The sequence below is a fragment of the Physella acuta genome, unplaced genomic scaffold (assembly GCF_028476545.2).
Source record: "Physella acuta isolate Inbredline_101_S28 unplaced genomic scaffold, ASM2847654v3 ptg000023l, whole genome shotgun sequence".
Lineage (NCBI taxonomy): Eukaryota > Metazoa > Mollusca > Gastropoda > Physidae > Physella > Physella acuta.
In genome coordinates, this window is record NW_026731543.1 from 280,094 (window position 1) to 395,000 (window position 114,907).

The 114,907-nt window shown below is 35.1% G+C and overlaps 4 protein-coding genes and 2 long non-coding RNA genes across 6 annotated transcripts; all 6 read right to left on the reverse strand.

Annotated features, from left to right (window-relative positions):
* Positions 1 to 472: 472 nt before the first annotated feature.
* On the reverse strand, positions 473 to 22,986 carry LOC131940651 (protocadherin Fat 4). Its single transcript, XM_059299371.1, has 17 exons — positions 22,972 to 22,986; positions 20,348 to 20,416; positions 19,692 to 19,892; positions 18,352 to 18,483; positions 10,046 to 10,244; positions 9,699 to 9,829; positions 9,140 to 9,346; positions 7,756 to 7,887; positions 7,376 to 7,579; positions 7,146 to 7,271; positions 5,388 to 5,573; positions 2,326 to 2,448; positions 1,785 to 1,970; positions 1,473 to 1,619; positions 1,251 to 1,342; positions 992 to 1,050; positions 473 to 587 (listed from the first exon to the last, which is right to left on the reverse strand). Exons 1-17 carry the CDS (start codon positions 22,984 to 22,986, stop codon positions 577 to 579), a joined length of 2,220 nt encoding a protein of 739 aa, XP_059155354.1. The 3' UTR covers positions 473 to 576.
* Positions 22,987 to 24,519: 1,533 nt separating this feature from the next.
* LOC131940661 (protocadherin Fat 4-like) lies at positions 24,520 to 45,013 on the reverse strand. The gene is made up of 23 exons (XM_059299384.1): positions 45,000 to 45,013; positions 44,603 to 44,717; positions 44,335 to 44,417; positions 44,154 to 44,241; positions 43,805 to 43,933; positions 43,440 to 43,516; positions 42,956 to 43,196; positions 42,408 to 42,635; positions 41,459 to 41,575; positions 39,384 to 39,524; positions 37,980 to 38,171; positions 29,352 to 29,483; positions 29,031 to 29,210; positions 28,479 to 28,607; positions 28,075 to 28,266; positions 27,688 to 27,813; positions 26,979 to 27,167; positions 26,533 to 26,655; positions 26,007 to 26,192; positions 25,688 to 25,834; positions 25,429 to 25,520; positions 25,004 to 25,153; positions 24,520 to 24,828 (listed from the first exon to the last, which is right to left on the reverse strand). The coding sequence occupies exons 1-23, from the start codon at positions 45,011 to 45,013 to the stop codon at positions 24,543 to 24,545; spliced, it is 3,357 nt and encodes a 1,118-aa protein (XP_059155367.1). The 3' UTR covers positions 24,520 to 24,542.
* Positions 45,014 to 54,236: 9,223 nt separating this feature from the next.
* On the reverse strand, positions 54,237 to 55,505 carry LOC131940826 (uncharacterized). Its single transcript, XR_009386585.1, has 3 exons — positions 55,408 to 55,505; positions 54,826 to 54,966; positions 54,237 to 54,411 (listed from the first exon to the last, which is right to left on the reverse strand). It is a non-coding gene; the product is annotated as an uncharacterized LOC131940826 (long non-coding RNA).
* Positions 55,506 to 59,388: 3,883 nt separating this feature from the next.
* LOC131940667 (uncharacterized) lies at positions 59,389 to 63,982 on the reverse strand. The gene is made up of 3 exons (XM_059299397.1): positions 63,935 to 63,982; positions 63,694 to 63,882; positions 59,389 to 59,655 (listed from the first exon to the last, which is right to left on the reverse strand). The coding sequence occupies exons 1-3, from the start codon at positions 63,980 to 63,982 to the stop codon at positions 59,389 to 59,391; spliced, it is 504 nt and encodes a 167-aa protein (XP_059155380.1).
* A 12,422-nt stretch (positions 63,983 to 76,404) lies between these two features.
* On the reverse strand, positions 76,405 to 89,248 carry LOC131940815 (cadherin-99C-like). The gene is made up of 10 exons (XM_059299661.1): positions 89,214 to 89,248; positions 81,344 to 81,426; positions 81,164 to 81,251; positions 80,804 to 80,932; positions 80,363 to 80,439; positions 79,536 to 79,776; positions 78,970 to 79,188; positions 78,466 to 78,582; positions 78,001 to 78,141; positions 76,405 to 76,808 (listed from the first exon to the last, which is right to left on the reverse strand). The coding sequence occupies exons 5-10, from the start codon at positions 80,386 to 80,388 to the stop codon at positions 76,644 to 76,646; spliced, it is 909 nt and encodes a 302-aa protein (XP_059155644.1). The 5' UTR covers positions 80,389 to 80,439; positions 80,804 to 80,932; positions 81,164 to 81,251; positions 81,344 to 81,426; positions 89,214 to 89,248; the 3' UTR covers positions 76,405 to 76,643.
* A 15-nt stretch (positions 89,249 to 89,263) lies between these two features.
* LOC131940819 (uncharacterized) lies at positions 89,264 to 91,492 on the reverse strand. The gene is made up of 4 exons (XR_009386583.1): positions 91,363 to 91,492; positions 90,883 to 91,047; positions 90,436 to 90,620; positions 89,264 to 89,340 (listed from the first exon to the last, which is right to left on the reverse strand). It is a non-coding gene; the product is annotated as an uncharacterized LOC131940819 (long non-coding RNA).
* Between the last annotated feature and the right edge of the window lie 23,415 nt (positions 91,493 to 114,907).

The following is a 114,907-nucleotide window of genomic DNA, read 5'->3' on the forward strand; positions in this document are numbered from 1 at the left end:
GGATGAAACTGAGGCAATCACACGTTTTCATACACCTTATATTATTATATACCCTTTCATAAACTAGTACAAACTGGACTATTACAACTCACAGCACAAGAACTGAACATTCGTTCACTACACGGTCCAACTCTTTAGCAATCTGCTAATAACAAGAGATATTGACCTGAACATAACTAAAAACCATGGTTTAACTGTGAACCTTCTAGCTGTAGGCCTACTATATCATCTGATTACCTTCTTTGCTGCTCACTATGGATTTTCACTCTCCTTTTATAATATCATTTTTTTAATGTCTCTCTAAGATTCAGCAATACTATGTTCTTATGTTTATCTATGTATTTCCAAAATAGACAAACTTTAAACAATAAAAATCCAGAAAGAAGTTCTTGTATCCATATTATACTTCACAACTCATACAGAAGTAACTGCAGCCTCTTGAGTTTGCAGCTCCTCTTGACAATAAGATGAAGCCAGTTCTGCTTATGTATAAGCTTTCTTATATATTTAAAATTAAATTTTACAATGATTCTCACATATTCTGTAAATGTGCAGTTTTTGCTGTCTTCAGCTGCTCTAATCTTTAGCTTGGAGCAAGTTTGTATGGATAAAAAAAAGTTAATATAGTAAAGCCTCTTGTATACTTTTTAAAGAAATTAGCCTACTAATAATCACTAAATCTATAATTATAAAAAAAGATTATAACCATAAAATCAATAGGCATGTTTTCAATTCTTGTTTTCTGTTTGATCTTTTTATATAAAACATGATTTTAATTTTTAGGACTAAAAGATTATTTAAAATAATGTTAACTTACCAAAGAATGTTCTGTAATTAAATTGTTGGAACAAAAATTTGCACAAGTGTTGATCGAGATGAGGTTCCAGGGCAAATGTCAGCATTTACTGACAGTCAAATTTGTTACAAAACAAAACAAACATCTTAACAAAAAAGCAGATTTCAACAAAAATTCATATAATATCAATCTTACCACCCATGGACAATGTTGAATCTTCATCTGCAGTGTCAGTCTTTGTTGTAGTGGGGAAACTAAAAAAAATTAAAGTTACACAACCAGAGGTATTTTCATTTTCTTTCCTGGTACAAATTATCAACAACCAATGTAAAAAAGAAATATAATTTACAATTTTTTTATTTTTTTTATTTCACTCAGCACATTTTTGGTTTTAATTTTTCCTCAAAGAGTAAAAAAGGATTTCCTGACAAAAAATGTTACACCGTTTTCATACCTCGAGTCATTTGAGTTTTGATGCACATTTAATATTACAACAGCAATGTCTGAGAGACGTGGAGTCCCATTGTCATGAACTCTGGCATAAAACTGAAAATAATTAAAATAACCTGATGTAGCTTGAAATAATTTTTTATCATACATTTGTTTTCTAAGATCTTTGTATTAATAAAATATTTAACATAAATAATTTCCAAATTGTAATTCATCAATCCCTTACAAAATATTGTGGAAGTGTGTCAAAGTTGATAAGTTTTGCATTGGGAACTCTAATATTAACAGAGTTTTGATTGTTGATCTCAGCAGTGAATAATGGTTGAGTGTTGGAGTAGGGAAGAAGATCAAACTCCAACTTATTAAAAGGTGGCTGAAACAAAAATACTTAACTATAGTTTTATAAATATAAGCCAAACATGCAGTTTAAAAACAGAAAGCTAATTTGAAGTCTGCAAAAACTATGTTTTACTGACCTCATCTTGGTAATACAATTCTTTAAATTTAAAATGAATTATTTTAAAATACATATCCTTACCAAGTCATCATCTGTTGCAGTCAAAGTTCTCAGCAACTGATTGTTGGTTAGTGGTAGGGTCAGATAAAAGTTGCAGGGAGTGGCCTGCCATTTTGGTGCAAATCTATTTCTTTGTGGAGTTATTGTAACATTGAATGGAGCTGACTGCCTTGTAGGAGTTCCTCTGTCTCTTGCAATCAGTGTTACCTTACAACAAAAAATTTATACACTTAGATTGTAAATACAGATGGTTAGCTTAATATTGGTTAATCACATTGGCCGCCTGAAGCTGAAACAAAATTTACCATACATTTCTATTTTCTAGCTTATTACTAATATAGAGAGTTTAATTGATTGATCTACAATTATTTGAATTTTGGACCAAGACTATAGTAAAATAAAAAGATAGCATTTTTAAAAAAATTTTATTTAAAAATAATTATAGGCATTAAAAAACATTATTTTGGTTATTTCATTTCCCCAACATTAATTTAATTAAAAAAAATAATTAAAATAAAAAATTATTAGTTGCACTGGTACTTTGCTTTAACAAAATACTAACTTGATAACTTGTTGCAGTGTCTAGGTAGACAGGGACCTTGACACTGATGAGCCCTGTTGATTGATCAACCTGGAAGTATTCTCCTCCTGATGTAATGATGTAGTCAATCACATTGTTTGGGGCCTGTAAAATATTTTACTCTATCTCTTTGTAAGACAACAAAATAATCTTTAACAAATCATTTTCCTGCAGAAGCTATCAAAGCAGACTGTGATATATCAATAAAACATACTCTATAAAAATAATATGTATTAGACGGGGAAAGGTGAAATATCTAGGACTGTAGAGAAGGACATCTAGTAAAACTTCACAGTAAGCTGTTAAACGGGGCTTAAATTATGGAGGTCTTCTTTTGTTATCATTGCTTTGAAAAGGTTTGAGTAGGTATTTTGGAAAAAATAAAACAATGCAGACCAACATCTACATATTTATACTAAATAACCTGTGTCAAAATTAGAATAAAACAATCTATTGAAAAGGATGTTGGCTTGAAAATTAACTTTGTAGAAAGTTTAGAGAAACTTAGAACAAACTTTTGATCATGTAGACAAAGAAACTTTGTGGAAATTATTGTGACACTGTGGTTTTCTGCAGGAATAGCTAACATTATAAGAAGTACATTCCAAAATATAGATGCAGCATCATATATAAAGATAGGCTAACATAGCATTTGAGATATATGTACGGGGGAGGTTGAGACCAATAGAGAGAAGAGATAGAGAGAGTGATGATGGTTTTTATTCTCTCACATCCTTGCATCCTCGTTGATACAAGGAGGGTTTACCAGACTTTAACAAACTAAGTTCTAAACACATAAACAATATTAATATGAAACTAAGAATAAAATGTATTAACACACAGTTCAATACATTTATTTACATTCATTGGACTTCACATTGGTTTATAAATGTTCAATAACAATGAAACAATACATATAAGACAAGGCCCATCTTTCGTATTTAACAAAACATCGATGTAATTTCTGAATCACACATGTAAATTTTATCCATTCCTAGTTTTAGCTTCACTACTTGTACTGCTTCAAATACGGCTAAAATCCTTCTATGAATACTCAGTATTGCTCACAACGATCTAGTTTGACACACAAGCGGGAGGAAGATTTCCAGCCATGGTAAAACATCGGCCTCTGGTTCAAACGTCGGGCCACATGTATAAACATCAGGGTAAGGCCACAGAAACAAAAATGATGGCCACAGGATCGAAGCACCTATCCACATTAACAAGACGTTTGGCCACTGGTATAAACATCAGGCCACAGATACAATAAACCAGCCTTCGCTGCCAGCCTTAAGGCTGCCACCATCCAAGGTCTAGAACGTAGTATCTAGCCCCAGTTATGTGTGCGTATTTACCATAGCCACCCTTCCTCTTATATAGGCTAGTTTTGCCCACCCCTTCTCATCTCCCAGACAATTGCGACCACCACCTGCTTGACCCGGACCGACCCGTAGCCTGCCGCCATTGTGCTGGACACTCCATTAAAAGGAAATGTGGAAGCATGCTCATTAACTGACCATCGTGGTCAAGCTAAAGCTGTGATGTATGGCCGTGAGAAACCTGGGACTGGCCAAGGCGATCGCTGGTGCGACGCTGGGTACAGTGAGGCCGGCAGTTTACGACCGGAACGCTCACCGACTGGCCAGCACTGGCCTTGGGAAAGCTAGGATCTGACCGTCCACACCGCTGATTGGATTCACACCGTGGGCGTTGCACAATTGGAGTCCTGGAGACTAGGTTAATAAACGTTGCCTAAAGCCCATAAATTACCTGGTGACATCAAAGACAGACCATCTGTGTAAGACCAAAGCGCCATTTTGTGATGTAGGGTTGGGGGAACATTAACCACCGATTTAGTTATCATAAAACACAACAAAAATATAACACAAAAAAACACACAAAAAACAAGCAAAACATGACAACGAAAAACTCATCCAAAATAGGCCGACATAATATTCAATACATTAAAATATAGCCTGCACCATACAACTATTCTAGTGTATCCTATCCTGAGTGAGCGCCATTAATGAGCAACCTTAGTAACCATTTTACTTAAAGATAAACAATAAAATAACCAGCGCACATATACACCTAGGTTTGACAGGGATGCTTTCTGTCGCCATTTCCTTTTTCATATAGTAATAGACTATCTCATGAAAATACCACAAAAATGGAAAAAAATTGAATTCAATGGACATCTGGAAGATTTGGACTTTGAAAACGACAGTATTTTAATCTCAAAGCAAATGGATTTCATGAAATATATTAATCAAAACAAATAAAAACAGATCTGAAATATTAAGAATAAATTTCAAATAATGCAAAGGTAGCTGAGGTGGAAGAGCCTTAGAAAAAGTAGAGAAGTTTTCATATCTAGGACGTAAAGTAGGTAGGGATGGAGACTCTGCAGCATAAATACAGAAGACAAAAATAAAGAAAGTATAAGGAATTTTGGCATTGCTTAAAAGGCAAATAACTAGTATATAAAGTACATATTTTAACTCTAAAACCTATTATATGGCATTAACAATTAAAGATCAACAAAGGTGTTAGAACTAGCTACCATCTTAAATTTATAAATAACTTGCATGGCAAAAGTTATTTTTATATTAAATATAAAGTTATTTGATCAAGTACCTAATAAATCAGAATGGAAAAAGACTGGACCAAATCCAAGTGGAGCAAGAAATTTGGAAAATAAGATAGAGACATTAAGGAAACCAGAAAAAAGTTTTACCAAAACAAGGCATATCATGGAAGCCACAAGGATTTAGAAAAAGAGGGAGATTTAAAAAGACCTGGTGTAGAAAAAATCGAAAAAGATGAATATTAGAAAGATTTAGAAACAAATGGAAGCATAGCAAATGTCAGAAAATGTAATGTTGTAAATGGTCTATGCTCTGCAGGGAGTTGCAGAAGAATCTTTATAAACACAACCGGAAGAATGTTAGAGAGCACATTTGAAATAGCAGGCGGGCAAAAAGATAAGAATCGAAGCAAAATCTATACACGTATAGTATGGACATGTATGGAAAATCACTTACATATATATCAGCATCTGTGGCAATGACCCTGATCACTGAAGAGGCTGGTGGCAGGTTTTCAAGGATCCTCACACTGTAACTAGTGTTGCCGAAGACAGGTGCTTGCAAGTTGTGGTTGATGCTGACAGGAATGACACACTGGGCCTGTTTAGGTGGACTTCCCTGGTCAGAAACTTGGACCAAAATCTGGACAAAGACCAAAAATGTGACAGTTTGTATTTTAGTTTGGGCCATGGTTTTCAGATGCTGTAAAAAGTATTCTGCACCACACTAGTTGACAAAATTAGCAAAATTAGCAAGCCAACAGCAATGTCAACCAGTGTTTCTTCCTGACTTTTTTCTCGGGGGGGGGGGGGGGGCACTTTAAATTTTCGGGGGGGGGGGGCGGACACTGTTAAAAGTATAAATTTTCTATATAAATTTCATTTCGTTCGGGGGGGGGGGGGGGTAGACTTTCTTTAGGAGGGCAGAGTCCCCCCCCTCCCCCCCCCCCGAAGAGATGCATGAAATAAACTCTGATGTCAACTAGTCTACAATCAATAGGTAAATAAGAAGAATTTGTATTATTTTGATGTATTATTCTCAACTGTCTAAAACAATGTCATATACTCACCTGTTATATCATCTTGTATTTCAAAACATCATACACTAAAACTCTCTCCCCCAAATAAACACATTACTTCCACTTCATAATACATAGGCTAAAGTAGTTTCTAGACCCTTAACCACCCTTCCTGTTATATACCAGTGGGCTATCTCGGTGAACGGAAAAAAATCACAGAAATTAATGGCCGATCGAGGAACAGGTGTCTCTCATTCCGAATCAGGATCTGTATCGTCACTTGATGTTCGAGATAATGCCCAGTCAATATTTACTCACGCTTTTCACAACTGACAACTAAGGTCCCCACGCTGCTTCTTGTCTAACGGTCGGACTGGAGCTCTAGAGTCTCCCAATGGTCATCGGAATCGTGTTTGGCGTCCACTTGCCTGTCATGAATAATGATTCTACCGTAACGTCCAACGGCATGCCCTAACTCAACTTAGACATAAATCACCGTGGGTGTATTCCCATTGTTACGTATCACTCAGGCACCTGCATAGAGCTCGTACCCCTTAACCACTAGCGTGTGCTGATAACATTTCATTAGATTTTAGATTTCCCCTGGCTTGATCATCCCCAATATCTTAGATAAACCCCTTCGGTGTTTGCAACTAGCACCTAATCACATAAACCATTTAATTAGCAAACAAGCTACTATTTTACTTTAGAATAATCAATAGAATACCAGCCAACATTTAAGTTAAATATAATAATTGATACAGTTAGTTAGCATCATTGACCAGCAGGTAGGAGTGAAAGAAAATGTATGGTAAAATGCTTTTTAATGGTCCTAAGAATTGGAGGATTGCCAGAACAGCCACGTAGAAAATACAAATTTCTTAAATATCAGCTTGAGAAGAAACTTGAGATTTTTTGACTACTACCACAGTAACACAAGCCTAATTAAAGAAAGTAATTAAATTTTAAGGAACCCGTATTAAAAAAATTACATTTACATAATGTATATTACATTATTCATTTTTCTTATTAAGAAGTGAATAAACAGTAATATAATTTTTACTAAATTATTTCATTTATCAAAAAACAAGAGAGATTGTTAGAAGTTAGTTTGTACAAAAATGTAGGCCCTATATTGGCCTATACTTATTTTTAAAAGTATCCAAAATACTAGCAATCCAGTTAGCAATCTTTACCTGGTAACTACTGGTGCTGGTTGATGCTAAGTTTCCATCTACAACTATTTCATTATTAGAGTTGAGGCGGAAAAAAACATTGCTGGTTCCATCCCCAATCAATGACACAGTGATATTTCCAAATCTCTGGAGACAGAAGAGTTTCAGGTATAAAGTTACATTTGAATTAAGAGTAAACAAAAAATAAAGTTATAAGTAACTCAAAAACAAAATTTTTAATAAAATCTTACAGAACTAGGGGGATCATTGTCAGAGGCTGTGACACGGAGGACTGTGGTGCCAAGAGCAGCGTCTTCTCTAACAACTGTGGCAGTTGCAGGCGGGCAGTTTGTAAAGTAGGGGGCGTTGTTGTTCCTGGTGATTAAAACTGTCACAGTGGCCAGGCGAGAGTTGTTGCGTATAGGAGTGCCCCTGTCACTCAGTCCCATGGTCCACTGTAGGGAAGACACATTTTTTTTTATTTCAATCTTTTGTAAATTTAAAAAAAAAAAGACCAAAAAATGTTAAAATTGATACTTTTTAAAACTTAATATTTTGTTATTGATTTATATTTTGATTTCTGATTTGAAAAAACAAAACAGTAGTGAGTTGATCAAGTAACAAAACTTACAGTGTAAGAGTTGCTTGTTGCTCCGACCAATGACTTAATTGCTGACATCTCGCCATCTCTGGTCACACGGAAAAACTCAAGAGCAGACTGAGAGGCTGGGCTGTAGTAGAAGTCTACAAGGTTGTGTGGAGGCTGAGTTATAGGAATAAAAGAAAGAACATGGTCATCTACTAGTAAAAATAATACAGGGAGGAATGAACATCATGCAAGCATTATCACATTGATAATTTTATAAGTTATAAAATATTGATGAGTATAAACATAGATTTTAAAAATTATATGATATATGTGATTTAAAGTGTGTATTAAATTGTATTGATTATGCTAAAATACTTTTAAGTATGACTTTTTAATGGGTGAAAATAGAGTCTATAGATAAAACTGATAGTTTAATAATTACCGTTTCACACCATCTTAAAATAAACCGGGAGTGATCTCCCCTAAACTTTCTCGAATATTCTTATATAAAATAACAGGGGATGGGAACTCGGGCTATAGACATGATTTTTAATCCATTTTAAATTCTTAAAGTTTTAAAAATAGAATAAAATCTCGTAGACAAATTAATTGCACACCAAGTGAACGCCAAATAAAAAAGCGCATAATAGTGCGCAATATTATTAGTACTTTAAAAATTTACATTAGTTTTTTGAGAAATCGGAAGTAGCGTAAATTACTACTTCCGGTCAACGGAAATTACTCAAAATTTAACAGAAAGTAGAGAATTAGATCTTTTACTTACATGTGAAATTTCATTTATCTATCTGAAATAGTACTCAAGTTATAGGCTTTTGAAAAATTCAAAGTAGGAAAAGTACCACTTCCGGTTATCGGAAATCGCTCAAAAGTTGATACGGATCTACGATTTTGATAAAATACTTATATATGAAACTTCATCAAACTAGCTGTAACGGTTCTCAAGTAATCGTGTTTACACACGGACAGACAGACAGACAGACACACACACACACAGACATACGGACAAGATTGCAAAATTATGTTTTTCCGTATCAGTGAGGTGTAAAACGTCGAGATTTGTAAAAATCTCGATTTTTTTTTTGCACGATTACAATACTTTCTCTATACTTCGTATATACGAGAAAGTAAAAAAACACAGAAAAACAATGATAATCTAAAACATTGCAATATAAACACAAAATGCCTCATACCATGACAGCATACCCTATAAAACACTATCATAAAAACAAATTATACAAGATGCCAAAATAATACAACCGATCTTACAAAATACACTCATAAAAAAATCCTTTTTCTAAAGCACAAACTGACAAAGCATTTCTCACTATAGCACAAGCATAAACTGCTTGTCATAAATCACAAACCAACACAAAAAAATTTACAGTTCATAAAATTACTAACACACCTGAGAATCACCATCAGTAGCAGACAGGAACCCAAATGGAAAATACAGGTACTGATCTTCTGATATTGTAAAGGTGAAAGCTGGGTTGTTTTGGTCAACAACATTCCAAACAGGCGTGCGCAGGTTTTGGTTGACCGTGATGGTCAAGACTGTTGTGTTACTGAACTTGTGAGGGACCACACCATTGTCATTAGCTTGGACTCTCACCTGATATCGAATACACAATTTATATTTTCACACATTTTTTTAAAGTTATTACAAACCTTGAAAAACAAAACATTTCCAACAGTAGCAAGACTACTTGTGTTAAATTTAGAATCATTGTCCATGGACAGAACGATAAAACACACACCCATTCACCTCTTTCTGCAAATTTTTTTTAACTAAATATATCCTTTCAAAAATTAATTTCAGCAAAGAAATGAGTTCATATGAAATAAAATACATTAACTAAAAAAATGTATCTTTTTAAATCGAGTAGGCCCCTATATAGTTCCAAAACACTGATATTTAATGTTAAGACTTGAAATTAATTATCTAACACTTTATTAGAACCTACATAGTAAACACTTGCTCCATAATTGGCTAAAGAGCTCTTTAGTGTGATTTCACCAGTATTAGAATTTATCTGAAAGAGTCCAAAAGAATCTCCATCCCCAATTATCTGGTAATCCACCCTTTCATAAGTGTTCTGTAAAATAAGAGCATTTTTTCAATCAGTTAAAATAGATTTGTAGAAGACTAATTTCAACAATACATTTTGGCAAAAAGATATTTACACACATTTTAATACTCAATTCAGTTTGGCAGAAGTAAAACTAATTTCAACGTTTAATAAAATTTGACAAAAAGATGGAGAAGTAAAACTAATTTTAATATTCAATTTGACACACAGAAATAGTCTCATCACTCGATCAGCATCTGTTGCTGTTACAGCTGTTACACGTTGCCCAACTTGCAGGTTGGCATCAATCACTTGATTGTAAGCAGCCATATTGATAAACTGTGGCGAGAATTTATTTCTGTACACACTGACTGAGACGGTAGCTGTAGTTGTAGACACTTTAGGGTTACTGATGTCACCGTCCCGAGCAATAATATTCAACTGGTAAGTAATACAACACATTTAATTAACATACATGAGAATGCTTACAAACTTGTTTAACAGAATAATTAACACACGATTTTAAAAATATTAGTGTAATAAGCCTATATGACAGCTGATATTCTTATAATTCTTTATCTTATAAATATTAAAAATATATATATTTTTTAGTTATGGCTTGAAATGCAATAGAAATATAACTTTACTAGTCGACCCGCGGCGTAACATACGCCTCTGTTTAGTGACCGAAGACTTCCTGATAGACACAGCTGTCCAAATAGGGTGAGTTTGGGCAAACGATTGTAAGTGAATGAAAAGAAAGAACTCTGGAGAGAGCAACATACAATAGTCCATGAGTGAAAAAAAACAGGTTTTGGAAGTTACAGGCATATCTTTTTGAATGTTTGGCCCTGTGCTTTATACATTGTCATTGCTGAGGCTAATCTAACAGGGAATTGTCTGCGCGTAATGGTAAAAGGCAAATTTGTGAGGTTTGTGAGGAAGCATGACGACCAGAGTTTCTTCCAGGCATCTCTTCGGGGGGGGGGGGGGGGGGGGGAGAAATCTACTCCCCCCCCCCCCCCCCGAGCCTGGATCTCCATAAAGGGAATAGCAGTGGATAAACCAATAATCACGTTGTGCAGGAGGTTTCCCGTCTTCCCATACAAAGATAGCAGCAACATCAGTTTGACAGGAGGGTGCGTTGTACCTTCTCATATCCAGAGTTGGAGTTTCCATGAATACAATTCGTACAGTAGTAATAGGGTTACTATGAGAGATAATGTCGAGCATTTGCATGTACGATTTAGCAAAGGGGTTAACCTGTCGTATCATTTCGCCTAGTTGCAACAACAACATATCACTGCTAGTGCTGTTACAATCGTTTTGCAAACGTTTAGTGGTAGCCTCAGCAGAATCGAAGATATATAGTTGACCGTATCGAGGGGTCGTGTTAGGATTGGTGTACAAAGGAGAGAGTTGATGATAAATTTAACCGCGGATTCGGAAAGCCTTAAGGTCCATGGCCTGGTGGTTGAGCAATGTGGGCGCCCATTGATGCGAAAGTTAAAGCAGAGTTGTATTCCTTGACATGATCACAGAAATGGGACAGCGGATCCTTGCCACTCAAAGGATTTGTAATAAAGGAGGAGTTTGGGATAGCGGTGGCAAAGACACTTTGCCGTTATAACAACACTTAGTGTAATGTCCGGATTTGTTTACGTCTGATGACCAATGAAGAGCATTGCAAGAAGTACATAGTGCTGTAGGTAGTCCAATGTTATGGTCCTCGATGGAAATGACAGTGTGTTCTTGAAACGCAGAGGAAAGTTGAATGTGATGAATGTGTAAGTGGTTTGCGAGCAGTGTTCCCTCTAAGCTGCGCGGCTGCGCGGCCGCGCAGCACTTTCAAATGTGCCGCGCAGTCATTTTCTGATGCCGCGCACAGATTATCAGAACGTCGGGCAAGTCTGATTCACTAAAAAAAATTATGGTCAGTGGCTTGAATTAAGCGACATTTTTAGTACCTGTTTTGTTAAACGAACAGTCTTTGTGTTTTGGGGCCTCGACCAAACTGATACTTAAAGCTTGTGACCCCTGGGGGAGGGGGTGACCTCGGTTGTCATACCACAGGTCTAGTTAATGACTTAACTCTCAACTGAGCGGGGCGGGTACCGATGTGATGTCTGGGTGACCCTCCCTCTGCTTGATTTAATGGTTTACCCCAAAACTGACCGTAAAAGGGATTGTGGCTAGTAGCTGACCATGCAAGGTTTTATTTTCTATTGTCACTGCCCTCCCCCATCTCCCAACCCCACCCACCTCCTTGATACTATGACGGTTTATCCAAGTCAGATGCAAATTCTAGGTTACTTAAGGTGGATGTGTTTTACTCTGTTTGGTTTAAGGATTTATATACTGTATATCCAATTCTTGGGATTATTACGTGCACCTGGATCGAACTGTTTCAGTATTCACAGACTGGTTTAGTAAATAAGGAATAAAAGTTAACTACTCAGTGCTTTTTTGATAATGTTGAAAAGAAAAATGTGTGTAACAAGCGGTAAAACAATGCAGCAAAAAAAAAAACTGAAATCATTTAAACTGGAATGGCTCAAAGTTAAAGTAACAAGCGATACGCCAGATTCTAAGAATGTTTCAGTTGAATTAAGAAGCATCTATGAATATTCCGATGAGATTGGACTGAAGTGTAAGTTCTGTGCTGCTAATACTTGTAACAAAACCAACAAAGACAACGAATTTGTCACAGGAAAGCGTTGGGAATCATGGAAGCTTGACTACTGTAAACGTCATTTACTGTATCGTGTTCACGAAGAAAATGTTGCGATTTTGTACAACCGCTCAAATGGGACTGGTCTTAAACGTCTGCTGATTGAAACTAACACTGAGCGAGAAGAACGATTTGAACAAAATGAGCGCCAGCGGTCAAACGAGGATCAAGTTCGAATTCTAATGGAAAATGTTCTTCTCGCCATTAGGATGAACTCCTCGATGCTGTCGGTACAACTGATTCATAACCACATGGTGAAGTATGTTTCTATACCAGACAGTTGGCAGAACTTCGAGTAGCATCGTTATACACGCTTATAGTTGATGAAAGTACTGACATAACAGTACATAAAATGCTAATCTTTTATTTTAAATTTCGTCCAGTCAATTCTTTATTCTACAAAACCGTTTTTGGCGGAATAATTCAGCTTACCGCATGTGATGCCTCAGCTCTGGAGGCAGCCATAACACAGTACTACACTGAACATCAACTTGACATGAACCGCATGGTAATGAAAACATCAGACGGGGCATCGGTTATGTTAGGCCGTAGGAAGGGATTAGCTGCTTTACTGAAGGCTAAGGTCCCCCATCTTGTTGAACAGCACTGTGTTGCTCATTGAGAAGACTTGGCACTTTCTGACGCTTGGAAAGATGTTAACTTGTTTAAAAATATTGAGGTTCTCTTACTCACGGTTTACACCTTATTTAGTCGATCTTCGGTTAAAAAGGGCGCACTTGAAAAATTGGCCAAGATGCATGATTTGGATGTAATTTCTTTTCGACCAATTCATGAAGTTCGTTGGTTGTCACGTCGCTTTCCTGTCAGTGCTTTTGTTAGAAATCTTGATGTTTTAGCTGCTTACTGTGAAGAACAAGTCCAAGACTACAATGATCCTGTTTGTTGTTATGTTTTGAGATCATTAAGAGATCCCCTGTATCAAGTTGCGCTTTATACCGTTAATGATGTATTAACTGAATTAGCTAATCTATCAATGTTGTTGCAGCGAAGTAATTTATCATCTATTGAAGCACATCAATTTTGCAAAATAGAAGCACAATACCTGAGTGAAGATATATATTGGAATGATAAAGCCAAGAGAATTTTGAATGAAAACGTAGGAATCGGCACAAGACAAATCACACAGTTTATACGATCAGTCTGCGATCATTTAAATGTAAGGTTTCCAGGAGATGAACTGCAGTTTTGGTCAGCTTTTGATCATACTGGTTTAAAAAATTGTGCATTTGAGTTTGGCGTCAAAGAGATCAAACAACTGTGCGTTAAGTGCAAAGACTTGTTAAATGAAGAGTCATTTATCACGCAATACAATGACTTCAAATTTCAGATCAGTGAAAAACTCAAATCAGGTTCAGTAAATTCACTAACTGAAATCGCAGGAGTTACTTTAAACGATGAACAATTTAGCTCATTGGCAAAGTTAATTGACATATGCTGTACTTTTCAAGCATCCAGCGCTGATTGCGAGCGAGGTTTTAGTCTTATTAAAGTGCAAGCACGAAATAGACTTGAAGTCGCACATTTGGAGAATCTAATGCGAATTAAATTATATCTAAATGCTGGAGAGGATGTGGATTTAAACAAAGCATATAAGGTGTGGAAGCAATGCACGGTTAGACGCGAGAAATTGCAATAAATGCCCCTGAAAGGTTAGCTAATTTTGTTTTCAAGTCAGCTTTTTAAAATGGTTAACATGTTAAACTGTTGTATTTGTATTACCGTTACGGTATTAACATTATTAACATATGATTGCATTACACTAACATAGTAAGTCGACCATATAACATGTTGTCTAAGTATAACTCTGAAAGTTTCTGTTGTGTATTTTATTTTATTTTGATGGGATTCGTATCTTCTTTTAATTGCATACGTTTCACTAGTCCTACACATTATACTATTAATTTATATCAAAATGCATGCCTTCATTACTCTGCTTAATTGCAAGCCTAAACATACATATAAAGTTGCCCAAGTCATTTTTAGCACCGCGCACACAACATATTTTTTGCACACACACTCTGGGTCCTTAGAGGGAACATTGTTTGCGAGAAGATGTGACTGTTTGAAAGAACGTTTGCAATGTACACACTCAAAGAAGGATTTCGTCAAGGCATGTGTTTTCAAATGGTTAATAAGATATCTGCATGCGTAAAACTGTCGCAAATTCTGCAAAGAAATGTAAAATGTGTTTCTACATGTAAATGTTTAGTTTGTAAGTGCTTCATAAGAGTGCGAGTTGTTTTGAAGCATTGCTGGCAATGTTCACATTGCATCATTCGTTCAGTGGAGTGTGTTTGAAATGTGCTTTGAGATATCTCTGTAGTCGGAAGGTTTTGGTACAAATGGTGCATTTAAAGTCCTCTGTCGAACGAGTTTGTTGAATGGAATTTAAAAAAAAAATGTAAGTTGAGATAATGTTTTCGTGAGAACTGTTTTGAGCAAATGTTGCAATGAAAACCCGGCGTTTGTAAATGTTCATCAGCAACATGAGAGTGGGAAGGTGACGTCACATCAGTGTGGAGATCACATGGGTGAGTAATGTTGGTGCACATGCCGGCGTTGTCAGCGGATGGCACCAGAACGTCATCAGTGTGTTTGTGACAGGCAAGAGAACTTCGTAATGGCCATGTTTTGTTTGCCACCCCCCCCCCCTTTCGTGAAAGTAGCGGTCCGTGACGACAGTTTACAGACGACAATGAAAATATCAAGTAGAACTTGTTACCTCCCCTTAGTTTCAAATCGTTCAAAACTAAATTATCTGACCCTAATAGCCATTACTAATAGCCGGCTCTACGATTGTAAACATTCGGGGTGAACTACAACTTACCAGACTGGTAGGGTGGAGGTGGAGAATTATATATATAGATTTCTATTTTTCAGCAATTCGTATTTTGTGAATTCGACACTACCAATGCTGCGACTGAAAATATTTTGATTTAGAACACTGTCAGTAGCTAGTGAAGGACGATTATCCTCAGCCTCACTTTCCACTCCTCTTTTATTTTCTACTTTTCAGTAATGTATAATTTGTGAATTCGACACTACCGTCCTTCCCCCCCCCCCCTCCCACACCCCGCCCCCGTGAAAGCAGCCGTCTGTGACGACAGTTTGAAAACTGTCGTCACAGACGACAATGAAAATATCAGAACTTCTTACCTCTCCTTAGTTTCAAATTTTTTGAAAGCTAAATTAGCTGCCCCCAGAGCCGGCGTTAGGAGTACGCGGGGCCTAGGGCCAACAATCCGCGCGGGGCCTTTTATTTTTCCATTGGTGTCTAAAACATCAACAGTGAGGCGGGTTTTTTTTCTTCTCAACGCGAATTAATATTTTTAACGATATATATGCTATTTTTAAGCTGCTTATCAATATCGTATATTAGTTTTAACATAAAGGCACTGATAAAAAAATAATTTATTTACTTAGAAGTGCTTTTGAAACGTTGCTTGTTTCTCTTAAAGCTTTTTGTTTGAAAAATAAAAATAAAACAGATGTAAGTTCGAGACGCGCATTAAAGAGACGATGAACGTCAGCTTCAAACCTAATTTTTTTACATTAATGTTTATTTATGAAAATCTTACCAGTACGTTCACAAACGAAGATCTACTTTTCTTGCCTTTCGTGAGGAAAATTCCTTGATTATATCATCATAGTCCAAATTGGAGGCAATGTCTTTTTCTATTGACAGAATCGACACGGCGCAGAGCCTGCCCTGGGACATCGTTGATACATGTTCCCAATTACCCGAATCTTTTACGATCATTGGGAATGAATTATTTTCGACAGAATCATTTTTAGAATGGCCGCTTTATTTGTGCCTATTGTCTAAGTTCGTTGGGATTGCAGCTGACAATAAACGACTCGAGGATTCATTATTCCGTCATCACCACAAATGGTAGTACTCTTATTGTAGTCCTTTTTGTTACGTTCTACATTTGCGACATTGGAATCCACAACCAAATCAAAAAGTTTTTGTTGTTTAACTACTTTCTTTGGATTGTGTATGTACTTGTCAAACGCACCTGCTTGTGTTTTTTCCAAATTCTTCTTTTAAATTGCGTTTCCTCGCTTTTGATGCACCTGATTCATACTTGCGAAATCTATTTCTGTCTCTTGTAGCCATGGTGTTGAGGAAAAATAGTGAAATCACTTTGAAGCAACGAGTGATAGTATCGATATTTTCTCAATTTATCGAGTGTTAACAACTGCGTGCAGAGTGTGTGGATGCTGGGAAAATAGAAAAAACATTGATAGATTTCGGACCAAGCTTGAATCGTGAAAAACACTGTTTACGGCTATAGATATCTAAATGAAATGACTCTCAAATTTAATCACGCACGCTCAGTAGGGTGGAACACTGGGGTGGGTGACAGTTGGTGGGCTGAGGTAAAGGATAACTGTACATTTCAATCTATGGGACGCCAAACCCTAAGAAAAAAATCTCCCAGTTCGAGTACTACGTTACTGGATCTCTGACTGCAGCCATTCAAGAGAAGGTGCGTGTTTATAGAGCGCCCACGGATTTCATTACCGTTAAGAACGCGTTCTCACAAGAGAAGGTCCGTGTCTATAATTAGAAAGTGAACTATGTGACAGCCAGCTTCATGTTATTTATGAGTTTCACGACGGCATGCTCAGACTTCCGGTAATTTAGACGTTTGAGAAATCAGGAGAACTTTACCAGAAAACGATTTCGGCCCGATGTATCAAAATGTATAGACATTATAATTTGCTTGGTATCTCTACAGTATTTTAAAACCAAAATCACTATGGTCTTAACTATTATACTGGATATCCTTACAAATAATTAAAATAAACATGTGCTTAATCACTCTACGAATACCGTTAAAGTTTACCAAAATGAATATGGACATAATTTGTGTATAAAGCCCTTCAAAAATATAAAATGAATTAAATAAAAGTATAATGTATTTAAAGATGACAGGACAATATATAAAATGAATATGATCAGAATTACTGTAGGGATGCCTTTCAAACGTATCGTAGTGAATAAGCATAATTACATAAAAGATGTCCTTACTACTACTGTATAAATTATGGATTTTAGGGATAAACACTCTGGATGCGAGGGACATGTCCACATCCGCTCCCCCCCCCCTCCTCTGCAAGCCATCATCAGGTCACTGACTGTTTACTTCAGGCACCCCGCCTGCTCACTAAAAAAAACGTCTTCATCGGTCCGAATACAATAGGGTATCTCATTACGTGTTTTCCCTATTTTACCTCCCATGTCATGTCGGGGGCTAATTCGCAACCGCCATCACCAATTACCTCAGGTCAAAAGCGAGTCGACACTAAGCGAGGTGTGACACTAATGTGTTCGTATCGACTGACGGTCTGTCCCAATTCATGTTTGGGATAACTAACTAACATCAGCCGTGGCCTCAGTTATAACAATCAACAATTTCGGCCATTTTTCTTTTCAAATTCGATTCAGCAAATATTATTTAAGTTTACAAACTAATTCAGACAACAATGGCGGTGCTGAAACGCGGAGCCTTTTCAAGCGCGGGGCCTGGGGCGGCCGCCCCGTTTGCCACCCCTAACGCCGGCACTGTCTGCCCCTAACAGCCGTTACACTGTAAACATTCGGGGTGAACCACAGCTCACCAGACTGGTGGTGTGTGGGTGGTAGCTATAAGCCTAGAGAACAGGGTAGGAACGGCTAAGCCATTACGTGGTGGTGTCTTGTATGGTCCCCATGTAGAGAATTATATATACATAGATAGATAATGATTATTTAATTAACTGAGATAACTTTAAGCAGCCAAATCTTACTGTGTACTGCTGAACATTGTCTTGAAGTAGTGATGAGCGGATCCTTATAATCCCAGAGTCAGTGATCACTTGGTAATACATCAGGGCTTGATTGTCACCAACTAGGTAGTAGCTCACTTTGCCAGCATCACCCTGATTGATGGATACAGAGGTAGGTTGTAATAAGGTAGACTATAAAAAAGCATACGACAATAATACAGCAGGCAATAATTATGTTAAATAATAGGTAACCGAAATAGTAGATTTTAAGAATGCCCTATATGTGAGGGGCTGGAGAGTGTCCTATTATTATTATCTGTTGATTGAGATGCGAATGTACCGTTTCATTTTCTGTCACAAACTGTTCATGTTTTTTTGTTAAGTAGGCCAGAATTATTGCGCCACTGTTTGGCTGTTTATGTCTATGTCTACTGCTAGTTGGTGTATATTTTGTTTAAATTGTTATTGATATTTTTATTAAGCGTCTTTTTATAAAATTCTGGCTAATGTTTCATGATGTGTTTTGATAAGTTGTATCCCTTGGGCTTATGTAGAGACAGGGATGGTTTTTTTTTATACTTGACCCACAGTTATTTGTTCACTCCTGGCTGTTGGGTTAGGTGGTGCATGTCATTTTATTTTAGAACTGTTTCAGTACTATTTTAATGGCATTAAATTTGTGTATTTATCTTTTCAGTTTTGAAGTCCGATTGGGTGTTTGGTCATATTTTGTTTCGTTTAGTATTTAATTGTCCCTTTTAGTCTTTTTAAAAATCTTTTTTGATATTTGGTTTCATTCTTTCTGCTTAATAAATTTTATAAACTATTAGCTTTTTTGTGTTATTTTAGTTTAGATTAAGGTTAGGGTTTAATCTGTCTGGGTTTAGCTGAACCTGCACTTATCGGATAGTTTATTTAGATAAGCCTAGGAAGGTAGAAATTAGTTATCCCCCTTAAGGGCTTACATATACAGTATTTCAACAGTATGTATACAAAATGAAATAGCAAAGAACTACTTGAAAAAAAATATAATATAGAAATTATAAACTACAGGAGTAACAGATATTTTGATGTTCTCCTTAATTGGATCAAGGAACATAATTGGTTACTTTTCTTATTGCATTTTTTTAAACATATGTTTAAAGTTGAAATTTCTATTTAAATTTTATCAGATTTTTTTTTGTTTAGAGCCCGATTAATTTTTTTTTATAAATCTATATTGTCTGCTACATAAGTTACAGAAATTTACTGTTTATAGTGTACATTTTAAAATTAATGCAGTTTTAGGCACTCCATAATTAGATGTTTTTAGCCGATATGCACACAAAGTGAATAAGTTAAATTAGAATGAAAAGTCTTACAAGGTCCCCATCTGTAACAGTGACAGTGTGAATGTCGTAGTTGAAACCAATGTGTTCAAGTATCTCAACACTAGCGATGTAGTTGGCAGCAGAACCAGGCACCACAAACACTGGGCTTTGAAGATTTCCATTGACAGTCACCCTGAAGACATTGTAGGATGAGAGGGCTGGATTTCCTCCATCATAAGCTCGAACTGCAATCTGAAATATTTTTATTTTAAAAATAATTATAATAAAAATTTTTATTAACAAGGGATTGTAGGTCTACAACTGAAACAGAAAGTTATTAAATTTTAAGCCAACTCATAATCTATCTCGATAAGAAATCTAGTAATCTTATATTTAGTGTGGTAAAGTAGCCTAGTAACTGAATGTGACGATGTTAAGATTTTACACTTTCTAGGCTGATAACCTTGCAGCAATAAAAATAGAAAAATTATAAAACAGATTGATAATATTTTACCAAAAATTATTTAAACAGACTCCTTTAATAAAAAATCAATAAATTACATTGTGTAAGTAGAGATATTCTAAAACTAATTTACTTTCATATAATCTATGTGAAGTTTTAGATAGTTATGTTCTTAGCCCTTACTGTGTATGAGGCATCAGCCTGACTTGCCATGCCAGTGGCCAAAGTAATGTCTCCTTGTCACTGAGTTGATGGCAAAGATATTTGGCACAGATTGTCGAACAATCTCATATCTCACAACATTGAAGGGGGCCTGAAAATATAGTTTTAGACATTTTAAACTGGTTACAAATTTTGATATATGTTCCAAATCAACAAAGTAAACAAATTTTATTTGTTACCTGTGTAATAGATTGTTGTTTCTATTATGATACACTGGACAATAGAAGCCATGTTGACGTATCTAGCTTTATTCGAAACCGGAAGACACATGACATGCAAGGGACATCACTCAAAACAACATTATTAATATAAGACTAATACAAGAAGAGTGAGTTCCCTTGACTTCACAATTCTCAATATATTACATCCCTTTACCCTTAGTAAACAACAACACAGCTCTCAATAGAACAAATGATAGTATCCTAAAATCACCAAATATATTGCAACATGAACATTATATGATTTGAATCATTTGGTAGATTACATCCTTACAAACAAATGCAAAATATGCCACAACATAATTAAAATACAAAACAATGATGTCAAAGTCCTCTTAACTTTTACTATCAAAGGTCTAACTTATCTGGGACTTTGATTGTCCGGTTTGACCTTCTCAGTGGCTGTTGAGTTGGTGACTCAAGATTCTTCCCATCTGGACTCTCTAGCTCAGGAGGTCCAGGATCTAAATCATTAATTCCAGAATTTACATTTTCTGACTCTAGAATACTTGGTTCACTCATATCAATAGAACTTGGTTGTGGAACAAACTGAGTTGGTGTGAACTGGTCAGATCTGTTGGGATTGACAGATTCACACTTATTATCTGCACAAGTTATTTTTAACTGGTCTGCATGTCTACGGACAATAAGTCCATTATTTGTTTTTACTTTATAAGACACAGGTCCTGTACGTTGAACAACTTGACCTGGTATCCATTTTCCCCCTCTCCCATAATTTCTCAGATACACATTATCATTAACTCCAATTTCTCTTTCAATGGATGTTTTGTCATGATTTAATTTTTGTGTATGTTGATGTTGTGAAACAGACCTTTGAACAGTTGGATGTAGTAGGTCAAGGAGAGTTTTAATTTTCCTACCACACAGCAATTCGCATGGTAAAACACCTGTTGTTATATGAGGAGTTGTGCGGTATTTGGCTAAGAACCTGTTTACTCTTTCATTCTTACAGTACTCATATACTTTTATCAAGCACTCATCTTTTTGTGTTTCTCCCTTAACATCATTCACATTTATATTGGAGTTATCCATGATAGTGAAAAGAACAAATACATCTTCTGGTACATAACTAAGGCTTTGGTTTTTTAAAGGTAAACGACTAAGACTATCTGCACTATTCTCAGATCCAGGTTTGTATTTCAATTCATAATTGTATGCGGCTAGTGTGATAGCCCATCTTTGAACCCTTGTGAGGCATGCTCAGGCAGGGGTTTGTTTTCCCCAAATAAACCCAGCAATGGCTTGTGATCTGTAAAGATGGTGAACTCCCTACCAAACAGAAACTTTTGAAATTTCTTAACACCAAAAATGATGCCTAAGCCTTCCCTATCTAACTGAGAATAATTTTTCTCAGCCTGGTTCAAAGATCTACTGGCAAAAGCAATGGGTCTGTCACCATTTTCATCTATGTGGGATAAAACTGCTCCTACACCATCTGGTGAAGCATAACATGTTAAGATAAGTCTTTTCCCTGGGTCATAGTAAGTTAGCAAAGTGTCAGAAGACAAAGCTTCTTTTGCTGCATTAAAAGCAGCATCTTGTTGTTTACCCCAGTGCCAAGTTGCATTTTTCTGCAGCAGCTTGTACAGTGGCGATAGTTTACCAGACAGATTCCCTATGAACTTCGCATAGTAATTTATCAAGCCCAAAAAAGCTCTTAGCTGTTGGGTATTTTCAGGTTTGGGTGCTTCTTTAATGGCTTTTGTTTTCTCAGGTTGAGGTCTGAGACCCTGTTTGCTCAAATTATAACCAAGAAAACTAATATCTGTCAGTATGAATTGACATTTATCTTTGTTTATCTTTAAACCCTTTTCACCAACTATTTTCAAGACTTTATCAAGTGTTTTAAGATGTTCAGTGTCATTCTTACAGTTTATATATACATTGTCAAAGTAAACACAAACATTTGGAATGTCCTGAAAAATGCTGTCCATGACAGCCTGGAAAATTCCAGGGCTAGATGATATACCAAAACATAGTCTTTCATATAGGTAGAGTCCCTTATGTGTGTTTATTGTCGTATAGACTTTTGAATCTGGATGCAGTTCTAGTTGAGTGTAAGCATGACTAAAGTCTAATTCAGTGAATTTGTCTCCTCCTGCTAAATTCAAAGAAATTTCCTCAATGTTAGGAATAGGGTACCTATTTAGCTCTATTTGCTTATTCGGTGTAACTTTATAGTCTCCACAAATTCTTACAGAACCATCCTTCTTTAACACTGGCATAATGGGCGTTGCCCAATCGGAATAGTCTACCTTCTTTACGATGCCATTAGATTCCAATCTACTTAGCTCATTTTCAATTTCATCCCTCATTGCATAAGGTGGAACTCTAGCTTTGCAGTATCTTGGATTTGTGTCTGTAATGCTTATCTTCACTGCCCTATCATTGAGTAATCCTGAACTACCAAAGACACCTTCATTTTCAGATATAACTTTATCTATTTAAGTAAAACTAGATTCTCTTGCTTTGTTCACTGAAAATATACTCCCCCAGTCTAACTTAAGATCAATTCACCAGTTCCTACCCAGTAATGGTGGTCCATTTCCTTCAACCACAAGAAGAGGAAGTTTAACACTTTGACCATTACAGCTTACATGAACCATACACTCTCCTATCACCGGAACATTGTCACCTATGTATGTTGTTAGGCTCTTGTGACATTGTTGTAGAGGCACTGATCCTCCTGTGACAGCGTCAAAGTCCTTCTTTGTGATGACGGATAGAGGTGCTCCCGTGTCAAGTTGGAAGATGATGCTCTTACCGTCGATACAAACTGGTACATTGATGGGAGCATGACTTGTTAATTTCACAGAGAACAGGTTGAACTCCGGCTGCGAATCAGTTTGAGCATTTTCACTGGTAGAGTGGTTCATTGGTTGGGTTAGTTAACATAGTGCTGCCTTTGGTTGCGGTACTGTCCTGACTGTCTAGATCTAGCAACAGACGAAGACTTTGCAAAGCAGGCCTTGGCAATTTGACCTTGCTTACTGCACTTAAACAAGTCGCTGACTTGAACTTGCATCGATGAGATGCATGGGGACCGTTGCATCGATGACATTTTTTGATAATTATTACTAGATTTAGATCTTGGATTTGAACGTGCAGGCTGTTTAGCATAAGTTGAAATGCGCTGATGGGGTTGGTGTTTGTTGACTAACCTGCTGTCTACTGCATGGATCCCTGAGGGCGCCAGAGATCTTGCCGCATCGGATGACTGCTGGAATGAAGTTGCAAGTTGTATTGCTTTTTCCAATGTTAGATCTGACTCGAGAAGCAACTTTCTTTGAACATCAGGGCTGTTTACACCTGTCACAAACTTTTCACATAGTCTGTCAGACAGCGTGTCCCCGAATTCACAGAATTCACTTAGATGACGTAAAGCAGCAACATATTCTGATATTGATTCGTTTGGTTGACGAGTCCTACCGTCAAATCTGGCTCTACACAGGAACTTGGGTGGTGCGGGCGCATGGTGGTCTGTTAGCAGTTTGCTCAGCTCGTTAAAGCTCTTGGTAGCTGGACTAGCTGGTGCGCATAAGTCCTTTAATAGCCTAAATTGTTGAGGCCCTATGACTGTTAACAAAACAGCTCTCTTTTTGGCTTCTATCGTCACGTCGTTAGCTTCAAGGTAAAAGCTTAACCTATCTAGATAATCATGAATGGTTTCGTCATTCGAATTAAATTCTTTTATCTGGCCATACAGCGCCATTATCCTAGAAATACTTAGCCAATATGCTCAAGCAAGCTTCTTTTTAAGTAAGCATGTGCTCTTTCTAGTGGATTGATTTATCCTCGTCGCCAAATGTAATAGATTGTTGTTTCTATTATGATACACTGGACAATAGAAGCCATGTTGACGTATCTAGCTTTATTCAGCAACCGGAAGACACATGACATGCAAGGGACAACACTCAAAACAACATTATTAATATAAGACTACTACAAGAAGAGTGAGTTCCCTTTACTTCACAATTCTCAATATATTACAACCTGCAAGTCAGCATCAGTAGCTGTCACCTGGACAACCTTTAAGCCTGCAGTTGCAGTACGTGCAATGGTAGTTTCATACGGGGTATTGACAAACACTGGTGGATTTAGGTTGCGTATCACTCTGATTGTAACAGTGCATGTGTTAGGTGCTGAAAGTGGGGGTTTGCCATTATCCTGAGCTCTAATGATCACAGTGTATGTCGTGGCTGTGTCCTGCTGTAGTGGACGCTGTAGAATGATGCCGCTATCCCTCTCTACCACACGGAAATAGCTGAAGCAAAAATAAAAATAGGTAACATTAGAATTGGTGGTATTGGTTTTTTTTGGACTTTGTCACCAATATTAGCTATTGCGAATGTTGTTTTTTTTTACATTTTCTTTGTAAGATTGTGTTGATTATGGTATACAAGTATTTATAATGTTATAAAAGAATGTAATTAACTTACTTAGATGTGGTGAAAGATAAACCATCAGAATAGGTGACAACACCATTGTTGGATACAAAGCCATCGGCATCTGTGGCCGGACAGTCAATGACGAAGGAGCCAGGAGTTAGAGTCTCATTGATGGTGATTTCCTTTGTTGTAGTGAGGAAACTAAAAAATAATTGTACACAATCAATTATGCTCACAAAATAATATTTACATGTAGGCAGTAGAGCACAACTGGTTTGAAACATTTAGACTTTCCATACTAACTGACTTATGCAATTAAAAATGCAGAATGTTATTATACCATAGTAAAATATTGAATTAATTGAAAGATTTAGACAGTTGTTATACCTTACTGATTTTATTCACAGAAAGCTTTAGATTGTTTTCATATTTTGTTGACTGATTTTATTCACTGACGCTTTAGACTGTTTTCTTACCTTGGAGCATTCAAGTTACGGTTGACATTGAAAGTTACAAGAGCTATGTCTGAGAGGCTTGGACTTCCAATGTCACGAACTTTGGCATAAAACTGAAAGTAGAAATAACCTTATGCAGTTTGAAATAGATTTGGTATTATTTACTTCTTTATTAAAGCAAGTCTGTTTAAACTTTTTATTTCTATTAGGCTACAATTAAATAAATATTGTATAGATATTAACAGTGATCAGGTAGGTCTATACTTAAAGCTCAACTTACGAAATATTGCAGCAGTGTGTCAGAGTTGATTAGGTTTGCATTGGAAACTCTTATATTAATAGAGTTCTGATTGCTGACCTCAGAAGTGAATAGCAATGACGAGCTGGAGTAGGGAAGAAGCTCAAATGTCAATTGATTGAAAGGTGGCTGAAAAAAAAAAATTTAGGCCCAGGCTTGTATGCAATTTTTAGAGAACAGGAAATTATTTTCTTATGTTCACAAAAACTTTGTAGACCTATATCTTTTTTCCAGAGTAATTTTCATAATAAACTACTACTATTTAAAAGAACAATTTAAAAATGTATCTTAAGATTTGTACCAGGTCATCATCTGTTGCAGATAAAGTCCTCAGCAACTGATTGTTGGTTAGTGGTAGGGTCAGATAAAAGTTGAAGGGAGTGGCCTGCCATTTTGGTGCAAATCTATTTCTTTGTGAAGTTATTGTAACAGTGAATGGAGCTGACTGCCTTGTAGGAGTTCCTCTGTCTCTTGCAATCAGCGTTACCTTTGAACAAAAAATTATATTTTTCAATCATTAATCATAAACCAAATTTACCTGAAGTCATAAAAATATTTACCAAATTTCTGCTAAAATTCAAAATTATTTCTATTGAAGAGTTACTTTTAATTGATTGATCTGCAACTATTTGAGTTTTATACCAAGATTAGTAAAAAAAAAACCAACTTCTTTTAAATTGTTTTTTTTTTAAAAATTAAAAGTAATTTAGGAATTGAAATTGGAAAACAAATAGTTTTAGTTCCTCAGTTCCCGAGCATTTAAAAACTATTAAAATAAAAAAAAATACATGAATTGCAGTGGTACTCAGTTAAAACAAAATACTTACTTGATAATTTGCTGCAGTGTCTAGGTAAACAGGGACCTTGACACTGATGAGCCCTGTTGATTGATCAACCTGGAAGTATTCTCCTCCTGATGTAATGATGTAGTCAATCACATTGTTTGGGGCCTGTACAAATTAAACAACAGATACAACAGAAATTTTAAGACAATATTTCATTCTTAAATAATCTAATTTGATTTGTGTTTCATAAAAAAAAACTGTATCTAACTGAAATGTTTGACAATAAATTATTAACGGTAACACACTCCTGACCTATTTCAAGTATTGGGGGAGAAAGTTAAACTGATAGGGGGTGGGGGGAGTAGTTAAGCTATAAGTGGGGGGCAGTTGTTTACCTCTAAGTGAATGTTTAAGTTTGTTATCTCTACTCTAAGCAAAAAAAATCTCGAGATAATAATTTAGAAAATCTAAATATAGAATGAACAAACCTGAGAGTCAGTGTCTGAAGCAGAAACTCTCACAACACTGGTCCCTGAAGCAGCATTTTCATACACCGTGGCAGTTGTTGGGTTACCAGCTATCCATCTGGGGCTCTGGAGGTTTCTTGTGACATCAACAAACACTAGAGCTGTGCCCCTCCTGGGGTAGGCGCCGTCATCCAAAGCTGCTACTCGAATCTACAGAAGCAAAAGCAACAAGTGTCCATTTTTTACCACAAGATATCTAATATCAAACTCAATTTTATAAAATAATCTAAAAAGAATCAATTAGTAACACAATTTACGAAACCCTCTTAAAATATTATGTCATTCTTTCTTCTATCCCAGCAATAACACGCGGGGATGGGCACTCTAGTAATATATATATATATATATATATATATATATATATATATATATATATATATATATATATATATATAGTTATATATATATATATATATATATATATATATATATATATATATATATATATATATATGGATGGGGCAACTCAGGGCACCCAATCATAAATGCTCACAGGGGTAGTGAGAATTTGTTGCTCCCTTGGATAGAAGTAAAATATTTATTTTTATCATAACCATATAATAGCATGCTTTAAAAAAAATTATAATTATATTAAGAAACCTATTTGTTTTGTATCCCCTCTAGATATTTGTTAACAACTCAAGCATTGATTAGCTATAAAACAAATTACCACAAAAGAGCTCAGAGATGATTGCCTGAGGTCCCGTATCAATGTAATTACTCCAGTATTTGGATCTATGGCAAAGTTGGCTGCAGCAGACTGATCTCCTTCAATGTAGTAGGTCAATTTGTTGAACTGTAATATAACATATTTTATCAACATAGTATTTCAGTTTGTTGAACAAGAAGTTTTGTAAATGTAGAAAGTCTATTAGTTGAACTGTGATCAAAATTCCAAGAAAATTAAGTTTTGGACTAAAAAAATGTCTATACATTGTTAATTTTTCTCAAATTATTTGTTTCTTTGCAAATGAGCAGCTCTAGATACATTTTTAAAATTCATTAATAAATGAAGTAAAAAAAATCCCAAACCCTAATCTAACTTAATCATCCTTACCACTGGATCAGCGTCTGTTGCAAGGACTGTGATGATTGATGAGGACACAGCTTGATTTTCTGGAATGGTGACTCGATAAGTTTCATTGAAGAAAATGGGACTTTGAGAGTTTTTAGTTACATAGATCTTGACAGTTGCTGTAGTGGCAGCAGTTCTCGGGGGATTGCCTTTGTCTTTTAGAGATACCATCAGCTAAAATATAGAAACATTTCAAAACAAAATAAAAAAACAGAAACAAAAATGTTTCAAAGCGTTGTAAATTATTGTGATAATACTTTGATATCTCGTTCGTAATAAGAGTTGTTAACATATTCTACATACTGCTTTAATCATAGTTAAGTTCTTTTGATTCATGATTCTTAAGTTTTAAATTTTATTTTAAACAGTCAACAAATTAAAATTACATTGAGCTCTGTAATGTTGGTCAAGGCCAGAGTTCGACGTAAGAAGATTATGCCAGTGTCACTGACAGCACAGTACTGTAGGCCTAAAGCGTCACCAGTGATAGTGAAGGACAAGTCTTTCCATGGGCTCTGTGGTGAAGAAAATACATTGAACCTATTGTAATAAGACATTCAACATATTTAACGTGTTTAAATCCTACTGATTAAAGACTGTATCTATAACAAAAACATTAATCATATTCAGAAAAAAAAATGTGGATCTAATTTGTTATAATCAAGATATTTTTATCATTTAAAATACTTAACATTATTAACAAGCACTATTTAGAAACAAAATAAAAGTAACCAACAATAAAAGGAACCAACAATTTAAAATACTATTGACCTAAAGAAACCACTGCTAATAGCTAATGTTTGTGCAGCAATGTTTCACACAAAAATTGATACACAATTATTTTTCTTTAAACATCACAACCCATTACATTATTTAGTGGCAATAGTAGATCTGAACTAAAAATTTCTATATTCTAAACAAAAGAGAATACATCTTACATTGATATCAGAATCAAGAGCAGCTATCTGTACAATGGTGTTTCCTAGAGGGAAGTTTTCATTTATCGTTACTATGTAACTTGAGTAATCAAATTCTGGGACAAACAGATTTCTATTCACAGGTACAATGACATTAACTCTGGCTGACAAACCTCCAAGATCAGTTGCTATAATTTGGATCTAAAAGTAACAAGGATGAAAGTGATACTGTGCATGAAAATGGGAAGTTAAAATATATTTCATTGATATTTTACAAGAAAACAAAACCAATGAACTAATTTAGGTGTTGTTATAAATTAAGAATAATCAATGAAAATTTACAGTGTATTGTGAGTCCGCTCTGTTATACAGGGAACCAGTCAATGTTATATCTCCTGTGTTGGGGTTGATCTGAAACAGGCTTGAAGCAACTGAGTCTGCTGCCAGTGAGTAGGTCACACCTGCAAACTCAGGCTGTAAATGGTGAAAAATTTACTTCATGTTATATTTATTTTTACTTTTATAAGCACCAGAGGCTTATGCAGGTTTTTAGGTTAGGGGGAGCAGCAAGTCGAGAAAAGGCGCCATTATATATATATATATATAATATGTGACGTGGCCTAGATGTTCATAGCGAAAGCGTGTAGGCACGGAGAGATTGGGTGTGAGAGTCGCCTCCCATGACAAGTGTGTGAACTCTAGTGTGGAAGGAGTGTGTGGTATCGTGAACTTAGGGTAGCATGTAGTCAGTGTGTTCGTGAATGTTTTTGTGTACCATGTTCAGTGTTCCCCTGTAGAAGTTGAAAATTATATTGGATTATTACATTTGAACTGTGTTTTAAATTGTGTTATACCTTGTTCCACTATGAAATGGAAAGCTAAGCATAACAAGTGGGGGCTCGTCCGGGATTTGAAACAACAAGATTTTTGAGAAGTTTTACCCCTAGACAAAAAGGAAAATATCCAGTATCAACAGCAGCGTTAGAGCCGACATGAAAATATCGAATGTCAACAGCAGCGTCACAACCGACTTGAAAATGTCTAGTATCAACAGCAGCGTCACAACCGACTAGAAACTTGCTAGTATTAACGGCAGCGTTACAGCCGACTAGAAAACATCTAGTATTAACGGCATCGTTACAGCCGACTGGGAAGTGTCTAGTATCAACGGCAGCGTCACAACCGACTGGAAAATTTCTAGTATCAACGGCAGTGTCACAACCGACGGGAAAATTTCTAGTATTAACGGCATCGTTACAGCCGACTAGAAACTATCTAGTATTAACGGCAGCGTTACAGCCGACTAGAAACTATCTCGTATCAACGGCATCGTTACAGCCGACTAGAAAACATCTAGTATTAACGGCAGCAGTCATCGCCGACGTGAAAAGACTTCGTATCAACAGCCACAAAACTTGTGAACAGTGCTGCAGACATCATGGCCATAAATAATGACATTAAAAATACAGTGATAAAGCTAGGAGAGAAGTTGAGAGAACTTGCTGGCTACAAAGTGGACTACATTAGCATAGCAAGTAAGTTATCAAATTTTAGAGCTACAATATTAGCATCTCAGTCCTTGAGCACATCAGAAGCAAATCATTGCGTCGCCACCAACATGAAAGCTCTAGCTACTGTCCCACTTGCAGAAGACCTAGTCAACCAGACACGCAATCTAGGCAACAAGTCAACAGAGTGGAGAACTAGGTCAAGGGCAGCTGAGCAGAAGGTAACTTTAATCCTGTATCAAGTTCATAGTCTTCTTAAAGATACTAATGAGACTTTAATTATAGTTAAAGACTGTGATGTCAAGATAGCAGGATCGAAACAAAAATGTTTGGACTCCAGAGCCAGAGCTGAGCAGAAGAGCCAGAGCCAACGTCAGAGCCAGAGCCAGTGCCAGAGCCAGTGCCAGAGCCAGTGCCAGAGCCAGTGCCAGTGCCAGAGCCAAAGTCAGAGCCAGAGCCCGTGCCAGAGCCCGTGCCAGAGCCCGTGCCAGAGCCCGTGCCAGAGCCAAAACCAGAGCCAGAGCCACAACCAGAGCCAGAGCCAAAACCAGAGCCAGAGCCGAAACCAGAGCCAGAGCCAGAGCCGGAGCCAAAACCAGAGCCAAAGCCAAAACCAGAGCCAAAGCCAGAGCCAAAACCAAAGCCAGAGCGAGAGCCAAAGCCAGAGCGAGATCCAAATCGACATCCAGAGCCAGAATACTGTACCAAAATTAGAGTGGTGTACGAACTTGTGTTATCTGAATAGCTTCTAGTTTTCATTGTCATCATTGACTAGATTTATTTCAACATATCTAACTTCATAAAACGAAAGGAAAGTAACATTGTTCTGATGTATTGTAATTCAATTCAAATGCTTTATTGATGACAAATGTTTTTTAAAAACCTTGTTGACTTATAGACTAGACGTATAAAGCTATAAGAAGTTAATTCATGCTTACGTCCAACATTTTATTGTAGAGATATAATTTTTACCCGCCATCATTTATTTCTAGGGAGATTTAAAGCATGTAAAAGGTCAGATAAATATTGTATTAAAATTTTTACTGTACATGTTAAGTAGTTGTGCAGGATAGACCTTAGAAATGCTGTTTAATTTTAGTAAAAATAAGAAACCTCTTTTTTTAGGGGGGAGGTGTGACGTGGCCTAGATGTTCATAGCGAAAGCGTGTAGGCACGGAGAGATTGGGTGTGAGAGTCGCCTCCCCTGACAAGTGTGTGAACTCTAGTGTGGAAGGAGTGTGTGGTATCGTGAACTTAGGGTAGCATGTAGTCAGTGTGTTCGTGAATGTTTTTGTGTACCATGTTCAGTGTTCCCCTGTAGAAGTTGAAAATTATATTGGATTATTACATTTGAACTGTGTTTTAAATTGTGTTATACCTTGTTCCACTATGAAATGGAAAGCTAAGCATAACAAATATATATATATATATATATATATATATATATATATATATATATATATATATATATATATATATATACATATATATATATATATATATATATATATATATATATATATATATATATATATATATATATATATATTTATATATTTATATATATATATATACATACATATATATATATATATATATATATATATATATATATATATATATATATATATATATACATACATATATATATATATATGTGTGTATTTTATATCTATAATATAAGCGGGCTGTGTCTGTCCTTCCTTCCTTCCGTCCGTCCGGCAGTACCACTGGGCGTCACCATCACTAGACGTCACCATTACTAGACGTCACCATCAATAGACGTCACCATCACTAGACGTCGCCTTCACTTGACGTCATCATCACTGGACTTCACCACCATCCTAGGACTTTACCAGAACAGAAAGTCGCCATCACTGGATTCTACCATCCTAGGACTTTATAAGAACAGAAAGTCGCCATCACTGGACTCTACCATCCTAGGACTTTATCAGAACAGAAAGTCGCCATCACTGGACTCTACCATCCTAGGACTTTATCAGAACAGAAAGTCGCCATCACTGGATTCTACCATCCTAGGACTTTATCAGAACAGAAAGTCGCCATCACTGGACTCTACCAGCCTGAGACCTTACCAGCACAGAGCCTTGCCATCATAGGACCTTTTTTTCTTTTTTCGACCCAGGTCTTTGTCTTCACATGACCCGGCCATTACAGGATTTACCATTATTTTCGAAGGGCTAAAGTAGGGGAAGGGACGGACTACTACAACAGATTTGTACTTGAGGTAAGGGTTTTTGCATTAGTCTTTGGCACGGTACTCACAACCGGGGTTTACCCTATAGAAGTGTATGCAAAACATTAGCATGATGTACAGAGGTTAAGTATCGTAAAAATTGTGTTGAAATTACCCTGTTTTCCCCATAAAATACAAAGATTATATAGGGAAATACGACTGGTCAGTTTTGACCCCTTTACGAAGCTTTCCCAGATATGCCGAGTTTTTTTGTGACACCCCAAGGCGTTCTCCTACCACCTCACAAAATTTCAAGGGGGGTCGTCGGAGGAATTTTTTTTTCGTAATAGAGCTCATATAAAGAGAATTTCACTCGCGGTCACTTTTTAGCCCTCGTCGAGGGCTTTGAGTCAAACCGACAGTTTACTCTAAAGGTCAAGCCATTTACCTATGAGTATGCAAACAATTAGCCAGATAAACTGAGTTTAAGTACCCTAAAGTCTGCGTTCATATGACCCTCTGTTTTTCCCATAAAATACAAAGATTATATAGGGAAATACAACTGGTCTGTTTTGACCCCTTTACGAAGTTTTCCCAGATATGCCGAGTTTTTTGTGACACACCAAGGCGTTCTCCTACCACCTCACAAAATTTCAAGAGGGGTCGTCGGAGGAAATTTTTTTTCGTGTTAGAGCTCATATAAAGAGAATTTCACTCGCGGTCACTTTTTAGCCCTCGTCGAGGGCTTTGAGTCAAACCGACAGTTTTCCCTAAAGGTCAAGCCATTTACCTAAGAGTATGCAAACAATTAGCCAGATATACTGAGTTTAAGTACCCTAAAGTCTGCGTTTATATGACCCTCTGTTTTTCTAATAAAATACAAAGATTATATAGGGAAATACGACTGGTCAGTTTTGACCCATTTCCCGATTTTTCCCGGACATGGCGAGTTTTTTGTGACACCCCAAGGCATTCTCCTACCACCTCACAAAATTTCAAGAGGGGTCGTCGGAGGAAATTTTTTGTCGTAATAGAGCTCATATAAAGAGAATTTCACTCGCGGTCACTTTTTAGCCCTCGTCGAGGGCTTCCAGTCAAACCGACAAGTCTGCCCTACGGCCAAGCCATTTACCTATAAGCATGCCAAAAATTAGCCAGATGTAAAGACGGTAAGGGCCCTAAAATCCGTTTTGAAATGACCCTCTGTTTTTCCCATAAAATACAAAGATTATATAGGGAAATACGACTGGTCAGTTTTGACCCATTTCCCGATTTTTTCCCGGATATGGCGAGTTTTTTGTGACACCCCAAGGCGTTCTTATCCACCTCACAAAATTTCAAGGTAGGTTGTCGGAGGAAATTTTTTTTTCGTAATATAGCCCATATAAGGCGCCGGTAAGTCGAGGTCAGTTTTGACCCCCTCCCCGTGGACTTTTCGGCCAACCGTCACCGTCCCTCGTGTTCTATCGCCCGAGGCACCATCGTGCCAAATTTGACGCGCCTGCGGCGCCGGGAAGTGCCCTATACTTGACCACTTTGCTTTATATATATAGATAGCCCAAAGATTAATTATCATTTAACTAAATTGTTGGTCTTGCATATAAAATCTTTACATTTTTTACTTTCTCGTAGACTATATACGTAGTATAGAGAAAGTATTGTAATCGTGCAAAAAAAATCGAGATTTTTACAAATCTCGACGTTTTACACCTCACTGATACGGAAAAACATAATTTTGCAATCTTGTCCGTATGCCTGTGTGTGTCTGTGTGTGTCTGTGTGTGTGTGTGTGTTTAAACACGATTACTTGAGTACCGTTACAGCTAGGTTGATGAAATTTCATATGTAAGTATTTTATCAAAATCGTAGATCCGTATCAACTTTTGAGCGATTTCCGATAACCGGAAGTGGTACTTTTTCTACTTTGAATTTTTCAAAAGCCTATAACTTGAGTACTATTTCAGATAGATAAATGAAATTTCACATGTAAGTAAAAGATCTAATTCTCTACCTTCTGTTAAATTTTGAGTAATTTCCGTTGACGGGAAGTACTAATTTACGCTATTTCAGATTTCTCAAAAACGCATCTAAATTTATAAAGTACTAATAATATTACGCACCATTATGAACATCTTTATTCGGCGTTCGCTTGGTGTGCAATACTTTTTTCTATGAGATTCTATTTTATTTTAAAAAGTTTATGTATTTAAAATGGATTAAAAATCATATCTATATCCCGAGTTCCCATCCCCTGTTGTTTTATATAAGAATATTCGAGAAAGTTTAGGGGAGATCACTCCCGGTTTATTTAAATTATCTACAGTTTGTTGTGTTCTTTAAAGATTACTTTTTGGAGGCAATTTTACTCTTATCCACAGTGTTTTCATATCTTTTAAACTAAATTTACTAAATCTGTACAAGATGCCTTTGGAAAATGTTCTAGATCATGGGTTCCCAACCTGGGGGTCGCGACCTTGGGGGTCACGAAGGGCTTTCTGGGGGGTCGCCAACTGGTTGACTAAACTCTAGCAATGAATAAAAAACAAAAATATTTAGAAAAATATTTGAAATTCGGCATTACTAACATCACTGGAAATGAAATAGAGAATAAACAATTTGTACTGTGCAAAGTTGTTCTTTGTCAGGAGTCTATGAAAACTGCCAAACGTCAATTTGAGACCAGTCATTCGGAACACACCGAAAAAGATACATAGGTCTTTTGTCGGCACGAAGCTAGTTGCAAACCTCAGTGACTTGATCGAACAGAACGTTTTCACCAAGAAAACACAGCATTAGTGTAAGCATCATATGAAGTAGTATTAGAAATTGCCAAGAAAAAAACCTCTCACACAAAGGAGAAAATCTCATCAAACTATGTATGCTGAAGATGGTAAAATTAATTCTTGGTGATTCCAGTGCAGTAAAGATGCAACAAATATCTCTGTCTAATAATACTATGCAGATGCTTATGTTAAAAGACAAATTTAGAATGAAATCAAGCTTTCACCATTGTTTGATTTTCAAGTTGACGAATCGACAGACGTGAGTTCGTGTTCGCAGTTGCTTGTCTTTGTGAAATATATTCATTCAGATGTTAGCATATAAGAGTTGATGTTTTGTGAAGATATCATGGTGAAAATAAATACGTTTTTTGAAACTGGAGGATTAAAATGGGAAAACGGCTGTGAGGCTTGTACGGGTGGTGCGTCATGGTTGGGTCAAAATTGGGGTTTCAGAAAAAAGTAAAAGATTTAACTCCCTAATGAAAGGGAATACACTGCATGATTCACATATGCCCTCGCCAGCAAGACTTATCCGACCTCATTGCTAATAGAAGTCGTAAATCATATTAAATCTGGAGCCCTAAACACCTGTCTGTTTCAAGAACTGTGCAAGGACATGAATAAAGATCACGAGGTTATACACTTCAGTACGCTGGCTGCCAATAGGAAATGTCAATCGTGTTTTTGAATTGAAAGATGAAATCAAGATATTCTTGGAAATGCAAGGAAACAAGACCTTTTGATATACTTTAACGAGATGGTGTGGTTGGAGAGAGTATCATACCTAGCAGATATATTCGAACATCAACAAAAGCTTAACCTGATAAAGGAGCGAATAGTATCTCTTTTCATCTCTTGGCATTTTTATAAAGCTGCAAAATTGGCGAGGAAAAATAAATATTTGAAATACTGCCATGTTTGCGAAACTCTGCAGTGTGGTGTGATAGATAAATTTTTTAAAGGATTCTGTGCATCTTGAATCTCTTGACAACGAACTGCGGCGTTATTTTCCCCGAGCTGAAAGAAGAAGAATCTGCATTGTCACCCATTCACTGCTTTCCTTGATGTTACCAGCATTGCCGATGAATAACAAGATGAATTCTTAAATTTGCAAAATTTAATTGTTAATGCTAGTTAATGCTTGTTAATAGCATGTAATTTTGCTCATCGTATTAAAACAGTTATCAAGAATAATTCATATTGAAAGTCTACTAGAAAATATTAATTTAGTGCTTATTATTTTCTTTACTAATTTCGACTTGTTACTTATACGGGGGTCGCTGGTCACTAACGTTTTATGGAAGGGGGTCGCCACTCGAAAAAGGTTGGGAACCACTTTTCTAGATCAACTGACAGGCAAGGGACCTGCAGTTTCCCTTCCTGCTAGTATTGACATATCAGAGATGAGCAAAATCTTTTTCAACAGGGCACACTTTAGGTAAACAATTATCCTACTCTTCTAGACTGATCTTAAAACCCAAAGTTAATAGGCCTCTGTGTAAAAGATGTATAGCTAAATTGAGACGACAACTGAAGTAAAGGCTACAGTTGTCAATTATGATCGATCTGCTGGTGGTTGACGGTCTATATCCATCAGGAATAGCACAAACAGCAGATTTACAGGCGCTAAAGTTGACAGACCTTGTGACAAAAAAGCGCCTTGCACAGGCTTTGGCGCCTTGCTAGGCTGATAAGTAAGCCAAGACGTAGGCTACTTGCCATGAGTTATTAATAATGTGATATTTAGGGTACATAACATGACAGTTGTTAATTCATAGATTCAGTATTGTTTTTGCTGTTGGTTTTTAGTGTTTTTTTGTGTGTTGCGGAACTTGTTTTAAATTTTATTTAAATAATCTCAAAAAAAGGCACCCCCTGCCACCCCCCTTGCGTACGATACTGTATGGGGTGTTTCTGGCCTCCATGGATAGCTTTGGGCCAAATAACTATAAAGAAAAGCTTAGGTCACTTCCTAAATATTAGTAAAATTATCCAATACATCATATATACATCTTTATAGTTATTTAAATAGTAGAGTATTATAATAAATTAAAAAAAATCTCTTTTCTACCTTTTAGTGCATAGTTACATACAAGACTGTTATTAAAACATTTTCATGCATTGTTTTCAGTACTTCAAAATGCTTAATACAATGAGTTGCATAACTAAAACTATTGCGCACCAAATAAACTTGATAACGCGCATATAGCCTAATAGTGCAAAATAGTAGGATAAGACTACCTACTAATTTAATAAAATTGTAATTAATTCATAAAAAATTAATTGGTAAATCAATTAAGTAAAATTTAATGTCTTGACCCACGTGCCAAATTTCAAAGACATTGGTCGGTCATAAGTGCCCGAAATTTTGCTTACCCATTTTGATCTAGACAGACAGGATTAAGACAGACTTTAATGCTTATAAGTTATAATGTCTGTATTTAGTTTGAACTTTGACCTAATTAAATTTATGACAACTTACAGTGATATTTGTGTCGATATCTGTTGCTGTTATTCTAAAAATGGAAGTAGAAATTGCAATATTCTCATTTACAGCTGGAAGAGTTGTTGAGCTACCTTGGAAAACTGGTGCAGTGTTGCGTTTTACAGTCACAGTGACTGTCCCTGTGGCAGTTAAAGATGGTGTGCCTAAATCAAAGGCAATGACAGTGATCTGAAACAAGAACCAATTTTAAACCAATTTTAAATAAAGATTATTTAGTAAGTCCTCCAGGACTAAATACTAAAGATGGTCAAATCAGTGGAATGTCCCTGAGTCCACCCAGCTCTGATGGGTACCTAACTTACATACTGGAAACAAAGGCAGCTGGGCATAGTGCTGACCACACAATCCCTTCATATGCCAAAGTCAATGAATCAGATGAACTCTACTTCATCTGCCCCATGTGTCTCGGACATAAACATGATTAAGAGAGAAGAGATTAATAAGTCCAACTTAAGGAGGCAATTGGGGTACAATGTTAAACATGTTGGTTTGGGGATTATTTATACTAGGAATTAAAATTGTGTTGGTGTTTTTTCAATAGTATGATAAACGATGGGGAGTGTGAGAATCAAGTAACAGAAAAATATAAAGTTACATTTTTATGTTAGACTATTGAAAGTTCAAGTAATGTAAGTCAGTTTCATTTGTCAATGGGCGAGGATGTAATGACAGCATCTTCAGATCTGTTGGGGTCACTAATACAATGACTTTTTTATTCAAGATCTTTAATTCTACAACATTACTCAATCTATGTTGTGATTGTGTTAGTAGTAGTTTTAAAGTGAGAAGTAACAGTCCTAACATCCAGACCTATAACTGCAGCTGTGCTTACATGCCACCCTAACAAGACAGCAGTCAAAAGATTTTCAAAGAGTTTTCTACACACTTGAGTTTAATGCTCACATTAAATCATAAAGGTTAACCCATACATGCACTAAAACAAAAATGCCAGAGAAGATTTTAAGCCTAAAAACCTATGAAAAATGCTTTAATGGTTCAATTCAATCATATGACATAACAAAATATAACACATTTATTAAGGGGCATCCACAAAAATGTCTATTATCCATCTTCACTAGCTTAAAGTAAAGGTAAAAATTCTATGGAGATAGATACTGTAGAATCTATACATTGCATATGCTGCATAATTGTTATGTGTTTGAAGCATTAACATATTTTAAATTCAGTATGTGGATTCCCACCTGGATCCAAACCCCATCCCCACCCCCAATCCACACACATCCACTTTATTGGACCACATACACCGCTCCCCTTTATGATGTGTGGACATCATAAATGGATGACCCTTAAACAATTTTATAAGTTATTTAAAAATGCATATACCATTTTAATTCCTATATATAATATGACAAGACTTACAGTATACGTGTTGACAGTCCTGTCAGCTTGGAGTGAGGATGCAACTGTTAGAATAGCACTCTTCTCACCAACATAGAAGAGGTTGCTACCACTGTTTGGGCTGACACTTTGGACTTTGTACTCTATCCTGTTGTTTGGTGACTGGTCAGAAAAAGATTTGAAATTATTTCACTGATATCGTGTACACCAGTTTTCATTTGAATACTTTTAGCTATACATTTTTAAACATTGAAATAACGTTTAAAATCTAGATTTGTTTTATTCATAAAGTTAAAATGATTATTTGAATTAGATGCTATGTATGTCGTAATTATGCTGAACTGAAGTTCATTTTTAAAATATCAAAAAGATTATGCTGTAACATTTTTCATTAAAGCTCTAGGGCAGGGGTCGGCAACCTTTTGAGACGCAAGAGCCAAAAGTTACAATTTACAACATTTCCCAGTTTTTAAAGAGCCACTAGCATTATTTGATTTTTTATTTTAAATAAATACGGATGTTTCGCAAAAAAAGTGTTTTAGCTAGCTCTACTATGATAAAATTAGTAATCAAATAATATAACTATACGACAATCCCAATCCACTTTAGAAGCCAATAACTTTTTAGCGCAATTTCCATTCTGGAGAATTGCGTTTATTAACCCGTCATTTCTGGATGTATGAATGTATGAATGAATGGATGGATGGTTGGATGGATGGATGTGTGTCCGCAGCTTTAAGTCGTATCTCCTCCTCAACGAAGCAATATCGATGACTAGTTCCAAAGCAATTATGTTAAGCAAGTTACGAGGATAAACATAGGCCATAAAAATTCCGGGTTTCTTTCATGGATTTCCCGGAAAAGCCAAAAAACCTCGAAAAAACGCAGTTTTTGGCCCATATCTCGGCAACCAGACCACTTAGCGACTTGAAACATGTACCAATCGATTCCTGCCATAATTTAGAACAATATTGCCGAAGAAAGTTTTCAAAAATATCCTTTCGTTTGGTCATAAAAATTTTTTTGAATTAATTAAAATTTGGACCGAATTAGTAGGCATATTTATCCAACCACACCACACGCGTCATCACGTTCAATAGCTGCGCCATCACGTTCAATGGCTGCGTCATCACGTTCAGTAGGCGCGCAATGGTTTTTAGTCATGTAACTCTATTGTAAATAAAACATGTAAAATACTGAATTTTTTTTTAATAAAAAACGTTTTAATAACTAACCAATGGTTTTACTAACCCTGCTCTTGATTTACGCTACGACAGAGCTATTTTTAGATAACATAAGGAAATTGCGCTTAAATGTCACTAGACTTTTTAATTAACTTGTTTTCTTTCTTTATGAACATCACCGGTTCAGGAGGTGTCTCCCATAGCCCGGCAGGCCTCAATACGGCAAACTCCGACTACTGGCTTGGATATCGGTTTGATTACCGTATCGGTCACTTCTGTCCTTCGGTTTACACCGGACTTATCTTCCACCCTACTCGTACCCCACCCTCCAGTACCAGGCTCAACCATAGGAAGCTAATAACTACAATAATACTACGTCACTCAGGTGAAATAAATGCATACTGAAATGTAGATGCATGCATTGTGTATTAAATAACATTCCCCATTTAACGATATTCAAAAAAGTTGGCACTTGGGCAGTGGCAAACATGGAATTGTTGTCATGGGGCTGCCTACAGCACGGCTATGGGGCTGGGCCTGGTGCCCAAGCGGCTGTAAGCTGTCCGTATATTTTACAACTCACCTACTCTCATTGTTCAATGATGAGTGTTTTTATTCTGTATATTAAGTTAAAGTTTTTTTTTACAGTATATTATTTTTTATGAGTTTTGAAAAAAAATTAATATAATTATTAATATTTGTGCATGGAACTGGAGAGCCGCACCTTGGCATCAAAAGAGCAGCATGCGGCTCGCGAGCCGCAGGTTGCCGACCGCTGCTCTAGGGTTACATTTCCAATAGACTTTTTCTTCTTTTAAACACTATAATTATAAGATTATATTAAAAGAGGATCATGTAAAAAGTTTAAAAATAAATAAATAAATGAAACAAAGCAAATATCTGGAAACTCACAGTCCCATCTGCATCTGTAGCTGTTAAATTACTCAGAGCTGAGCCTATAGCTACAGTCTCAAGTACAGTAATTGTTGCAGTGTATTGTCCAATCACTGGGGGGTTATCATTTAAATCCTGAAATATACAAAATAGTTGCAAGTTTAATAGGGGAGTTAATCTACTCATTTGAGAAAAGTAAGTAAGTTCAGCAAATATAATATTTTTAGCGCAATTTCCATACTGACAATTGCGATTATTAATTCGTTATTTTTAGATGGATGGATGGATGGATGGATGGATGTGTGTCCGCATCTTTAAGTCGAATCTCCTCCTCAAAGAAGCAATATTGAGGACTAGTTCCAAAGCAAATATGTTAAGCAAGTTCCGAGGATGATTGTGGGCCCAAAAAATTCCCGGAATTCCTTCCTGGATTTCCAGGAAAAGCCAAAAAACCTAAATTTAAAAATGCAGTTTTTTGCCCATAACTCGGCAACCTGACCACTTAGCGACTTGAAACATGTACCAATCGATTCCTGCCATAATTTAGAACAATATTGCCGAAGAAAGTTTTCAAAAATATCCTTTCGTTCGGTCACAAAAAAATTAATTAAGGAAATTGCGCTTAAATTGTCACTAGACTTTTTATTAACTTATTTTAACAATTTAGATTTTTTTGGTTTAAACACTTTTATATATTTTGAAGCTAGTGTGAATTGAATCTTAATTTTCTGAGATTCTTGTAGACCTGCATAAATTAAATTTTATTTATATTGGTGGAGCATTAAGGGTTCTCATGGTTAATTAAAGGAAAATAATTTAAACTTTGTAATTTTTAATCCCCCAAATTACTAATTAAAACCACATGTAGGCCCTTCCATCTTACAAAATTCTCCCATATAAAAGTATTTTAAAATTATTCATCTCCCTGTTATTTATCTGATAAGCTTAACCGAGAAAACATACTAACCAAAACATTGACTGTGACTGAAGCTGTTGTGTACAAAATATTTCCTGTCATTCCTTGAGTTGTCACCTGGAAAGTGTAGCGGTTTTTCACCTCATAGTTCAGTGCAGAGTTTACATAAACTCTTGCCTCATTGTTCACAGTTTGTACAGAGAAGGCTGAAGAGTCAGTACTACCTTCATTATCAGCCAAGACAAAATTGTAGCTCTTTACAGAATCAGCATCATCAGCCTATTGAAAAAAGAAATTTACAGGTTCTCTTTCTTTTACCATTATCAACTTCTTTTAACTATTTGCCTAAACATGTTCTCTTTAAAACTTTATTTTCATTAAGCTTATACCTAATGAGTTTTCTCCTTTTAAATATATTGATAAACTATGAAGCATTGACCTTGAAAGACCAATTTAATAAAAATGAAATGGACAAAAATACAAAGCATAAATGGACTACTATAAGTTACTGCCTATTTAATAACATGTTTTAATACTCCATATAATTTTTAATTTTCTACTATTTATAAACATGATTACATATTTTAAAAAGAACTAGCCTTAATAGTTGCCACAAGAATATTTGCAACATTTTCATTAACTGACTCTTCTATGTTAAGAACTTGGAATAATGGTGGATTGTCTTGAAGATCTAAAATGTTGACTGTGACTGGCACTACTGTAGTCCGTGGGGCATTTCCATTGTCAGAGACTCTAACAACTATCTGGTATTGCTGTTTTGTTTCATAATCAAATATGGCATTGGAAGCCAGCTGCCCACTTGATGGGTTTATGGTAAATCTTTAAAGAAAGAGATACAAATACTTTTTTATAGCAAATATTGGAAATAAGTGTCTTCCTACTTAAAATTTCACATGTAATTTATTCTATCTTTCCTAACTTGTACACACTTTTTGTGTTGCATAATCATTAGAGGATAGTTAAACTTAATAAACAAAACACCTGCATACATTAATTAACAAAGCCCAGTCACAAGACGCAACAATATTTAAACTTTACAGAGAAGAGAGCAGGAAAACCTACTTATCAAAGTCCAATGTCTGGACAATGCCATAAGTTAGGGCTGAGTTTGGTGTGTTGGGCTCATCAGCATCTGTAGCCTGGTGATAAAACATTCGTTTAAACATTATTACTGTATATTATTATTAGTGTAGTATATTATAAAAAATTATTACATTATATATAATTAGTGTCATAAATTATTATCGTTGTATTATAGTATAGTTTATTAGTTAGTATCAGTTTTAATGAATTTAAAGGTGGCAATTTAAACAACTAAAAACACATTTTTCATGCATTTTTTGTAAAAAAAAAAATATTCATAGAAACTTCATGCAGTTGAAAACTTTAGATTTTTATTTTGACCAGGTGAATCCTAAATCACTTACTGAAACTGAGCCAACAATTGTGGCCACTGGTTGGTTTTCTTGTATACTGAAAGTGTACTGGTTTTGTCCAAATGCAGGACTGTTGTCATTAATGTCTTGTACAATTATAATGAGAGTAGCTGTAGCAGTCTAAAAATATGGGGAAAAAAATAAGCTTAAAGTAATCACTTGGGTTATGCGACAGCCTTAAAATGCAACTTTATATGATAAAAACAGGATAATTAACCTAAGAAATACCAATTAGCCAGTGATAAGATATTTTAAAAATAAAGATCTTGTAAAAAAATGTTTGCTAATAGACTTTAAATCATTTATACAATGTTTTAAAAACAAAGATAAAAATATTTACATTTCCTTGAGGGTCTGCAACTCTTACAGTAACAGTGTGTTGGGGAATTACTTCTCTGTCAAACTGCTTAACATTGAATAAGCTTAACCTGCATGTTTAAGATACAATGAATTAACATATGAAATACATTTAAAAAGTAAAAACATGATATAAAAAATATGAATGGTAACAATGTACTAACCCACTCATGTAGACATATTTGTCAGTAGTAAGTTCAGTTGAAGTAAATACCAACTGATTCAGTGCTGTATCTGGGTCACTAACCTAGAAACAAAATTATGGGATATTAGGCAGAAATTGTAATTAAAATAACTTTATTTAATTAATTTTCTTTTACATTTTAAAAGTATTGAGACAAAAAGATAATTTTTTAGATTATTAGAAATATTAACAAAAGATATAAATGATTCCTGTGACAATAGAATGACATGTAAACACCATTTACTCACAGGTAAGTCAAAGAGCCTTGAGTTATTGAGGACTCCCTCACTAACATAAATGGTGTAGCTGGGGGATGTGAAAGCTGGAGCTTGGTTGGCCAGTGGGATAATTTGGAGGGTAAAACTTTTTTTTAATAAGCAATCAATTAATTTTTAATCATATATTTAGATAATAAACACTTTAAGAATATTAGACTATGGCGATCAAGTCGAGTTTTTTTTACTATATGCGTGTCATCCACATGTCCGCCACGTACAGAACTGAGCTTTATATATTAGATATATTTCATATTTTATAAGTGAAGTAGAGACGCCTTTCACTTTCTACTTATTTGAGTTCAGATTTTCTAACGCTAGGCCACGCCGTCCCACAGTGATCAAGCAATGGCCATGGTTAGTTTTATACTTCTTACATGACATGGTCTAATATGGTTGTTCAGCTATATCCTGTAGACTTACTATTACTACAATGCTTACCATGAATAAAGATCAATTATTGAATTAAACACACATTTTAGGGGAAGTAATTGTTAAAAATATTTGCACTTATAAATAATTTGTGTTACTTCCCCTCAGTAGTCTGCATTTATTTAGTGAACATTACTAGCTAGGCCTTACGAAAACTTGAGTACAATTAATTTAAAAGGTCTAGTTACCATCTTGTTGTAATGTGACAGTGAAACAGATCATAAACAAAAGGCCCACATTTATGATCGAGGATTTCGTACTTTTCCATCCCATCTTGACAACCATTCCTTAGTCGTGGCTAAGCTGTGAGAAGGAATAAACCGGGAGTGATCTCCCCTAAACTTTCTCGAATATTTTTATATACCACTACGAGGGATGGCAACTCGGGATATAGACATACTTTTTAATCCATTTTTACTTTCTCGTATACAAAGTATAGAGAAAATCTTGTAACCATGTGTGTCTGTAAGCACGATAACTTGAGTACCGTTACAGCTAGGTAAAAAGTTTGAGTAATTAAAAATGGATTAACAATTATGTCTATATCCCAAGGTGCCATCCCCCGTAGTGTTATATAAGAATATTCCTGAAAGTTTAGGGGAGATCACGCCCGGTTTATTATTTATGTATAGGAAAATGAGTGACATAGCGACCAAACACTTCTTTTATAACGTTTATATCGGCTAGAAGCTATTTACCTCTAATGAGTATACTAAATTTGTAATTATATTATTATAATTTTTCAAATTCCATTGCATAATATACACAAATTTATTATTTCAAACGAATGGCAACTCTTTTCATAGCTGACGAACAGCGTCAAAATGTGTCAATGTTGCAAGACAACTAGCTCTATTTTTCTGTTGCTCGGTTTTTATTGCCTTTTGATATGTAGATTTGTAAATTTCCAATTTGATTTCACCCCAATCAACTTCGGTGTGTTTGGTGTCACCCCACCCCTTATTTTTTTGTCGAATGGCGACAACAATTATTAATCCACTTACAAAAAGAATTGAGGGGCCTAATTCTTACAGTTATTAATTCATTGTTTTTGTAGAAAATTATTAAATTTGGTGTCACCCCCCATCCCAGTAGTCGATTGACATATCGGTTATTACAATTCTCAACAAAAGCTTTTTCCTCAGGCAAATGTTACAACGTTTAGTTGGTGTCACCCCCTCCCCCCCCCCCCCCGTGATACCTTTAAACTGTGCACAGGTAATAGTAACGATGTTTATCTATAGTAGGTCATTAATACGACTGGATGTGGCATTTCTCTATCATTATCAGGTTTTCGCCATAGTGTCAAACTCTCCCCCCCCCCCCCCACTCTTGTCGGGATTTATCAACTTGGCTCTTAGAACATTATTTAACTCTAATTAATCATTCATTTAACTGGAACGATCATTGTTTTTCTCTAAATATTTTCTTATTTTTGCCTTGGTTTCACCTCCTTAAATGGAGTCACCCGGTACGGTCCGCCCCCCCCCCCCCCCCCCGCGCCAAACCACCTCGCGACGCCTCTGACAAAGATTACTTATTATATATTTTAATTTAACTTGAATCCTCCTGCTTTGTGTTTTGCTTGCTTGATGTAAACTTGTGATCGAAGTTTCAAGTTTCACCTACTGAAACAGACCCGGTTTCTTTCAAACTTGACACTTAGGTCGAGATCCGATGACGATGCAATGTGATAACGAGTCTATTTTTCTATAAAATTATACAGGCCTATTTAGTGGTGCATTATTATACATAAATACACATTTTAAAAAGAAGTATTCTGTTGTTTTTTTTGTTGTTGTAAAATTGGTTTGGAATTTTTTAGTTCCAGGCGAGTAAGACAAATAATCTATCTGCTAATTGATTAATTAATTAAGTAACAAGCAAACACTAGCTTAATTTAAAACTCACACGTTAAAGAATGATACAGTAGACCACCGAAAAAATGTTTATCTTAACTGCTGCACACGTGAAACTAAAATGACCGTTTTTCCAACAGAGCCACTGTGTAATTCGGCTCTTAACCCCTTATTTACGGAATTATGTTCTGAATAAAAAATGTTCTTAAACAATGTGTTATCATATTGCTTTTGGCACATTTAAAGCATACGGCAAAGGAAATTTCGTTTCATAAATTTTTAATGGCCCAAACAGATATTGGTACTTATAAGTACCGTCAGGAATGTAGGACATTTTTTTCCAAAAATTTTTTTTTTTACAAAACAGGAACAAACGATACAATTTATTAACTTATAACATATCAATCATTATAACAGTCATTTTTTTGTAATTTTCACTCATAAATACAGCACAAAAGTATATTTTGAGTACGATTTCTATTGAATTTTCTGTCAGAACACATCTTAGACCTCAAACACAGCAAAAGTTGCCGACATGTCATGCTCCCTCATTCTTGTCTGTGGTCATTCTGGTGTAGCAACGGTTGCCGGAATAAACATGCTTTTCCTGGAAGCTTCCAATAGCTATTACTTACAATGAGCCGCATAAACAAACAAAAGCCTAGTCATTCAGTACACAACTACTCGTAATACTAGTATAATTGTAGCCTACTATAATGTTATGACAAGTCTACACTACAGTGTTAAGTTCATAAATAGAAGTGAGCTCAATGTGTTTAGGATAGCCAAAGTGGCCTACTGTTTCCTGTTTACGGATTAAAATTTACCATATAGATCTATATTATATGCAGAAGTATGGACTATTACTAGTCTGCAGCTATACATTACGTAAATACTAGTTATTGTAGGCAAGACAGTTTATTGCAGTAAATATAACTAACAAATTAAATCTTACTACTAGAACTAAGCTTTGGTATACAAATGAAGTTAACTAAACCTAGAAAACGAGCCTAAATCTGCTACCTTTATTCTTCTTATTCTTTTACTACTATAAATTAACAAGTAATTACAATATTTCTTAGGTAAACCATATGCTAACCTTCTTATACATGCGTAAATATCATTTTTTAAGTACATTTCGATAATTAATTATCAAAATAATATTTATGTCACTCCACGTCGAAAATCTGCCATTTCCTAAAATCCTAAAAAAATGACCGTGTGCCCCGACGTTACTTATAAGTCCACTTGTTAACATCGATCTAATACAAAGACTATTTGATTAACATTGTAAAACTAGAAGCAGAGCCGGCGTTGGGAATACGCGGGGCCTAGGGCCAACAATCCGCGCGGGACCTGTTTTTTTCCATTATATATATATATATATATATATATATATATATATATATATATATATATATATATATATATATATATATATATCTAATATATAAAGCTCAATTCTGTATGTAAAAATACATATGTTTGTCGTTGACATACTTCAATGGATTAAAGTGTTAGACAGTTATCGTGCGCGTTTGTCTGAATTTATGAGTTAAAAAAATTACTATTGAAAGTGTTGGGAAATAATTTTCATTTTTCAAACTGATAGTAATAGTTGTCGGCATGTTCATTAAACACAAGTGTTTAAAAAATATCATCTTTTACAAAAAGTCTAATTATGTCTTTATTTAGTCCTATAGCACTTACTTCCCTTTGATAAATTAGGAAAACACAATTACTTCCCTTTATAAAACCATTGCATTAGTGGAAAAGAATTTACTTTTTATTACTTTGTTTTGGTGTTGGGAAAAAAATAATTACATAATTAGCGGGGATTGATCAAGTGCAAATGTTGTAGGTATTTTACGGATAAGCTTGGAGTATTAAAATTGTTAATTAAATTGAAACAGGCGCGTTCGTTTAAGTGAGTGCAAAAGACTATGAATAAGTGTGGGTACTATAGTCGTTTATTAAGCTAAAACAGGCGATTCCGTTGGGTTTGCGTTAGTGGTTGCGGTTTGATTTGGTTCGTTTTTTGTTCTTTCTTTTTTCCTTTTTGTTTTTGTTTTTTTCTTTGGGTTTGTATTTGTGTTTTTTGTTGGTTTTGCGTTTGGATTTGGTTTGTTTTCGTTTGCTTTTTCGTTTTTTTGTGTTGTTATTGGTTGGTATTGGTGTTTGTGGTTGTGGTTGGGTTTGTTGTTAGGTTTTTGTTTTCGTTTGCTTTTTTGTTTGTTTTTTCTTTGTGTTTGTATCGGTGTTTGTGGTTGTGGTTGGGTTTGTTGTTAGGTTTTTGTTTTCGTTTGTATTTGTAATTGTGTTAGCGTTATGTTTGCGTTTTGTTGTTTTGGTTTTGGTTGGTTGTGGTTTGGGTGGGCAATGCCGGGTTTATGATGATTACTAAACACACAGGTGATGGTCTTTAACAGAAAGGTTTTTCACAGAAGCCAGAGCAGGGCCTGGCCGGGACGGCTAGTATATATATATAGTTGGAAATTCTGTATGTATGTAATTATGTTTGTCGTGGATTACAAAGGAATATAAGAAAAACCGATACTTCCATGGTTTCAAGTGTTAGATTTTTAAAATGCTCAAGGTCAAAATTTATGAGTTTGAAAATTAATATTGAAAGTGTTTTAAAATAATTTTCATTTCGCTTACTTTGAATAATAATTATCAATATATACATTACATAAAATAAAAAATAAAAATTCACGTTTATAAAATTTATAATTGTGTCTGAAAATTATTTGCATTTAGTCCTTTAGGCTCATTACGTATCTTGATTAGAAAAACACGGTTACTTCCCTTTAAAAAAACATCGGGTGGAACAGAGTTTACTTTTTATTACTTTGTTTTGGTGATGGGAAAAAAATAATTACATAATTAGCGGGGATTGATCAAGTGCAATGTTATAGATATTTTTAATACTGCCTTTTATTTATTCACTACACTGAAATTACTGTTTACTAATTATTTAAAAAAAAATCAATAACAGTTAATATGCCAGGTCCAACATGTCCTATATGTTTATTTCTTTCCGTTTACGGATAAGCTTGGAGTATTATAATTGTTCATTATATTAAAATAGGCGCGTCCGCGGGCGCCTCACCAGGGTTCAATTTGACGCCCTGGGCTATCCTGTGAGCGCTATGGTGCATAATTTCGCTTTATACAGTGCCATAGAGTATGGTTAAAAAAGGTTACAATAGTCATTAAGCGAATCGAATCCGTGAATCCTCAGGCGCCCAGACCGGGTGCTATTTGGGGCCCCGGGCGTTCCCGTGTTCGGTTTGGCACCTACGTTCGTTTAAGTGAGTGCAAAAGACTTTAAATAATTTGGTGTATTAAAGTCTTTTATTAAGCTGAAACAGGCGATTCCGCCGGCGCCCAGCATGGTGCGATTTGGGTTTGCGTTAGTGGTTGGGTTAGCGTTTTGATTTGGTTCTTTTTCGTTCTTTCTTTTTAGTTTTTAGTTTTTGTTTGTGTTTTTTTCTTTGTGTTTGTGTTTGTATTTGTGTTTGTGGTTGGTTTTGTGTTTTCGTTTGTGTTTGTGGTTGGGTTTGTGTTATCGCTTGTATTAGTGTTTGCGTTAATGTTATGTTTCCTTTTTTTAGTTGTGTTTTGGTTTTGGTTGGTTGTGGTTAGGTTGGGCAATGCCGGGTATATGCCGTTTATTAAACACACATGTCATGTTTCTTTACAGATAGGTTTCAGAAAGCTCTTTTATAGACACCTGCACCAAACTACAAGAAGATATACAATTTTATATAATACTAGCCGTCCCGGTTTGTGGTGTGTTGTGTTTGTGTTGTGTTTTTGTTTGTGTTGTGTTTTGTTTGTGTTGTGTTTTGTTTGTGTTGTGTCGTGATTGTGTTGTGTTGTGGTTGTGTTGTGTTTGTGTTATGTTCGCGGTTCTTTTTTTGTGTGTTTTGGTCTTGGCTGGTTGTGATTAGGGTGAGCAATGCCGGGTTAAAATGTAAATGCTGATAACAAAACACAAATGTCATGGTCCTTTACTGATAGGTTTTTCACAGAAACCAGAGCAGGGCCTGGCCGTGACGGCTAATATATATATATATATATATATATATATATATATATATATATATATATATATATATATATATATATATATATATATATATACACACACACACACACATATATATATATATATATATATATATATATATATATATATATATATATATATATATATATATATATATATATATATATATATATATATATTTATATATGTGTGTGTGTGTATAGTCCTATATAATATGCATACACACATAATAACACATAAATGTTTTGGAGTCTATAAAACTTTAATAGCAGATGTTTACATCTCCCACGTTTTAACCCAATGTTCTTAGTTGTTTTTTTTCCTTGCTAAGATATTAAATCACTTTTGACAGTTATGTAATTCATACCAAATCACTTTAGAAAATTCAATTACGTGCCAAATAATTAAGAAAATAAAGTTGTTTAAATTGTTTATTGATGACTAATTGTTAATATAAAAGCAGGGGCGTAGCGAGGGGAAGGGTGCGTACCGCACCGGGTGACACCATTTAGGGTTGGGGGTGACACCAAGGCAAAAAAAAAGCAAAACATACAAAAAATGATAGTTTCACTTTAAAAAGTGGTTAATTAGAGTGTTAATAGTCTTTTAAGAGCAAATTTGATAAATCCCGACAAGGGTGGATGGGGGGGGGGGGGGGTGGTGACACCATGACGTTAACTTGCTAATGATAGAGAAAACATGCTACATCAACACTTTTAACTTTCTTCCAAAAAAAGAAATAATAATAAATCACTCTGTCTACTACCCCTTGATATAGATCCTAAGGGCCTCCTCCCCCCCCCTCGTCGCCTTCTTCCCACCCTCTGCACGCAACTGAATGTTAATTTTGTTATACCAAGACAAGTAGGGCTTCATATACGACATCTACAACAAGAAAGTCAGGACTAGCGTTCATCACGTCACTAACTGTATATTACAGGCATCCAGTCTGCTCACTATAGGACGTCTTCATCGGTATCACTTTACGTGTTTCCCAAATTTACATCCCATGTCAGGTCGGGGGCTGATTCGCGTCCAACTATCTCCAGTCAGCTCAGGTCAAATGCGAAGCGACCGTACCCTAGACAAAGGGGAGGTGTGTGACACTGTTTTTGTATCGAATTTTGAAAATCTTCGAAATTTATAATTGCACTAGACTTTTAACAAGCACTGTTTCCATCAAACAAAGCCAAATGCATATTTTGCGAGCTGTTAAAGTTCTATGCTATTCTTCTTGTTAATGTAATGAATCATGTACATTTTATTGACTAATAAACATTTAATATTTTACCACTCACAAGGTACTCTATGAGGTGCTATAAAAAAACAGGTAATTTTTAGGGAATTCGTCAGAAAGAATAGTTGGACCTTATGTGAAGAATAGCCAGGGTTACGGAGGTGTGTATGTTAAAAGACTTAATGTCATTTAGGAAAAATCCCATTTTGATTTCAGTGCCTTTTAACCTGGCGATTTATTTAAGATGGCACTTGGTCACAAAATTATATATACTAGCTGTATGTCATTGCTTCGCTATGATGTAAAATAAATTGAAAGTTGTACTCAGAAGAAATAAGAAAAAACACACAATGTAGGCCGACAAAACAAAACAATTTATCACTCTTAACAAACAAACAAACAAAATATACACACAATACAACCAAAAACAATTAACGCAACACAATATTTTTTATAATAAAAAAAATTGACAGACATAATGATTCCTCGAATATTAATTAAGACAAGCGAACTAGAGGAAATAATCACTCTCTTAATATAACTATGTATCTTTCTACAAATTTAATTGTAAATGTCAAAATAGTTCAATAATTATTTAGTATGTAATATAGTTGTTTAACACTATTTGTTTTTACAAAAATATGTTGTCTACAAACAGAATTAAATATATTGTCATCATAAATGCTAAAAAATAGAGCATAATAAAAGTTTTTAAAATCAGAATTGGTATAAAATCAAACTTTTCTATCAAGTAGAAAAAAAAATTTAATAGGTAGAACATTCTGAATAATAACGTAAAACAATATTATTGGTCTTGCAATTCCGATCATTCATTTTTTTTAATTAGCTACTGTTTTTTTTTTGTTCTTTAAAGATCATTTTTAACATAATGATATGGTATGGGTTAGATCACTGTATTGATCATTCACCTCTTTACTGGGAATTGCAAAAACAATATTTTTACCTGCATGTCTCATTATTAATCTATTTACATATTAAACAAATTGTTGCCAATGAAAGGTTACAAACTCAATAACAAAAAGGGAGCTAACTTGGTGGAAGCAATTATTTGATGAGTCAGGTGAGCTGGGTTTACATAAAATGTTGATAACAGAAATATTTATATTAAGTGACCAATAACTATAAGGGAATAATGGGCCATCAGCATCAAGTAAAATCTGTTGCCTATTATGTAGGATAGTAAAAAGAAACAACTGAAAAAAAAAAACCATTCATGTTTAAGTAATCTTTTTTTTTAAACTAAAATTTAAACTTTTACCAAAAGAAAGTGAGGTAACTAAGACCAAGTTCTGTAACTGAGTTTTAACCAATAGGTTTCAAGATAAGGTTCTAGCCTCCCTTTGAAACCGCTAACAGTCAAAACTTAAAATTATATATATATATATATATATATATATATATATATATATATATATATATATATATATATATATATATATATATATATATATATATATATATATATATAATATATATATATATATATATATTGTGATTCAGTTCTGGCTGAATATATATATATATATATATATATATATATATATATATATATATATATATATATATATATATATATATATATATATATATATATATATATGTATATATATATATATATATATATATATATATATATATATATATATATATATATATATATATATATATATATATATATATATATATTGTGATTCAGTTCTGGCTTCATTTATATTTTATATTTGCAATTGAGAATTTTTAGAAATGTTATTAAATATGTCACACCTCATGTCTAGATATTTTTCGCTGGATTTTGATGTAGCCTACATTTAAAGTATGCAATAAATTTATTTCTGTATTTGTACAAGTTGGTGAAAATTTGATCACAAGATGCCATCCAAGATATCAAAACTACACGGACAACCTTTTTAAATTTAAATTTTCAAATCAAACACAAAAATTAGTAAACAAATCACAATAAAACTATACAAACATGTTAAGCAATAAGATATCGGTTGCATACAATAATATGAGCAGCAGCACTGAATATTAAGAGAAGCCCTGCACTAGCTCTAGTGCTACTACAGGTAGGTGGTGTGGTGTTGCGCTTTAATGTCACTGTGACTATACCAGTGGCAGTTAAAGATGGCGTCCCCAAATCAAAGGCAATGACAGTGACCTGAAACGAGAAGCAGAATCCAATGAGCATTATGTAAAGAATTAAGTATGCATTTTTAAATTTAGTAGGCAGCAGCTTAAAATAGTAGAACAAATCTTCTTCTTGTAAGTGTAGTTTGAGGCTAATGCTCCTCTACAAAATGAAGGATTAAAGACACATACATTTAAAAAATAGCCAGAGAAAACTCTTGATGAGTTTCACAGTAAAAAAAATGTTATAATTACACAGCTGAATTTAATTATCTGTTACAAATATGATGTAATTGAGGTAAATTGTGTTTAGCAAGTTATTTTATTTTTTAAATGACAATAATAAAACAAAACGTAACAACAAAAGCAAATTTTGAAGAGGAAGCAGTTTCCCTGTTGTATTTGTTACTCTTTTAATTCCCATATAAAATATGACAAGACTTACAGTATAAGTGTTGACAGTCCTGTCAGCTTGGAGTGAGGATGCAACTGTTAGAATAGCACTCTTCTCACCAACATAGAAGAGGTTGCTACCACTGTTTGGGCTGACACTTTGTACTTTGTACTCTATCCTGTTGTTTGGTGACTGGTCAGAAGAGGATTTGAAATTATCTCAAAGAATTTGTGTACATTTTTATTTTTTATTTTTGTTGTTGTAATTGTATACAACAGGCAATAACTCATTAAATATTAAAGTACTTAAAATTGTAGTATTTTTAGTTTATATTATTTACTAATCATCATTATCAACTATTATTAAATAAAAATATGATTTATTTAATTCCAAGAGACCAAAAAAAACCTCACTAAACTATATATTATTTTTCCAGTGTATAATAACAAAGTTTTCTCAAACTGAGTTTAACTTTATATAAAAGCTACATAGATGATATTGTTGAAGATTTTAGTGTCAAGCCATAGTTTACATTACATTGTCATTAGATTTATGGGGTTTTCTTATAAAACAGTATAACTAACTTGATTTAAAAAATAAATAAAACATTACTAGAAAAATCTGGATACTTACCGTCCCATCTGCATCTGTAGCTGTAAAATTACCCAGAGCTGAGCCTATAGCTACAGTTTCCAGTACAATAACTGTTGCAGTGTATTGTCCAATCACTGGGGGGTTATCATTCATGTCCTGAAATATACACAAAATATGAATAGGAGAGGTAGCTCATTTTAAATGGATGTAAAACCTTATTAGAACACATTTATTGTGTTTTTACTTGAAAATCCTAAATAAGGGACATGGTGGGCTACTACCATTGAAGATTAAACAGTAACAGGATTGTCACTTAGCGCCTCTGCAGTATTTTAACCAGTTGCTATCACTAGCACCCAGTGCCACACCTGCAATCTGAGCGGTCAAGCGGTCATCAAGGGGTGTTCTACCTCACCCATAAGGAGGGTGATTGATGTACACTCAAGGTTTTCATGCATTACATACTGAATGTATTGAATGTTTTCTTTTACCATGTTTTGCATTAATATGTGTAAGCCCTGCTAGGGGGGGATACCTTAAAATCTACTCTACCCTTCCCTAGGCTTATCTACTACCTACTGTCCGGTCAGTGCAAGCCCGGCTAAACCCAGGCTGGTTAATAACCTAACCTTAGTCTAAATTAAAAAAACAGAAAAACTTTTACAACTTAATAAAATTTATTTCATGGAACCAATGAAAATAAAAAAATGGAAAAACTACTGAATACACAAAACAGACAAAACAAAACCAAACAACACAGTTTATATACAACAAAACATTACGTTCGACCATTTGCTGGTGTTGCCTCGACTTATGATGTCTAGGATGGTCCAGGCCCTGACACACAGAAACCTCCCTTCATCCATTCTCGACATCCAAAAGTCCACACCAAACAAAACACTACGTAAAACCACTACGTACAATACGTTACGTACAATACATTACGTAGAACACAATACGTACACAACAAACTTTTTACAAACAAAACAATTCATATATAACAAAACACCCAGCCAAGTTGCCCAAGCAACCTCACTCCACGCGTGCGGTGCGCCACGCAGAAACCTGACCCGACCTACATCTCGCCGCGGGTCAAAAAAAGGAAGAAAATCACTCCGAGCGGTCAATTTATACTGACCGCTTCGAGCGGAAGGGGGACCCCGTGCTGTTCCCCATTGGACCACCATGCACTCCCAGATTCGCAACAAATAAAATTAATACAAAATAAATAATCCATTCACCCGCTCACATTCACCCCTTTTAAAAATCTTACAGTCCCTGTAAGACAAAAAAATACATATAACAATCTTAAAATAAAACATGCACCCATCTCTTACACCAAGCCTATAAGCTTGAATGCAAAAAAACAATTTCCATTAACATTAATCTTGCGTCTCTGTGCTCCCTAAAAAAACTCAAGGCACCAAGATAGTGTTCCTCTCACTGAGGGCTGATTCGCGCTACTAGTCCTGTCGGCCGTTCATCCGGAAGGACAAGGGGGGAGGGTCAGCCTAGACCCGCCCGCTACTAATGACTCGCCGTTGCAACGTCTCATCTGTACACGCCTTCTGGTCTTGCGTCACCGTAGGCACACCGGTGGAGCGTCCGCTAGGTCGGTCCGGAGATGACGCACCCGCCTTCCACCACTGGCTCTCCGACTGTTACCCGCCCCCAACAATCGTGCCTCCGCTTCGACACACCTGTGGGGCGGGTGTCCAGTAGCCCTCTTTGTGGGTTCAGGAATTTACGTCATAGGCCTCTCGTTGGTAGGGAGCGTCCGCTTGGTTGGGCCAGGTGGTGACGCAACCGCCTTGCCCCACTGGCTCTCCGACTGTTACCCGCCCCCAACGATCGTGTGTCCGACTCGACACACCTGTGGGGCGGGTGTCCAGTAGCCCTCTTTGTGGGTCAAGGGGTTTTCGCTGTAGGCCTCTCGCTGGTAGGTCTGCCTCACACACCAGATCACGCGCCACACACCGCGCCTTGTCCCGCCTAGCACACTAGAGGCTCACCCATGCACATCTCTGGGTGTTTTAAACAACAAACAATTCCTACACTAAACATAAACTAAACACATATGGTTCCAAAAAGGGCCTATCAAAACAAAAATTTATCTAAGCTACACTAGCCCTAACAGAAAAACAAAAATTTAACTAGACTAAAGCACTGACCCCACTCGTGCTACCAATTTGTAAGCCCTGCTAGGGGGGGATACCTTAAAATCTACTCTACCCTTCCCTAGGCTTATCTACTACCTACTGTCCGGTCAGTGCAAGCCCGGCTAAACCCAGGCTGGTTAATAACCTAACCTTAGTCTAAATTAAAAAAACAGAAAAACTTTTACAACTTAATAAAATTTATTTCATGGAACCAATGAAAATAAAAAAATGGAAAAACTACTGAATACACAAAACAGACAAAACAAAACCAAACAACACAGTTTATATACAACAAAACATTACGTTCGACCATTTGCTGGTGTTGCCTCGACTTATGATGTCTAGGATGGTCCAGGCCCTGACACACAGAAACCTCCCTTCATCCATTCTCGACATCCAAAAGTCCACACCAAACAAAACACTACGTAAAACCACTACGTACAATACGTTACGTACAATACATTACGTAGAACACAATACGTACACAACAAACTTTTTACAAACAAAACAATTCATATATAACAAAACACCCAGCCAAGTTGCCCAAGCAACCTCACTCCACGCGTGCGGTGCGCCACGCAGAAACCTGACCCGACCTACATCTCGCCGCGGGTCAAAAAAAGGAAGAAAATCACTCCGAGCGGTCAATTTATAGTGACCGCTTCGAGCGGAAGGGGGACCCCGTGCTGTTCCCCATTGGACCACCATGCACTCCCAGATTCGCAACAAATAAAATTAATACAAAATAAATAATCCATTCACCCGCTCACATATGTATATCTATATTTTAATTTTTATTAACACGTTTTTATTAACTCAGCTTCGCGTTTGTGTGTTTGTTGTTAAAATTGACATCGAAAATTAGCCCACTTCTGATTGCTCTATAGATCTGAAATTTGGCATGCAGGTTACTTTCACCTAACAATTTCAGATGCAATCATAAAAACTAGCAATTAGAGACCGTAATTAGCTTAATTTAATTACGCCCCAAGGACCATAAAATTGAGGACATGATTTCTAAAGATACCGACAAGACTGGAAGCTTATTGACACAGTTACTTCGGCCCCAATCGATGTGAGCGCGCTGGCCGTGATCGTATAGTGGTTAGTACTTCTCGTTGTGGCCGCGACAACCCAGGTTCGAATCCTGGTCGCTCAAGATTTTTTTAGTCCGTGTATTTATAAACACTTAGTCAATTCATACTTAATCAAGTCATTAGATAAAGTAGAAAATAAACTATATAAAAAACTTTTTTAAAAACCACGTTTTTCATGTGTAGCAAACGGACTAAAAAGGAGAAAATAAAATACTTAAAAAAAACTTTTTAAAAAACGACGTTTTTCTTGTGGACTAAAAAGTAGAAAATAACTATTTACATACATTTGATGACAAAAAACGTGGGTCGGGCAGATGGGTCGGGAAATTTGATGGTGAACGTACCCACGTTTTTTGTCATCAAATGTATGTAAATAGTTATTTTCTACTTTTTAGTCCACAAGAAAAACGTCGTTTTTTAAAAAGTTTTTTTAAAGTATTTTTCTTATGCAACGCACATGCATTTTTAAATCAACCACTTGAACAAGATCTGTCATAAAATGAGTTTGCACTTCTAAAATAATACCACTGGTAATAATTGAATGTTATAATGGTAAGTTTTTTTCTTCTCAGGTTGAACCAACATGCACCTGTTCAGCTAGTTATTAGTAAGAAAAAATTTATTCTTTCTATTATTCTTTCTATTATTTAAAATATATGTTAATTTAAGCCATGTAATCTTTAAATCAACTATATTACATACTTGAAAAACATGTATTATTATAAAACTTTCAATTAAAAAAAAATTAAACATTCATTCAGCATCTACATTTTTTCACATCTGAGAAGCTCAAAAGAAAATATACTAACCAGAACACTGACTGTGACAGTAGCTGTTGCATATATTTTAGCTCCAGTCATTCCTTGAGTTGTAACGAGAAATACATAGCTGTTCTTTGACTCATAGTTCACGGCAGTGTTCAAATACAATCTTGCCTCATTGTTCACCGTTAGTACGGAGAAAGCTGAAGAGTCAGTACTACCTACATTATCACCCAGAACAAAATTGTAGCTCTTAACTTCAGAAGCTTGCTGAAAAAAGGAATTACAATCTTTCTTTTTTATTAATGCAGTGTTCGCCTATCTGTACTTAATATATAAGCCCTTACACTAGAATGGATTGCAGCTCAATGACCCACTAATTCATTAAATATTATTCTCAAATCATGCATCCTGGAAAAGATTATGGTCTATATGATTTTCCAATAATTTTCAATGAACAAAACAGTTTTTTTAATATGGAAATAAAACACAAAATTGATTCAATTAATTTTAAAGAAGTATTTCTGTTGTCTCTATAAAATTTAAATATCTCTGGGTTGAACAATTATTAAATATAGGTCTATTTTAATAATAAGGCTCTGTAGCTGCCACAAGAAAATTAGCATCATTTTCATCAACAGACACTTCTTGGTTGAGAACTTAGAACAATGGTGCAACCTACATTTTTAGAAGCTTACTAGAATACCCGTCATCCGTTGGATAACTGTGGGTTTCGGGGGTCATCCATCAAAAAACATCACGTCTGTCACTCAGAGGCATAGCGAGCCTTCCCGGCGCCCGGGGACAAACTTTTCGATTTTAACCCCCCCCCCCCTCAAACTTTTGATGTGCACCCCCCCCCCCCCCACTCAAACTTTCGATTTGAACCCCCCTCAACCTTTCAATTTATTTTTCCAAACCATTTTGGCGCCCCAACATATGTCCCCCCGCCCCCCCCCCCTCCACCTCCCCCCGCCTCCCCTCTCCCCCCCTCCTCCCCTCCCGCCCCCCCCCCCTCCTCGCTACGCTACTGCAGTGTCACTTATCGTCACAAAAACAGACCCCACATTCAAAAATATGTTTATCTTTTAAAAACACCGAAAACACCGATTTCGGACTATCCCTTCATATACTGACGTCACATGTGACCTACTCAACTCTACTTCACCTGCCCAGTGTCCCGCCAAGTCTCAGACAACATGTTTTTATCGTTTAAAAAACGATTCCAGCCGAGCATGTCTCTGACCACACTATCCTTTCATATGCTTAGGACAAAGAAACAGATGAACTCTACTTCACCTGCCCTGTATCCTGCCAAGTTCAGATAGGCAACTTTATCATTCACATCTAAAAAAAAAAAATAGAAAAAAAAATATCATTGACATATTGGTCTTGAACTTGTACCACCCGCATGAGAGCGGACTACGCTACAAACTTAGCTATTTACTCGTGACGTCACAAATGAATTTTTATACTATACTTTTGAGTCTCCGCGCATAGATCTAGATCTAAGTCTAGTAGTAGAATCTAGTAACTTTCAAATTAAATTTTATCTTAAATTAGCCAAACAAAGATTTATATAAAATAATTAAGGCCTGAAATAGATTCTAGATGTATTAAGGCCTGAAATAGATTCTAGATGTAGAATTTACATTGAGTCTAGTGACCTAGATCTAGGCTAGATCTAGATCTAAATCTAGGCTAGATTCATAACTTTCCTTCGACAGCTGATCTTTAGATCTAGAGAAATTTATTGTAAAACTAAATGAAAAAAGACAGTTGAAAATTGATATAAGTGTTGGAACGTAATAAATACAGCAAACGGACGTATTGTTAAAGTTATGACCCACAGAAAATTAGATTTAGAACGCGTTAAACTTGTGAATGGGAACACAATTTTCTTCGATAGACGCCGCCATTTTATTGTACTAAAGATTAAACAAAAACCTGTGACGTCACGGTCCCGCCGAGTGTAGTGGTAGTTTTAATCTTTTTAAAAAAAATGGGTTACTCTGCGTATGAATAAATCAATAAATTAATTAACGTCTTTAAATAAATTTGTGATTAACAGTCTGTCTTAAAACAAAATTTTTTCTCTACCTACATACTATTTTACAGCTTTCCACGATTAGTGCAACCATGAGCAATAGTCGATCAGGCAAACAAACAAACAAACAAATAAATATTCAAACATGTAAACAAACTTGACTTTTAGTAGTATACTAGAATACCCGTCATCCGTTGGATAACTGTGGGTTTCGGGGGTCATCCATCAAAAAACATCACTTCTGTCACTCAGAGGCATAGCGACCCTTCCTGGCGCCCGGGGACAAACTTTTCGATTTTAACCCCCCCTCCCAAGATTTCAATTTTCAACCCCCCCCCCCTTCAAACTTTTGATGTGCACCCCCCCCCCCCCACTCAAACTTTCGATTTGAACCCCCCTCAACCTTTCAATTTATTTTTCCAAACCATTTTGGCGCCCCAACATATGTCCCCCCGCCCCCCCCCCCCCTCCACCTCCCTCCACCTCCCCTTCCCCCCCGCCCCCCCCCCCCCCTCGCTACGCTACTGCAGTGTCACTTATCGTCAAAAAAAAAACAGACCCCACTTTCAAAAAATTGTTTTTTATCTTTTAAAAACACCGAAAACACCGATTTCGGACTATCCCTTCATATACTGACTTCATAGGTGACCTACTCAACTCTACTTCACCTGCCCAGTGTCCCGCCAAGTCTCAGACAACATGTTTTTATCGTTTAAAAAACGATTCCAGCCGAGCATGTCTCTGACCACACTATCCTTTCATATGCTTAGGACAAAGAAACAGACAAACTCTACTTCACCAGCCCTGTATCCTGCCAAGTTCAGATGGGCAACTTTATTATTCACATCTAAAAAAAAAATTGAAAAAAAAAATCATTGACGAATTGGTCTAGAACCTGTGCCACCCACATGAGAGCCGACCTCACTACCAAGTTAGCTATTTACTCTTGACATTATAAGTGAAGTTTTATACTATACTTTGAGTCTCCTTACGCGCATAGATCTAGATCTAACTCTAGTTCTAGTAGTAGTAACTTTCAAATTAAATTTTATCTTAAATTAGCCAAACAAAGATTTATATAAAATAAAGAAGGTCTGAAATTATCTAGATCTAGATAGAATTATCTAGATCTAGTCTAGATTCTACGACTCTTTTGCTTAAGTCTTCTTATGTTTAGTTTTTCTTGCTAGACCTAGAATCTAGATCTAATCATTAGCTACGCTTATAGGCCCGGAGCGAGCATTTCAAAATTACCATATTCCAAACAAAGATTTATATAAAATAATAAAGGTCTAAAATAGTTTAGTATATAGAAAATCATTATTATCTAAATCTAGATAGAAAATTATCTATATTTTAGATCTACGACTGAGCTATATCTAGAGTTTACGTCTATAATTTTGCACACTTAGCGGTATAGAAGCCGCGTATGAATCTTAAGTTATGCAAATAGGCCCCGCATCCAGCATTTCCTAATTAGCATATTTCATAGCTATACAAAAAAAGATTTATATAAAATAATAAAGGTCTAAAATAGTTTAGTATATAGAAACTCATTATTATCTAAATCTAGATAGAATTATCTATATTCTAGATCTACGACTGGTTTGCTAAAGTTTCGTTTTTTTTTATTGTATTTATAACTAATAAATCTTGGATTTGACCTAGATTTTTAGATTCTAGATTCTAGATCTAGATCTATAAATAACTTTCCTTCGACAGCTGAGACCTAGAGAAATTTATTGTAAAACTAAATGAAAAAGACAGTTGAAAATTGATATAAGTGTTGGAACGTAATAAATACAGCAAACGGACGTATTGTTAAAGTTAAAGCCGACAGAAAATTAGCTTTAGAATGCGTTAAACATTGGAATGGGAACACAATCTTCTTCGATAGGCCGCCATTATCGATGTAAAAAAATAAACACATCATGTGACGTCACTGTTTCCGTCGAGTCTAGTGGCTTTTCAAATCTTTTTTAAAAAAATGGGTTAATCTGCATATGAATAAATCAATTAATTAATTAACGTCTTTAAATAAATTTGTGATCAACAGTCTGTCTGCATTAAAAAATTATTCTCTACCTGCATACCATTTTACAGCTTTCCAGATAGAGTCGAACATATCACAATTTTCGATCAGGCAAACAAATAAATATTCAAACATGTAAACAAACTTGACTTTTAATAGTATATAGATAGATGAAGAATAAGTGCTGATAAAAGTAGTGTTCAGCTGAGTAATGTAGCTCACAACCTACCAGATCAGGATCTTGAAATGTCAGCTTGAAAGCGTTTGTAACACTGATGGTGTCAGAGACCAAAGTCAAGGCTGGAGAGTTCTCATAGATGTAGCCAACCCCACTGGATGGTGTGATGGTGGGTGGGTCCAGGTTTGTAGGAGTTATCTGTATTGACACTATGGCATCTTCTTCTCTGCGATTAAAAGACTGCTAAATTGCCTGTAAAATAATTTCCATTCAATCTAGAAATGCAAAATACAATCCCACACGTAGTAAAGAAATAAAAACTTCTAGAAAGCTTTTTCATATGATATCATTATGAATGGCAGGGGAGTGAGATGTGTCTATTGAAGTTGATTTTCACAATCAAATAAAAAAATGATACACAGTTAAGACTAAAACCTCATCCTGAATAAATAACTAGTACTTAATAATGTTGAACAAAGTTAAATATCAATATATAATGGGCAATTTTATAACCGAAACTGTTAAGAGATTTTATTAAAAAGACAAAACCAAACCATCAAATACCCAGAAAACTATCGAGAGAATTGATTTACCACAATGATAAGTTCCAGACTTGAGACAACAGATCTAGTCAGAACACTTCCAGCTTTCTTCACAATTCTACACCTGTACTGCTTGCTGGCGCCTATCTGGATGGCTGTAGCTGTGAAATAGTCTGTGTACCCTGCTGGTTCAGCTGGGAATAAACAAATGTTACACATTGAATAATTACATTATTTTTTCCTTCTTGCTCAGCTGTTCTAGTTTTTAGTGCAATTTACATTGTGGAGATTTGCGTTTATTAACTCGTCTTTTCTGGGAATGGATGGATGTGTGTCCGCAGCTTTAAGTCGTATCTCCTCCTCAACGAAGCAATATCGAGGACTAGTTCCAAAAGCAAATATGTTAAGCAAGTTACTAGGATGAACATAGGCCAAACAAATTCCGGGTTTCTTTCATGGATTTCCCGGAAAAGCCAAAAAACCTCGAAAAAAGCAGTTTTTGGCCCATATCTCGGCAACCAGACCACTTAGCGACTTGAAACATGTACCAATCGATTCCTGCCATAATTTAAAACAATATTACCGAAGAAAGTTTTCAAATATCCTTTCGTTCGGTCACAAAAAAAATTTTGAATTAATTAAAATTTGGACCGAATTAGTAGGCATTTTTTCCAACCACACCACACGCGTCATCACGTTCAATAGCTGCGCCATCACGTTCAATGGCTGCGTCATCACGTTCAGTAGCTAGGCGCGCAATGGTTTTTAGTCATGTAACTCTATTGTAAATAAAACATGTATTTTAACCAATGGTTTTACTAACCCTGCTCTTGATTTACGCCACGACAAAGCTATTTTTAGATAACATAAGGAAATTGCGCTAAAATTGTCACTAGACTTTTTAATTAACTTGTTTATTATTTGTGTGAGCGGGTGAATGGATTTTTTTTGTATTATTTTATTTGTTGCGAATCTGGGAGTGCATGGTGGTCCAATGGGGAACGGCACGGAGTCCCCTTCCGTCCGAAGCGGTCACTATAAATTGACCGCTCGGCGTGATTTTCTTCCTTTTTTTGACCCGCGGCGAGATGTAGGTCGGGTCAGGTTTCTGCGTGGCGCACCGCACGCGTGGAGGTATTTGTTTGTTTATACTTTATCTTTATGTGATTTGTATGAATGCGACTGTCGATGTTTCTCGTTTTCTTTCATTTTCGTCTAAAACGAGATAGTGAGCATCGGCATGTCTGGTATGCACGTGGTGTGTTATTCTGTTATTTTGAATTAAAATGTATTTTTGGTGTTTTCTAAACCCGTGGCGTGTGTTTCGGACCACGTGGTTTAGGCCAGTATGTTTAGGAGTGTTTCCTAAACTAGTGTGAATGCGTGTGTGCATTTACTTGATTGTTTTATGATGTGTTATTGACTAGGATTGGCTTAGTCAATAGTCAGTTGTTTTAGACAGTAATTAGATTAGTATATTTTAGTTGCCTCGAGTTTTAGGTTGTTTAAAATTAATGTGTGTGCTGTTTCGTGCAACGTCATGTTGAGTATCGCTTGCTTTGTGTCTGCCTTCATTGGGGCCTTAGCGGAGTGTGTTAACTTTAATGTTATCAATATAGATGTTGTTTATGTAAACCAATGGCTTCGGGCTTCCTTGTGTAGGAAAGATTGGTTCTACGATGGATTTGTTTACACGTTATTTTTAAGTTGCTAGTTCTTCTTTAGACAGTGGTTAGTTGTTTTTGAGAATTGCTTTTAGAATTGTATAGTAAGGATTAGTTTTACTCGAGGCTTTAGCTAGATAGTAGTGGTAGGTAGCATTTTGAACTTGTGTATATATTTATGTATATATCTGCCATTACCATGCATTTTTCTTATGTTTTCCTTTTCTTTTTCTCTTCCCCCCCCCCCCCCTTCCAGTGAGGTTGCTTGTGCAACTTGGCTGGGTGTTTTGTTATATATGAATTGTTTTGTTTGGTGTAAAAAGTTTGTTGTGTACGTATTGTTTTGTACGTAACGTATTGTACGTAGTGGTTTTACGTAGTGTTTTGTTTGGTGTGGACTTTTGGATGTCGAGAATGGATGAAGGGAGGTTTCTGTGTGTCAGGGCCTGGGCCATCCTAGACATCATAAGTCGGTGCAACACCAGCAAATGGTCGAACGTAATGTTTTGTCTGTATATAAACTGTTTTGTTTGGTTTTGTTTTGTCTGTTTTGTGTCAGCAGTTTTTATCTATTTTTTTATTGGTTCCATATTTTCATGAAATAAATTTTATTAAATTGTAGAGTTTTTCTGTTTTTTTAATTTAGACTAAGGTTAGGTTATTAACCAGTCTGGGTTTAGCCGGACTTGCACTGACCGGACAGTAGTTAGATAAGCCTAGGGAAGGGTTAGATAGATTTTAAGGTATCCCCCCCTAGCAGGGCTTACATTTGTTGTTAAAATTAATTGTTTGTTTCAAAATTATGAATGTTCTACGTATACATCTTTTACTAATTTTTATGTTTATTTTTATTGAAAAATTCCAAAATACAAAAAAAAAATATATATAAAAATTTGAGTTGAATTTGAATGAGCTTACAAAAAGATTTTGACATTTACTGAAAACATAAATTAGTCTTCAATTAATATATGCTGTATTTTGATTATAAAATGTCTACTTACTGTTTAGTATAATACAAGTAACTGGTGAGTTTAGAGTGTCTCTATCTTGCATTATTATATTTATATTATCTGTATTACTGGGATTAGTTGGAACTGGCTGAAATTTCAGCTCTAATTCCTAAATCAAAAACAATATTTATTTAATTTTTTCCTCACCGTTTATAAATTTTAAAACATGTAGAATAATAGCAAAAAAAAGATTTTCTATTATTAGTCTATATTAATATTATTGTTTACTAATGTAATGAAAAATTTCTTACCTGGTTAGTACCTGAGAGTAGTGTTGTGGTGTACTTTGGTCTGATACAAAAAGGATAGACCTGTTCATAACTGAGTATACAGGAATCATACACAAACTCAGGACCCAGATCATCTCCATCCAAAATTTTTACTGTCAATGTTGTTATACTTGATCTTCGCAGACTTGCATTAGCAGCATTGTCCTGGTCCCAACAATACAGTTTATAAGGTTTGATGTTTGTGTTATTCAATTAAAACTTGCAAATGTTGATTAAAAGCCAAAGAAAGATGTTTATAAATTTACCCTTGCAATCACATTGATAATGTATGCGAGCGGCTGGAGTGTGTTTATCTGTTATTATAATTATTTGTAACTAAGAAGGCGAATGTCGCTTTTTATGTTCCTTTGAGGATTGTTGTGGTTTTTAGTTAAGTAGTCCGCTATTATGGCGCTGGTATGATTTCGATTTTACAATGGTTTGTAGCCTGGTTATTGTGTCTTGTTTATATTTTAATGTTATTATTTATGCAAACTTTGTTTTGGATTGTTGCTCCACTTTGCTTTATGTCCTGAATGTTACTTAGTTAAGTAGTCCGCTATTATGGCGCTGGTATGATTTCGATTTTACAATGGTTTGTAGCCTGGTTATTGTGTCTTGTTTATATTTTAATGTTATTATTTATGCAAACTTTGTTTTGGATTGTTGCTCCACTTTGCTTTATGTCCTGAATGTTACTTATTATTGTATTAGGGACTATTTTCTTGTGCGCAGCATTGGTTTCTTTGTTCGTAGTATTGGTTTCTTTGTTCGTGAATGTGGTGTGTCGACAGGGAGGGACATTCTGCTGGAATGTCGAGGCCTGTGTGTTGAAGAGTTTCTGTGTCACGTTTATGTGGTGTATGGTAACGTAGGGTTATTTTTATAGTGTTTTATTATGTTTTCCATATTTTTGTTTGCTTATTTTGTATACAAAGTGACTATATACTAGATCTATTTAGTCTTGACTTTGAGAAGTTTCGATGTTTGTTTTATCCAGACCACGTGGTAGCACGATGGCCTGGGTTTAGTCATGGATTATTGTAGATTTTACTTTCATTTATGAGAGCCTCTTGTTTAGGCTGACAATTGTGTCAGCTTACTGCCTTGTGTATAACTTTTTTTACATTTTAAATTGATTTGTCTTATTTTTCCTCTTTCTAGGACGGTGGTCCGAAATTGGGTGTTTTGTTTGATGTAAAAAGTTTGTTTCGTTTGGTTCTGTTTTGTGTCAGTTTTTATCTATTCTTTTTTTATAACTTTTGGTTCCATATTTTGTTGAATAAATTTTATATTAGTCATTCTTGATAAATAAATTTTATTAACTGTAAAAGTTTTTGTTTCATTTTAGTAGCTTATTATTTAGACTAAGGTTAGGGTTTAACCACTGTGGGTTCTACCACGGTTGCACTGACCGGACAGATTTTGATAGATAAGCCTAGAAGGGTAGATATTAGGTATCCCCCCCTAGCAGGGCTTACATGTAGAATGTCTTGCTTGTATCTCTGGTCACATTGTACATGCTCTCAAAGTCCAGAAATCCTTTTACATTTGCAATACCTTCTTGCTCAGAAGGCAAGGAAAAGTACTGTGTACCATTTTTAAACTGAAAAAAAGTGTATTTTTTAGTAGATAAAATTTTAATTTAAAGTAGGAAAGAAAGATGTTGTTGGGACCCATAAACTGAACTTTATGAATGGTAAAGTTCAAATAAATGTTGGAAACTTAAGCGACAGTATTTAGCCGTAAAAAAAATAGGTTCATATTAACCTGTCTGGTTGTATCATCTTTCAAAATATAAACAATTTGTGAGTTTGGACCTTCATCTCTGTCAGTGGCAGAAATGGCAAAGTAGACAATTACACCTATAGGGGTCAGCTAAAATATGATAGATATATATATAATTTTAAACCAAGCAGAGCTTTTTAGGTAGTTTTTGGGTAGTAAATTTATAAATTAGATCGACTTCACCTAATTGGTGATACATACAATAACACAAAAAGAAATTGCTAAATCAAGTTATTTAATAATTTTTAACTCATTAACCTCCACATCATATGGAACGTTAAAAAAATTGTGGTGTGTTATCATTTACATCAGTTATCAAAATCTTAAGAATTTTGTATATTGTCTGAAAAGTAAAATTACAACAGTATCAAAATGGTGTAGCTAAACAAAAGTGTAATATAGTGAGCTTTGTAAATTCAAGGGAACTCACTCTTCTTGTATTAGTCTTATATTTTATAATGTTTTGAGTGATGTCCCTTGCATGTCATGTTCCGGTTGTTGATGCAGAATAAAGACACGGTGCATAAACATGGCTTCATCGTCTATTGTGTTATAATAAAACCACAATCCATTACATTGGCGACGAGAATAGATCAATCCACTAAAAAGAGCACATGCTTACTTAAGAAGAAGCTTGCTAGAGCATAATTGGCTAAGTATTTGTAGGATAATGGCGCTGTATGGCCAGATAAAAGAATTTAATTCAAATGAAGAAACCATTCATGATTATCTAGATAGGTTAAGCTTTTACCTTTAAGCTAACGACGTGACGATAGAAACCAAAAAGAGAGCTGTTTTGTTAACAGTCATAGGGCCTCAACAATTTAGGCTATTAAAGGACTTATGCGCACCAGCTAGTCCAGCTACCAAGAGCTTTAACGAGCTGAGCAAACTGCTAACAGACCACCATGCGCCCGCACCACCCAAGTTCCTGTGTAGAGCCAGATTTGACGGTAGGACTCGTCAACCAAACGAATCAATATCAGAATATGTTGCTGCTTTACGTCATCTAAGTGAATTATGTGAATTCGGGGACACGCTGTCTGACAGACCATGTGAAAAGTTTGTGACAGGTGTAAACAGCCCTGATGTTCAAAGAAAGTTGCTTCTCGAGTCAGATCTAACATTGGAAAAAGCAATACAACTTGCAACTTCATTCCAGCAGTCATCTGATGCGGCGAGATCTCTGACGCCCTCAGGGATCCATGCAGTAGACAGCAGGTTAGTCAACAAACACCAACCCCATCAGAGCATTTCAACTTATGCTAAACAGCCTTCACGTTCAAAGCCTAGATATAAATCTAGCAAGAATTATCAAAAATGTCATCGATGCAATGGTCCCCATGCATCTCATCGATGCAAGTTCAAGTCAGCAACTTGCTATAAGTGCAGTAAGCAAGGTCACATTGCCCAGTTCTGCTTTGCAAAGTCTTCGTCTGTTGCTAGATCTAGCCAGTCAAGACAGAACCGCAACCAAAGGCAGCACTATGTTAACTGTCACCAAGACAGCCTAACCCAACCAATGAACCACTCTACCTGTGAAATTGCTCAAACTGATCCGCAGCCGGAGTTCAACCTGTTCTCTGTGAAATCAACAAGTCATGCTCCCATCAACGTACCAGTTTATATCAACGGTAAGAGCATCATCTTCCAACTTGACACGGGAGCATCTCTAACCGTCATCACAAAGAAGGACTTTGACGCTGTCACAGGAGGATCAGTGCCTCTACAACCATGTCACAAGTGCCTAACAACATAAACAGGTGACAATGTTCCGGTGATAGGAGAGTGTATGGTTCATGTAAGCTATAATGGCCAAAGTGTTAAACTTCCTCTTCTTGTAGTTGAAGGAAATGGACCACCATTACTAGGTAGGAACTGGTTAGTTTATCTTAAGTTAGACTGGGGGAGTATATTTTCAGTGAACAAAGCAAGAGAATCTAGTTTTACTTCAATAGATAAAGTTGTATCTGAAAATGAAGGTGTCTTTGGTAGTTCAGGGTTACTAAATGATAGGACAGTGAAGATAAGCATTAAAGACACAAATCCAAGATACCGCAAAGCTAGAGTTCCACCTTATGCAATGAGGGATAAAATTGAAAATGAGCTAAGTAGATTTGAATCTAATGGCATCAAAGAGAAGGTAGACTATTCCAATTGGGCAACGCCCATTTTGCCAGTGTTAAAGAAGGATGGTTCTGTAAGAATTTGTGGCGACTATAAAGCTACACTAAATAAGCAAATAGAGCTAAATAGGTACCCTATTCCTAACATTGAGGAAATTTCTTTGAATTTGGCAGGAGGAGACAAATTCACTGAATTAGACTTTAGTCATGCTTACACTCAACTAGAACTGCATCCAGATTCAAAAGTCTAAACACACATAAAGGACTATACCAATATGAAAGACTATGTTTTGGTATATTATCTAGCCCTGGAATTTTCCAGGCTGTCATGGACAGTATTTTTCAGGACATTCCAAATGTTTGTGTTTACTTTGACAATGTATACATAACTGGTAAGAATGACACTGAACATCTTAAAACACTTGATAAAGTCTTGAAAATAGTTGGTGAAAAGGGTTTAAAGATAAACAAAGATAAATGTCAATTCATGCTGACAGATATTAGTTTCTGGGTTAGAGTTTGAGCAAACAGGGTCTCAGACCTCAACCTGAGAAAACAAAAGCAATTAAAGAAGCACCCAAACCTGAAAATACCCAACAGCTAAGAGCTTTTTTGGGCTTGATAAATTACTATGCGAAGTTCATAGGGAATCTGGCTGGTAAACTATCACCACTGTACAAGCTGCTGCAGAAAAATGCAACTTGGCACTGGGGTAAAAAACAAGATGCTGCTTTTAATGCAGCAAAAGAAGCTTTGTCTTCTGACACTTTGCTAACTCACTATGACCCATGGAAAAGACTTATCTTAACATGTGATGCTTCACCAGATGGTGTGGGAGCAGTTTTATCCCACATAGATGAAAATGGTGACAGACCCATTGCTTTTGCCAGTAGATCTTTGAACCAGGCTGAGAAAAATTATTCTCAGTTAGATAGGGAAGGCTTAGGCATCATTTTTGGTGTTAAGAAATTTCACAAGTTTCTGTTTGGTAGGGTGTTCACCATCTTTACAGATCATAAGCCATTGCTGGGTTTGTTTGGGGAAAACAAACCCCTGCCTGAGCATGCCTCACCAAGGGTTCAAAGGTGGGCTATCACACTAGCCGCATACAATTATGAATTGAAATACAAACCTGGATCTGAGAATAGTGCAGATAGTCTTAGTCGTTTACCTTTAAAAAACCAAAGCCTTAGTTGTGTACCAGAAGATGTATTTGTTCTTTTCACTATCATGGATAACTCCAAAATAAATGTGAATGATGTTAAGAGAGAAACACAAAAAGATGAGTGCTTGATAAAAGTATATGAGTACTGTAAGAATGGTTGGCCTGAAGAGTCAGTTAATGATAATGTGTATCTGAGAAATTATGGGAGAGGGGAAAAATGGATGCCTGGTCAAATTGTTCAATGTACAGGACCTGTGTCTTATAAAGTAAAAACAAATAATGGACTTATTGTCCGTAGACATGCAGACCAGTTAAAAATAACTTGTGCAGATAATAAGTGTGAATCTATCAATCCCACCAGATCTGACCGGTTCACACCAAGTCAGTTTGTTCCACAACCAAGTTCTGTTGATATGAGTGAACCAAGTAGTCTAGTCAGAAAATGTAAATTCTGGAATTAATGATTTAGATCCTGGACTTCCTGAGCTAGAGAGTCCAGATGGTCAGAATCTTGAGTCACCAAATCAAAAGCCACTGAGAAGGTCAAACAGGACGATCAAAGTCCCAGATAAGTTAGACCTATCATTTTAAAGGTTAATAGGACTTTGACATCATTGTTTTGTATTTTAATTATGTTGCAGCATATTTTGCATTTGTAAGGATTTAATCTACCAAATGATTCAAATCATATAATGCTCATGTTACAATATATTTAGTGATTTATTAAATTGTTTAACATTTCGGAAGGAATGCATATAATGTTTTGTATTGACTTTTGAAGTGTTATTAATTGAAAAGAGGATCATTGTTCAATCTTTCTTTTATTATTGCTTGGCAATTCTAATGTTTTAAATTAAAGAAGGAAATAGCAAGGTGATTTTAGGATACTATCATTTATTCTCTTGAAAGCTATGTTATTATTTACTAAGGGTAAAGGGATGTAATATATTGAGCTTTATATTGAGGGGAACTCACTCTTCTTGTATTAGTCTTATAATGTTTGAGTGATGTCCCTTGCATGTCATGTGCTTCCTGTTTCTGATTAAGAATAAAACGTGGTGTGCATAGAAGATGACTTCCTCGTCTGTTGTGTTACCTATCTAAGTACAAATCTACTACAAGCTACCCCTGATATCACAGATGTAATCACATCTGATACTACTGATCGTGGCAACACAAGTTCTAGTATTTAAAAAGCGAGAAAGAAAAAAAAATAAACATATTTTAAATATAATTTTTATTTCATAAAACTATTACAAGAAAGCAAACAAACTTTATTTAACAAAAAAGCCAACATTACTTAAAATTTGTATAAAATAATACAAATTAATCCAACTTATCTATATGGCTAATGTTTATAATCCAACTTATCTATATGGCTAATGAGAACTTTAAACCTATGTTAAAAGTATTCTGGCAAAAATACATATTTAAATGGTGAATATTGTCCATTAAAAAAAAAGTTTTGGGTTGTTTGAGATATCATTTCCAACTAAATTATAAATAACCTAATTAATGATTGATTTTCTAAGATGTAGGGGAAAAGTTTGATGATGTTCTATGAGTATAATATTTTAAGTGGAGATCTTGTACACCATACATAGCTGTGTATAAAGATCTTGGGTATCATAGTTGGCTGTTATTGGAAAACATCTTGATGTGAACTTTTTTATATATTGCAGAACTTGCTGGTAGCTGTGTGTCAAAAATTTTAAGCTGTGAATAAACATTGAGAATATTTAATCTGTAAGTAAATAAACAGGAATTCTTTGTATGTGTGTGCATGTGTATGTATGAATGGCTCATTTAGTCTACAGAGATAATGGATGTGCATATAGAGAAGTAAAATGTTTGACATATTCTTAAAGAAAATGGAAATAAGACTTTTAATAAACATTGGAAATGTCTAGACTGAAAAAAAAAGATCAGCAATAGTTATACAAACATGTAAAAATAAGTAATGTATTAAATCTTCTTTTTGTGTGTGATTATTAAACACTTTTTATTGGTGTAGGTTAAATAACTAATTAGTGACAATACATTATAGTTAATTCCTAAACACCCCGTTTTTCCCCAATAAAATAATTGTAATCCACTGAACAGGTTCTCTTGAGCTTGAAGGTTTTGTTGCATGCTTAAAGAGTGTGATCTGTATATTTGCTCATAAAACAGTGTGGTAATGCCCAGTTAATTTAAAATATTAAATGTTAATATTTACAATTTATAAAATGTTTTTACCATTAATCTTGTGTTCAGATGTCTTATCAATATGTAACTAAGCTACATCTTAGATGATAAGCTGCTCTTGGAGCTGTGACCAGGTTATCAACTATATACCAAGCTATTTAACTTTGTCTATCAACTTGCACTGCAGTATGAAATAAATAAAGTTAAAAAACAATTACAATAATAATCTAATAAACAATGGGGTGTAGTATGTAGGTTAATTGCAAAATTGTATCTGCCAAAATCAAAGATAATTATTACTTTATTGACCATTTTTAAAAATACATACATTTACTGTACACAATTTTAAGTTATTTGAAGAAATGAAATTCCTTGTAATTTTTAATTTAAAGAATTATAATAGACACTTAACTGAAGTAAACAACTGAAAAATTTGCCCTGAAAAAGACAAAAGGTAAAGTGCAAGCCTACTGTTTTACTTTTACAACATTTACTATCAGATCTAAATCTAAGGGAATATCATAAAATGCTATTTACAAGTTATTTGAACGTTATAAAATGCAGATCTTTAGATCGTGGTTTTTACAGCGGTTGTATATAATGCCATAAAACAAGGCCTACATCTTACCTGAATGTAAAAGAATAGCTTACATCACGCATCGGTGGCAGTTCAGTTTGTGGTAAAGGTGCCAGGTTGGACTTACATTTAAAACAATAGTTTTAATGAACTGTTTCTCGAAACATGATATATTAAGAACAGAAAAATAACAGAAAAACCAAAACTGCAGTTCAGCTAAACATAATATATTAATGGCTTTTATTGTAGAAAATATAGTAAGTACCCAACATTTATAAATTCACAAAAATTATAATAACACAAAAAGTATTTAACAAATGTAAGAAAATTGCACATACTTAAAAAAGGAATAACATTATGTTAGCAACTATAATTTAAACATTAAAAATAAAAATATTGAAAAAAAATTATGGTACTTTGTGGTACCATAGTTTTTTTTTTTTTTTTTTTGGCACATGTAATTATGAAAATAAAGCCACTCATAATAAGCCTGCCTCTGTCTACATTTAATGTTCACTACAAGGCATGCTGTAAAAAATTTAATGAAAACATTAAATTGAGAAAAGTAATATAAAATATTAATCAGAACAATAAAAATGATTATACAAGAAGCAGCTCATTACATCAAATGCACAAATGGAATAGAAACTCAAATGTGCCACTTGTACATGAAACATACACAATTTCATGATAGCCAACCTACTTTACAATTTTTTTCTAATAACAAAACTTGTGCTGACTATCCTTTAGCTGTTCTATATCATCTGATCCCATCTTTCTGCATGTAAAAAAAATTCTCTCCTTGTTTTTTTATGTCTATCAAATGAAATCTACAGACAAGTTTCTGTACTCATCACAACTCCTACAGCAACAGTTTCCTCAACCTCTTGCAACATTCTTAGTAGGTCCTCTTGGCAATACTAGGACATATATTCAAAGTTGATGCAGCCAGTTCTGTTTTTATAGAAGCCACAAATTCCAGATATCTTTTACATTAGCTATCCCATTGGTTGTAATTGTCTTCATTTTACTCTTCTTATGTTGCTTGGTGTAACTCTGTATGGCAGAGTTTCTTCCAGGCATCTCTGCCCCCCCCCCCCCCCGAACAAAATGAAATTTATATAGAAAATATATACTTTTAACAGTGTCTGCCCCTCCCCCACCCCCGAAGAAAGTCTACCGCCCCCCCGAAAATTTCAAGTGCCCCCCCCCCCCCCGGAGAAAAAAGTCTGGAAGAAACACTGCTGTATGGATAAAAACACAAAATTTAAGTTATTGTTGTGATATTCATGAGATGCCTCTTGTAGTTTACATGAAGTTAGCTTGCAATCACTACAGATTTAGAAAAGATTAAAAATTACTTTCATTATTAACAATTTCTGTTGTTCTGTTTTGTCTTTTTACATTAGGCATGATTTTAAATTTGAGGAATTAAAATCTATCATAAATGATAATATTGTTTACTTACCACAGAATGTTCAGTGATTAAATTTTTTGGATAAACTTTGGTAAAAATGTTGATCAGGCTGTGTATTTCCGGAAGAAAAACGTATCTCGGTTGAATTCAAATTCAAAATGGCCAAAAATTGTATTCAAGCTAAAATAAAACTGAGCTTCTGAGCAACTGGACAATCAGAAGTTATTTATAAAAAATATATCCTGCTACAAAAGTATTAAAACTTTCTACTGGAAGTAGAAATTGCAATATTCTCATTTACAGCTGGAATAGTTGTTGAGCTACCTTGGAAAACTGGTGCAGTGTTGCGTTTTACAGTCACAGTGACTGTCCCTGTGGCAGTTAAAGATGGTGTGCCTAAATCAAAGGCAATGACATTGACCTGAAACAAGAACCAATTTTAAACCAAATTTAAATAAAGATTATTTAGTAAGTCCTCCAGGACAAAAGATGGTCAAATCAGTGGAATGTCCCTGAGTCCACCCAGCTATGATGGGTACCTAACTTACGTACTGGAAACAAAGGCAGCTGGGCATAGTGCTGACCACACGATCCCTTCATATGCCAAGGTCAATGAATCAGATGAACTCTACTTCATCTGCCCCATGTGCCTTGGGCATGAACAGGATTAAGAGAGAAGAGATTAATAAGTCCAACTTAAAAGGCAAATTTGGTACAATGTTAAACATGTTGGGTTGGGGATTATTTATACTAGGAATTAAAGTTGTGTTGGTGTTATTCAGTAGTATGATAACCAATAGGGGGTGTGAGAATCAACTAACGGAAAAAATAAAGTGACATTTTTATGTTCGACAATTGAAAGCTCAAGTGAATGTAAGTCAGTTTCATTTGTCAATGGGCGAGGTTGTAATGACAGCATCAGCAGATTTGCTGGTGTGACTAATACAATAAACTTATTCAAGATCTTTAAATCTACATTACTCAATCTATGTTGTGATTGTGTTAGTAGTAGTTTTAAAGTCCTAACATCCAGACCAATAACTGCAGCTGTGCTTACATGCCACCCTAACAAGACAGCAGTCAAAAGGTTTTCAAAGAGTTTTCTACACACTTGATTGTAATGCTCACATAAAATCATAATGGTTAACCCATACATGCACTAAAACAAATATGCCAGAGAAGATTTTAGCCTAAAAACCTATGAAAAATGCTTTAATAATAGTTTGAGTGGTTCAATTTAATCATATGACATAACAAATTATAACACATTTATTAAGGGACATCCACAAAAATGTCTGTTATCCGTCTTCACTAGTAAAGGTAAAAATTCTATGGAGATAAATACTGTCGAATCTATACATTGCATGTGCTGCATAATTGTTATGTGTTTGAAGAAGCATTAACATATTTTAAATTCAGTATGTGGATTCCCACATGGATCCAAACCCCCATCCCCACCCCCAATCCACACACATCCACTTTATTGGACCACATACACCGCTACCCTTTATGATGTGTGGACATCATAAATGGATGACCCTTAAACAATTTTATAAGTTATTTAAAAATGCATATACCATTTTGATTCCCGTATAAAATATGACAAGACTTACAGTATAAGTGTTGACAGTCCTGTCAGCTTGGAGTGAGGATGCAACTGTTAGAATAGCACTCTTCTCACCAACATAGAAGAGGTTGCTAACACTGTTTGGGCTGACACTTTGGACTTTGTACTCTATCCTGTTGTTTGGTGACTGGTCAGAAAAAGATTTGAAATTATCTCACAGATATTGTGTACACCAGTTTTAATTAATACAAAAATCTAGATTTATGTTATTCTTAAAGTTAAATTATTATTTGAATTAGATGTTATTTCGTAATTAAGCTGAACTGAAGTTCACTTTGAAAATATCAGAAATATGACACTGTAACGTTTTTCATTAAAGTTCTGGGGTTCCATTAAACTTGTTTCTTTTTCTTATTTTCTTAAACGCTATAATTATATGATTATATTAAAGAGGATCATGTAAAATGTTTTTTAAAAATAAATGAAACAAAGCAAAAAACTTGAAAATTACAGTCCCATCTGCATCTGTAGCTGTTAAATAACTCAGAGCTGAGCCTATAGCTACAGTTTCCAGTACAGTAACTGTTGCAGAGTATTGTCCAATCACTGGGGGGTTATCATTCATATCCTGAAATATAAAAAAAGTTGCAAGTTGAATAGGGGAGGTAATCTATTCATTAGAGAAGAGGGAAGTAAGTTCCGCAAATATAATTTTTGTTTTAAACAATTTAGATTTTTAAGTTTTAACACTTATACAATTTGAAGATAGTGAAACTTAATTTTCTTGTAGACTTGCATAAATTAAATTTTATTCATATAGGTGGAGCATTAAGGGTTCTCATGGTTAATTAAAGGAAAATAATTTAAACTTTGTAATTTTTAATCCACCATATTACTAACTAAAACCACTAGTAGGCCCTTCCATCGTACCAAATTTGTCTATATAAAAGGATTTTAAAAATTATTCATCTTCCTGTTATACATATGATAAGCTCAACTGAGAAAACATACTAACCAAAACATTGACTGTGACTGAGGCCGTTGTGTACAAAATATTTCCTATCATTCCTTGAGTTGTCACCTGGAAAGTGTAGCGGATTTTCACCTCATAGTCCAGTGCAGTGTTTAAATAAACTCTTGCCTCATTGATCACAGTTTGTACAGAGAAAGCTGAAGAGTCTGCATTATCAGCCAGGACAAAATTGTAGCTCTTAACAGAGTCAGCATCATCAGCCTGTTGAGAAATTTACAGGTTGTCTTTCTTTTATCAATATCAACGTTTTTAAACTAGTTGCTTGAATTGTTTCCTTTAAAGATTTCTCTTCATTAAGCTCATACCTCATAAGTTTTCTTATATATATATTTAGTGATATACTATGTATGTATACTATGTAGGAATGATCTTCAAAGACCAATTATTTTTTACACATGAAATGGACAAAAATACAAAACATAAATAGACATAAATATAAGTTACTGTCTATTTAATAACATGTTTTAATATTCTATAACATTTTAAATTTTCTAGATTGAAAAATGAACTATTTATAAACAGGATTATATATTTTAAAAATGACTAGCCTTAAGAGTTGCCACAAGTATATTTGCAACATTTTCATTAATTGAGACCTCTGTGTTGAGAACTTGGAATAATGGTGGATTGTCTTGAAGATCTAAAATGTTGACTGTGACTGGCACGACTGTAGTCCGTGGGGCATTTCCATTGTCAGAGACTCTAACAACTATCTGGTATTGCTGTTTTGTTTCATAATCAAATATGGCATTGGAAGACAGCTGCCCACTTGATAGGTTTATGGTAAATCTTTAAAGAAAGAGATACAAATACTTTTTTATAGCAAATATCTTTATATATAATTCTCTTCTGGGAGCCGCAAGAAAACAAGCTGTAAACGCGATCCCTACCTCCCCACCCCTACATGATCTTAGTGAGCTATGTTCACTCTAAATGTTTACAAGCAGAGCCAACGATTTTAAACATAAGGTAGGGGGGGTGGGGGAGAGGGGGGTGGGGGTAAGGAAGGGGGGGGGTATGGTCCTTAAAGAGCTACTTATAGTGTTTTAAAGAAATATTTTCAGTGGCAGCGTTGGTACTGTCGAATTCACAAATTATGAATTACTGAAAAGTAGAAAATAAAACAACTAAATAGCGGCGTATGTTATGCCGCGGGCCGGCTCGTTGGAAGTAAGTGTCTTCCTACTTAAAATTTCACATGTAATTTATTCTATCTATTCTGTTGTATACATAGCATTTAAACGCTTTTTGTGTTGCATTATTAGATGATTGTTAAACTTTACAAACAAAACACCTGCATACATTAATTAACAAAGCCCAGTCACACGACAAGACAATATTTAAACTTCACAGAGAAGAGAGCAGGAAAACCTACTTATCAAAGTCCAATGTCTGGACCATGCCATATGTTAGGGCTGAGTTTGGTGTGTTGGGCTCATCAGCATCTGTAGCCTGGTGATAAAACATCAGTTTAAACCTGGGCCAATCTAACATTGTTACTTTTTATTATTAGTGTGGTAGATAATATATTATATTATATTATATTATATATTACTATTAGTGTCACATTATTACTTTATATTATTCTTGGTATCATATACATTATACTAACTATATTATAGTTAGTATTAGTTTTTCAACTTAAATAGTAACAAACTATACCTCTGAAGTGTTAATTAAGTTTAAAGCTGGCAATTTAAACAACTAAAAACACTTTTTCATGCATATTTTGTAAAAAATAAAAATATTCATAGAAACTTCACATAGTTAAAAAGTTTAGATTTTATGTCGACCAGGTGAATCCTAAAACACTTACTGAAACTGAGCCAACAATTGTGGTCACTGGTTGGTTTTCTTGTATACTGAAAGTGTACTGGCTTTGTCCAAATGCAGGGCTGTTGTCATTGATGTCTTGTACAATTATAATGACAGTAGCTGTAGCAGTCTAAAAATATGGGGAAAAATAAGCTTAAAGTAATCACTTGTGTTATGTGACAGCCTTAAAATGCAACTTTATATAAAAACCAGATAATTAATCTGTGTAACACCAATTAGTCAGCAATAAGATGTATTATAAAAATCAAGATCTTGTAAAATAATTTCAAATTTTTTTCTGTTCATTGACTTTTTAAAATCATTTATACAAGGTTTTAAAAACAAAGATAAAAATATTTACATTTCCTTGAGGGTCTGCAACTCTTACAGTAACAGTATGTTGGGGAATTACTTCTCTGTCAAACTGCTTAACATTGAATAAGCTTAACCTGCATGTTTAAAAACAATGAATTAACATATGAAATACATTTAAAAAAGTAAAAACAATATATACAAATATGAATGGTAAAAATGTACCAACCCACTTATGTAGACATATCTGTCAGCAGTAAGTTCAGTTGAAGTAAATACCAACTGATTCAGTGGTGTATCTGGGTCACTAACCTAGAAACAAAATTATGGGATATCCTACATGTAAAAATTGTAAATGCTCAACTAAATCAAATGTGAACCTAGGTAACTTGAAAAATATTTATATTTTAAAGGAATTAAGGTTTTACGATTATAAAAAAACTATTTGTTTTTATATAACACTGCATTTACACTTTGGACATGTATACTATTGTGACCTACTTAGGTCCAGTAATGTTTTATTTTGACATTGTATAATACCTTATATGGATTGATGGTGCAACTACCGAAATTTTTCCACTGTCTTATTAAGGGTGTCTAGGACCCAGAAATTTTCCATAAAGATCTGATTGATATATTCTGGTCAGATGACCATCCCAACCAATGGCTACATGAGTTGAGGATAACCTCCCCTGTTGCATAAGTCTTTATCTGAATGGCACACACGCAACACGAGGCAGTCTATCTTGATCAAACGGTCTATTAAGACCAAGCCGTCCATTTTGTCCGGCAATAGATTCTGACCATTTGAACGTGAGAGAACTTAAGTCCTGTGTGTGCTAGGCTTTCTTAAGTTGATTTAATCTTCTAGTATAATATTACTTGTCGCCAAGTGATTCATGAAGCTATAGCAGTGTTGTGTGACCTGTGGCTATTTTTATACAGTGCTAAAATCTGTGATAGTGTTTTTTCTTACGCTTTGTAAGTTGGGTTTTGTTAATTCCTAAATTAAATATTTTATCTAGTTTAACCTAGTGTTCTGCCACAACTGTGTTCGCTTATTAAAGGTTGTATGCAGATTGGATGAGTTGCTAACTTCAATAGTATCACTAGTTTTCCCTAGACATTGAGTTCGAGCCCTAGTGTGTTGTTGAATTAGTGTTCATCCATTTAGGCTTTAAGTCATTTGCATATTACCCCGAAAAAAGAATCCGGGGACGTTCACCATCTATCTGGCTGATAGATAGGTAAACGTTACAAAGTGGGGGCCCGTCCGGGATTTAATCTGTCGTTCCAGTTGTTGGTTATATCAGTTAAACACTAAGTAGTTTGATTTAGTTGTTTTTCTATCCAGTAGCGCCGTGTTCTTACAACGCGCGCAAGGCTAGAGGTATCTAGGTCAATAGCCAGACGTGTCACGATAGGAGGTCAAGTACACGGCCCAACGCTCCGTGTTAAGTTAGAGAATCTAGGCTTGTATTGATTTTGAAAGTTAGTGTTATGGAATCTTTTTTGGCTAATCCCACTGTTGAGGATGTAGAAAAGTTGAGTAGAAAAGTTTTCGTTAGTGTTGTTAAGGAATTGAAATTGGATTATTCTGTTACGCAGAAGTCAGAGGTGTTGAGAGATAAAATTGTTGTTCATTTTATTAATGAAGGGGTATTTGATGAAAGTTTGTTAGCTGGTGTGTTACTCCGCGAGGAGAAACCTCTAGAGAAGGTAGAATTAGAAGCTAGAATTGCTTTAGAGAAGGAGAAAGTTGCTTTAGAGAAGGAGAAAGTTGCTTTAGAGAAGGCTTTAAAAGAACAGGAGTTAGAGGCTAAAATTGCTTTAGATAAGAGGAGGTTGGAATTAGAGTTTGGTCAAGTTAGTGATGTCACTTCTCTGGTAGATCCAAAAAAGTTGTCGGTGGGGCAAGTGATTGCCAAATTTGGGAAATTAGTTCCTAAGTTTGATGAAACAGATTTGGTCGTTTTCTTTAACTCATTTGAGAGTTTAGCGAAGACATGTGAATGGCCCGAAACTTCCATTACTGCTTTATTGAGCTCGGTCCTTACTGGGAAAGCTGCAAAAACATACCAGGCACTCTCTCACGACGTTCAAAATAACTATAGTTTGGTCAAGACTGCCATTTTGAAGGCCTACGAACTGACGCCCGAGGCCTATCGGATGAAATTCCGAGCACTCCGCAAGTTACCCACTCAATCATATGTGGAGTTTCTCTTTGAAAAGGAGAAAATATTCTCAAGGTGGCTACACTCTGAGGAAGTTTCTGAGTTTGAGAAACTCAGGTCACTTATCCTAAGGGAAGAATTCCTAACGTCCCTGCCTGAAGAGATACGACTACACATACTGGATAACAAGATAATTGACATCCAAAAGGCTGCTGAGTCGGCTGACACATATATGTTGGTGCATAAGAAACCACCAGTGTCAGGAAACCGCCTCAACCCCGTGCTTCCCCTTTTTGGCAGCAATCCTCCTGTTGGCCAACACGTGAAGGCATTACAGTCCAGAGAGAAACCAAGATCAACTCTCAATCGTCGAGCAGTATGCCAGTTCTGCAAAAGACCTGGTCATCTTGTCAAGGACTGTTACAAACGTCGTCAATATAACAGAGAGGTGGTGCGTACTTCTGCGCACTATGCTCTATCCCCTCAAGCAGCCAGTTCAACTATGAACTCTAGAATTCTAAAGGACTCTAACCCTAAGTGTCCGCAAGAAGGTAGTCCAGTCTCCACACATTATGTGCAGTCACATTTTGACTGTTCTCGCCACCATCCAGTTTCTTCCGAGTCTACCGATCTCGAGGGATCGAGAAAAGTTGACTTTTCATCTTTCATTGCCGAAGCCATCATTAGCAAACCAGGTGATCCGTTGTCTCAGAAGAATATCACCGTCCTAAGAGACACAGGAGCGTCACAATCACTTCTTTTGAAAAGTTCAATGGACATTACACCTGAGACGAACACCGGAAGGATTTCCATTATCCAGGGAGTGGGGACAAAATCTACTGTCGTCCCTCTACACAAGTTTGCCCTGAAACATCATCTCGTCGAAGGTGAAGTCATTTTAGGTGTGATAGATAGTATTCCTGTCCCAGGAGTACACCTACTTCTAGGGAATGACCTTGCGGGAAGCAAAGTATACCCCTGTACGGTTCCAAACCCCTTGTCAACAGTTCCAGATAATGATAATGAACTGTATCCTGCATGTGTGGTGACAAGAAGCCAGACCAAACAATTGGCTGACACAACGTCTGAACCACACCTACCATCATCAAGAAATTCGACTCCCAAACTGGAGTCTATGCTTCCAGAAAACACTAGCCTGGGCTTACCCCTGAGGATATCTCAGGAAGACATCATTAAAGCTCAACAAGTCGACGCGGAACTCAAAGCAATGGTCGAAAAATCTCTATCATCTGACGATGGGGAATATTTCTCCGAGAACGGCCTCTTCTTTCGTCGCTCTGTACCAGTGGATGCCTCACCAGCCGAACCATGGTTGGGTAAAAACCAACTGTGGGTCCTTCCACCTTATCGGCATGAAATACTTAAACTGGCACATGACCATCCAATGTCAGCGCACCCAGGAATCACTAAAACGACGGCGAAGATCAAAGAACTGTTCTTTTGGCCCAAAACGAGAAATGAGGTGTCGCGTTACTGCAAAAGTTGCTCGAACTGTCAGTTGGCCGGAAAGCCAAACCAGAAAATTCCTAAGGCCCCTTTGAGTCCGATTCCTGTATTAGAAGAACCCTTTTCTAAAATCGTCATGGACTGTGTAGGTCCCTTGCCTAAAACCAAGGCGGGCAACGAGTACCTACTTACCTTTATGTGTTCAAGTACCCGTTTTCCCGAGGCGTTCCCCTTACGGAACATTAAGGCAAAGACTGTAGTCAGAGCCATGACCCGGTTCTTCACTACCTTTGGATTACCTAGAATCGTGCAAACAGATCAAGGCAGCAACTTCACCAGTCACCATTTTCAGGAAGCACTAGCCAAGCTAGGCGTTACCCACATCACCAGCTCAGCCTACCACCCTCAGTCTCAAGGCGTACTTGAGAGGTTCCACCAAACCCTCAAAACCATGCTAAGAACATTCGCTAAAAGTAACACCCAATGGGATGAGACTGTTCCTTGGATTATTTTCGCCGCGAGGGACTGTGTCCAGGACTCTTTAGGCTACTCTCCTTTTCAACTTGTGTTTGGACATTCTGTCCGTGGTCCCCTGAAGCTGATACACGAACGGTGGACAGGTACCAACGATCATCCAGTGGAAAGCTTTGACGATTTTCACGTTCGACTGAAAGCCGTGTGCGAAATGGCTCACAAGAACTTAAGAAGGGCCCAAGTGAGAATGAAAGAACTGTATGATAAGAGTTCTCGTAAACGAACATTCAATCCAGGCGAGAAAGTTCTTGTGTTAGTGCCTAATCTGAACAATGCGTTATCCTTGAGATATTGTGGACCCTTTACTGTGCATTCAAAATTAAGTGATTTGAACTATGTTGTCAATACGCCTGACAGAAGAAAGAAACAGACAGTGTATCATGTTAACTCACTGAAAAAGTATTATGATAATTGTAACAATTTTCATTCCACAGCTAAAATTACTTTACCTGTATGTTCAAATGTTTCTGATGATGTGATACATGATAAATTGAAACCCCCAAAATTGGTAAAATCTTCCTTTTTAGATCATCTAAATGACCACCTTATGCATTTGTCCACAGAGGAAAGCCATAAATTGTCTGAAGTTAATTTTACTGTAAACCTGCATAAAAGTGATTTCTGTAAAGCTTCAATTACCTATTTGGGTTATCAAGTGGGAACGAACCAAGTTCGGCCCATTGAAGCTAAAGTAGATGCTATTGTAAGGTTACCTCCTCCCAAAAATTGTAAAGAAATCAAAAAGTTCCTTGGGATGGCTGGTTACTATAGGCGGTTCTGTCAAAACTTTTCAGCTGTTGCTGAACCTCTTACTGCATTATTGAAAAAGGGTGTTGAGTTTGAATGGTCAACTAAATGTCATGAAGCTTTTTTAACCATTAAATCATTTTTATCTAATGCTCCTGTTATGGCTGCACCAGATTTCAGCAAGCCCTTTAAACTTGCCATTGATGCTAGCAACTTAGCCATTGGCTCAGTCCTATTTCAAGAAGACAACATGGGAATTGACCATCCCATTGCCTTTTTTTTCCAGGAAGTTAAATGAGAACCAAAAGAATTACTCTACTATTGAAAAAGAAGCTTTAGCTTTGGTTTTGTCCTTACAACATTTTGAAGTCTATGTCTCTTCTTCAACCAATCCAGTCAGAGTGTTTTCTGACCATGATCCCCTGAAATTTACCTCTAAGTTAGGACAGACAAATCAAAGAATATTGAGATGGTGTTTATATTTCCAAAATTTTAATCTGGAAATTTCACACATTAAGGGTAGTGATAATGTTGTGGCTGATTGTTTGTCAAGGATGTAAAATCTTATTGCACACATTGATCATGTGACATGTTTTGTGGTTCATTAAGACCATACACAAGTGTTGTGTTTTCACATGAAAATGAGTGGTATGAGTTTTGAATTTTTCAAAATTCCAATCCTGTTGAATATTTTGTTTATTTTCAGGTGAACCTTAATTAAAGGTGGTTTTTGATTATATGTAATCTTTTATGATAATATGTCTCATATGACTCATTTGATATTGTAGCTAGTCATTGAAATAAAGGTCTTACCCTGGCGGGTTTACCACTTTTAATATCCACATGGAAATATTGTAATACCCTTTTCTGAGGGATTTTGATGTATAATTACCTTTTGAAGGGTTACTCCCCTTTCACCAATTGTAAAAGTTTGAGTTACTTCCCTTTTATGTTCAAGGATATTTTCAACTGGTATTAAGATTTTGATTGCCTACATTTGTAAGACATTTTTTTATTTTCATTGCCAGATTGGTTCCTTATGTATGTTTTTGTGGAACCTATCTGTCACTTCCAAAAAGGGAGGGGATGTGACCTACTTAGGTCCAGTAATGTTTTATTTTGACCTTGTATAATACCTTATATGGATTGATGGTGCAACTACCGAAATTTTTCCACTGTCTTATTAAGGGTGTCTAGGACCCAGAAATTTTCCATAAAGATCTGATTGATTGATTCTGGTCAGATGACCATCCCAACCAATGGCTACATGAGTTGAGGATAACCTCCCCTGTTGCACAAGTCTTTATCTGAATGGCACACACGCAACACGAGGCAGTCTATCTTGATCAAACGGTCTATTAAGACCAAGCCGTCCATTTTGTCCGGCAATAGATTCTGACCATTTGAACGTGAGAGAACTTAAGTCCTGTGTGTGCTAGGCTTTCTTAAGTTGATTTAGTCTTCTAGTATAATATTACTTGTCGCCAAGTGATTCATGAAGCTATAGCAGTGTTGTGTGACCTGTGGCTATTTTTATACAGTGCTAAAATCTGTGATAGTGTTTTTTCTTACGCTTTGTAAGTTGGGTTTTGTTAATTCCTAAATTAAATATTTTATCTAGTTTAACCTAGTGTTCTGCCACAACTGTGTTCGCTTATTAAAGGTTGTATGCAGATTGGATGAGTTGCTAACTTCAATAGTATCACTAGTTTTCCCTAGACATTGAGTTCGAGCCCTAGTGTGTTGTTGAATTAGTGTTCATCCATTTAGGCTTTAAGTCATTTGCATATTACCCCGAAAAAAGAATCCGGGGACGTTCACCATCTATCTGGCTGATAGATAGGTAAACGTTACACTATACACATTTCTAGAACACAAAGTCCGCCAAAAGTTAATTTTTTCTGGAACCATTTTCTCCACAGAACATGTATAGTTTAACTTTCACATTCTGGACATGTTATAGAAATTTTTATAAATCAAGCATGACCTTTTACCTGGAGCATCTGCTATATAGGCCCAGATAATTAAAATAAAGAAGAAATCAAAGTAAAAAAAAATGTAGATAGTGGCACGCAGCTTTATTTTTTAAAGGACAATGGTGTAGCCATGGTGCTTTTGATTCAACAATAAATTATTTTAAAAATTAGAAAAAACAAAAATATTTTTAAATTTTAAAATTTAATCCATCAGAATTGTTATTAACATGCATCTCTATAATCATGTAAGTTTTTATTGAATTCACATAAGCTATCTTTGAGTTATTTATATGTTAAAAAGGTAAAATTAAAGATGGCCCCCATCACCATGGCTATAGCAGGAAATTTTGCCAAAAATTGCATCTGCCAAGCTCATTTAATGTATTGAGATCGAGTTATAACAATACTGAGTTTATTTTTAAGAATAAAAGTAGATCTAGATTTTAGAGTTGGGCCTATGACACTTATTCCTCCCCTTCCCCTGTCTATTTATGTTAATTATGTCCCAATTTAAACCTAAATAATTAGCCAATCACTTTTTTATCTGCCTGTTTTTATAGTGTGATCCCCACTAGCACATTCTGGTGGGCCAATAGATTTATTCATCTGTCAGACGGAAACTGAGAATATGTTGATACACTTAAAACAAAATATTGGTAAAGGAAAAATTGAAGATAAATTTGGTTAAATTATATTTTTTTAATTAATTATTATTTATTTAATTACAACCTAATCTGGTTTTCAGACAAAATTGTAAAGCATTAGACATTACAATTTTTCATTTAAAAGAATTTGGGATTTAATTAAAGAAATACCAAATAATTACATAAATGTAATTTTTAGTAGGGCCCAGAGAAAATTTTAAATTGTGTGCTCAAAAACTCAAGATCAGTATGTATAAAATCAACTGAGAGCTAGAAATTAGGCCTGGAATTTGCTTACTATGTTCAGACTCATGCGCATTCGTCTGAAAATTCAGAACATGTCGTTTTCATTCAGTGAGCAAAAACAAAAGACCCAGAACATAAAAACGGGCATGGTTTTTTGACCTGCGACTCAGAAGATGTTCCATATCCCCATAACATGTTTAGTATACACTGAAGTAGGTCAAGTGTAGTATTAGTATACATGTCATAAATGTAAACACTGTGTAAGCCTTATTCCTGTAAAATAGAATGACATGTATACACAGTTTACTCACAGGTAAGTCAAAGAGCCTTGAGTTATTGAGGACCCCTTCACTAACATAAATGGTGTAGCTGGGGGAGGTGAAAGCTGGAGCTTGGTTGGCTAGTGGGACCACAGTCACGACAACAGCAGCTTCAGCACTGGGGGTACATAAGAAATTATCTAACAATTACTTTATTAGTACACAAGAATTTATTTGATACTTATTGTTTGAGTTAATTTAAAAATTTGAATATGTAATGTTGTGGTTTATAAGACTTGTTTAGATGTGGTGTTGGGGTATTTAAATTTGATGTGATGTGCTAGCAATTGTGTTGTGTAAACATGTAGTAAATGAAATTTCCAAATTTACTTGTAAAATATTTCATAAATTGTTAGGTTTTATAATTTTTATTGCTATAAATGTTTTGAATATTCTTTTACAAAAATTATTGTATTTTTAAAAATAATTTTTTTACAGAAATTGCAATTTTTATTGACATAATTTATAATTTAGGTAATCTATCGTTTTGGGTACGTAAAATCGCCCGCGGCTATTAATGTACGAAAACGTTACCTCATTGTCAAGGCTGTAATAGAAGTATATTGTGATATGTTTGTGTCAAATATTATAGATACATGAATAATGAACCTAAATCAATGGCTAAATATATCAATATAGGCCAGAAATTGACTTTAAACAGCAGTGTCTGCAAGCAAGATTTGCTATATAAACAGCAGCCATTTGTAAAATAGAGTGACTTCCGCCTGAATCTCGGCTATAAGTCTATAAAAATAAAACTAACAAGATGTCTGCTATAGTAAATGAGCATGGTTGCATCTGTTGGAAACATCGCTGGTGTTAATTTATTACTGAAAAGTTTTAATTCAATTATTTAAAAACCGGTACATAAATGAAACAAGGAAATATTTTGGTATTTTTCAAAACATAAATCCTCCTCAAAATGTGAAATAATTATTAAAATGTAAGGAGTCACCTGTTTTTCACATTACTAGTCGCGGGCGATTTTACGTACCTAAAACGATAGATTACCATAATTTAATTTATTTATAAGAGAGTATTGTCTTATATTATATTTTTTAACTTAAAAAGTATAATTATAGTAGTGTAATAGTAAACATCAACTAAATATTATAGCAAATAGACAAGTAATTTTTATGATAAAACATGCTTTCACAGAAATAAAAGAGCTTCTGAAACGTTTTATGTGAAGTATCTATAAATTAAATCAAACCTTAGGAGTGGTGTCCCCCCATCAGAAACATTAACGTAAACAGTGTACACTTCTCCTGCAGTGACTGCCCCTTGTAGTTTGACCAGGCCAGTACTAAGTACACTAAATTTGGCAGCACTGACAGCAGGAGACACACGTTTAAGTGAATAAGTCAAGGCTGGTCCATCCTGGTCTGTTGCAGTCACCTGTAGTTGGGGAAAATTTTCTTTGTATTAAAGGTCTTTTTTTGAAACTAAATAAATTTTAAAAATTATATTTAAAAATTTGATGAATATTGTTTTATTCTTTAGACTTCGAGCAATATTCACTTAAAAATAATTTCAAAATATTTTTATTTAGGTCCTACATAATTTAAAATATTTTAATTTTACCATAAAAACAGCATTTAGAATATAGTTATATATATATATATATATATATATATATTAAATAGTGCAAAATACTTACTGTAACAAGATCACGGATTACTGTAGTATAGTTTCCTTGAGGCACTTGAATGATGTAGCTATCAGTAGACAGAACACTAGGAGCCACATCGTTGACATTTAGTACATTCACAGACACTGTTGCTGTGGCTGCAAACTTTTCTGCTGTCTGTTCTGTTATTACAACCTTACCAGAATAAAAATAACACTTGGCGCTTAAAACATGGAAGGCAATTATTATTAACTCAAACTTTTACTAAAGCTTATATTGTAAAAACCCCATATAATAAAACAGAGTGATATGCTCCACCCATTGTATGTAAATGTGTCAACTCACAGTAGCACTGAACATGGCCAGGCGTATGACAACTCTGGAGCTTAAGATATCTAAACTCCCATGATCCAACCAGAATACTCATTTTTTTTAAATTATAAAACATTACAAAATTCTCAGAAAAATAACATTGTTATAACGTCTACATAAATAGATTCAATCACTTACAGTAAGAGTGTAGGCTTTAGTCTGTTCATGATCCAGTGCATTATTAGTGGTCAGTCTTACATAACCATCTGGTCCAACTGTGAAAGGCCCCCCAGTAGTGCTGTAGGTATATGTTGTAGGGGGATCTGTTCCTGTCTAAAACACATCAAAACATGTTTTAGGTATATGTTGTAGAGGATCTGTCCCAGTCTAAAACACATCAAAACATGTTTTAGGTATATGTAGTAGGGGGATCTGTCCCTGTCTAAAACACATCAAAACATGTTTTAGGTATATGTTGTAGAGGATCTGTCCCAGTCTAAAACACATCAAAACATGTTTTAGGTATGTGTTGATCTGTTCCTGTCTAAAACACATCAAAACATGTTTTAGGTATATGTTGTAGGGGGATATGTCCCTGTCTAAAACACATCAAAACATGTTTTAGGTATATGTTGTAGGGGGATCTGTTCCAGTCTAAAACACATCAAAACATGTTTTAGGTATATGATGTAGGGGGATCTGTCCCTGTCTAAAACACATCAAAACATGTTTTAGGTATATGTTGTAGGGGGATCTGTTCCTGTCTAAAACACATCAAAACATGTATACAACATTCATGCAAATACAATACAATATTAATTCAATACTTAATCTCAGTAGAGCCAACCCAGTATAACTTTTGGTAAATACAAGTAGTGTAGGACCTACAGCTAAAACAAGGCGGTGACAACCTACCACATCAGGATCTTGAAATGTCAGCTTGAAGGCGTTTGTAACACTGATGCTGTCAGATACCAAGGTCAAGGCTGGAGAGTTCTCATAGATGTAGCCAACCCCACTGGCTGGTGTGATGGTGGGTGAGTACTGGTTTGTGGGAGTTATCTGAACTGACACTATGGCATATTCTTCTCTGCGATTAAACGACTGCTCCATCGCCTGAAAAATAAGTTTAGAATATGTAAAATACAAAATTATTAAGTACAAGTGTTGGATTTAAAAAATTAATAAGATAACGAAGAAATAAACAACATTTATTAACTAAAACCAAAAAATTAATAGCTTTAAGTTTTAAATTTTAATGTAACACAATCTTATGATTTTATTTTAAAATCAGAAAGTTTGCATCAGCTGTAAGTAATGCAAGAAGAGGATATAAGTTGTGAGAAGCACAAACTGATTTTATAATGATACACCTTGAAACAGTGTTATCCTTTATTTATCAAATAATAATAAACATTAGAAATGGTTAAATGTATATATTTAAAAAACTAAATGACAAATACCCAGAAAACTTTTGAAACCATTGATTTACCACAATGATAAGTTCCAGATTTGAGACAACAGATCTAGTCAGAACACTTCCAGCTTTCTTCACAATTCTACACCTGTACTGCTTGCTGGTGCCTATCTGGATGGCTGTAGCTGTGAAATAGTCTGTGTACCCTGCTGGTTCAGCTGGAAGTAAACAAATATAGACATGTTACTTTAAATATTTAAATCATTTTGATTTTTCTTTAGGTCTTTACAAACATTCAACTGTTTTTTTTCTTTCTCATCACTACCCCTTTATGAAATGCTAAAGTTGTTTGTTATTTTAAAATAATGAATACATTTCTTTGTAACTTTTAAGTTAGATTTGACTGAAGTTAAAAAATAAGAGTAAAATATTTTGAAAATGTAATGCGATATTCAAATTATACTTAAAATAATTTTCTACTTACTGTTTTTTATAATACAAGCAATTGGTGAGTTTAGAGTGTCTCGATCTTGCATTATTATACTTATGTTATCTGCATTATTAGGAACTGCTGGAACTGGCCGAAAGAACAACTCTTCATCCTAAAAAAATATTAATTTCATTTTATTGATAGTTACTTTAATTTCAAACATTTAATAACACATTTTTAATATATAGATTTTTGTTTACTAATGTAATGAAAGAAATGACCTACTTGGTTAGTCCCTGAGAGTATTGTTGTGGTGTACTTAGGTCTGATACAAAAAGGATAGAACTGTTCATAACTGAGTATACATGAATCATACACAAACTCAGGACCCAGATCATCTCCATCCAAAATTTTTACAGTCAATGTTGTCATACTTGATCTTCGCAGACTTGCATTAGCAGCATTGTCCTGGTCCCAACAACAATACAGTTTATAAGATTTGATGTTTGTGTTATTCAATTAAAACTTGCAAATGTTGATTAAAAGTAAAAGATAGTTTTTATATTTACCCTTGCGATCACATTGATAATGTAGAAAGTCTTGCTAGCATCTCTGGTCACATTGTACATGCTCTCAAAGTCCAGAAATCCTTTTATGTTTATAATACCTTCTTGATCAGATGGCAAGGAAAAGTATTGTGTGCCGTTTTTAAACTAGAAAAAAGTTGCTTACATTTTAATAAATAAATATAAAAAACCTTTATAACAAGCTTTTGAATGCACTGAAAATAAGAAAATAAAACAACTTAAATTGCATATACTAGATATAGGAAAATTCAAGCAAATGTTGTAAACTGAAGTGACAGTATCCAGCAGTAAAAAATGAAAATATTTACCTGTGTGGTTGCATCATCACTTAAAATGTAAACAATTTGTGAGTTTGGACCTTCATCTCTGTCAGTGGCAGAAATGGCACGGTAGACAGTTACACCAATAGGGGTCAGCTAAAATATAATAGATCTATACATAATTTTAAATCAAGCAGAACTTTTTAGTTAGTTTTTGGGTTTAAAATTTATAAATTTTAATAGGTGATAAATACAAAAACACAAAATCAAAAATCAAATGCTTAATCAAGTTATTTAATAAATTTTACCTCATTAACTTCCACTCCATAAGGAGCATTCAAAAACTGTGGTGTGTTATCATTTATATCAGTTATCAAAACCTTTAGATATTTGTATAATGTCTGAAAGTAAAAATACAACAGTATAAAAATGATATTGGTAAACAAAAGTGGGCATAGTTCTTCCAGGCATCTCTTCAGGGGAGGGTAAACAACCCTCACCCCACCTCCCCCCCCCCCCCCCAAAGAAAGTCTACCGCTACCCCGAACAAAATGCAATTTATATTGAAAATATATACTTTTGACAGTGTCCGCCCCACCCCCCCGAAAAATTGTTATCTCCCCCCCCCAATTTAAAGGGTACCCCCGGAGATAAAGTGTTTTGAAGAAAGTAGGGGGTTAGGTAACCATTTAAGATAAGTAGCTCATGCAAGTCTTTAAATTCTCACATGATCTTTTTTTGTAACCTAACTGTAGTAAATGAAACCTTGCTGTGTATTGAAAAAGGGGCATCCATCAATTTATATTGCACAAAAAAAATGGTATTTTAACTGGTATACACAACTTACCGCAGAATCAGGATTTGTTTGGCAAGCCACCTGGTACTGAAGTAAATTTACATCATCTTCTGTTGCAGACGTGGGACCCTGTTAAAATAAGTGCATTTTTTATATAAATTGTATATGATAAAGGCTTAGGCATGAATTGTAATGAATACATAGCTTCAATGAGTGGAAATAGAAAACCAAAATGAATATATACAAATAACCAACAGTAATTAGTCTAATATATTTAAAACCTAAAAAACATAACTCAAAATTAAAAAAGTTCTTACATCACGATCAATGCCCCGTGTCATGATTAATCTGTAGTTTCCTGCAACATATCTTACTTCAAAATAATTTTGAAATGGATATTGTGGTGGCGTATCTTTATCATTTCCAACAGTCACATTATGCAGTTCTTGTGAAGAAGCCAACAGAACTTGAGAATAAACTGGATATACATTTTTTAAAATTAATAAGTTTTTAGAGGCTTGTTTTGTCAAGACTTAGATCTATCTATAACTAGATTCTCTACATATTTGTTTTGATTAAATTTAAGGATATTAATATAAAAATGGGATGGCATGACCTAGCGGAAGAGAGCTAGACTGCCCAAAAGTCTCAAGTTTGAATCCGGGTTCAAGATCTGATGTGTACCTAACTTGCGTTAGAGAAACACAAGTGGTTGGGCATAAAACTGACCACACTATCCCTTCATATTTCATATTTCGTGGTCTCTGAAGCAGATGAACTCTACTTCATCTTCCCCATGTGTTTTGGGCACAAATGAGAAATGTTGATGATGAATATAAAAATAGTGTTCCCTTAGAAACCAAAGAAATTAAAATAGAAATGGTTCTATAGCAGTAGTCTACATACTCCCATTCATTACATAGTTTTATACATAGCAACAAAAAATCTTTTTATGAAAATAAACTTTTTAATATTATTACAAAAATGATTAAAAATAATTTAAAACATAAAAAACCCACACACGCTAAAGAAAAACGTTACTTACCTGCATCGGTCAGTAGGCCTACGCTGTTTAGTTCTCTTTCAGGAAAACTAATTTCAATTTGGTTTGTTCCTGTACTACAAGCTGGTAAATATAAAACAAAAATCCTTGACAACATATTTAAAAAGCATTTAAATAGTTGAAGTCTCATTTTAAAATATTTTCCTTTTAATAAATAAAAGAGAAAAACTTAGCATCTAGAATATGAGTTTTTATTTATCATAATTATTATAATAATTTTAAGATATTTTAGTAATATGTACAAAAGGTTGTAAACTAGTTTGACTATCATCATCCAGAGCCAATACTTAGTTTTACACTACTCACATGACATTTCTTAATGCTAGCTATAAAACTGCAGAATGCAAGTAAATATTACTAAACATATTCTATCCTTACTGCAATGCTTACAATGAAAATATTAAATAACCATTATATTTTGATTTAAATACAAATTACAGGGAAGGCAGTCATACCAGTATTTGCACGGAAAATAATACTTTTTGTTAATTCCCTTTTAAAATCCACAACAGGTCAGGGGCGGAACTACATTGCCGCCAGACCCCGTAATGCGGTGGGGGGGGGGGGGGGGGGGGGGGGGCATGCCCATAGCCGACCATAGTCAATTTTTTTAGTTAAAAAATAATTTTCTTGCATTTTTGACTAGACGGTAAAAAAAAGTTTTTGTAAATAACAAAGAGATCTACCACAGCAGTGATGTTATTCAGTAACTAACTCTTCCATGACTTATTTCCCTTATTTAAAGTTTAATAGGGGTGCTCCTAAGCTCCTTTTAATATATTTGTACTAAACAAATTAAAAAGCAATTACTTCACTTAATTATTATTAAAAAAATACATACTAAAGAATGACATAGCATAAAAAGGAAATATATTTGAAACAAATAATATAAATAAAAAAAAACAACATAAAAATAAACATAACACGAGAAACCATTACACATACAAAGCTTTCACGTTTTATATTCTTTTGAACGGCTATAAATGAGTGTAGTACGGCAAACATTTTGATTAAACTAAATCTAGTTCTAAATCTTTATTTAAAAAAAAAAGAAAATTCAAAACAGACTAATGCACACACACACACACCACACACGCACGCACGCACGCATGCACGCACGCACACACACACACACACATACACACGAAATGTTGTAATTTGTTTAAATTGAAAAAAAAAAGTTTTTTTTTATATTCAAAACCCGATCAGTATCCAATGTTTGTATTCTGTGTTTGTATATATATATATATATATATATATATATATATATATATATATATATATATATATATATATATATATATATATATATATATATATGTATATATATATAAATATATATATATATGTATATATATATATATATATATATAAATATATAAATATATATATATATGTATATATATATATAAGTATATATATATATATATATATATATATATATATATATATATATATATATATATATATATATATATATATATATATATATATGGTGGGGCCAAAAACTTTTTTTGCGGGGTAACCCTTTTTTCTAGTTCCGCCACTGCAACAGGTAGTTCATAGCAGCTAGTCCAACTGAAAACACCCAATTCAATTAATTTTAGAAGCATACTTACGATCTTGTTGTAATGTAGCAGTGAAACAAATCATACACAAAAGGCCCAAAGTTAAGACCGGGGTTTCCACCCCTTTCCACCCCATCTTGACCACCTGTTATTACGTCACGGCTCAGCTGAGGAGAGAAGGATCAAGTGTTTGTCCAGTTTGTGCGGTTTTAAAACGTTAACTAAACAATAATACTAAATGTTTCATAAATTGGAATATTATTATAAATGATAGGCGTTTTATTTTAGCTCCAATAAGAGATATCATATAGGGGTATTAAGAGTGCCTGAAATCGTGAATTTTCAAAAATTAAATTGTGTGCTAAGTCAAATCATATGTTGAAGGAACAAAAACCTACGTTCTTGAAATTGGGGTTTAGGGTATAAAATAAATTGATGACATCTAGCAGAGCAGATTTAAATTTGGTTGATTTAAATGCTAGAAACTACAAGTGTGGCTCTTATTAATAGCAATACAGAGTCATCCGCAAATGATGTCAAGCTTTTTTGAACGATTTTACCCCCCCCCCCCCACACACACACACATTGTCACAAAACCAGAGGCGTATCTAGGTTTTCGTGGTAGGGGGAGCGAAAAGAGCAAAAAAAGGCGCCGAATATTTAACACGTTCTATATACGTGTATTATATATATATATATATATATATATATATATATATATATATATATATATATATATATATATATATATATATATATAATTACCAGCTGTATGTCATTACTTCGCTATGATGTAAAATAAATTGAAAGTAGCACTCTGAAGAAATAAGAAAAAACACACAATATAGGCCGACAAAACAAAAATTGTATCAATCTAAACAACAACAAAAAAATCTACACACACTACAACCAAAAACAATGAATGTAACACAATCTGTTTTGTAATTCTTTTAAACACATTTCTTACATAATAATTCCTGGGAAATTATTTAAGACAAGTGATATAGGGGAAATAATCACTCTCTTAATATAAATATGTATATATCTGCACATTTAATTATAAATGTCAAAACAAATAATTAATTACTTAAGAATATAATCAAATTGTTTAACACTATTCGTTTTTACAAAATGTTTTTGTCTATAATCATAGTTTAATATATCGTCATCATAAATGCTAAAGTATTACAACATAATATAAGTTTTTAAAATCAGAGTTGGTATAAAACCACGCTTTTAGATATGATAGAAATACATTAGGAATAACAGCCTATATTTAACTAAACATCGGTCTTTTTGTTTAGATCATATATTTTTAATGAACTACTGCTTATTTGTGTTCTTTACAGATCATAGTGATAGCTATGAGTTAGATCACTGTATTGATCACACACCTTTTTACTGGCACTTGCAAAAACAATATTCACAGAGTTTTACGTTTAAAAAGCTAATTTTCTGGCGGCATGGTACTTTGGTACATCATTACGCGTTTTTCTAAATGTACTTAACAGATCCGTTCGGGGTGGGTTGGGGGGGGGGGTGGGTTCAACATCATTCACCACTGTCCGGTCACTTTAGGTCAATTATCCAACCCAATGTATACCTATGTGTGACATTTATGTCGCTCTACACCAGGGGTCTCCAAACTTTTCAGTCCGAGGGCCACATTAACAATCAAATTTCAGTTCGGGGGCCAGTTTCTTCTAGGCATATCTTTGATTTTTCTGGGCAAAGTTCCTTAGCCATCACCAACAAATGTTTTTTCCGTGAACAATAAGATCTGCGCGGGCCGGATGAGAGGACATCGCGGGCCGCATCTGGCCCGCGGGCCGTAGTTTGGAGACCCCTGCTCTACACAATTGTGGTGGTGAGGTGTGTGTGTGTGGGAGGGGGGAGATAACCAACTTAGAGTGTACATAGAGTCAGTTTTTAGATGACTGTTATAAACATACATATATATTACACAAATATATATTACACACATATATATTACAGAAATATATTTAAATAAGTAGCAGTGGTATTATGACAATATTTTTTTTTACAGAGGGGTCCATGGGGGAGGGGGGTTGTAACTCTTTCATATAGTTTTTAATCGTAATCACTATCGCTCGAACTGTAAGAATACTACTACTTCATCGTTATGACGTTGTTGACCTTTTCAAAATTTCCCCACGACTACGCAGTTTGCTCATAAGTAAACTAAAATAGAGGTGCCACATCAGTTGTATTTGTTTCTGTATTGTAATTTTTAAAAAAATTAATCACACGATTCAAACTGTATAATATATAAAGAAATTATGTGTGAAGTTTTATGTATAACATTTTCTAATTCAATTATTCGTAAGCACATACATTATACAGTTGCCTTAAACTTAACACCTCTCTTGCCAAGTTGTACTACCCGTAGAGGTTTTTTAAACATTGCAGTGCATCGTAATGGTTATTTTTAGAATGGCAAACTGATGCAGCTGTTAATACGTGTTGTAAACGTAGACACTACTAGACTAGTACAATAATGCTTAATTGCTGCATGAAAAGAAATCTTGTGATTTACATAGATGTGCCGACCAAAAATATTTTTTTAACAAATATCATTGTATAAAACTTTGAGTTTAAAAAGTTTCCAAAAAGGCGCCACTTTGCTGAAAATGGCCAGAGGGGGAGCGGTCGCTCCCCCTGCTCCCCCCCCCCCTGCGTACGCTACTGCACAAAACGTCAGACGTTTTCCGTCGAAATTGCAGTTTGGTTGGCTGTGGTGATGTGTGGTTGGTTGTGGTGATGTGTGGTTGGCTGTGGTGATGTGTGGTTGCCTGGAGTAGTTTGCACGCACGCACACACGCACATATATATTTATCTAATATATTTTTTGATGTTTAATATTGTTTATCTCTCACCGCCTCCCCACTCGAGGCAGGGGTTTAGGCGGTAATAGCAGATTACCTGAAGATACATTCAGAAAATATAAAACGTTATTTATACATTATCATACATTATCCTTAATTTAATATATCATAATTTTTTAAAACAGCTCAAATTGTAAAACATTTTGGGTAGATAGTACAAAACTTCTAGAGTATGATATTGGAGATGAGATAGGGGAGGTGGTGTATTCGTAGTTTGATCCGGAAACTTGCTTTAGTTGACTGTATCTTCTGCTTGGATGAGTTCATCCCTAACTACAATTATTGTATTGGCAGATTTTTTTCTTATGCCTGCAATATACTTCATCGTGCTCTAAGTCATTATCCGAGTGCCAACTCTGTAGTTGTAGTTTTAGCTGCTTCTTTGACGTGAATACTACAAGTATTTCTTCGCAGTAGGGGCATATGTAGGCGATGACTTGGATTACTTTGTTGCGAAGTGATTTAGCACGTTTTCTGACATATTTTCCTTGCGGATTCTGCATTTCAGGATTTCGCTGTGTGTCTTGTCAAGAAGTTCCTCGGTTTACTCGCCGAACGAAAGGTCACACAGCGCACATCGGTTAAGTTTTGGCATGTTGCTGATGGGCACTTCGGTTAGGCATTTTTTCCGTTGTTTTGACTATGTTGTTGACTTTCTGCTGTGTTGTTGATGACGGCGATTCTTTATTGCTAATATATAAAGTTCAATTCTGTAAATTAGGAAAACACAACTACTTCCCTTTATAAAAAATTCCATCAGGGTTGGAAAAAAAAACTTTTTATTACTTTGTTTTGGTGTTGGAAAAAAATAATTACATAATTAGTAGGGACTGATCAAGTGAAATGTGATAGGTATTTCAAATACTACCTTATATTTATTTGTATACACAGAACGTACTGTTAAGTAATGATTATGATTAATCAAATCACATGTAAGTAAAATATCTAATTCTCTACCTTCTGTCTAATTTTGAGTAATTTCCGTTGACCGGATGAAAATTTTCTATATAAGTATTATAACAAAATCGTAGATCCGTATCAACTTTTGAGCGATTTCCAATAAACGGAAGTGGAACTTTTTCTACTTTGAATTTTTCAAAAGCCTACAACTTGAGTACTATTTCAGATAGATATATGAAATTTCACATGTAGGTAAAAGTTCTAATTCTCTGCCTTCTATCAAATTTTGAGTAATTTCCGTTGACCGGAAGTATTAATCTTCGCTATTTCCGATTTCTCAAAAAAAAACGCATGTAGGCCCTACATTTATAAAGTACTAATAATATTGCGCACTATTATGCACATCTTTATTTGGTGTGTAATTCTTTTTCCACGAGATTTTATTCTATTTTAAAAAGTTTAAGTATTTAAAATGTATTAAAAATCATGTCAATATCCCGAGTTCCCACCCCCTGTAGTTTTATATAAGAATATTCGAGAAAGTTTAGGGGAGATCACTCCCGGTTTGTTTTGTTTGCGTTTGTGTTTGTGTTTTTTTGTGTTTGTGTTTGCGTTTGCGTTTGTGGTTGGGTTTGTGTTTTGCGTTTAGATATGGGTTTGTTTTGCGTTAGATTTGGGTTATTTTTCGTTTTTATTTTTTATTTTTTGTGATTGCGTTTTCTTTGTGTTTGCGTTTGTGGTTGGGTTTGTGTTTGCGTTTGCATTTGTGTTTTCGTTTCTGTTTGTGTTTGCGTTATATTTTTTTGTTGTTGGTGTTTTGGTTTTGGTTGGTTGTGGTTAGGGTTAATTCGAAAAGTAATATATTTCCTAAACTCTGGCAATGCAGGGTATATGCTGATTACTAAACGCACAAGTCGTGGTCCTTAAAGATAGGTTTTTCACAGAGGCCAGTGCAGGGCCTGACCGGGACGGCTAGTATATATATATATATATATATATATATATATATATATATATATATATATATATATATATATATATATATATATATATATAGATACACATGTGTGAGTATTGTGGAATTAGGCCTTTAAATAAAATTTAAAAAAAAACAATGGATGTGCATGTATCAAATCTCTTTGGTAATTAGGATTATGCTATTGGTGGTTCTTGTTCTTGTAAACTCAGTGGGTTTTAGGATTTTGACTAGTGTAACTAATACAGAAAATAATCTCGGTGTGAATAGATGTGAAGTACGAAAGGCAGTAGACCATGAGTCGCTTTCAATAGCATAACAAAGATTACTTATTACATCTTTTAATTTAACTTTGATTGCTACCTATCTCTTGCTTGGTATAACCTTGTAATTAAGTTTCATCTACTTTATCAGGCCCGATTTCTTTCAAACTTGACATGTAGGTCAAGCGATGACAATGCAATGTGACAATATGTCAGCAGTTCATTGTCCTTTATTGAATAACCTTACTAAGATTTTCTGAGTAATCCAATTTTTTCTAAAAAAAATTATAGTCCTATATGGTGGTGCATTATTATAAATTATATTAATACACACTTAAAGAAAAATAATTGTTTTGGTAAAATTGGTTTGAAGTTTTTATTTCTAAGAGAATGAGACTAATAATCAATTTGCTTATTGATTTATTAATTAAGTAACAAGCAAACACTAGCTAAAATTAAAACTCACACCGTTAAAGACTGATACTGTAGACTACCGAAAAAAATGTTTACCTTAACTGCTGCACCTGTGAAATTAAAATGACCGTCTTTCCAAAACCAGCGACTGTGTGATTCGGCCCTTGAGAAGCCTTTTCTTTGAGTCATTGATTATAACAACTCTACATTTAGCTTCTATTATAATTAAAAAAAAACTAACCTACTTACTAGTAAAACCGGTTTTTTTTAGACCAGCGGCTATCGTTTAATAAATCGCCATGTGAAAGGTACTGAAATGAAAATGGGGTTTTTCCTAAATGACATCAAGCCTTTTAGCCTATACCCTTCCCCCCCCCCCCTCCCCAACCTTGGCTATTCTTTAGAAAAGGTCAGACTACTTTCTCACCTATTCTTTCTGGCAATTTTCCTTAAAATTACTTACCTGTTTTTTAAAGTACCTTATTGGGGGTTCAAAGAAATGTGTGCGTCTGAAATCCTGTAATGGATCGAGTGGAAAGTTCTCTGGCGTTATAAGGGGTTAGTGAGTGTGGTAAAATATTACATTTTATAAGTCAATATGCAGGCCTACATAATTCATTACATTAACTACAAAAAGAATTGCATATAACTGTAACAGTTCGCAAAGTATGCAGTTAGCTTACTCTTTGAGTGATGGAAACCAGTGATATTGTAAATTTCGGATTTCTAAATTTTTAAATTTAAAGTCGTTGTTACACATTTCGAGAACCAATAATTTCCGCAATATGTTCAGGAACCCAAGGGTTCATAGCTGGCCAGGTTTCTTCGTGTAAAAACGGTTTTGTATTATAAAATGGATCTTGCCTTACTAAGCCAGTCTAAGCTTTTGTCGCCGTGAATGGCTTTCTCCTTTCAATGACTGTGTACTCGGTCACGTCGGTCCCAGTCCTGTACCAGGTTACTAACTAAATAAATAGACCGGTGGTTTTTATCAACAGGAAAAAAATGTGTTTATATATTTATACAAGATTTTATGCCAATTAATTTTTAAAATATAAATCACGTGCAATTTATTTTTTTTTCTCTCCTAATTGGATTATATGTTCTTATTTTGCTTACCTACAAAAAATCAATTACAATCAATTTTTTATAATAATGTAGATGCTGATATAAAAAAATCCTAAGACTAAGACAGTTACTGTGTAGAGGGGTGGTGAGGGAGTATCAATTAAATTATGCCTGCTTTATGTCAGATATCACCAGCTGTTGCTAATGTTCTATTTCATGCACAAAACTTTGTCGTGTAGAAACACGCACCTAAATGCTAATCTACTGGATAAATTATTTACCTTTTTGCACGAGAAAGTATTAGAAGCCTGGGGCTTAAGCGGGGGTGTGTTGGAGGGTGTGTGTTTAGACCCCCCCCCCCCCCCGCCCCTGAAAACAAATTGTCTCATTAAAGTGCTGCTTATTTCGTGGTGGACGGGGCGCTTATGTCTATTTGTTAATATTTTACATTTTAAATTTGAGAACCATTGAACCAATGATCAATGTTCAAATGTTATGACCACCCTCTTCTTATATTTGAGAACCATTGAACCAATGATCAATGTGCAAACGTTATGACCATCCTCTTCTTATATTTGAGAACCATTGAACCAATGATCAATGTGCAAATGTTATAACACACCTCTTCTTATATTTGAGAACCATTGAACCAATGATCAACGTTCAAACGTTATGACCATCCTCTTCTTATATTTGAGAACCATTGATCAATGTTAAAAACTAATCACAATCCTCTCCTTATGTTTAAACTCATCACCACAACTCGCATGCTATATGCTTCTCTATTGTTGTGACTTGATTGGGCATTACTACACATATTTTTTAATCCCCTGTTAATTCCCCCAACCCCACCTCTCTTAAACACCCCACCCTCCCACAGTGTTGTAACACATTGTAGGGCTAGCACGTGACATAATTTCATTCAATTATTCTGCTCACGACGTTAAGTATTTTCTCAACAGTCCCTGGGATATTGATGGATTGCTGTAGATATTGCACGGCCGTGTAATCGGCGTTTGTTAGCCAAATGTAATTGTTACTGTGACGTTCATAAGGAAACAGCTAGTATACTCACAGGAGCTAGATCTAAAGGTCGGTGCCTATTAGCAATGTATATATATATATATATATATATATATATATATATATATATATATATATATATATATATATATATATATATATATATATATATATATATATATAATTAGTTTATATGTTACTGTATATATATATATATATATATATATATTTATATATATATATATATATATATATATATATATATATATATATATATATATATATATATATATATATATACAGATATATATATATATATATATATATATATATATATATATATATATATATATATATATATATATATATATATATATATATATATATATACAGATATACATATATATATATGTGCATACATGTATAGTTACTTGGATAGTTATCAATCATATACTTTGTATTGTTTAGTATCCTATAAAGGACGAATTAATGCCCTAGCAAGCAGGTTGAAATAGATCCAAGTAAAGTTACAGCACGCTCAACTGTACAGTCAACATAACCTGGTTCTAGAGTCTGTGGGAAACCCAATCCACCATCTGTTGGCTCGTCTGTTGTCAATTTTTGAAAGCTAAAACGTGGACGTGTATGCTAATTAGTTAACATAATTAGGAAAGGTCATGTAAAGTAGACTCATTTAGTCTACCAGATAAAGCAGGGGATAGCGTTGATACTGTTGAGTTAGAACCATCTTAAAAGTGTGACAATAGTGTTATAATGCTTTATACCGCATTCTATAAACTGAAATATATCATTTACATTTTATTATTATAGCAAGACGTAGCATATATATGCGGTGATATGATAGTTATAAAATGATAATTCAATCTAAGAAAGAGATGCGACATCGCAACTAGTCTTCAAGAATTAACGTAACATTTCTGTGTTGATGTAGTGGTAGGCCTACATTTATTCGCGGAACAGATGATTTTTTTTTCACACTTTTCGTTTTAGTCATCTTCTTTTTCGCCGTGTTGACTTAAGAAAGTAAGGCCTACAATTATATCGTTTTATGAAGTAGTAAATCGTGTCCAATAAAAGACATAGTAAAGGTTGGAATGTGAGAGATAACCTCGCCCCTTTTCCTCGCGCAGAAAGTGGTTTTAAAAATGTTTGCCTAAGCTAAATTCTTGCTTTTATTGTAATCTGCTGAGCTATACGGTAGAAGGGGTTAGGGTTCGGTTCATATTTGTCGCGTAATATTACATGGAGCGGAGTTATATGGTGAGACAAGGCTTATTGAATACGACTCATGCGAGGTAACGACCCACCCCCCCCCCGGGTCGACTATGTTTAGTTACTATCCTGTTTCAAAAATGTTAGTGTTTTGGAGCTCACAGAGTAGGGTTTCTTTCAAACATTTTTCTCCGCGGGGGAAAGTGGGGGGGGGGCACTTGAAACTTATCCGGGGGAGGGGGGCGGACAAACTGTTTAAAATATATGTTATCTATATAATTTTTTTTTAAATTTCGCTCTGAGAGGGGGCGGTAGACTTGTTTGAAAGCAACTCTGTCACATAGGCGAATGAACTTTGATCAGAGAAAGGTGCCCAACACAGGGAAAAATGTCGGAATGACCAACATTAGAAAAGAGGAAGTTTAAAACTTTAAGAAATTTCCTTTTCTTTAATTACAATCGATTTTCAATGTAAATGGCATAGCCTGTATTTCAATTTATACACTCCTAAAATCAAATCGATCGTATTTCGCCGGCTGAACTTAGCTGTTGATGGGTGTTAACATTACTCTAGGGTTAGTTAACCTAGCCTATGGCGGCCCTGACAAAAAACTTGGCTAAATATAACCCAGACAGAGATACCGGCAGAAAATCGAATCGTAATTTTAGTGTTTTGTTGGCGTTTTAATATAACAACTATTTCGTTTTTTAAAGACATTTTCAGTTTCGGTGGTGCTTTTCAACTTCACATGTACACACGCCATTGACAACTTAAACACAAACACTTCTCATCAGTGCGCACTATACCGCCCCTTGCCAACAACAAATGGACGAACACACATTAGCAAACCCATGTACACACACCAACAAACCTATGTACACACAACAACTAACACATGTACACACAACAACAACCCATGTACACACACCAACAAACCTATGTACACACAACAACTAACACATGTACACACAACAACAACCCATGTACACACACCAACAAACCTATGTACACACAACAAGCCATGTACACACACCAACAACCCATGTACAAAAAACAACAAACCATGTACACACAACAATAAGCCATGTACACACCAACAAACCCATGTACACACACCATTGAAGACTTGAACACACAACAACAAACCAACGTATATACACCAACAACCCATGTACACACAACAAGCCATGTACACACCATTGAAGACTTGAACACTTCTCACCACAACACACTGTGACCGTCAGCCCGAGCTCACCTGTCGCTAACAGCACCATCTGGCGGATGCCGTGTTTTCACCTCACAAAGGAGCTTTTCTCAACAGCCTTTTCATGCGGAGTTGAAAGTATGTCACACGTTTGTTAGGTAAAACTGATCGAATATGTGCTACATAATTCTGTGAAGTCAGCTGATCGAATATGTGCTAACTTCTAAGTCAGCTGATCTAATATGTGCTAACTTCTTTTAAGTCAGCTGATTGAGTATGTGCTACATAATTCTGTTAAGTCAGCTGATCGAATATGAGCTAATTTTAACTCAGCTGATCGAATGTGCAACATAATTCTGTTAAGTCAGCTGTTCGAGTATGTACCAAATAGTTTTGTTACGTCCAATAATCGATTTTTACGTCATTCTATGCTTGTTTTATTAATGCACGGCAAAAAAATTAAGTATAGTATCAGTGCCGTATACAAGAAACACTTTATTTTAAAAATGTATCGATCTCAAAGCATGAACTTTTATGGGAAATGAACTGGATACTTGGATTTGACAGTGCTGTCCTTTGCCTTTCGGAAATACACGTTTTATCCTCATTTTTCCTTCAGTGAATTTCTTTTCTTATACAGGATACAGGTGTGTATGAAATGCCGAATTAGTTGTGTTTTTTTTTAGAAAAAAGAACCCTTAATCAGAAATACTATGAGTAACCCGCTCATTTGTAATCTATTGCATTTGTAATCTATTGAATTGTATTAATTATGTTTTGATCTACATACTATTTAGATCAGTTTAGGGACATCTCAGTTTTTATGGAGTTGATAATAATTGTGTAGCAGTTGTGGGTAACATGAACAAAGTGGTTTCCCTTGTATAGATCTCGCAGGCTGCACGAAATTCTCCTAAGGCAGGAGATTTTTCATTCACCGATCATTACATTATTTTGGTACTACACATTAGCTAGACTCTAGTGAAAAGGAGGTGTGTGGGCGCCGGTTGACATTTTATAATTGACTAATATGGTATATTATGTAGTATGGCAGCAAATAGAATGTACAACAAAGGTCAACATTTGCATTTTTATGAGAATAAATTATCCTGTGCTGGGGCGGGTTTAAAGCTACACCATCAACAAAAATAATGAAATAGATAAACAAGTAGTACAGGATGTAGGTTTGCCTTTGTTTCACCAGGAATGTTTTCAACCTTTTTCTACAAAAACTCCTTAACACCTCAGGAATGTTTTCAACCTTTCTTTACAAAAATTCTTTAAAACATCAGGAATGTTTTCAACCTTTCTTTACAAAAATTCTTTAAAACATCAGGAATGTTTTCAACCTTTCTTTACAAAAACTCTTTAACATATCAGGAATGTTTTCAACCTTTCTTTACAAAAACTCTTTAACATATCAGGAATGTTTTCAACCTTTCTTTACAAAAACTCTTTAACATATCAGGAATGTTTTCAACCTTTCTCTCACAAATTCTTTAACACATCAGGAATGTTTTCAACCTTTCTCTACACAAACTGGTTAATACATGAAGATCAAAACCAAATATTTTAATACAGTGTAATATTTTAACAAATAAGCAAGCTACTAATATTTCTATTTGTCCACAGATACAAGAAAGATGAGCTGTACAATTATTATCTGAAATACGTGTAAACTATAAGACAACACAAAACAAATCTATTTTTAGCATGAACATTTCTACTGGTTCATTGTGGAGAAGTAAAGGTGAGTGGTAAAAATAATTGTGATTAGCTGCTTTTTAAAGGGGACTGCAATTTGTAAAAAGGGACATAATTATTTAAAAAACCCAAGAAATATTTTTTTAAACGCAGTACTCTCCCTTGTTCTGTTTTATCTCCAAAAGTATTTTTACTTTCTCGTATATACGAAGTATAGAGAAAGTATTGTAATCGTGCAAAAATAAAAATCGAGATGTTTACAAATCTCGACGTTTTGCACCTCACTGATACGGAAAAACATAATTTTGCAATCTTGTCCGTATGTCTGTGTGTGTGTGTGTGTGTGTGTCTGTCTGTCTGTCTGTCTGTCTGTCCGTGTGTAAACACGATTACTTGAGTACCGTTACAGCTAGGTTGATGAAATTTCATATATAAGTATTTTATCAAAATCGTAGATCCGTATCAACTATTGAGCGATTTCCGATAACCGGAAGTGGTACTTTGCCTACTTTGAATTTTTCAAAAGCCTATAACTTGAGTACTATTTCAGGTAGTTAAATGAAATTTCACATGTAAGTAAAAGATTTAATTCTCTACCTTCTGTTAAATTTTGAGTAATTTCCGTTGACCGGAAGTAGTAATTTACGCTACTTCCGATTTCTCAAAAAACTAATGTACATTTTTAAAGTACTAATAATATTACGCACTATTATGCACTTTTTTATTTGGCGTTCCCTTGGTGTGCAATTCTTTTGTTTACGAGATTTTATTCTGTTTTTAAAACTTTAAGTATTTAAAATGGATTAAAAATCATGTCTATAGCCCGAGTTCCCATCCCCTGTTATTTTATATAAGAATATTCTAGAAATTTTTGGGGTGATCACTCCCGGTTTATTTTTTTTTGTCATTATAAAACATCGTGATTATCTTTGTTTAAAAAATATTTCAATTTTTAATATACATTTATATTTCTTTAAAAAGTAAATACTTATTTTTAAAGAGTACATAATCTAGAAAGTTTATAACAGTTGTTTAATTTTTACCCTCGCGAAAAATAAAGCTACAATCATAATATTTACGAAAGAAAGCAATACATAAACATAAACAATCTCAAACTTGAGAAAACGCTGTAAGTGGGTCGTCTTACAAACTCCTATAGTGTTCGGGTCAAGATGTGTGATGTGAGGAAAAGGTGGGGGGGGGGGGGGGTTTGAAGAAAGTGTGATGTCATAATTTTTAAAACTTTTTTTTTATGTTTTTAAAACTAAATAACGAAAGCATCTCGATTTGTGTTGTTGAAAAAAGAATGAAATACATTTAAAAATTAATTTCTATTTAAGTGGATGGGTGTTGGCGGGGGGTGGGGAGGGGGAACAGTTGAGTTCATTAGTTGTTTTTATTTTTTTTATTTTTTTTTGGGGGGGGGGGGGGGCAGGTCTGGCGATTTATGAAAGGAGGGGGGGGGGGGGTCAATTTTGGCTAAGAGCTTAATGTCATTTTGTAATAAAATATATTTATGAAAAAAACAACACATTCAATAACTTGGACGCCGGAAGCTTTTATCTTAGAACATTAGAAATCTTGATTTCTGTTCTAACTACCTTGCTATGATCATCATGCACAAATTTACTTTCCTTTTATGTGTTTGAATACTCCTTCTCTCTTTTTATATTCCCTTTTCTCTAATATTCCTTCTGAAGCCAAATTGTATATTAACTGAATTATCTCCCTGTCCTGTTTGTCACTGCGTTCTCTCCCCTGAATTATCAGCAAACACAAATATTTATCTCGCTGTTCATAATTTTATTTGTTGTCTCCCAAGCAGTGAAGTTCCGCAGCACAAGCCAGCTCCAAAGGGATCGGGAAATTTCGAACATCTATAAATATCTGATTCCCCCGAAGAAAAGGAGGTGAGTTTGATCAAACTTCTTGCAAATTGCCTTACTCGTTCCTTAGCGAACCCCTGCCGACTAAACAGCTTTGGTTATTTATTCTTCTGATCTGATCGAGATTTGAGTCAAGCCTTCCCATTACTACACGTCTTAAAAAACCTAGCTGATTTGCTTTTTTTTTTTTTACTTCAAACCCCTCTTTCATGAAATTATATGTTTAGTAGGATACAAATAATTGACTAATCTCGTTTGTTGCCTATTGAAGCTTTTGGCCTTTTAAATAATTTCCTCATGCAAGCAAAAGCTTCAAATAAATAAAAAACAAAAAAAAAACAAAACAAAAAAAAAACTCATCAATGATGAGAGAATGGTTTCGACCTTAGGTATTCGTCAGTAAAAAGAAGGAGCAGCATACAGTTGACAAGCCTAGGTTGATGCAGCCCATGTGGGTATAAGCCCATCGCATAGAAGCCCATGTCGTAGAAGTCAATGGCGTATAAACCCATAGCGTTGCAGCCCATGTTGGTATCAACACATGTTGGTATAAGCCCATGTTGGTATAAGCCCATGTTGGTATAAGCCCATGTTGGTATAAGCCCATGTTGGTATAAGCCCATGTTGATATAAGCCCATGTTGATATAAGCCCATGTTGATATAAGCCCATGTTGATATAAGCCCATATTGGTATAAGCCCATGTTGATATAAGCCCATATTGGTATAAGCCCATGTTGATATAAGCCCATATTGATATAAGCCCATGTTGATATAAGCCCATGTTGATATAAGCCCATATTGATATAAGCCCATGTTGATATAAGCCCATGTTGATATAAGCCCATATTGGTATAAGCCCATATTGGTATAAGCCCATATTGGTATCAGCCCATATTGATATCAGCCCATATTGGTATCACCCCATATGGGAATAAGCCCATGTTGGTATAAGCCCATGTTGGTATAAGCCCATGTTGGTATAAGCCCACCGGGTAGTCCGGGTAGATGTTCTGTAGAAGGCGTTGCTTCTATGTGTGCCTCAAGGGGTGTGTGTGTGTGTGGAGGGGGGGGGTAGGGTCCTAAAATAATAGTGTACTTGTATGTGTGTGCGAGGGTTGGGTTGCTAGTATGTGTGCATGTTTGTATGAGTGTATGTATTTGGACTGCTGTTTGCTCATTTCTAACATGAGGTTCATTACACTTAATCATCAGTCTTAAGTGCATATGTACTGGGTGGATGGGAAATCTAAAACGTAGACATCTCATCTAAATGGTGACGGAACTGTTGTTGAAGATTAGGAAAGCTTAGCTTGGCCCGTCAATTCTGTTATTCCCCTTGGAAACTATCAGCTAGCGAGCGAGGTTTATAAACTCGTTAAAGGGGAGATAAATATTGACTGGCAAAATGACTAGGTTTTTTTTTATCTTTCTTGCTTGTGTGGACTGGTTTACTTCGGTAATTTAGTTACACGGACACACATCGAACTGAATTCAAGGAAATTCACAATACATGTAGGGGGGGGGGGGGGGGGCTCATTGAAAGACTAAATTCAAGATGATAGTTTTGACAAGTAACCGGCCACAATACAATTTAAAAGTGGGAATTCCCGAAACATTCTAATCTAAGGCTGCAAAATGTGATAAAATATGCGAAGTGACGAGAATCCCCCTTTCAATCTTGTCGTTTTTTATTGGCGAAACAAAATATTTTAGTGCAAATGTAATTATTATTTAATTGTTATCGAAACCTTACCCACTACTCGCAAACTGTTATTATTATTCAAAAGGCCTACTCCTGATGAAAACACATTTATCTCACACAAATTGATTTTCATCAAACACCATCACATGATCTAACACACGGACATTCGAACATCTCGCCAATGTATCGATCATATTTATTAAGACATGAAATATTTCAGTACACCCTGACAAAATAACACAACACCCGCGCTAAACAAGTAACTGCACTGAAATGATTAATAAACAGTTAAAATACAAACCAAAAAGTTAATATTGAAATATTGGCAAAACATAGTTCTCTGTCCTGTTGGAGCATGGGCCACCAACTACAGCTCTCCAGAGTTCTCTGTCCTGTTGGAGTATGGGCCACCAACTAGAGCCCTATCTATTCTGGACCATTCTCTCCACCACTATGTGATGTTCAAGTTCTTGATTAAATAAAGCCATTTATTTAAGCCATGGATTAAAATACACTGAGAAAAAAAATGAGCTTTGTGACTGTGATAGAGTGGGAGGGGTGGGTTAAGAGACGGTTCTAAGTTAACAAATTCCAAATTTCGGTCAGTTAACCCCAGGCCAGTACAGTGTATGTGTGTGTAACTGTAGTGGAGACCCATGTAACAACACATGTAGTGAACACCCCCACCCACATCACACCCTACATCCACCCTCCATTGACGTCACGATTGAACGTTTTTATATTTTGTTTGAGACTTTAAAAAAAACAACTATTTATTTCTAGTCTGACCACTAAAGCTATCCGTCTGCTCTTTGACCCAGGCAGACAAAGCAAACTTTTTTTTTCGGGAACGAAATGCAAGCCACTTTTATTACAAGAGAACTCCCCCCCCCCCCCACTCTATTCCTCGCTCGTGCAACGTCACGTGATGTCGGTGGCTATTGGCTAACACTCTAAGGTCAAAGGTCATCCGAATGTCCACTAGAAATGGCCACTAAGTTGCCAACTTCAGAGTTATTGAACATTCCAGTCAAGGGATCGATTTTTTTTACAACCTTACTCAACAAAAAAAAATGACGGGCCGAATCGCGCAATCAGGTCACGTAATTCGACATAACAGTTAGAGTTCTTTCCCTTTATTGGCCCAACAGGAGTTATCTGCCCGAGAAGGGCAAATCCCACTGAGTTCTGGCCAATAGTTCTTCAAGAGCTCACAGGGAGGGCGAGCTATCAACTGTACAAGGAAAGACCAATAAAATGTACATTAGTTTTTTCCAAGTGAATAGTTCCAGAGGTATTTTTATTTGCCTTAATATCGACCTGTTGCATATAATGCGTGGTTATTAAATATATGAGACTCTCATACAATCATTGAATGAAATCACTCAATCATTCAAACGTTGAGTGAAATCACTCAATCATACACATGTTTACTGAAATTACTCAATCATACAAACGTTAAGTGAAATCACTCAATCATGCAAACGTTGAGTGAAATTACTCAATCATGCAAACGTTGACTGAAATTACTCAATCATACAAACGCTGAGTGAAATCGCTAAATTCCAAATGTTTTAATACCTTTCATGTATGTTGTATAATTGCTGTGTAAGCCAGTTGCATGTGATTCTATTCAGCGAATTTATGATTATTTCTAACGAATCTGTAGCGTTATTTTTCTTGTAAAATAACGAAATACCTCTGGTTTAAAAAATAAACATTGTGTGGTACCAAACTGTGACGAAATTATACACTCTATAAGTGGTCGTGTTTAGGGGTAGGGAGGGTGGTTTTAAAAAATTAACATTGTGTGATACCATATAGTGACGAATAATATACTCTATAAGCGGTCGTGTTTAGGGGTAGGGAGGGTGGTTTTAAAAAATTAACATTGTGTGGTACCAAAATGTGACGAAATGATATACTCTATAAGCGGTCGTGTTTAGGGGTAAGGAGGGTTGGATGTTCAAATGGACATGGGTCAGGTAGCTACTGGCTAATGAACCTACACGTCCAACAAGATGTGATACAGTCCTGTTGTGGCAGGCAACGTTGATTCACTACAAGCAGAAAGATATGCGGAGACCGTAATGATGAAGTGCGGGAATAGAACAAACTTCTCACAAATAGTAAGACCAACACAGTGTGATGTAAGGAATAGGTACTTTTAATCATTAAAAACAGACGAAAGATTATTTTTTGTTTTGTGGTAGAGCAGAAAAAAAATGTTAACGCAAAAAGGTGTGAGGGCGTTTTTATTGAGATGGTGTCTTGTTGGGAGAGTGTCTTATTGAGAGGGTGTCTTGTTGGGATAGTGTCTTATTGAGAGGGTGTTTTGTT

Excerpts from the sequence above, each read along its gene's own strand:
- LOC131940651 (XM_059299371.1), bottom strand. Across the intron at positions 10,245-18,351 it reads ACAATGTTCAGCAGTACACA|TTGAATATTATTGCTCGGGA; the intron begins GTAAGATTTGGC and ends ATTACTTACCAG. Across the intron at positions 1,971-2,325 it reads ACACTGCAACAAGTTATCAA|GTAACACTGATTGCAAGAGA; the intron begins GTTAGTATTTTG and ends TTTTGTTGTAAG.
- LOC131940661 (XM_059299384.1), bottom strand. Across the intron at positions 39,525-41,458 it reads CTACAGATGCAGATGGGACT|TCACCAAACAACAGGATAGA; the intron begins GTGAGTTTCCAG and ends TTTTCTGACCAG. Across the intron at positions 26,656-26,978 it reads CTTCAGACACTGACTCTCAG|GCCCCAAACAATGTGATTGA; the intron begins GTTTGTTCATTC and ends TAATTTGTACAG.
- LOC131940667 (XM_059299397.1), bottom strand. The coding sequence starts at position 63,982 with ATGAAAAAGCTTTCTAGAAGTTTTTATTTCTTTACTACGTGTGGGATT. Across the intron at positions 63,883-63,934 it reads TCTTTACTACGTGTGGGATT|TCTTTTAATCGCAGAGAAGA; the intron begins GTATTTTGCATT and ends GCAATTTAGCAG. Across the intron at positions 59,656-63,693 it reads CATTTCAAGATCCTGATCTG|CAAGCTTCTGAAGTTAAGAG; the intron begins GTAGGTTGTGAG and ends TCCTTTTTTCAG.
- LOC131940815 (XM_059299661.1), bottom strand. The coding sequence starts at position 80,388 with ATGGTCCAGACATTGGACTTTGATAA. Across the intron at positions 79,777-80,362 it reads CAGACATTGGACTTTGATAA|ATTTACCATAAACCTATCAA; the intron begins GTAGGTTTTCCT and ends CTTTCTTTAAAG. Across the intron at positions 79,189-79,535 it reads TACTTGTGGCAACTCTTAAG|GCTGATGATGCTGACTCTGT; the intron begins GCTAGTCATTTT and ends ATTTCTCAACAG.